At 43.0% G+C, this 121,896-nt stretch overlaps 6 protein-coding genes and 1 long non-coding RNA gene across 21 annotated transcripts; 4 read left to right on the forward strand and 3 right to left on the reverse strand.

The window, feature by feature from the left end:
* Nucleotides 1–39,194: 39,194 nt before the first annotated feature.
* LOC109642843 (B-cell receptor CD22-like) lies at nt 39,195–47,802 on the reverse strand. Of its 2 annotated transcripts, XM_069529801.1 has the most exons (7): nt 45,964–47,802; nt 45,092–45,487; nt 44,782–45,015; nt 43,657–43,917; nt 43,355–43,439; nt 43,174–43,228; nt 39,195–42,910 (listed from the first exon to the last, which is right to left on the reverse strand). In XM_069529801.1, the coding sequence occupies exons 1-7, from the start codon at nt 46,034–46,036 to the stop codon at nt 42,830–42,832; spliced, it is 1,185 nt and encodes a 394-aa protein (XP_069385902.1). In that variant the 5' UTR covers nt 46,037–47,802; the 3' UTR covers nt 39,195–42,829. The 2 variants fall into 2 exon arrangements, with proteins under 2 accessions (XP_069385902.1, XP_069385901.1); XM_069529800.1 differs by having other exon boundaries at nt 39,195–43,228.
* LOC138411106 (uncharacterized) lies at nt 43,956–45,803 on the forward strand. Of its 2 annotated transcripts, none has more exons than XR_011243763.1 (3): nt 43,956–44,290; nt 44,454–45,320; nt 45,555–45,803. It is a non-coding gene; the product is annotated as an uncharacterized lncRNA (long non-coding RNA). The 2 variants fall into 2 exon arrangements; XR_011243762.1 differs by having other exon boundaries at nt 43,956–44,280.
* Nucleotides 47,803–47,957: 155 nt separating the features above from the next.
* Nucleotides 47,958–62,886, reverse strand: LOC109642840 (stress-induced-phosphoprotein 1-like). 2 transcript variants are annotated; one of them, XM_069529798.1, is made up of 16 exons: nt 60,960–62,886; nt 55,082–55,161; nt 54,609–54,689; nt 53,801–53,860; nt 53,561–53,635; nt 53,127–53,255; nt 52,945–52,990; nt 52,621–52,711; nt 52,352–52,493; nt 51,857–51,961; nt 51,313–51,400; nt 50,909–50,942; nt 50,507–50,581; nt 49,161–49,263; nt 48,648–48,812; nt 47,958–48,532 (listed from the first exon to the last, which is right to left on the reverse strand). In XM_069529798.1, exons 1-16 carry the CDS (start codon nt 61,003–61,005, stop codon nt 48,278–48,280), a joined length of 1,575 nt encoding a protein of 524 aa, XP_069385899.1. In that variant the 5' UTR covers nt 61,006–62,886; the 3' UTR covers nt 47,958–48,277. The 2 variants fall into 2 exon arrangements, with proteins under 2 accessions (XP_069385899.1, XP_069385900.1); XM_069529799.1 differs by having other exon boundaries at nt 48,648–48,778; nt 53,127–53,254; nt 53,458–53,635; nt 60,960–61,393.
* Nucleotides 62,887–63,564: 678 nt separating this feature from the next.
* atpv0e2 (ATPase H+ transporting V0 subunit e2) lies at nt 63,565–69,295 on the forward strand. The gene is made up of 4 exons (XM_020107787.2): nt 63,565–63,700; nt 64,628–64,675; nt 66,063–66,158; nt 66,543–69,295. Exons 1-3 carry the CDS (start codon nt 63,597–63,599, stop codon nt 66,154–66,156), a joined length of 246 nt encoding a protein of 81 aa, XP_019963346.1. The 5' UTR covers nt 63,565–63,596; the 3' UTR covers nt 66,157–66,158; nt 66,543–69,295.
* A 5,556-nt stretch (nt 69,296–74,851) lies between these two features.
* Nucleotides 74,852–100,401, forward strand: LOC109646220 (CREB3 regulatory factor-like). Of its 10 annotated transcripts, XM_069530143.1 has the most exons (11): nt 74,926–75,217; nt 76,269–76,394; nt 80,782–80,860; nt 81,004–81,065; nt 81,175–81,291; nt 81,413–82,187; nt 85,840–86,013; nt 87,152–87,341; nt 89,780–89,853; nt 94,257–94,385; nt 94,545–100,401. In XM_069530143.1, exons 4-11 carry the CDS (start codon nt 81,057–81,059, stop codon nt 94,646–94,648), a joined length of 1,572 nt encoding a protein of 523 aa, XP_069386244.1. In that variant the 5' UTR covers nt 74,926–75,217; nt 76,269–76,394; nt 80,782–80,860; nt 81,004–81,056; the 3' UTR covers nt 94,649–100,401. The 10 variants fall into 10 exon arrangements, with proteins under 10 accessions (XP_069386238.1, XP_069386236.1, XP_069386239.1 ...); XM_069530137.1 differs by lacking the exon at nt 76,269–76,394 and having other exon boundaries at nt 74,852–75,217; XM_069530135.1 differs by lacking the exon at nt 76,269–76,394 and having other exon boundaries at nt 74,864–75,217; nt 81,001–81,065.
* Nucleotides 100,402–101,236: 835 nt separating this feature from the next.
* Nucleotides 101,237–110,577, reverse strand: LOC109640189 (ectonucleoside triphosphate diphosphohydrolase 7-like). 2 transcript variants are annotated; one of them, XM_020104049.2, is made up of 14 exons: nt 110,350–110,577; nt 109,402–109,507; nt 109,126–109,311; nt 108,820–109,025; nt 107,749–107,899; nt 107,498–107,601; nt 107,280–107,339; nt 106,903–107,051; nt 106,284–106,450; nt 105,716–105,917; nt 105,431–105,550; nt 105,240–105,325; nt 104,330–104,491; nt 101,237–103,752 (listed from the first exon to the last, which is right to left on the reverse strand). In XM_020104049.2, the coding sequence occupies exons 2-14, from the start codon at nt 109,407–109,409 to the stop codon at nt 103,536–103,538; spliced, it is 1,818 nt and encodes a 605-aa protein (XP_019959608.1). In that variant the 5' UTR covers nt 109,410–109,507; nt 110,350–110,577; the 3' UTR covers nt 101,237–103,535. The 2 variants fall into 2 exon arrangements, with proteins under 2 accessions (XP_019959608.1, XP_019959609.1); XM_020104050.2 differs by having other exon boundaries at nt 106,903–107,048; nt 110,350–110,570.
* An 898-nt stretch (nt 110,578–111,475) lies between these two features.
* LOC109640185 (mitoferrin-2-like) lies at nt 111,476–120,247 on the forward strand. Of its 2 annotated transcripts, none has more exons than XM_020104045.2 (4): nt 111,476–112,167; nt 117,057–117,285; nt 117,457–117,513; nt 117,771–120,247. In XM_020104045.2, the coding sequence occupies exons 1-4, from the start codon at nt 111,823–111,825 to the stop codon at nt 118,361–118,363; spliced, it is 1,224 nt and encodes a 407-aa protein (XP_019959604.1). In that variant the 5' UTR covers nt 111,476–111,822; the 3' UTR covers nt 118,364–120,247. The 2 variants fall into 2 exon arrangements, with proteins under 2 accessions (XP_019959604.1, XP_069386248.1); XM_069530147.1 differs by lacking the exon at nt 111,476–112,167 and adding an exon at nt 116,719–116,878.
* The last annotated feature ends 1,649 nt before the right edge of the window (nt 120,248–121,896 follow it).

Raw genomic sequence — 121,896 nt, forward strand, 5'->3', positions numbered from 1 at the left:
ATTCACCCTATGGTGAATAAGGGTTAGGCTTGCAATGAGGGTTAGGGTTAGGGTTGTGGTTAGGGTTAGGGTTAGGGTTAGGGTTAGGGTTGTGATTAGGGTTAGGGATGAATGCCCACTGGAGATCAAGATATTCTTCAATAACTTTCTTTCTGAAGGTCATAAAGACTTGGAAGTTGGTTCCATCTCCACTAATGTGGGTATGCCCGATCCATTGGTACCACCCCCGAGCTCCTACGACCTTTGGAAGGGTTAGGGTTAGGGTTGTGATTAGTGTTTCATTTTTGTGTTCTGTTTAGGGTTAGGGTTAGGAATGAAAAGCCATTGGAGATCAAGATATTCTTCAATAACTTTTTTTCTGAAGGTCATAGAGACTTGGAAGTTGGTTCCATCTCCACTAATGTGGCTATGCCCGATCCATTGGAACCATCCCCGAGCTTCTACGACCTTCAGAAATGGTGAAACCACCAAATCTCCCAAAAAAAGTACGAGATATTTGTAAATAACTTTTTTTCTGAAGGTCATAGAGACTTGGGCATTTCGGGATTAATGAAGGGTAGCTTGCCACGCGACCACACCGAATTTCAGCACGTTTCGAGCAAGCAGCGCAAAGTTATTCACCCTATGGTGAATAAGGGTTAGGCTTGCAATGAGGGTTAGGGTTAGGGTTGTGGTTAGGGTTAGGGTTAGGGTTAGGGTTGTGATTAGGGTTAGGGATGAATGCCCACTGGAGATCAAGATATTCTTCAATAACTTTCTTTCTGAAGGTCATAAAGACTTGGAAGTTGGTTCCATCTCCACTAATGTGGGTATGCCCGATCCATTGGTACCACCCCCGAGCTCCTACGACCTTTGGAAGGGTTAGGGTTAGGGTTGTGATTAGTGTTTCATTTTTGTGTTCTGTTTAGGGTTAGGGTTAGGAATGAAAAGCCATTGGAGATCAAGATATTCTTCAATAACTTTTTTTCTGAAGGTCATAGAGACTTGGAAGTTGGTTCCATCTCCACTAATGTGGCTATGCCCGATCCATTGGAACCATCCCCGAGCTTCTACGACCTTCAGAAATGGTGAAACCACCAAATCTCCCAAAAAAAGTACGAGATATTTGTAAATAACTTTTTTTCTGAAGGTCATAGAGACTTGGGCATTTCGGGATTAATGAAGGGTAGCTTGCCACGCGACCACACCGAATTTCAGCACGTTTCGAGCAAGCAGCGCAAAGTTATTCACCCTATGGTGAATAAGGGTTAGGCTTGCAATGAGGGTTAGGGTTAGGGTTGTGGTTAGGGTTAGGGTTAGGGTTAGGGTTGTGATTAGGGTTAGGGATGAATGCCCACTGGAGATCAAGATATTCTTCAATAACTTTCTTTCTGAAGGTCATAAAGACTTGGAAGTTGGTTCCATCTCCACTAATGTGGGTATGCCCGATCCATTGGTACCACCCCCGAGCTCCTACGACCTTTGGAAGGGTTAGGGTTAGGGTTGTGATTAGTGTTTCATTTTTGTGTTCTGTTTAGGGTTAGGGTTAGGAATGAAAAGCCATTGGAGATCAAGATATTCTTCAATAACTTTTTTTCTGAAGGTCATAGAGACTTGGAAGTTGGTTCCATCTCCACTAATGTGGCTATGCCCGATCCATTGGAACCATCCCCGAGCTTCTACGACCTTCAGAAATGGTGAAACCACCAAATCTCCCAAAAAAAGTACGAGATATTTGTAAATAACTTTTTTTCTGAAGGTCATAGAGACTTGGGCATTTCGGGATTAATGAAGGGTAGCTTGCCACGCGACCACACCGAATTTCAGCACGTTTCGAGCAAGCAGCGCAAAGTTATTCACCCTATGGTGAATAAGGGTTAGGCTTGCAATGAGGGTTAGGGTTAGGGTTAGGGTTAGGGTTGTGATTAGGGTTAGGGATGAATGCCCACTGGAGATCAAGATATTCTTCAATAACTTTCTTTCTGAAGGTCATAAAGACTTGGAAGTTGGTTCCATCTCCACTAATGTGGCTATGCCCGATCCATTGGAACCATCCCCGAGCTTCTACGACCTTCAGAAATGGTGAAACCACCAAATCTCCCAAAAAAAGTACGAGATATTTGTAAATAACTTTTTTTCTGAAGGTCATAGAGACTTGGGCATTTCGGGATTAATGAAGGGTAGCTTGCCACGCGACCACACCGAATTTCAGCACGTTTCGAGCAAGCAGCGCAAAGTTATTCACCCTATGGTGAATAAGGGTTAGGCTTGCAATGAGGGTTAGGGTTAGGGTTGTGGTTAGGGTTAGGGTTGTGATTAGGGTTAGGGATGAATGCCCACTGGAGATCAAGATATTCTTCAATAACTTTCTTTCTGAAGGTCATAAAGACTTGGAAGTTGGTTCCATCTCCACTAATGTGGGTATGCCCGATCCATTGGTACCACCCCCGAGCTCCTACGACCTTTGGAAGGGTTAGGGTTAGGGTTGTGATTAGTGTTTCATTTTTGTGTTCTGTTTAGGGTTAGGGTTAGGAATGAAAAGCCATTGGAGATCAAGATATTCTTCAATAACTTTTTTTCTGAAGGTCATAGAGACTTGGAAGTTGGTTCCATCTCCACTAATGTGGCTATGCCCGATCCATTGGAACCATCCCCGAGCTTCTACGACCTTCAGAAATGGTGAAACCACCAAATCTCCCAAAAAAAGTACGAGATATTTGTAAATAACTTTTTTTCTGAAGGTCATAGAGACTTGGGCATTTCGGGATTAATGAAGGGTAGCTTGCCACGCGACCACACCGAATTTCAGCACGTTTCGAGCAAGCAGCGCAAAGTTATTCACCCTATGGTGAATAAGGGTTAGGCTTGCAATGAGGGTTAGGGTTAGGGTTGTGGTTAGGGTTAGGGTTAGGGTTAGGGTTGTGATTAGGGTTAGGGATGAATGCCCACTGGAGATCAAGATATTCTTCAATAACTTTCTTTCTGAAGGTCATAAAGACTTGGAAGTTGGTTCCATCTCCACTAATGTGGGTATGCCCGATCCATTGGTACCACCCCCGAGCTCCTACGACCTTTGGAAGGGTTAGGGTTAGGGTTGTGATTAGTGTTTCATTTTTGTGTTCTGTTTAGGGTTAGGGTTAGGAATGAAAAGCCATTGGAGATCAAGATATTCTTCAATAACTTTTTTTCTGAAGGTCATAGAGACTTGGAAGTTGGTTCCATCTCCACTAATGTGGCTATGCCCGATCCATTGGAACCATCCCCGAGCTTCTACGACCTTCAGAAATGGTGAAACCACCAAATCTCCCAAAAAAAGTACGAGATATTTGTAAATAACTTTTTTTCTGAAGGTCATAGAGACTTGGGCATTTCGGGATTAATGAAGGGTAGCTTGCCACGCGACCACACCGAATTTCAGCACGTTTCGAGCAAGCAGCGCAAAGTTATTCACCCTATGGTGAATAAGGGTTAGGCTTGCAATGAGGGTTAGGGTTAGGGTTGTGGTTAGGGTTAGGGTTGTGATTAGGGTTAGGGATGAATGCCCACTGGAGATCAAGATATTCTTCAATAACTTTCTTTCTGAAGGTCATAAAGACTTGGAAGTTGGTTCCATCTCCACTAATGTGGGTATGCCCGATCCATTGGTACCACCCCCGAGCTCCTACGACCTTTGGAAGGGTTAGGGTTAGGGTTGTGATTAGTGTTTCATTTTTGGGTTCTGTTTAGGGTTAGGGTTAGGAATGAAAAGCCATTGGAGATCAAGATATTCTTCAATAACTTTTTTTCTGAAGGTCATAGAGACTTGGAAGTTGGTTCCATCTCCACTAATGTGGCTATGCCCGATCCATTGGAACCATCCCCAAGCTTCTACGACCTTCAGAAATGGTGAAACCACCAAATCTCCCAAAAAAAGTACGAGATATTTGTAAATAACTTTTTTTCTGAAGGTCATAGAGACTTGGGCATTTCGGGATTAATGAAGGGTAGCTTGCCACGCGACCACACCGAATTTCAGCACGTTTCGAGCAAGCAGCGCAAAGTTATTCACCCTATGGTGAATAAGGGTTAGGCTTGCAATGAGGGTTAGGGTTAGGGTTGTGGTTAGGGTTAGGGTTAGGGTTGTGATTAGGGTTAGGGATGAATGCCCACTGGAGATCAAGATATTCTTCAATAACTTTCTTTCTGAAGGTCATAAAGACTTGGAAGTTGGTTCCATCTCCACTAATGTGGGTATGCCCGATCCATTGGTACCACCCCCGAGCTCCTACGACCTTTGGAAGGGTTAGGGTTAGGGTTGTGATTAGTGTTTCATTTTTGTGTTCTGTTTAGGGTTAGGGTTAGGAATGAAAAGCCATTGGAGATCAAGATATTCTTCAATAACTTTTTTTCTGAAGGTCATAGAGACTTGGAAGTTGGTTCCATCTCCACTAATGTGGCTATGCCCGATCCATTGGAACCATCCCCGAGCTTCTACGACCTTCAGAAATGGTGAAACCACCAAATCTCCCAAAAAAAGTACGAGATATTTGTAAATAACTTTTTTTCTGAAGGTCATAGAGACTTGGGCATTTCGGGATTAATGAAGGGTAGCTTGCCACGCGACCACACCGAATTTCAGCACGTTTCGAGCAAGCAGCGCAAAGTTATTCACCCTATGGTGAATAAGGGTTAGGCTTGCAATGAGGGTTAGGGTTAGGGTTGTGGTTAGGGTTAGGGTTAGGGTTAGGGTTGTGATTAGGGTTAGGGATGAATGCCCACTGGAGATCAAGATATTCTTCAATAACTTTCTTTCTGAAGGTCATAAAGACTTGGAAGTTGGTTCCATCTCCACTAATGTGGGTATGCCCGATCCATTGGTACCACCCCCGAGCTCCTACGACCTTTGGAAGGGTTAGGGTTAGGGTTGTGATTAGTGTTTCATTTTTGTGTTCTGTTTAGGGTTAGGGTTAGGAATGAAAAGCCATTGGAGATCAAGATATTCTTCAATAACTTTTTTTCTGAAGGTCATAGAGACTTGGAAGTTGGTTCCATCTCCACTAATGTGGCTATGCCCGATCCATTGGAACCATCCCCGAGCTTCTACGACCTTCAGAAATGGTGAAACCACCAAATCTCCCAAAAAAAGTACGAGATATTTGTAAATAACTTTTTTTCTGAAGGTCATAGAGACTTGGGCATTTCGGGATTAATGAAGGGTAGCTTGCCACGCGACCACACCGAATTTCAGCACGTTTCGAGCAAGCAGCGCAAAGTTATTCACCCTATGGTGAATAAGGGTTAGGCTTGCAATGAGGGTTAGGGTTAGGGTTGTGGTTAGGGTTAGGGTTAGGGTTAGGGTTGTGATTAGGGTTAGGGATGAATGCCCACTGGAGATCAAGATATTCTTCAATAACTTTCTTTCTGAAGGTCATAAAGACTTGGAAGTTGGTTCCATCTCCACTAATGTGGGTATGCCCGATCCATTGGTACCACCCCCGAGCTCCTACGACCTTTGGAAGGGTTAGGGTTAGGGTTGTGATTAGTGTTTCATTTTTGTGTTCTGTTTAGGGTTAGGGTTAGGAATGAAAAGCCATTGGAGATCAAGATATTCTTCAATAACTTTTTTTCTGAAGGTCATAGAGACTTGGAAGTTGGTTCCATCTCCACTAATGTGGCTATGCCCGATCCATTGGAACCATCCCCGAGCTTCTACGACCTTCAGAAATGGTGAAACCACCAAATCTCCCAAAAAAAGTACGAGATATTTGTAAATAACTTTTTTTCTGAAGGTCATAGAGACTTGGGCATTTCGGGATTAATGAAGGGTAGCTTGCCACGCGACCACACCGAATTTCAGCACGTTTCGAGCAAGCAGCGCAAAGTTATTCACCCTATGGTGAATAAGGGTTAGGCTTGCAATGAGGGTTAGGGTTAGGGTTGTGGTTAGGGTTAGGGTTAGGGTTGTGATTAGGGTTAGGGATGAATGCCCACTGGAGATCAAGATATTCTTCAATAACTTTCTTTCTGAAGGTCATAAAGACTTGGAAGTTGGTTCCATCTCCACTAATGTGGCTATGCCCGATCCATTGGAACCATCCCCGAGCTTCTACGACCTTCAGAAATGGTGAAACCACCAAATCTCCCAAAAAAAGTACGAGATATTTGTAAATAACTTTTTTTCTGAAGGTCATAGAGACTTGGGCATTTCGGGATTAATGAAGGGTAGCTTGCCACGCGACCACACCGAATTTCAGCACGTTTCGAGCAAGCAGCGCAAAGTTATTCACCCTATGGTGAATAAGGGTTAGGCTTGCAATGAGGGTTAGGGTTAGGGTTGTGGTTAGGGTTAGGGTTAGGGTTAGGGTTGTGATTAGGGTTAGGGATGAATGCCCACTGGAGATCAAGATATTCTTCAATAACTTTCTTTCTGAAGGTCATAAAGACTTGGAAGTTGGTTCCATCTCCACTAATGTGGGTATGCCCGATCCATTGGTACCACCCCCGAGCTCCTACGACCTTTGGAAGGGTTAGGGTTAGGGTTGTGATTAGTGTTTCATTTTTGGGTTCTGTTTAGGGTTAGGGTTAGGAATGAAAAGCCATTGGAGATCAAGATATTCTTCAATAACTTTTTTTCTGAAGGTCATAGAGACTTGGAAGTTGGTTCCATCTCCACTAATGTGGCTATGCCCGATCCATTGGAACCATCCCCAAGCTTCTACGACCTTCAGAAATGGTGAAACCACCAAATCTCCCAAAAAAAGTACGAGATATTTGTAAATAACTTTTTTTCTGAAGGTCATAGAGACTTGGGCATTTCGGGATTAATGAAGGGTAGCTTGCCACGCGACCACACCGAATTTCAGCACGTTTCGAGCAAGCAGCGCAAAGTTATTCACCCTATGGTGAATAAGGGTTAGGCTTGCAATGAGGGTTAGGGTTAGGGTTGTGGTTAGGGTTAGGGTTAGGGTTGTGATTAGGGTTAGGGATGAATGCCCACTGGAGATCAAGATATTCTTCAATAACTTTCTTTCTGAAGGTCATAAAGACTTGGAAGTTGGTTCCATCTCCACTAATGTGGGTATGCCCGATCCATTGGTACCACCCCCGAGCTCCTACGACCTTTGGAAGGGTTAGGGTTAGGGTTGTGATTAGTGTTTCATTTTTGTGTTCTGTTTAGGGTTAGGGTTAGGAATGAAAAGCCATTGGAGATCAAGATATTCTTCAATAACTTTTTTTCTGAAGGTCATAGAGACTTGGAAGTTGGTTCCATCTCCACTAATGTGGCTATGCCCGATCCATTGGAACCATCCCCGAGCTTCTACGACCTTCAGAAATGGTGAAACCACCAAATCTCCCAAAAAAAGTACGAGATATTTGTAAATAACTTTTTTTCTGAAGGTCATAGAGACTTGGGCATTTCGGGATTAATGAAGGGTAGCTTGCCACGCGACCACACCGAATTTCAGCACGTTTCGAGCAAGCAGCGCAAAGTTATTCACCCTATGGTGAATAAGGGTTAGGCTTGCAATGAGGGTTAGGGTTAGGGTTGTGGTTAGGGTTAGGGTTAGGGTTAGGGTTGTGATTAGGGTTAGGGATGAATGCCCACTGGAGATCAAGATATTCTTCAATAACTTTCTTTCTGAAGGTCATAAAGACTTGGAAGTTGGTTCCATCTCCACTAATGTGGGTATGCCCGATCCATTGGTACCACCCCCGAGCTCCTACGACCTTTGGAAGGGTTAGGGTTAGGGTTGTGATTAGTGTTTCATTTTTGTGTTCTGTTTAGGGTTAGGGTTAGGAATGAAAAGCCATTGGAGATCAAGATATTCTTCAATAACTTTTTTTCTGAAGGTCATAGAGACTTGGAAGTTGGTTCCATCTCCACTAATGTGGCTATGCCCGATCCATTGGAACCATCCCCGAGCTTCTACGACCTTCAGAAATGGTGAAACCACCAAATCTCCCAAAAAAAGTACGAGATATTTGTAAATAACTTTTTTTCTGAAGGTCATAGAGACTTGGGCATTTCGGGATTGATGAAGGGTAGCTTGCCACGCGACCACACCGAATTTCAGCACGTTTCGAGCAAGCAGCGCAAAGTTATTCACCCTATGGTGAATAAGGGTTAGGCTTGCAATGAGGGTTAGGGTTAGGGTTGTGGTTAGGGTTAGGGTTAGGGTTAGGGTTGTGATTAGGGTTAGGGATGAATGCCCACTGGAGATCAAGATATTCTTCAATAACTTTCTTTCTGAAGGTCATAAAGACTTGGAAGTTGGTTCCATCTCCACTAATGTGGCTATGCCCGATCCATTGGAACCATCCCCGAGCTTCTACGACCTTCAGAAATGGTGAAACCACCAAATCTCCCAAAAAAAGTACGAGATATTTGTAAATAACTTTTTTTCTGAAGGTCATAGAGACTTGGGCATTTCGGGATTAATGAAGGGTAGCTTGCCACGCGACCACACCGAATTTCAGCACGTTTCGAGCAAGCAGCGCAAAGTTATTCACCCTATGGTGAATAAGGGTTAGGCTTGCAATGAGGGTTAGGGTTAGGGTTGTGGTTAGGGTTAGGGTTGTGATTAGGGTTAGGGATGAATGCCCACTGGAGATCAAGATATTCTTCAATAACTTTCTTTCTGAAGGTCATAAAGACTTGGAAGTTGGTTCCATCTCCACTAATGTGGGTATGCCCGATCCATTGGTACCACCCCCGAGCTCCTACGACCTTTGGAAGGGTTAGGGTTAGGGTTGTGATTAGTGTTTCATTTTTGTGTTCTGTTTAGGGTTAGGGTTAGGAATGAAAAGCCATTGGAGATCAAGATATTCTTCAATAACTTTTTTTCTGAAGGTCATAGAGACTTGGAAGTTGGTTCCATCTCCACTAATGTGGCTATGCCCGATCCATTGGAACCATCCCCGAGCTTCTACGACCTTCAGAAATGGTGAAACCACCAAATCTCCCAAAAAAAGTACGAGATATTTGTAAATAACTTTTTTTCTGAAGGTCATAGAGACTTGGGCATTTCGGGATTAATGAAGGGTAGCTTGCCACGCGACCACACCGAATTTCAGCACGTTTCGAGCAAGCAGCGCAAAGTTATTCACCCTATGGTGAATAAGGGTTAGGCTTGCAATGAGGGTTAGGGTTAGGGTTGTGGTTAGGGTTAGGGTTGTGGTTAGGGTTAGGGTTAGGGTTGTGATTAGGGTTAGGGATGAATGCCCACTGGAGATCAAGATATTCTTCAATAACTTTCTTTCTGAAGGTCATAAAGACTTGGAAGTTGGTTCCATCTCCACTAATGTGGGTATGCCCGATCCATTGGTACCACCCCCGAGCTCCTACGACCTTTGGAAGGGTTAGGGTTAGGGTTGTGATTAGTGTTTCATTTTTGTGTTCTGTTTAGGGTTAGGGTTAGGAATGAAAAGCCATTGGAGATCAAGATATTCTTCAATAACTTTTTTTCTGAAGGTCATAGAGACTTGGAAGTTGGTTCCATCTCCACTAATGTGGCTATGCCCGATCCATTGGAACCATCCCCGAGCTTCTACGACCTTCAGAAATGGTGAAACCACCAAATCTCCCAAAAAAAGTACGAGATATTTGTAAATAACTTTTTTTCTGAAGGTCATAGAGACTTGGGCATTTCGGGATTAATGAAGGGTAGCTTGCCACGCGACCACACCGAATTTCAGCACGTTTCGAGCAAGCAGCGCAAAGTTATTCACCCTATGGTGAATAAGGGTTAGGCTTGCAATGAGGGTTAGGGTTAGGGTTGTGGTTAGGGTTAGGGTTAGGGTTAGGGTTGTGATTAGGGTTAGGGATGAATGCCCACTGGAGATCAAGATATTCTTCAATAACTTTCTTTCTGAAGGTCATAAAGACTTGGAAGTTGGTTCCATCTCCACTAATGTGGGTATGCCCGATCCATTGGTACCACCCCCGAGCTCCTACGACCTTTGGAAGGGTTAGGGTTAGGGTTGTGATTAGTGTTTCATTTTTGTGTTCTGTTTAGGGTTAGGGTTAGGAATGAAAAGCCATTGGAGATCAAGATATTCTTCAATAACTTTTTTTCTGAAGGTCATAGAGACTTGGAAGTTGGTTCCATCTCCACTAATGTGGCTATGCCCGATCCATTGGAACCATCCCCGAGCTTCTACGACCTTCAGAAATGGTGAAACCACCAAATCTCCCAAAAAAAGTACGAGATATTTGTAAATAACTTTTTTTCTGAAGGTCATAGAGACTTGGGCATTTCGGGATTAATGAAGGGTAGCTTGCCACGCGACCACACCGAATTTCAGCACGTTTCGAGCAAGCAGCGCAAAGTTATTCACCCTATGGTGAATAAGGGTTAGGCTTGCAATGAGGGTTAGGGTTAGGGTTGTGGTTAGGGTTAGGGTTGTGATTAGGGTTAGGGATGAATGCCCACTGGAGATCAAGATATTCTTCAATAACTTTCTTTCTGAAGGTCATAAAGACTTGGAAGTTGGTTCCATCTCCACTAATGTGGGTATGCCCGATCCATTGGTACCACCCCCGAGCTCCTACGACCTTTGGAAGGGTTAGGGTTAGGGTTGTGATTAGTGTTTCATTTTTGGGTTCTGTTTAGGGTTAGGGTTAGGAATGAAAAGCCATTGGAGATCAAGATATTCTTCAATAACTTTTTTTCTGAAGGTCATAGAGACTTGGAAGTTGGTTCCATCTCCACTAATGTGGCTATGCCCGATCCATTGGAACCATCCCCAAGCTTCTACGACCTTCAGAAATGGTGAAACCACCAAATCTCCCAAAAAAAGTACGAGATATTTGTAAATAACTTTTTTTCTGAAGGTCATAGAGACTTGGGCATTTCGGGATTAATGAAGGGTAGCTTGCCACGCGACCACACCGAATTTCAGCACGTTTCGAGCAAGCAGCGCAAAGTTATTCACCCTATGGTGAATAAGGGTTAGGCTTGCAATGAGGGTTAGGGTTAGGGTTGTGGTTAGGGTTAGGGTTAGGGTTAGGGTTGTGATTAGGGTTAGGGATGAATGCCCACTGGAGATCAAGATATTCTTCAATAACTTTCTTTCTGAAGGTCATAAAGACTTGGAAGTTGGTTCCATCTCCACTAATGTGGGTATGCCCGATCCATTGGTACCACCCCCGAGCTCCTACGACCTTTGGAAGGGTTAGGGTTAGGGTTGTGATTAGTGTTTCATTTTTGTGTTCTGTTTAGGGTTAGGGTTAGGAATGAAAAGCCATTGGAGATCAAGATATTCTTCAATAACTTTTTTTCTGAAGGTCATAGAGACTTGGAAGTTGGTTCCATCTCCACTAATGTGGCTATGCCCGATCCATTGGAACCATCCCCGAGCTTCTACGACCTTCAGAAATGGTGAAACCACCAAATCTCCCAAAAAAAGTACGAGATATTTGTAAATAACTTTTTTTCTGAAGGTCATAGAGACTTGGGCATTTCGGGATTAATGAAGGGTAGCTTGCCACGCGACCACACCGAATTTCAGCACGTTTCGAGCAAGCAGCGCAAAGTTATTCACCCTATGGTGAATAAGGGTTAGGCTTGCAATGAGGGTTAGGGTTAGGGTTGTGGTTAGGGTTAGGGTTAGGGTTGTGATTAGGGTTAGGGATGAATGCCCACTGGAGATCAAGATATTCTTCAATAACTTTCTTTCTGAAGGTCATAAAGACTTGGAAGTTGGTTCCATCTCCACTAATGTGGGTATGCCCGATCCATTGGTACCACCCCCGAGCTCCTACGACCTTTGGAAGGGTTAGGGTTAGGGTTGTGATTAGTGTTTCATTTTTGTGTTCTGTTTAGGGTTAGGGTTAGGAATGAAAAGCCATTGGAGATCAAGATATTCTTCAATAACTTTTTTTCTGAAGGTCATAGAGACTTGGAAGTTGGTTCCATCTCCACTAATGTGGCTATGCCCGATCCATTGGAACCATCCCCGAGCTTCTACGACCTTCAGAAATGGTGAAACCACCAAATCTCCCAAAAAAAGTACGAGATATTTGTAAATAACTTTTTTTCTGAAGGTCATAGAGACTTGGGCATTTCGGGATTAATGAAGGGTAGCTTGCCACGCGACCACACCGAATTTCAGCACGTTTCGAGCAAGCAGCGCAAAGTTATTCACCCTATGGTGAATAAGGGTTAGGCTTGCAATGAGGGTTAGGGTTAGGGTTGTGGTTAGGGTTAGGGTTAGGGTTAGGGTTGTGATTAGGGTTAGGGATGAATGCCCACTGGAGATCAAGATATTCTTCAATAACTTTCTTTCTGAAGGTCATAAAGACTTGGAAGTTGGTTCCATCTCCACTAATGTGGGTATGCCCGATCCATTGGTACCACCCCCGAGCTCCTACGACCTTTGGAAGGGTTAGGGTTAGGGTTGTGATTAGTGTTTCATTTTTGTGTTCTGTTTAGGGTTAGGGTTAGGAATGAAAAGCCATTGGAGATCAAGATATTCTTCAATAACTTTTTTTCTGAAGGTCATAGAGACTTGGAAGTTGGTTCCATCTCCACTAATGTGGCTATGCCCGATCCATTGGAACCATCCCCGAGCTTCTACGACCTTCAGAAATGGTGAAACCACCAAATCTCCCAAAAAAAGTACGAGATATTTGTAAATAACTTTTTTTCTGAAGGTCATAGAGACTTGGGCATTTCGGGATTAATGAAGGGTAGCTTGCCACGCGACCACACCGAATTTCAGCACGTTTCGAGCAAGCAGCGCAAAGTTATTCACCCTATGGTGAATAAGGGTTAGGCTTGCAATGAGGGTTAGGGTTAGGGTTGTGGTTAGGGTTAGGGTTAGGGTTGTGATTAGGGTTAGGGATGAATGCCCACTGGAGATCAAGATATTCTTCAATAACTTTCTTTCTGAAGGTCATAAAGACTTGGAAGTTGGTTCCATCTCCACTAATGTGGCTATGCCCGATCCATTGGAACCATCCCCGAGCTTCTACGACCTTCAGAAATGGTGAAACCACCAAATCTCCCAAAAAAAGTACGAGATATTTGTAAATAACTTTTTTTCTGAAGGTCATAGAGACTTGGGCATTTCGGGATTAATGAAGGGTAGCTTGCCACGCGACCACACCGAATTTCAGCACGTTTCGAGCAAGCAGCGCAAAGTTATTCACCCTATGGTGAATAAGGGTTAGGCTTGCAATGAGGGTTAGGGTTAGGGTTGTGGTTAGGGTTAGGGTTAGGGTTAGGGTTGTGATTAGGGTTAGGGATGAATGCCCACTGGAGATCAAGATATTCTTCAATAACTTTCTTTCTGAAGGTCATAAAGACTTGGAAGTTGGTTCCATCTCCACTAATGTGGGTATGCCCGATCCATTGGTACCACCCCCGAGCTCCTACGACCTTTGGAAGGGTTAGGGTTAGGGTTGTGATTAGTGTTTCATTTTTGGGTTCTGTTTAGGGTTAGGGTTAGGAATGAAAAGCCATTGGAGATCAAGATATTCTTCAATAACTTTTTTTCTGAAGGTCATAGAGACTTGGAAGTTGGTTCCATCTCCACTAATGTGGCTATGCCCGATCCATTGGAACCATCCCCAAGCTTCTACGACCTTCAGAAATGGTGAAACCACCAAATCTCCCAAAAAAAGTACGAGATATTTGTAAATAACTTTTTTTCTGAAGGTCATAGAGACTTGGGCATTTCGGGATTAATGAAGGGTAGCTTGCCACGCGACCACACCGAATTTCAGCACGTTTCGAGCAAGCAGCGCAAAGTTATTCACCCTATGGTGAATAAGGGTTAGGCTTGCAATGAGGGTTAGGGTTAGGGTTGTGGTTAGGGTTAGGGTTAGGGTTGTGATTAGGGTTAGGGATGAATGCCCACTGGAGATCAAGATATTCTTCAATAACTTTCTTTCTGAAGGTCATAAAGACTTGGAAGTTGGTTCCATCTCCACTAATGTGGGTATGCCCGATCCATTGGTACCACCCCCGAGCTCCTACGACCTTTGGAAGGGTTAGGGTTAGGGTTGTGATTAGTGTTTCATTTTTGTGTTCTGTTTAGGGTTAGGGTTAGGAATGAAAAGCCATTGGAGATCAAGATATTCTTCAATAACTTTTTTTCTGAAGGTCATAGAGACTTGGAAGTTGGTTCCATCTCCACTAATGTGGCTATGCCCGATCCATTGGAACCATCCCCGAGCTTCTACGACCTTCAGAAATGGTGAAACCACCAAATCTCCCAAAAAAAGTACGAGATATTTGTAAATAACTTTTTTTCTGAAGGTCATAGAGACTTGGGCATTTCGGGATTAATGAAGGGTAGCTTGCCACGCGACCACACCGAATTTCAGCACGTTTCGAGCAAGCAGCGCAAAGTTATTCACCCTATGGTGAATAAGGGTTAGGCTTGCAATGAGGGTTAGGGTTAGGGTTGTGGTTAGGGTTAGGGTTAGGGTTAGGGTTGTGATTAGGGTTAGGGATGAATGCCCACTGGAGATCAAGATATTCTTCAATAACTTTCTTTCTGAAGGTCATAAAGACTTGGAAGTTGGTTCCATCTCCACTAATGTGGGTATGCCCGATCCATTGGTACCACCCCCGAGCTCCTACGACCTTTGGAAGGGTTAGGGTTAGGGTTGTGATTAGTGTTTCATTTTTGTGTTCTGTTTAGGGTTAGGGTTAGGAATGAAAAGCCATTGGAGATCAAGATATTCTTCAATAACTTTTTTTCTGAAGGTCATAGAGACTTGGAAGTTGGTTCCATCTCCACTAATGTGGCTATGCCCGATCCATTGGAACCATCCCCGAGCTTCTACGACCTTCAGAAATGGTGAAACCACCAAATCTCCCAAAAAAAGTACGAGATATTTGTAAATAACTTTTTTTCTGAAGGTCATAGAGACTTGGGCATTTCGGGATTGATGAAGGGTAGCTTGCCACGCGACCACACCGAATTTCAGCACGTTTCGAGCAAGCAGCGCAAAGTTATTCACCCTATGGTGAATAAGGGTTAGGCTTGCAATGAGGGTTAGGGTTAGGGTTGTGGTTAGGGTTAGGGTTAGGGTTAGGGTTGTGATTAGGGTTAGGGATGAATGCCCACTGGAGATCAAGATATTCTTCAATAACTTTCTTTCTGAAGGTCATAAAGACTTGGAAGTTGGTTCCATCTCCACTAATGTGGCTATGCCCGATCCATTGGAACCATCCCCGAGCTTCTACGACCTTCAGAAATGGTGAAACCACCAAATCTCCCAAAAAAAGTACGAGATATTTGTAAATAACTTTTTTTCTGAAGGTCATAGAGACTTGGGCATTTCGGGATTAATGAAGGGTAGCTTGCCACGCGACCACACCGAATTTCAGCACGTTTCGAGCAAGCAGCGCAAAGTTATTCACCCTATGGTGAATAAGGGTTAGGCTTGCAATGAGGGTTAGGGTTAGGGTTGTGGTTAGGGTTAGGGTTAGGGTTGTGGTTAGGGTTAGGGTTAGGGTTGTGATTAGGGTTAGGGATGAATGCCCACTGGAGATCAAGATATTCTTCAATAACTTTCTTTCTGAAGGTCATAAAGACTTGGAAGTTGGTTCCATCTCCACTAATGTGGGTATGCCCGATCCATTGGTACCACCCCCGAGCTCCTACGACCTTTGGAAGGGTTAGGGTTAGGGTTGTGATTAGTGTTTCATTTTTGTGTTCTGTTTAGGGTTAGGGTTAGGAATGAAAAGCCATTGGAGATCAAGATATTCTTCAATAACTTTTTTTCTGAAGGTCATAGAGACTTGGAAGTTGGTTCCATCTCCACTAATGTGGCTATGCCCGATCCATTGGAACCATCCCCGAGCTTCTACGACCTTCAGAAATGGTGAAACCACCAAATCTCCCAAAAAAAGTACGAGATATTTGTAAATAACTTTTTTTCTGAAGGTCATAGAGACTTGGGCATTTCGGGATTAATGAAGGGTAGCTTGCCACGCGACCACACCGAATTTCAGCACGTTTCGAGCAAGCAGCGCAAAGTTATTCACCCTATGGTGAATAAGGGTTAGGCTTGCAATGAGGGTTAGGGTTAGGGTTGTGGTTAGGGTTAGGGTTAGGGTTAGGGTTGTGATTAGGGTTAGGGATGAATGCCCACTGGAGATCAAGATATTCTTCAATAACTTTCTTTCTGAAGGTCATAAAGACTTGGAAGTTGGTTCCATCTCCACTAATGTGGGTATGCCCGATCCATTGGTACCACCCCCGAGCTCCTACGACCTTTGGAAGGGTTAGGGTTAGGGTTGTGATTAGTGTTTCATTTTTGTGTTCTGTTTAGGGTTAGGGTTAGGAATGAAAAGCCATTGGAGATCAAGATATTCTTCAATAACTTTTTTTCTGAAGGTCATAGAGACTTGGAAGTTGGTTCCATCTCCACTAATGTGACTATGCCCGATCCATTGGAACCATCCCCGAGCTTCTACGACCTTCAGAAATGGTGAAACCACCAAATCTCCCAAAAAAAGTACGAGATATTTGTAAATAACTTTTTTTCTGAAGGTCATAGAGACTTGGGCATTTCGGGATTAATGAAGGGTAGCTTGCCACGCGACCACACCGAATTTCAGCACGTTTCGAGCAAGCAGCGCAAAGTTATTCACCCTATGGTGAATAAGGGTTAGGCTTGCAATGAGGGTTAGGGTTAGGGTTGTGGTTAGGGTTAGGGTTAGGGTTGTGATTAGGGTTAGGGATGAATGCCCACTGGAGATCAAGATATTCTTCAATAACTTTCTTTCTGAAGGTCATAAAGACTTGGAAGTTGGTTCCATCTCCACTAATGTGGGTATGCCCGATCCATTGGTACCACCCCCGAGCTCCTACGACCTTTGGAAGGGTTAGGGTTAGGGTTGTGATTAGTGTTTCATTTTTGTGTTCTGTTTAGGGTTAGGGTTAGGAATGAAAAGCCATTGGAGATCAAGATATTCTTCAATAACTTTTTTTCTGAAGGTCATAGAGACTTGGAAGTTGGTTCCATCTCCACTAATGTGGCTATGCCCGATCCATTGGAACCATCCCCGAGCTTCTACGACCTTCAGAAATGGTGAAACCACCAAATCTCCCAAAAAAAGTATGAGATATTTGTAAATAACTTTTTTTCTGAAGGTCATAGAGACTTGGGCATTTCGGGATTAATGAAGGGTAGCTTGCCACGCGACCACACCGAATTTCAGCACGTTTCGAGCAAGCAGCGCAAAGTTATTCACCCTATGGTGAATAAGGGTTAGGCTTGCAATGAGGGTTAGGGTTAGGGTTGTGGTTAGGGTTAGGGTTAGGGTTAGGGTTGTGATTAGGGTTAGGGATGAATGCCCACTGGAGATCAAGATATTCTTCAATAACTTTCTTTCTGAAGGTCATAAAGACTTGGAAGTTGGTTCCATCTCCACTAATGTGGGTATGCCCGATCCATTGGTACCACCCCCGAGCTCCTACGACCTTTGGAAGGGTTAGGGTTAGGGTTGTGATTAGTGTTTCATTTTTGTGTTCTGTTTAGGGTTAGGGTTAGGAATGAAAAGCCATTGGAGATCAAGATATTCTTCAATAACTTTTTTTCTGAAGGTCATAGAGACTTGGAAGTTGGTTCCATCTCCACTAATGTGGCTATGCCCGATCCATTGGAACCATCCCCGAGCTTCTACGACCTTCAGAAATGGTGAAACCACCAAATCTCCCAAAAAAAGTACGAGATATTTGTAAATAACTTTTTTTCTGAAGGTCATAGAGACTTGGGCATTTCGGGATTAATGAAGGGTAGCTTGCCACGCGACCACACCGAATTTCAGCACGTTTCGAGCAAGCAGCGCAAAGTTATTCACCCTATGGTGAATAAGGGTTAGGCTTGCAATGAGGGTTAGGGTTAGGGTTGTGGTTAGGGTTAGGGTTAGGGTTGTGATTAGGGTTAGGGATGAATGCCCACTGGAGATCAAGATATTCTTCAATAACTTTCTTTCTGAAGGTCATAAAGACTTAGAAGTTGGTTCCATTTCCACTAATGTGGGTATGCCCGATCCATTGGTACCACCCCCGAGCTCCTATGACCTTTGGAAGGGTTAGGGTTAGGGTTGTGATTAGTGTTTCATTTTTGTGTTCTGTTTAGGGTTAGGGTTAGGAATGAAAAGCCATTGGAGATCAAGATATTCTTCAATAACATTTTTTCTGAAGGTCATAGAGACTTGGAAGTTGGTTCCATCTCCACTAATGTGGCTATGCCCGATCCATTGGAACCATCCCCGAGCTTCTACGACCTTCAGAAATGGTGAAACCACCAAATCTCCCAAAAAAAGTACGAGATATTTGTAAATAACTTTTTTTCTGAAGGTCATAGAGACTTGGGCATTTCGGGATTAATGAAGGGTAGCTTGCCACGCGACCACACCGAATTTCAGCACGTTTCGAGCAAGCAGCGCAAAGTTATTCACCCTATGGTGAATAAGGGTTAGGCTTGCAATGAGGGTTAGGGTTAGGGTTGTGGTTAGGGTTAGGGTTAGGGTTAGGGTTGTGATTAGGGTTAGGGATGAATGCCCACTGGAGATCAAGATATTCTTCAATAACTTTCTTTCTGAAGGTCATAAAGACTTGGAAGTTGGTTCCATCTCCACTAATGTGGGTATGCCCGATCCATTGGTACCACCCCCGAGCTCCTACGACCTTTGGAAGGGTTAGGGTTAGGGTTGTGATTAGTGTTTCATTTTTGTGTTCTGTTTAGGGTTAGGGTTAGGAATGAAAAGCCATTGGAGATCAAGATATTCTTCAATAACTTTTTTTCTGAAGGTCATAGAGACTTGGAAGTTGGTTCCATCTCCACTAATGTGGCTATGCCCGATCCATTGGAACCATCCCCGAGCTTCTACGACCTTCAGAAATGGTGAAACCACCAAATCTCCCAAAAAAAGTATGAGATATTTGTAAATAACTTTTTTTCTGAAGGTCATAGAGACTTGGGCATTTCGGGATTAATGAAGGGTAGCTTGCCACGCGACCACACCGAATTTCAGCACGTTTCGAGCAAGCAGCGCAAAGTTATTCACCCTATGGTGAATAAGGGTTAGGCTTGCAATGAGGGTTAGGGTTAGGGTTGTGGTTAGGGTTAGGGTTAGGGTTAGGGTTGTGATTAGGGTTAGGGATGAATGCCCACTGGAGATCAAGATATTCTTCAATAACTTTCTTTCTGAAGGTCATAAAGACTTGGAAGTTGGTTCCATCTCCACTAATGTGGGTATGCCCGATCCATTGGTACCACCCCCGAGCTCCTACGACCTTTGGAAGGGTTAGGGTTAGGGTTGTGATTAGTGTTTCATTTTTGTGTTCTGTTTAGGGTTAGGGTTAGGAATGAAAAGCCATTGGAGATCAAGATATTCTTCAATAACTTTTTTTCTGAAGGTCATAGAGACTTGGAAGTTGGTTCCATCTCCACTAATGTGGCTATGCCCGATCCATTGGAACCATCCCCGAGCTTCTACGACCTTCAGAAATGGTGAAACCACCAAATCTCCCAAAAAAAGTACGAGATATTTGTAAATAACTTTTTTTCTGAAGGACATAGAGACTTGGGCATTTCGGGATTAATGAAGGGTAGCTTGCCACGCGACCACACCGAATTTCAGCACGTTTCGAGCAAGCAGCGCAAAGTTATTCACCCTATGGTGAATAAGGGTTAGGCTTGCAATGAGGGTTAGGGTTAGGGTTGTGGTTAGGGTTAGGGTTAGGGTTAGGGTTGTGATTAGGGTTAGGGATGAATGCCCACTGGAGATCAAGATATTCTTCAATAACTTTCTTTCTGAAGGTCATAAAGACTTGGAAGTTGGTTCCATCTCCACTAATGTGGGTATGCCCGATCCATTGGTACCACCCCCGAGCTCCTACGACCTTTGGAAGGGTTAGGGTTAGGGTTGTGATTAGTGTTTCATTTTTGTGTTCTGTTTAGGGTTAGGGTTAGGAATGAAAAGCCATTGGAGATCAAGATATTCTTCAATAACTTTTTTTCTGAAGGTCATAGAGACTTGGAAGTTGGTTCCATCTCCACTAATGTGGCTATGCCCGATCCATTGGAACCATCCCCGAGCTTCTACGACCTTCAGAAATGGTGAAACCACCAAATCTCCCAAAAAAAGTACGAGATATTTGTAAATAACTTTTTTTCTGAAGGTCATAGAGACTTGGGCATTTCGGGATTAATGAAGGGTAGCTTGCCACGCGACCACACCGAATTTCAGCACGTTTCGAGCAAGCAGCGCAAAGTTATTCACCCTATGGTGAATAAGGGTTAGGCTTGCAATGAGGGTTAGGGTTAGGGTTGTGGTTAGGGTTAGGGTTAGGGTTAGGGTTGTGATTAGGGTTAGGGATGAATGCCCACTGGAGATCAAGATATTCTTCAATAACTTTCTTTCTGAAGGTCATAAAGACTTGGAAGTTGGTTCCATCTCCACTAATGTGGGTATGCCCGATCCATTGGTACCACCCCCGAGCTCCTACGACCTTTGGAAGGGTTAGGGTTAGGGTTGTGATTAGTGTTTCATTTTTGTGTTCTGTTTAGGGTTAGGGTTAGGAATGAAAAGCCATTGGAGATCAAGATATTCTTCAATAACTTTTTTTCTGAAGGTCATAGAGACTTGGAAGTTGGTTCCATCTCCACTAATGTGACTATGCCCGATCCATTGGAACCATCCCCGAGCTTCTACGACCTTCAGAAATGGTGAAACCACCAAATCTCCCAAAAAAAGTACGAGATATTTGTAAATAACTTTTTTTCTGAAGGTCATAGAGACTTGGGCATTTCGGGATTAATGAAGGGTAGCTTGCCACGCGACCACACCGAATTTCAGCACGTTTCGAGCAAGCAGCGCAAAGTTATTCACCCTATGGTGAATAAGGGTTAGGCTTGCAATGAGGGTTAGGGTTAGGGTTGTGGTTAGGGTTAGGGTTAGGGTTGTGATTAGGGTTAGGGATGAATGCCCACTGGAGATCAAGATATTCTTCAATAACTTTCTTTCTGAAGGTCATAAAGACTTGGAAGTTGGTTCCATCTCCACTAATGTGGGTATGCCCGATCCATTGGTACCACCCCCGAGCTCCTACGACCTTTGGAAGGGTTAGGGTTAGGGTTGTGATTAGTGTTTCATTTTTGTGTTCTGTTTAGGGTTAGGGTTAGGAATGAAAAGCCATTGGAGATCAAGATATTCTTCAATAACTTTTTTTCTGAAGGTCATAGAGACTTGGAAGTTGGTTCCATCTCCACTAATGTGGCTATGCCCGATCCATTGGAACCATCCCCGAGCTTCTACGACCTTCAGAAATGGTGAAACCACCAAATCTCCCAAAAAAAGTATGAGATATTTGTAAATAACTTTTTTTCTGAAGGTCATAGAGACTTGGGCATTTCGGGATTAATGAAGGGTAGCTTGCCACGCGACCACACCGAATTTCAGCACGTTTCGAGCAAGCAGCGCAAAGTTATTCACCCTATGGTGAATAAGGGTTAGGCTTGCAATGAGGGTTAGGGTTAGGGTTGTGGTTAGGGTTAGGGTTAGGGTTAGGGTTGTGATTAGGGTTAGGGATGAATGCCCACTGGAGATCAAGATATTCTTCAATAACTTTCTTTCTGAAGGTCATAAAGACTTGGAAGTTGGTTCCATCTCCACTAATGTGGGTATGCCCGATCCATTGGTACCACCCCCGAGCTCCTACGACCTTTGGAAGGGTTAGGGTTAGGGTTGTGATTAGTGTTTCATTTTTGTGTTCTGTTTAGGGTTAGGGTTAGGAATGAAAAGCCATTGGAGATCAAGATATTCTTCAATAACTTTTTTTCTGAAGGTCATAGAGACTTGGAAGTTGGTTCCATCTCCACTAATGTGGCTATGCCCGATCCATTGGAACCATCCCCGAGCTTCTACGACCTTCAGAAATGGTGAAACCACCAAATCTCCCAAAAAAAGTACGAGATATTTGTAAATAACTTTTTTTCTGAAGGTCATAGAGACTTGGGCATTTCGGGATTAATGAAGGGTAGCTTGCCACGCGACCACACCGAATTTCAGCACGTTTCGAGCAAGCAGCGCAAAGTTATTCACCCTATGGTGAATAAGGGTTAGGCTTGCAATGAGGGTTAGGGTTAGGGTTGTGGTTAGGGTTAGGGTTAGGGTTGTGATTAGGGTTAGGGATGAATGCCCACTGGAGATCAAGATATTCTTCAATAACTTTCTTTCTGAAGGTCATAAAGACTTAGAAGTTGGTTCCATTTCCACTAATGTGGGTATGCCCGATCCATTGGTACCACCCCCGAGCTCCTATGACCTTTGGAAGGGTTAGGGTTAGGGTTGTGATTAGTGTTTCATTTTTGTGTTCTGTTTAGGGTTAGGGTTAGGAATGAAAAGCCATTGGAGATCAAGATATTCTTCAATAACATTTTTTCTGAAGGTCATAGAGACTTGGAAGTTGGTTCCATCTCCACTAATGTGGCTATGCCCGATCCATTGGAACCATCCCCGAGCTTCTACGACCTTCAGAAATGGTGAAACCACCAAATCTCCCAAAAAAAGTACGAGATATTTGTAAATAACTTTTTTTCTGAAGGTCATAGAGACTTGGGCATTTCGGGATTAATGAAGGGTAGCTTGCCACGCGACCACACCGAATTTCAGCACGTTTCGAGCAAGCAGCGCAAAGTTATTCACCCTATGGTGAATAAGGGTTAGGCTTGCAATGAGGGTTAGGGTTAGGGTTGTGGTTAGGGTTAGGGTTAGGGTTAGGGTTGTGATTAGGGTTAGGGATGAATGCCCACTGGAGATCAAGATATTCTTCAATAACTTTCTTTCTGAAGGTCATAAAGACTTGGAAGTTGGTTCCATCTCCACTAATGTGGGTATGCCCGATCCATTGGTACCACCCCCGAGCTCCTACGACCTTTGGAAGGGTTAGGGTTAGGGTTGTGATTAGTGTTTCATTTTTGTGTTCTGTTTAGGGTTAGGGTTAGGAATGAAAAGCCATTGGAGATCAAGATATTCTTCAATAACTTTTTTTCTGAAGGTCATAGAGACTTGGAAGTTGGTTCCATCTCCACTAATGTGGCTATGCCCGATCCATTGGAACCATCCCCGAGCTTCTACGACCTTCAGAAATGGTGAAACCACCAAATCTCCCAAAAAAAGTATGAGATATTTGTAAATAACTTTTTTTCTGAAGGTCATAGAGACTTGGGCATTTCGGGATTAATGAAGGGTAGCTTGCCACGCGACCACACCGAATTTCAGCACGTTTCGAGCAAGCAGCGCAAAGTTATTCACCCTATGGTGAATAAGGGTTAGGCTTGCAATGAGGGTTAGGGTTAGGGTTGTGGTTAGGGTTAGGGTTAGGGTTAGGGTTGTGATTAGGGTTAGGGATGAATGCCCACTGGAGATCAAGATATTCTTCAATAACTTTCTTTCTGAAGGTCATAAAGACTTGGAAGTTGGTTCCATCTCCACTAATGTGGGTATGCCCGATCCATTGGTACCACCCCCGAGCTCCTACGACCTTTGGAAGGGTTAGGGTTAGGGTTGTGATTAGTGTTTCATTTTTGTGTTCTGTTTAGGGTTAGGGTTAGGAATGAAAAGCCATTGGAGATCAAGATATTCTTCAATAACTTTTTTTCTGAAGGTCATAGAGACTTGGAAGTTGGTTCCATCTCCACTAATGTGGCTATGCCCGATCCATTGGAACCATCCCCGAGCTTCTACGACCTTCAGAAATGGTGAAACCACCAAATCTCCCAAAAAAAGTACGAGATATTTGTAAATAACTTTTTTTCTGAAGGACATAGAGACTTGGGCATTTCGGGATTAATGAAGGGTAGCTTGCCACGCGACCACACCGAATTTCAGCACGTTTCGAGCAAGCAGCGCAAAGTTATTCACCCTATGGTGAATAAGGGTTAGGCTTGCAATGAGGGTTAGGGTTAGGGTTGTGGTTAGGGTTAGGGTTAGGGTTAGGGTTGTGATTAGGGTTAGGGATGAATGCCCACTGGAGATCAAGATATTCTTCAATAACTTTCTTTCTGAAGGTCATAAAGACTTGGAAGTTGGTTCCATCTCCACTAATGTGGGTATGCCCGATCCATTGGTACCACCCCCGAGCTCCTATGACCTTTGGAAGGGTTAGGGTTAGGGTTGTGATTAGTGTTTCATTTTTGTGTTCTGTTTAGGGTTAGGGTTAGGAATGAAAAGCCATTGGAGATCAAGATATTCTTCAATAACTTTTTTTCTGAAGGTCATAGAGACTTGGAAGTTGGTTCCATCTCCACTAATGTGGCTATGCCCGATCCATTGGAACCATCCCCGAGCTTCTACGACCTTCAGAAATGGTGAAACCACCAAATCTCCCAAAAAAAGTACGAGATATTTGTAAATAACTTTTTTTCTGAAGGTCATAGAGACTTGGGCATTTCGGGATTAATGAAGGGTAGCTTGCCACGCGACCACACCGAATTTCAGCACGTTTCGAGCAAGCAGCGCAAAGTTATTCACCCTATGGTGAATAAGGGTTAGGCTTGCAATGAGGGTTAGGGTTAGGGTTGTGGTTAGGGTTAGGGTTAGGGTTAGGGTTGTGATTAGGGTTAGGGATGAATGCCCACTGGAGATCAAGATATTCTTCAATAACTTTCTTTCTGAAGGTCATAAAGACTTGGAAGTTGGTTCCATCTACACTAATGTGGGTATGCCCGATCCATTGGTACCACCCCTGAGCTCCTACGACCTTTGGAAGGGTTAGGGTTAGGGTTGTGATTAGTGTTTCATTTTTGTGTTCTGTTTAGGGTTAGGGTTAGGAATGAAAAGCCATTGGAGATCAAGATATTCTTCAATAACTTTTTTTCTGAAGGTCATAGAGACTTGGAAGTTGGTTCCATCTCCACTAATGTGGCTATGCCCGATCCATTGGAACCATCCCCGAGCTTCTACGACCTTCAGAAATGGTGAAACCACCAAATCTCCCAAAAAAAGTACGAGATATTTGTAAATAACTTTTTTTCTGAAGGTCATAGAGACTTGGGCATTTCGGGATTAATGAAGGGTAGCTTGCCACGCGACCACACCGAATTTCAGCACGTTTCGAGCAAGCAGCGCAAAGTTATTCACCCTATGGTGAATAAGGGTTAGGCTTGCAATGAGGGTTAGGGTTAGGGTTGTGGTTAGGGTTAGGGTTAGGGTTAGGGTTGTGATTAGGGTTAGGGATGAATGCCCACTGGAGATCAAGATATTCTTCAATAACTTTCTTTCTGAAGGTCATAAAGACTTGGAAGTTGGTTCCATCTCCACTAATGTGGGTATGCCCGATCCATTGGTACCACCCCCGAGCTCCTACGACCTTTGGAAGGGTTAGGGTTAGGGTTGTGATTAGTGTTTCATTTTTGTGTTCTGTTTAAGGTTAGGGTTAGGAATGAAAAGCCATTGGAGATCAAGATATTCTTCAATAACTTTTTTTCTGAAGGTCATAGAGACTTGGAAGTTGGTTCCATCTCCACTAATGTGGCTATGCCCGATCCATTGGAACCATCCCCGAGCTTCTACGACCTTCAGAAATGGTGAAACCACCAAATCTCCCAAAAAAAGTACGAGATATTTGTAAATAACTTTTTTTCTGAAGGTCATAGAGACTTGGGCATTTCGGGATTAATGAAGGGTAGCTTGCCACGCGACCACACCGAATTTCAGCACGTTTCGAGCAAGCAGCGCAAAGTTATTCACCCTATGGTGAATAAGGGTTAGGCTTGCAATGAGGGTTAGGGTTAGGGTTGTGGTTAGGGTTAGGGTTAGGGTTGTGATTAGGGTTAGGGATGAATGCCCACTGGAGATCAAGATATTCTTCAATAACTTTCTTTCTGAAGGTCATAAAGACTTGGAAGTTGGTTCCATTTCCACTAATGTGGGTATGCCCGATCCATTGGTACCACCCCCGAGCTCCTATGACCTTTGGAAGGGTTAGGGTTAGGGTTGTGATTAGTGTTTCATTTTTGTGTTCTGTTTAGGGTTAGGGTTAGGAATGAAAAGCCATTGGAGATCAAGATATTCTTCAATAACATTTTTTCTGAAGGTCATAGAGACTTGGAAGTTGGTTCCATCTCCACTAATGTGGCTATGCCCGATCCATTGGAACCATCCCCGAGCTTCTACGACCTTCAGAAATGGTGAAACCACCAAATCTCCCAAAAAAAGTACGAGATATTTGTAAATAACTTTTTTTCTGAAGGTCATAGAGACTTGGGCATTTCGGGATTAATGAAGGGTAGCTTGCCACGCGACCACACCGAATTTCAGCACGTTTCGAGCAAGCAGCGCAAAGTTATTCACCCTATGGTGAATAAGGGTTAGGCTTGCAATGAGGGTTAGGGTTAGGGTTGTGGTTAGGGTTAGGGTTAGGGTTAGGGTTGTGATTAGGGTTAGGGATGAATGCCCACTGGAGATCAAGATATTCTTCAATAACTTTCTTTCTGAAGGTCATAAAGACTTGGAAGTTGGTTCCATCTCCACTAATGTGGGTATGCCCGATCCATTGGTACCACCCCCGAGCTCCTACGACCTTTGGAAGGGTTAGGGTTAGGGTTGTGATTAGTGTTTCATTTTTGTGTTCTGTTTAGGGTTAGGGTTAGGAATGAAAAGCCATTGGAGATCAAGATATTCTTCAATAACTTTTTTTCTGAAGGTCATAGAGACTTGGAAGTTGGTTCCATCTCCACTAATGTGGCTATGCCCGATCCATTGGAACCATCCCCGAGCTTCTACGACCTTCAGAAATGGTGAAACCACCAAATCTCCCAAAAAAAGTATGAGATATTTGTAAATAACTTTTTTTCTGAAGGTCATAGAGACTTGGGCATTTCGGGATTAATGAAGGGTAGCTTGCCACGCGACCACACCGAATTTCAGCACGTTTCGAGCAAGCAGCGCAAAGTTATTCACCCTATGGTGAATAAGGGTTAGGCTTGCAATGAGGGTTAGGGTTAGGGTTGTGGTTAGGGTTAGGGTTAGGGTTAGGGTTGTGATTAGGGTTAGGGATGAATGCCCACTGGAGATCAAGATATTCTTCAATAACTTTCTTTCTGAAGGTCATAAAGACTTGGAAGTTGGTTCCATCTCCACTAATGTGGGTATGCCCGATCCATTGGTACCACCCCCGAGCTCCTACGACCTTTGGAAGGGTTAGGGTTAGGGTTGTGATTAGTGTTTCATTTTTGTCTTCTGTTTAGGGTTAGGGTTAGGAATGAAAAGCCATTGGAGATCAAGATATTCTTCAATAACTTTTTTTCTGAAGGTCATAGAGACTTGGAAGTTGGTTCCATCTCCACTAATGTGGCTATGCCCGATCCATTGGAACCATCCCCGAGCTTCTACGACCTTCAGAAATGGTGAAACCACCAAATCTCCCAAAAAAAGTACGAGATATTTGTAAATAACTTTTTTTCTGAAGGACATAGAGACTTGGGCATTTCGGGATTAATGAAGGGTAGCTTGCCACGCGACCACACCGAATTTCAGCACGTTTCGAGCAAGCAGCGCAAAGTTATTCACCCTATGGTGAATAAGGGTTAGGCTTGCAATGAGGGTTAGGGTTAGGGTTGTGGTTAGGGTTAGGGTTAGGGTTAGGGTTGTGATTAGGGTTAGGGATGAATGCCCACTGGAGATCAAGATATTCTTCAATAACTTTCTTTCTGAAGGTCATAAAGACTTGGAAGTTGGTTCCATCTCCACTAATGTGGGTATGCCCGATCCATTGGTACCACCCCCGAGCTCCTACGACCTTTGGAAGGGTTAGGGTTAGGGTTGTGATTAGTGTTTCATTTTTGTGTTCTGTTTAAGGTTAGGGTTAGGAATGAAAAGCCATTGGAGATCAAGATATTCTTCAATAACTTTTTTTCTGAAGGTCATAGAGACTTGGAAGTTGGTTCCATCTCCACTAATGTGGCTATGCCCGATCCATTGGAACCATCCCCGAGCTTCTACGACCTTCAGAAATGGTGAAACCACCAAATCTCCCAAAAAAAGTACGAGATATTTGTAAATAACTTTTTGTCTGAAGGTCATAGAGACTTGGGCATTTCGGGATTAATGAAGGGTAGCTTGCCACGCGACCACACCGAATTTCAGCACGTTTCGAGCAAGCAGCGCAAAGTTATTCACCCTATGGTGAATAAGGGTTAGGCTTGCAATGAGGGTTAGGGTTAGGGTTAGGGTTAGGGTTGTGATTAGGGTTAGGGATGAATGCCCACTGGAGATCAAGATATTCTTCAATAACTTTCTTTCTGAAGGTCATAAAGACTTGGAAGTTGGTTCCATCTCCACTAATGTGGGTATGCCCGATCCATTGGTACCACCCCCGAGCTCCTACGACCTTTGGAAGGGTTAGGGTTAGGGTTGTGATTAGTGTTTCATTTTTGGGTTCTGTTTAGGGTTAGGGTTAGGAATGAAAAGCCATTGGAGATCAAGATATTCTTCAATAACTTTTTTTCTGAAGGTCATAGAGACTTGGAAGTTGGTTCCATCTCCACTAATGTGGCTATGCCCGATCCATTGGAACCATCCCCAAGCTTCTACGACCTTCAGAAATGGTGAAACCACCAAATCTCCCAAAAAAAGTACGAGATATTTGTAAATAACTTTTTTTCTGAAGGTCATAGAGACTTGGGCATTTCGGGATTAATGAAGGGTAGCTTGCCACGCGACCACACCGAATTTCAGCACGTTTCGAGCAAGCAGCGCAAAGTTATTCACCCTATGGTGAATAAGGGTTAGGCTTGCAATGAGGGTTAGGGTTAGGGTTGTGGTTAGGGTTAGGGTTAGGGTTGTGATTAGGGTTAGGGATGAATGCCCACTGGAGATCAAGATATTCTTCAATAACTTTCTTTCTGAAGGTCATAAAGACTTGGAAGTTGGTTCCATCTCCACTAATGTGGGTATGCCCGATCCATTGGTACCACCCCCGAGCTCCTATGACCTTTGGAAGGGTTAGGGTTAGGGTTGTGATTAGTGTTTCATTTTTGTGTTCTGTTTAAGGTTAGGGTTAGGAATGAAAAGCCATTGGAGATCAAGATATTCTTCAATAACTTTTTTTCTGAAGGTCATAGAGACTTGGAAGTTGGTTCCATCTCCACTAATGTGGCTATGCCCGATCCATTGGAACCATCCCCGAGCTTCTACGACCTTCAGAAATGGTGAAACCACCATATCTCCCAAAAAAAGTACGAGATATTTGTAAATAACTTTTTTTCTGAAGGTCATAGAGACTTGGGCATTTCGGGATTAATGAAGGGTAGATTGCCACGCGACCACACCGAATTTCAGCACGTTTCAAGCAAGCAGCGCAAAGTTATTCACCCTATGGTGAATAAGGGTTAGGCTTGCAATGAGGGTTAGGGTTAGGGTTGTGGTTAGGGTTAGGGTTAGGGTTGTGATTAGGGTTAGGGATGAATGCCCACTGGAGATCAAGATATTCTTCAATAACTTTCTTTCTGAAGGTCATAAAGACTTGGAAGTTGGTTCCATCTCCACTAATGTGGGTATGCCCGATCCATTGGTACCACCCCCAAGCTCCTACGACCTTTGGAAGGGTTAGGGTTAGGGTTGTGATTAGTGTTTCATTTTTGTGTTCTGTTTAGGGTTAGGGTTAGGAATGAAAAGCCATTGGAGATCAAGATATTCTTCAATAACTTTTTTTCTGAAGGTCATAGAGACTTGGAAGTTGGTTCCATCTCCACTAATGTGGCTATGCCCGATCCATTGGTACCACCCCCGAGCTCCTACGACCTTTGGAAGGGTTAGGGTTAGGGTTGTGATTAGTGTTTCATTTTTGTGTTCTGTTTAGGGTTAGGGTTAGGAATGAAAAGCCATTAGAGATCAAGATATTCTTCAATAACTTTTTTTCTGAAGGTCATAGAGACTTGGAAGTTGGTTCCATCTCCACTAATGTGGCTATGCCCGATCCATTGGAACCATCCCCGAGCTTCTACGACCTTCAGAAATGGTGAAACCACCAAATCTCCCAAAAAAAAGTACGAGATATTTGTAAATAACTTTTTTTCTGAAGGTCATAGAGACTTGGGCATTTTGGGATTAATGAAGGGTAGCTTGCCACGCGACCACACCGAATTTCAGCACGTTTCGAGCAAGCAGCGCAAAGTTATTCACCCTATGGTGAATAAGGGTTAGGCTTGCAATGAGGGTTAGGGTTAGGGTTGTGGTTAGGGTTAGGGTTAGGGTTAGGGTTGTGATTAGGGTTAGGGATGAATGCCCACTGGAGATCAAGATATTCTTCAATAACTTTCTTTCTGAAGGTCATAAAGACTTGGAAGTTGGTTCCATCTCCACTAATGTGGGTATGCCCGATCCATTGGTACCACCCCCGAGCTCCTACGACCTTTGGAAGGGTTAGGGTTAGGGTTGTGATTAGTGTTTCATTTTTGTGTTCTGTTTAGGGTTAGGGTTAGGAATGAAAAGCCATTGGAGATCAAGATATTCTTCAATAACTTTTTTTCTGAAGGTCATAGAGACTTGGAAGTTGGTTCCATCTCCACTAATGTGGCTATGCCCGATCCATTGGAACCATCCCCGAGCTTCTACGACCTTCAGAAATGGTGAAACCACCAAATCTCCCAAAAAAAAGTACGAGATATTTGTAAATAACTTTTTTTCTGAAGGTCATAGAGACTTGGGCATTTCGGGATTAATGAAGGGTAGCTTGCCACGCGACCACACCGAATTTCAGCACGTTTCGAGCAAGCAGCGCAAAGTTATTCACCCTATGGTGAATAAGGGTTAGGCTTGCAATGAGGGTTAGGGTTAGGGTTGTGGTTAGGGTTAGGGTTAGGGTTGTGATTAGGGTTAGGGATGAATGCCCACTGGAGATCAAGATATTCTTCAATAACTTTCTTTCTGAAGGTCATAAAGACTTGGAAGTTGGTTCCATCTCCACTAATGTGGGTATGCCCGATCCATTGGTACCACCCCCGAGCTCCTACGACCTTTGGAAGGGTTAGGGTTAGGGTTGTGATTAGTGTTTCATTTTTGGGTTCTGTTTAGGGTTAGGGTTAGGAATGAAAAGCCATTGGAGATCAAGATATTCTTCAATAACTTTTTTTCTGAAGGTCATAGAGACTTGGAAGTTGGTTCCATCTCCACTAATGTGGCTATGCCCGATCCATTGGAACCATCCCCGAGCTTCTACGACTTTCAGAAATGGTGAAACCACCAAATCTCCCAAAAAAAGTAAGAGATATTTGTAAATAACTTTTTTTCTGAAGGTCATAGAGACTTGGGCATTTCGGGATTAATGAAGGGTAGCTTGCCACGCGACCACACCGAATTTCAGCACGTTTCGAGCAAGCAGCGCAAAGTTATTCACCCTATGGTGAATAAGGGTTAGGCTTGCAATGAGGGTTAGGGTTAGGGTTGTGGTTAGGGTTAGGGTTAGGGTTAGGGTTGTGATTAGGGTTAGGGATGAATGCCCACTGGAGATCAAGATATTCTTCAATAACTTTCTTTCTGAAGGTCATAAAGACTTGGAAGTTGGTTCCATCTCCACTAATGTGGGTATGCCCGATCCATTGGTACCACCCCCGAGCTCCTATGACCTTTGGAAGGGTTAGGGTTAGGGTTGTGATTAGTGTTTCATTTTTGTGTTCTGTTTAAGGTTAGGGTTAGGAATGAAAAGCCATTGGAGATCAAGATATTCTTCAATAACTTTTTTTCTGAAGGTCATAGAGACTTGGAAGTTGGTTCCATCTCCACTAATGTGGCTATGCCCGATCCATTGGAACCATCCCCGAGCTTCTACGACCTTCAGAAATGGTGAAACCACCAAATCTCCCAAAAAAAGTACGAGATATTTGTAAATAACTTTTTTTCTGAAGGTCATAGAGACTTGGGCATTTCGGGATTAATGAAGGGTAGATTGCCACGCGACCACACCGAATTTCAGCACGTTTCAAGCAAGCAGCGCAAAGTTATTCACCCTATGGTGAATAAGGGTTAGGCTTGCAATGAGGGTTAGGGTTAGGGTTGTGGTTAGGGTTAGGGTTAGGGTTGTGATTAGGGTTAGGGATGAATGCCCACTGGAGATCAAGATATTCTTCAATAACTTTCTTTCTGAAGGTCATAAAGACTTGGAAGTTGGTTCCATCTCCACTAATGTGGGTATGCCCGATCCATTGGTACCACCCCCAAGCTCCTACGACCTTTGGAAGGGTTAGGGTTAGGGTTGTGATTAGTGTTTCATTTTTGTGTTCTGTTTAGGGTTAGGGTTAGGAATGAAAAGCCATTGGAGATCAAGATATTCTTCAATAACTTTTTTTCTGAAGGTCATAGAGACTTGGAAGTTGGTTCCATCTCCACTAATGTGGCTATGCCCGATCCATTGGAACCATCCCCGAGCTTCTATGACCTTCAGAAATGGTGAAACCACCAAATCTCCCAAAAAAAGTACGAGATATTTGTAAATAACTTTTTTTCTGAAGGTCATAGAGACTTGGGCATTTCGGGATTAATGAAGGGTAGCTTGCCACGCGACCACACCGAATTTCAGCATGTTTCGAGCAAGCAGCGCAAAGTTATTCACCCTATGGTGAATAAGGGTTAGGCTTGCAATGAGGGTTAGGGTTAGGGTTGTGGTTAGGGTTAGGGTTAGGGTTAGGGTTGTGATTAGGGTTAGGGATGAATGCCCACTGGAGATCAAGATATTCTTCAATAACTTTCTTTCTGAAGGTCATAAAGACTTGGAAGTTGGTTCCATCTCCACTAATGTGGGTATGCCCGATCCATTGGTACCACCCCCGAGCTCCTACGACCTTTGGAAGGGTTAGGGTTAGGGTTGTGATTAGTGTTTCATTTTTGTGTTCTGTTTAGGGTTAGGGTTAGGAATGAAAAGCCATTGGAGATCAAGATATTCTTCAATAACTTTTTTTCTGAAGGTCATAGAGACTTGGAAGTTGGTTCCATCTCCACTAATGTGGCTATGCCCGATCCATTGGTACCACCCCCGAGCTCCTACGACCTTTGGAAGGGTTAGGGTTAGGGTTGTGATTAGTGTTTCATTTTTGTGTTCTGTTTAGGGTTAGGGTTAGGAATGAAAAGCCATTAGAGATCAAGATATTCTTCAATAACTTTTTTTCTGAAGGTCATAGAGACTTGGAAGTTGGTTCCATCTCCACTAATGTGGCTATGCCCGATCCATTGGAACCATCCCCGAGCTTCTACGACCTTCAGAAATGGTGAAACCACCAAATCTCCCAAAAAAAAGTACGAGATATTTGTAAATAACTTTTTTTCTGAAGGTCATAGAGACTTGGGCATTTCGGGATTAATGAAGGGTAGCTTGCCACGCGACCACACCGAATTTCAGCACGTTTCGAGCAAGCAGCGCAAAGTTATTCACCCTATGGTGAATAAGGGTTAGGCTTGCAATGAGGGTTAGGGTTAGGGTTGTGGTTAGGGTTAGGGTTAGGGTTAGGGTTGTGATTAGGGTTAGGGATGAATGCCCACTGGAGATCAAGATATTCTTCAATAACTTTCTTTCTGAAGGTCATAAAGACTTGGAAGTTGGTTCCATCTCCACTAATGTGGGTATGCCCGATCCATTGGTACCACCCCCGAGCTCCTACGACCTTTGGAAGGGTTAGGGTTAGGGTTGTGATTAGTGTTTCATTTTTGTGTTCTGTTTAGGGTTAGGGTTAGGAATGAAAAGCCATTGGAGATCAAGATATTCTTCAATAACTTTTTTTCTGAAGGTCATAGAGACTTGGAAGTTGGTTCCATCTCCACTAATGTGGCTATGCCCGATCCATTGGAACCATCCCCGAGCTTCTACGACCTTCAGAAATGGTGAAACCACCAAATCTCCCAAAAAAAAGTACGAGATATTTGTAAATAACTTTTTTTCTGAAGGTCATAGAGACTTGGGCATTTCGGGATTAATGAAGGGTAGCTTGCTACGCGACCACACCGAATTTCAGCACGTTTCGAGCAAGCAGCGCAAAGTTATTCACCCTATGGTGAATAAGGGTTAGGCTTGCAATGAGGGTTAGGGTTAGGGTTGTGGTTAGGGTTAGGGTTAGGGTTGTGATTAGGGTTAGGGATGAATGCCCACTGGAGATCAAGATATTCTTCAATAACTTTCTTTCTGAAGGTCATAAAGACTTGGAAGTTGGTTCCATCTCCACTAATGTGGGTATGCCCGATCCATTGGTACCACCCCCGAGCTCCTACGACCTTTGGAAGGGTTAGGGTTAGGGTTGTGATTAGTGTTTCATTTTTGGGTTCTGTTTAGGGTTAGGGTTAGGAATGAAAAGCCATTGGAGATCAAGATATTCTTCAATAACTTTTTTTCTGAAGGTCATAGAGACTTGGAAGTTGGTTCCATCTCCACTAATGTGGCTATGCCCGATCCATTGGAACCATCCCCGAGCTTCTACGACTTTCAGAAATGGTGAAACCACCAAATCTCCCAAAAAAAGTAAGAGATATTTGTAAATAACTTTTTTTCTGAAGGTCATAGAGACTTGGGCATTTCGGGATTAATGAAGGGTAGCTTGCCACGCGACCACACCGAATTTCAGCACGTTTCGAGCAAGCAGCGCAAAGTTATTCACCCTATGGTGAATAAGGGTTAGGCTTGCAATGAGGGTTAGGGTTAGGGTTGTGGTTAGGGTTAGGGTTAGGGTTAGGGTTGTGATTAGGGTTAGGGATGAATGCCCACTGGAGATCAAGATATTCTTCAATAACTTTCTTTCTGAAGGTCATAAAGACTTGGAAGTTGGTTCCATCTCCACTAATGTGGGTATGCCCGATCCATTGGTACCACCCCCGAGCTCCTACGACCTTTGGAAGGGTTAGGGTTAGGGTTGTGATTAGTGTTTCATTTTTGGGTTCTGTTTAGGGTTAGGGTTAGGAATGAAAAGCCATTGGAGATCAAGATATTCTTCAATAACTTTCTTTCTGAAGGTCATAAAGACTTGGAAGTTGGTTCCATCTCCACTAATGTGGGTATGCCCGATCCATTGGTACCACCCCCGAGCTCCTACGACCTTTGGAAGGGTTAGGGTTAGGGTTGTGATTAGTGTTTCATTTTTGTGTTCTGTTTAGGGTTAGGGTTAGGAATGAAAAGCCATTGGAGATCAAGATATTCTTCAATAACTTTTTTTCTGAAGGTCATAGAGACTTGGAAGTTGGTTCCATCTCCACTAATGTGGCTATGCCCGATCCATTGGTACCACCCCCGAGCTCCTACGACCTTTGGAAGGGTTAGGGTTAGGGTTGTGATTAGTGTTTCATTTTTGTGTTCTGTTTAGGGTTAGGGTTAGGAATGAAAAGCCATTAGAGATCAAGATATTCTTCAATAACTTTTTTTCTGAAGGTCATAGAGACTTGGAAGTTGGTTCCATCTCCACTAATGTGGCTATGCCCGATCCATTGGAACCATCCCCGAGCTTCTACGACCTTCAGAAATGGTGAAACCACCAAATCTCCCAAAAAAAAGTACGAGATATTTGTAAATAACTTTTTTTCTGAAGGTCATAGAGACTTGGGCATTTCGGGATTAATGAAGGGTAGCTTGCCACGCGACCACACCGAATTTCAGCACGTTTCGAGCAAGCAGCGCAAAGTTATTCACCCTATGGTGAATAAGGGTTAGGCTTGCAATGAGGGTTAGGGTTAGGGTTGTGGTTAGGGTTAGGGTTAGGGTTAGGGTTGTGATTAGGGTTAGGGATGAATGCCCACTGGAGATCAAGATATTCTTCAATAACTTTCTTTCTGAAGGTCATAAAGACTTGGAAGTTGGTTCCATCTCCACTAATGTGGGTATGCCCGATCCATTGGTACCACCCCTGAGCTCCTACGACCTTTGGAAGGGTTAGGGTTAGGGTTGTGATTAGTGTTTCATTTTTGGGTTCTGTTTAGGGTTAGGGTTAGGAATGAAAAGCCATTGGAGATCAAGATATTCTTCAATAACTTTTTTTCTGAAGGTCATAGAGACTTGGAAGTTGGTTCCATCTCCACTAATGTGGCTATGCCCGATCCATTGGAACCATCCCCGAGCTTCTACGACTTTCAGAAATGGTGAAACCACCAAATCTCCCAAAAAAAGTAAGAGATATTTGTAAATAACTTTTTTTCTGAAGGTCATAGAGACTTGGGCATTTCGGGATTAATGAAGGGTAGCTTGCCACGCGACCACACCGAATTTCAGCACGTTTCGAGCAAGCAGCGCAAAGTTATTCACCCTATGGTGAATAAGGGTTAGGCTTGCAATGAGGGTTAGGGTTAGGGTTGTGGTTAGGGTTAGGGTTAGGGTTAGGGTTGTGATTAGGGTTAGGGATGAATGCCCACTGGAGATCAAGATATTCTTCAATAACTTTCTTTCTGAAGGTCATAAAGACTTGGAAGTTGGTTCCATCTCCACTAATGTGGGTATGCCCGATCCATTGGTACCACCCCCGAGCTCCTACGACCTTTGGAAGGGTTAGGGTTAGGGTTGTGATTAGTGTTTCATTTTTGGGTTCTGTTTAGGGTTAGGGTTAGGAATGAAAAGCCATTGGAGATCAAGATATTCTTCAATAACTTTTTTTCTGAAGGTCATAGAGACTTGGAAGTTGGTTCCATCTCCACTAATGTGGCTATGCCCGATCCATTGGAACCATCCCCGAGCTTCTACGACCTTCAGAAATGGTGAAACCACCAAATCTCCCAAAAAAAGTACGAGATATTTGTAAATAACTTTTGTTCTGAAGGTCATAGAGACTTGGGCATTTCTGGATTAATGAAGGGTAGCTTGCCACGCGACCACACCGAATTTCAGCACGTTTCGAGCAAGCAGCGCAAAGTTATTCACCCTATGGTGAATAAGGGTTAGGCTTGCAATGAGGGTTAGGGTTAGGGTTGTGGTTAGGGTTAGGGTTAGGGTTGTGATTAGGGTTAGGGATGAATGCCCACTGGAGATCAAGATATTCTTCAATAACTTTCTTTCTGAAGGTCATAAAGACTTGGAAGTTGGTTCCATCTCCACTAATGTGGGTATGCCCGATCCATTGGTACCACCCCCGAGCTCCTACGACCTTTGGAAGGGTTAGGGTTAGGGTTGTGATTAGTGTTTCATTTTTGTGTTCTGTTTAGGGTTAGGGTTAGGAATGAAAAGCCATTGGAGATCAAGATATTCTTCAATAACTTTTTTTCTGAAGGTCATAGAGACTTGGAAGTTGGTTCCATCTCCACTAATGTGGCTATGCCCGATCCATTGGAACCATCCCCGAGCTTCTACGACCTTCAGAAATGGTGAAACCACCAAATCTCCCAAAAAAAAGTACGAGATATTTGTAAATAACTTTTTTTCTGAAGGTCATAGAGACTTGGGCATTTCGGGATTAATGAAGGGTAGCTTGCCACGCGACCACACCGAATTTCAGCACGTTTCGAGCAAGCAGCGCAAAGTTATTCACCCTATGGTGAATAAGGGTTAGGCTTGCAATGAGGGTTAGGGTTAGGGTTGTGGTTAGGGTTAGGGTTAGGGTTGTGATTAGGGTTAGGGATGAATGCCCACTGGAGATCAAGATATTCTTCAATAACTTTCTTTCTGAAGGTCATAAAGACTTGGAAGTTGGTTCCATCTCCACTAATGTGGGTATGCCCGATCCATTGGTACCACCCCTGAGCTCCTACGACCTTTGGAAGGGTTAGGGTTAGGGTTGTGATTAGTGTTTCATTTTTGGGTTCTGTTTAGGGTTAGGGTTAGGAATGAAAAGCCATTGGAGATCAAGATATTCTTCAATAACTTTTTTTCTGAAGGTCATAGAGACTTGGAAGTTGGTTCCATCTCCACTAATGTGGCTATGCCCGATCCATTGGAACCATCCCCGAGCTTCTACGACTTTCAGAAATGGTGAAACCACCAAATCTCCCAAAAAAAGTAAGAGATATTTGTAAATAACTTTTTTTCTGAAGGTCATAGAGACTTGGGCATTTCGGGATTAATGAAGGGTAGCTTGCCACGCGACCACACCGAATTTCAGCACGTTTCGAGCAAGCAGCGCAAAGTTATTCACCCTATGGTGAATAAGGGTTAGGCTTGCAATGAGGGTTAGGGTTAGGGTTGTGGTTAGGGTTAGGGTTAGGGTTAGGGTTGTGATTAGGGTTAGGGATGAATGCCCACTGGAGATCAAGATATTCTTCAATAACTTTCTTTCTGAAGGTCATAAAGACTTGGAAGTTGGTTCCATCTCCACTAATGTGGGTATGCCCGATCCATTGGTACCACCCCCGAGCTCCTACGACCTTTGGAAGGGTTAGGGTTAGGGTTGTGATTAGTGTTTCATTTTTGGGTTCTGTTTAGGGTTAGGGTTAGGAATGAAAAGCCATTGGAGATCAAGATATTCTTCAATAACTTTTTTTCTGAAGGTCATAGAGACTTGGAAGTTGGTTCCATCTCCACTAATGTGGCTATGCCCGATCCATTGGAACCATCCCCGAGCTTCTACGACCTTCAGAAATGGTGAAACCACCAAATCTCCCAAAAAAAGTACGAGATATTTGTAAATAACTTTTGTTCTGAAGGTCATAGAGACTTGGGCATTTCTGGATTAATGAAGGGTAGCTTGCCACGCGACCACACCAAATTTCAGCACGTTTCGAGCAAGCAGCGCAAAGTTATTCACCCTATGGTGAATAAGGGTTAGGCTTGCAATGAGGGTTAGGGTTAGGGTTGTGGTTAGGGTTAGGGTTAGGGTTGTGATTAGGGTTAGGGATGAATGCCCACTGGAGATCAAGATATTCTTCAATAACTTTCTTTCTGAAGGTCATAAAGACTTGGAAGTTGGTTCCATCTCCACTAATGTGGGTATGCCCGATCCATTGGTACCACCCCCGAGCTCCTACGACCTTTGGAAGGGTTAGGGTTAGGGTTGTGATTAGTGTTTCATTTTTGGGTTCTGGTTAGGGTTAGGAATGAAAAGCCATTGGAGATCAAGATATTCTTCAATAACTTTTTTTCTGAAGGTCATAGAGACTTGGAAGTTGGTTCCATCTCCACTAATGTGGCTATGCCCGATCCATTGGAACCATCCCCGAGCTTCTACGACCTTCAGAAATGGTGAAACCACCAAATCTCCCAAAAAAAGTACGAGATATTTGTAAATAACTTTTTTTCTGAAGGTCATAGAGACTTGGGCATTTCGGGATTAATGAAGGGTAGCTTGCCACGCGACCACACCGAATTTCAGCACGTTTCGAGCAAGCAGCGCAAAGTTATTCACCCTATGGTGAATAAGGGTTAGGCTTGCAATGAGGGTTAGGGTTAAGGCAGTTGCCCTTGTGCCACACTGTTTAACAGAGGTTGCCTTTGTTGCCACACTGTTTGAAGGCAGTAGCCTGTGATGCCACACTGTTTAACGGAAGTTGCCTTTGTTGCCACACTGTTTAAATGCAGTTGCCCTTGTGCCACACTGTTTAAAGGCAGTTGCCCTTGTGCCACACTGTTTAAAGGCAGTAGCCTGTGAGGCCACACTGTTTAATGGAAGTTGCCTCTGTTGCCACACTGTTTAAATGCAGTTGCCCTTGTGCCACACTGTTTAAAGGCAGTTGACCTGGATGTGACACTGTTTATAGGCAGTTGCCTGTGATGCCACACTGTTGAACAGAGGTTGCCTTTGATGCCACACTGTTTAAAGGCAGTTGCCTGTGATGCCACACTGTTTGAAGGCAGTTGCCTCTGTTGCCACACTGTTTAAAGGCAGTTGCGTTTGTCTCCACGCTGTTTATAGGCATTTGCCTATGATGCCACACTGTTTATTGGAGGTTGCCTTTGTTGCCACACTGTTTAAAGGCAGTAGCCTGTGATGCCACACTGTTTAACAGAAGTTGCCTTTGTTGCCACACTGTTTAAAGGCAGTTGCCCTTGTGCCACACTGTTTAAAGGCAGTTGCCCTGGATGTCACACTGTTTATAGGCAGTTGCCTGTGATGCCACACTGTTTAACAGAGGTTGCCTTTGTTGCCACACTGTTTAAAGGCAGTAGCCTGTGATGCCACACTGTTTAACGGAAGTTGCCTTTGTTGCCACACTGTTTAAATGCAGTTGCCCTTGACCCCACACTGTTTAAAGGCAGTTGCCCTTGTGCCACACTGTTTAAAGGCAGTTGCCTGTGATGCCACACTGTTTAACGGAGGTTGCCTTCGTTGCCACACTATTTAAAGACAGTAGCCTGTGATGCCACACTGTTTAACGGAGGTTACCTTCGTTGCCACACTATTTAAAGGGAGTAGCCTGTGATGCCACACTGTTTAACGGAAGTTGCCTTTGTTGCCACACTGTTTAAAGGCAGTTGCCTTTGTCCCCACACTTTTTATAGGCAGTTGCCTGTGATGCCGCACTGTTTAAAGGCAGTTGCTTTTGATGCCACACTGTTTAAAGGCAGTTTCCTTTGTCCCCACAATGTTTAAAGGCAGTAGCCTGTGATGCCACACTGTTTAAAGGCAGGTACCTGTGATGCCACACTGTTTAAAGGCAGTTGCTTACTGTTTAAAGGCAGTTGCCCTTGTGCCACACTGTTTAAAGGCAGTTGCCCTTGATGTCACACTGTTTATAGGCAGTTGCCTGTGATGCCACACTGTTTAACGGAAGTTGCCTTTGTTGCCACACTGTTTAAAGGCAGTAGCCTGTGATGCCACACTGTTTAACAGAAGTTGCCTTTGTTGCCACACTGTTTAAAGGCAGTTGCCCTTGTGCCACACTGTTTAAAGGTAGTTGCCCTGGATGTCACACTGTTTAAAGGCAGTAGCCTGTGATGCCACACTGTTTAACGGAAGTTGCCTTTGTTGCCACACTGTTTAAAGGCAGTTGCCTGTGATGCCACACTGTTTGAAGGCAGTTGCCTCTGTTGCCACACTGTTTAAAGGCAGTTGCCTTTGTCCCCACACTGTTTAAAGGCAGTTGCCTGTGATGCCACACTGTTTAAAGCAGTAGCCTGTGATACCCACTGTTTAAAGGCAGTTGCCTATGATGCCACACTGTTTAAAGCAGTAGCCTGTGATGCCACACTGTTTGAAGGCAGTTGCCTATGATGTCACACTGTTTAAAGGCAGTTGCCTTTGTGATGCCACACTGTTTATAGGCAGTTGCCTCTGTTGCCACAATGTTTAAAGGCAGTTGCCTTTGTCCCCACACTGTTTATAGGCAGTTGCCTGTGATGCCACACTGTCTAAGGCAGTAGCCTGTGATGCCAGACTGTTTAAAGGCAGTTGCCTTTGTTGCCACACTGTTTAAAGGCAGTTGCCTGTGATGCCACACTCTTTGAAGGCAGTTGCCTCTGTTGCCACACTGTTTAAAGGCAGTTGCCTTTGTCCCCACACTGTTTATAGGAAGTTGCCTGTGATGCCACACTGTTTAACGGAAGTTGCCTTTGTTGCCACACTGTTTAAAGGCAGTTGCCCTTGTGTGACACTGTTTAAAGGCAGTTGCCATATATGTCACACTGTTTAAAGGCAGTTGCCTGTGATGCCACACTGTTTGAAGGCAGTTGCCTCTCTTGCCACACTGTTTAAAGGCAGTAGCCTGTGATGCCACACTGTTTAAAGGCAGTTGCCCTTGTGCCGCACTGTTTAAAGGCAGTTGCCATTGATGTCACACTGTGTAAAGGCAGTTGCCTGTGATGCCACACTGTTTAATGGAAATTGCCTTTGTTGCCACACTGTTTAAAGGCAGTTGTTTAAAGGCCGCTATGTGATCACGTTGGATTCAAACACACCTAACTCCTTCCTCCTCACATTCTTAACATGTGATGTGTGAAATTCCACAAAACACTAAAGTTAAATCAATGGGCCTGATGCAAACTTTGAACAGACACCAGAGACAACACAACACATCTGGTGTCAGCAGTTCACTTTGTGTTAACAGTTACATTCAAGGCGTTCATCACGGAAGTAGAACCTCACATCCATATGAGACGTGGTCCCTCCAGTCCTCAGAGGAAATGAATACAACTATCCACATTTACCCATCACACATAAAACCCTGGTTAAACCCATCAAGCAAGTCTGTCACTGAGTGGAGCTCATGCCTCCACCAAGGCCCAGCAGTCTCCCTCAATTCAATCAAGCTGCACCAAATTTCAAACACTCACAGAAACCAGTCCTCTAAATAATCCTGACTGTTTTCATCAGTCTCACCATTATAAAGAAAGAAAAGTCTCCTGGATCCGCCTTTAACAGGATTCCTGCCATAGTGTGATGAGTTTGTGGAAAATCAGTTTTTAGTTTTCTGGTGTAATTCTGCTGAAAAACCAACAAACTGATGAAAACAAGACCAAAAACATAAGAAAGAATCATAAAATCACGATACATAATGATTGATTTCCTTCTGCGTATTGTAATAACCACATTAATATCATGTAGAAGACACGAGATGAGTCACGTGGTGTTACGACACCCTCAAAGGCTCATCACAAAGACGTCCAACATGGTTCAGAGGGTAACAGTAAAAAAACAAGTCCATTCATTGCAGAAAAGACAAGAAGCTCAACAACAGGCCGGCAAAATGGAGAAAAGAAGGAAAAGCCAACACATCAACCCACAAAGAGTCGCAGGATCTAAGAATCTTCCTTCAACCTAAACCAACATCAGAACTAAAGCAAACAGAAATAAAGCCGTGAACACTGGACGACAGGACCCATCAGAAAAGAACAAGAAAAGAAACAACACAATAAAACTCTTGCTCTAAAGGTCATGCTGTACAAACTGCTGCTGCAACCGCGGATGGAAAGAGAGAGAGACTTCCTGTCCCCTCTTAAATACTTTCAGCGTCTTGTACGGATGTACTCTGAAGTCGTCCATCTTTGTTATTGTTGTCACAGTGGCTCTGATGCTTCACACCAGGTCTTCCTGCTCCTCTGTGTCTTCTGTCTCTGCTGCAGCAGTGACGTTCTCATACTCAGGACAATCGTCTGACTGATGGAGGAGAGATGATAAATATTAAGCCTCACTGGACTTTTTTCATGAAACCTGCATATAATCACAGTTCATTCCAAATGTTTAGAACGTTATAGCGCCCCCTGTCCATTTGTCTGTTTGTTTATCAGCAGGATTGAGCAAAAACATTTTGGGGCAGATTCAGACAAAGTAGCTGATCCAAGAAATGTTTCATCTCCTTCTTTAACATTGAGATGAAAACAGTGATACCCAGTGGTTCTCTTGGCCTCACTGTCTCTCACCTCCATCTCCACAGCTTCATTCACTTCTGATTTCAAGCTCAGAGTTTTCTTCATCCTGGATCCAAAACAACAACAAACAACATTTTACTAAATGAACTTCAGAACTAAAACTAGTGTTTGAAGACATTTGAAGAGACAGTGAAAGAGCAGAGGGTGAACTGATGGATTTTTATTGTTGTACCTCGTCCACAGAGTCCAGACAAGCACTGGAACCAGCACGACCACCAGAGTCAGCCTGATGATATTCATGATTATTACTGACTCCCCTAGACAACAGATAGGAGACATTAGCAGTGTGGTGAGACTGATGACTCCGTTTGCCAGGAGATGCTGTTGGTCAGTCAGTATTGTTCATGTGCAATATGATGGGCTTGATATACAGCTATGAGACATCTGCAAATCCTGAGTATTGATGGTTTAAGGTTCTGGTGCAATGAAAAGGAGGCGGGGTGTAGGCTGTAAGAGTCCGAGTGCTTAAATCACCTGCTCCAACAGTCACATGTAAGGAGGCGTCACTACGTCCTCGTCTGTTCTGAGCCTCACACCGATAATTTCCACCATGTTCAGCTGTGATATTAGTGATGGTGAAGATTTGTCCTGATGCTCTTGGTGAGTCCTCGTCCTCCTTGTACCAGGTGTAATTAGCTGCTGGGTTAGCATCACTGCTGCAGGTCAGAGTCACTGAGCTGCCCTCCATGATCTCACCAGAGGGACTCACTGACACAGAGGGAACCTTTGGAGCGTCTGGTGTCAAACATGCAAGATCATGAAATCAAGTGATCAGAACATTATTCCTCATCATATAAAGGATAGATGGCTCATAAGTGATGTCACAAAGAAGCTAGAGAATGACATCACGCCTACTTAAAGCTGCATTTCCTGTTGTATCCCTGCCTCTAATAGGACTATAGAGACGACCTCAAGCTTATATACATGAAAAATAATCTATGATCACATGGTGGGAATGTCGTCACAATGAATTTAGAAAATGACATCATATAATGTAGTGATGCAACAACAGATGTTTCCAGCCCAGTCCCTTTGTTTGTTGGTTGTTGATCTGAAGCAAGATTTCACCAAACGAGTGGATTAGCATGAAACTTGAAGGTAGGATGAGGTACGGGTCAGGGAAGAACTCACAACACTTTGGTTTGAATCCCGATAACTTTCTGTAAGAATGCGAGACAGGGCTGGGTTTCATGGATATGTCCATGTTTTCTACTCACACTGGACGTCTAAGTGAAGAGACGTGGAGTTGATCTGTCCGTACTGATTCTCAGACTTGCAGGAGTAGACCCCGCTGTCCGCAGAGCTGATGGAGGAGAGACGATAAACGCCCTCTGGTCCTTGAAGCAGAGTTCGGTTCTCCTTGTACCAGGTGTGTTCAGCTGCTGGGTTAGCGTCACTGCTGCAGGTCAGAGTCACTGAGCTGCCCTCCATGATCTCACCAGAGGGACTCACTGACACAGAGGGAACCTTTGGAGCATCTGAAGGATAGTCTATATTAACACACAGGATGAGAATACAATCAAAACACAGTCTGTATCATTTGTTCAAGTTTAAATTATCTCCACATTATTGTAGCTTTATGAAGAGGAGTAAACTCACACAATGTAGGAGAAGGGAAACGCTCATGTCCTTCTATAGCACAGTGATAGTTGTCTCCAGCATTAAAGTGTTGGAGGAGAAAGTATTTTTTCCGTCCAACAAGTTGTTTGTTATTCTTGAACCAAACGTAGGAAAGAGGATCAGGCAGCTGACAACTGCTGTGACAGGTCAGCTCTGTCCAGGTAGGATATGGATTGGCTGTTGATCTCCTCACATGTACCTGGAGCTGAGGGTCTGTGAACAAACATGTTCTTTTATTTCAACATACACACGAACATTTCAAACTGACTGACTCTAATGAAAATGTTACCTGTGACATTCAAAGTGACTCCAGCTGAACCAGTAAAACTCTCTTGGATTGTTGTGACCTTGAACTCTTTCACAGCTGAACCAGTAACACTGATTCGGTTTGTTGTGAACCTGAACTTGTACACAGCTGAGTCTGTCTCTCTCAGGTCAGAGATTCTCAGAGTGCACTTGTTGTTTTCACAGAGATACTCCACACGACCTGAATACTCCGGATCAGTCATTAGATCAACGTAAATACCATTACTATCTTTAATGAACCAGAACGTTTTCTGAACTGTAACTTCACGGTTATTAAATGTGGATGTGTAGGTACAGTTAATGTCCACTGTTGATCCTCTAGGGACACAGATCTCAGTAGAAGTGTATCTCACTCCCCAGCCATTCTCACACTGTACCACTGAAACACAGAGAATCAGATTCATAACGACACCAGAGACAATTATTTGACTTTTTCATTTTTGTAGAAAAGAAACACATTTCCATCAGCAGCATTCCATAGCATTTCAATGAATGACTCCACACACTGATGACAATTCCTGCATCGAGAGGAGAGGAACTCAGTCATGATACTACTACTACTATTACTACTACTACTACTATTACTACTACTACTACTATTACTGTTTCAGAATCTGCAATATTTTGATCTTTAGATGATAGAAACTCAGATCTGTCTGAAAAAATTGAAGAATTAAAAATAATACTGATGATAATTAATTTATATATTTTCTATCTGCACCACTTTACAGGTGGAGATCTGAAAATGAACGAATGGTTCATTTATATTTTTACTTTCTTTCTCAAACTCACTTCAGATGAATCAGAAGTCCGAGTGTAAAATAGACTGACAAAATAAATGTAGACGTACAGTACCTGGCACACTGAGGAGGAGGAGAACAAATCCACTCGCTGCTGCAGTTCCACTCATAGTAGCTGCTGCTCTCATCTGTGACTTCAAACTATTCAAACGTCCACAGATAAATAATGTGCACAAGACGAAACTCAGTCACATCACAGACACGCCTACCTACAACACAGGAGAGTCTGAGAGTAAAGACGGAATCTGTAAGAACAAGATGAAGTCAAACTGATAAATACACCAACTTCCTTCCTCTTTACACCCACATGCATGCTGAGTCAAATAGTGTTAAACTGTTGTTTGAACGAGCGTGAGAAACAACTTTAGTGTCTTCTGTTCATATCAAACCTGTATCGTCCACATCACGAGAACAATTCAAGTGTCTTAAAAAGATGCAGTCCACTGTGTTTCAGAAACATGAAATAAAAGCACATTAAGAGAGAGAGAGAGGAATCAAAGACACATTTAAGAGGAATTAGAAAATAAATGACAACTACTTCCACTGACATGGAAGATGCAGGGTTTATGACCAATGCTGCAGCCAGCCACCAGGGGGTGACAGATATGATTTGGCTTCACTTTGGGGGAGCAGTCATGTTTTCCATCTTCATAAACAGTCTGTGTGTCAAACGTGAAGTTGAGGGAAGATTAGACGTTCATTTGAGTTACAACTTCCTGTTTCATGGTGAAACATCAAAGTTTGACACGTCACCATGGAAACATGAAGTGTTCTGTGTTCCTTGATGAGCGGGTGTCACTTCTGCAACAATCTCCTGTTACATCTTCAAAATGTTCTGACCGGAGCTTTAATCGTCCAGAAACATGAGGAGCTTTAAAATTGTTGACCTAGTTTTTATGTCATGTACTTCATGTTTCTCAGCTGAATACCTCAACAGTCCTTTAAATATATTACAATACTTCATAAGATTACAGTTAACAGCTATGACATTTAAATTCAAGCTCTACTGCTTTTATTAGTGGTCAGATTTCTCATGTGAGTCATACTTGTTTTGTCTGATACACGTGTAAAACTGTTCACCCGCGTAGACTGGACTTCACAAGCTCATGAACAGGTGCACATGAGCAGTAGAGCGACACAGGAACCATCGACTCCTGGTTCTATAGCGTGTTGGGGTTAGATGGGCGGAGCCTCCCACTTTGCTCTGACTGTGCGTTAACCTGGAGTCGGAATAATCGGAAGAATTATTTCCCGACTGGAAAATTCACATTAACTCCATCTCAGCTCTGGAACTGATTCTCCTGATTAGTCTGATATCCCATTAAAGTAGTTATGTAGATATGAAGTTCATTTATTTACTTGCCTTTTTCAAGTTGGATCAACTTTGTGGTCTGAGCGTATTGTGAAAACTAAAAGTCAAACAAATGGAAATAAATCTGTCATGTTTCATATTTTCCCCCAAAGTGTTTAAAGAGACAAACTGTACCTGACAGGTGAGGGCCGTGTGCACACTACCTCTACGCTCTGTGTAGAACAGAGTGTATAATAATCTTGAAGGTAAACGATCAGTATCACATGAAGGTTCAGTGCTTCAGTTGGAGCATGTCAAACATCACACTTCTTTCATCTATCATCTGTGATTATCTGATAGTGTCAGAAGAAAGAAGACGGACAAACGGCAGAATCACTCATGTTTGGACACAGAGAAAAGACAGATGGGGTGAGTATGTCTGATACCAGAGCTGAGTTAGTAACAAGAACGTGGCCATGATAAAAAAAGAGCCTTGTTTTTTGTAGTTGGTGGAGATGTACAAAACAAAAGTGTATTTGATCTGATCCTCCACGGCGTCCTTCGGCTTTACATGCAAGTTTTGCAGCCTGTACATCCTGAATCACAACAGTCCATCTCAAAAACCTCTGAGCAAACAAAGTGAACAGACAAGATTTAAAACATGCATGTGCAGTGTGGTTGAGACTAAGTTAAGAATAACAGAGCTGGTGTGAGAGTGTCAAACATGACAAATCGCTAGAGAAGAAAAATGACAAACATCAGTGTGTATTTATTTATTGTTTTGTGCAAATACTTAAAAAAGGAAATGACTTCATTTGGCAGCAAAGCAGCAGTGGTGTTCAGGAGACGACAGTTTGTCTTTGGCCGTTTCCAAGAGGGTTCAACCAGAGACATTCATCCCAGTGAATCCTGAGGGGACATGTGCGACGCAGCAGGAACCAGGAGTTCATCAGGGGTTTTTTTGGTGACATTTCAGATAAATCTAAATATTTTCGACCTTCTTATGTTAGAACTGTTTATGAGGTTGGGTTCTGGACCCTGTGCAGAACCCGTCTCTCTTTTTCTTTTCCTCACACATTCAGCCGTCAGTATCGCCGGGCAGACCGTTCTCTCGTTCTATTTTATGTTCCTGTTCTCCTTCTTGTATGTAAATCATTCTGTAATGTGTCTCGGTGCAGGGGAAGGAAGGGGAAATGGTTAGGGTTGCCAGGGTTTCTTGCTTTGCCCTTGCTGGTCTGGTATGTGTCTGAAGCGTTGCTTGTCGCCATAAAAACAACCTGTTGTCCGCCAATAGAAGCACTCGTGTCCATTTACAGGCGCCGTCGGTCTGGACCTGCACGGTCAGAACCAGAGGAGGTTATTGGTGTATTTGAACACATTTGTATGATTTGAGTTTCATAATAAATTCACTCTTGTGACTTCTGCATCATGAGTGAGTTCCTCAGTACCCTGTGGAAGCTGAGCTCTGTGTTCCTGCAGCACTGAAGCTGGTGTTGGTCCTTTGTGTGGAGGGCAGAGTCCGCTGGATCCAACGGTCCGGGTACCTCATCACCAGCTTGGTGCTCCCTAGCTCCACCCCCTGGCCAGGAGGACACATGGACATTATATAATGTCTATAGAGGCACAAGAACAGGACGATGGCCGGGACCGTGACATTCAAACTCTTCATTTCAGAACAGCTCAGACCCTAGAAATGTTTAACTCAATGTTAAAGGCCCAATTTTTCTCACTGACTTTAACTTTAAGTCGAGTTTGAGACCTGGATTTTATCTGTTAGTGTTCCAATATTTTCATTCTCAAACATCTATGATGTCATATTGTATTTTCTTATTATTCCCTGTTCTATATATATAATTTATATTCTTTTATATATGTATTATATGTACTTTCAGCACTTTGATTGTTGTTTTTTCTACATGAATAAACTTTGCTCTCCTGAAGCGAGCCTGTCCGTCACTCACCTGCAGCTTCTCTAGGGCCCTGGCAGCCATGTTGGTGTTCTTGAAGTTGACGAAGGCACAGAAGCGTTCGTGAAGAACTCTGATGCTCTCTATCTCACCAAAACTGTAAACATGGAAACACAGAGTATCTACCCTCCAGCAGAGAAGTGTGGTATACCAAAAACATTGACCAGTTCTTATAATACTGCGAGCAGAGATAAACCTGCTACTTTTGCTACTACTACAAGTACTTTAACTATAACAACACAGCAGTACTACCTCAGAACTACCTACAAAAGAACTGCTGTTGTAACTACTAAAATTCTACTGCTGCTGCAGCAACTACTACTATCTACTGTCTTTACTGAATACACTTTTATAACTTTAGTTTTAATGTCATGCTCATGATGGTACCACCATTTCTCATTATCCTGCAAAACCATCTTCTTTCTAGATTTTATCAGTATGTTTTACCTACCTGTGATGCCTCGTCTTAAAAATGCAGATGTCTTTAAAATGCTGCTCTAATGGAACCTGCTCTGATGTGTTTACTACATCATTATATATAAGTGCCGGTGCTCACTTCAGTGCACGAGGGAGACACATTGACTGTTAACAAAGATGTCGACATCTCCACTTCCTCCCACTATCCAGAAATGAAGCTCAAACATCCCAGACACGAACGCTGCCATCTTGACATCATTTGGAGTCACAGTCTGCAGTTTAGTGATCAGGGGCTGGAACCAGAGTATCTATGACCTATACTCCCGCCAGGCACCAGGGGGCAATTTGGCTCCACTTTCTTTAGTTACAGTTGTAACAATCAGCCGGCTTTTTGTTTAGACAATGACTTACACTATATGGACAAAGGTATTGGGACACACCTCCTAATCATCGAATTCACTCGTCCTTTTGCCACTGGTTAGTTCCAGTGAAGGAAAATCTTAATACTTCATCGAGATGTTTTGGACAATTCTATGGAACAGTTTGAGGAAGGCCCTTTTCTCTCCCTGCATGACTCTGCCCCCTGCACAAAGTAAGGTCCGTAAAGACCTCAACCCCACTGGACACCTTTTGGAAGAACTAGGCCCTCTCGTCCAACATCAGTGTCTTACCTTACAAATGATCTTCTGGATGAACGGGCAAACACACTAATGGCTATAGATTTAAAATGGGAGTCGTCCCAATACCTTTGTCCATATAGTGTAACTGTAACAATAACGATAATAGTTACTGATTGCATAACCTTAATCCAAACCGAGCCTTTAAACATGTCGTCACCTTACATTATGTTATGGGAGGGTACTTTATGTCCCCACAACATAAGTAATGACTGGATCACAAACATGCACACATATTGATTTTACATTTTGAAGAGATCCCAGAGGTCTTTCTCTGTAACTTCTAATGTAATGTTCCCAACCCACAGAGAGCGACAGCTTCTGGAAAACAGAGGAGGAAAAGAAAGGAAGAAAGAAGGCGGTAGAAATGGGGAGGGGGGAAACAAGGGAAGGCAATGAACGGGAGGAGAAAGTCATGGATCACAGGAGATGAAAATAAACAGAAAGAGACATCATCATTTTTACTACCCAAAGAGACTGTGTATATTCTACATTGTACAAGATTATTTTAAATAAAATACAAACGAATACAACGTAACAACATTTAATATCTTCGCCACACTAGCAACATATTCTGTTTTTAGTTTTTTTTAATTTCTAAATAACGATGGTGTGATTATGAGTAATGTTCATAAACATAAAACCTACCCACTCTGATCCTGCAGAGATGTTTGCTTCAGTGCTGGAAGAATAAACAGAAAATAGAGGATGTCAGATATCGTCGAGATGTATTTAAAAAGGTTCCTTCCTGTGGTCTGCTGCAATTTATACATTTTTTTGAGGCTGGAACAGTATGAAGCATAGACTGTAGACTGGGCAGAAGCAACCATCTTTTAGAAAATCTATCTGACGGAAATGGAGGCAGGTTTTAAGACCTATACAGGAGCCAGCCACCAGGGGGCTCTCGAAATGCTGTGGCTTCACTTTCGGGAGCACTCATGTTGACCACTTTAACATCATATTAATAAACTTAATTTGCAACAGCTGGTTCCTGGATAAGCCCCCCCATTAGGAAACGAAGAGCAGTGATGCCTCTCTGGACAGGCTCTTACCTTTGGCCTCAGGGGAGTTGAGGATGCCCTGAACCGTGTTGAACTTCTGCAGCAGCAGTTTACTCTGCTCTTCCTCGAAACCCATATCCTGCGGAACAGAAAAGAGTCTAATTTTGAAACTGAAAAAGACAAAAATTTCATCATGCATCTATCTTTTTAAATATATATATATATATATATATATATATCAAGACATTTGGAGAAGGACAAGAATCATCTCTGACCATCTGTTTCAATGTGTGCAAGTGTGGGATCTGAGATGTTTAAACCTGAGATACTGACTCATGTGTGTGTATTTAAAAAGATATCATGTGATTGATTGATGGTTGTGGTGGGAGCGGGAGTCGGAGGTTTCTCAGTGTTTGTCTGTGAACCAGGAAACGAGGCACATTGAGTGAGGACGCAAAAGCGGTAAATGTTCACTAAATGACTTGTCATTTTGAGATGGTCCTTCATACGTGGCCCAGGACTCATTTGCATTCACACAGTTGAAAGTATTCGGCCACATTGATCCTAGATCATCTACGAAATGTGCAGCTCTCACCATGAGCTGCAGAATCCGACAGGTAACAAGTTTACTGGACGCCTCCTTAATGTGCTGATCCAACTTTAACACCTGCTCCATGGCCTTCTCCGCCTCATTGTACCGCTGCAATGTGACACACACACACACACACACACACACACACACACACACACACACACACACACACACACACACACACACACACACACACACACAGTGGTATCCAACCCCCAATATATCGAGTGCTTTCTGGTCTATTTGACTCTAAATTGACTAAATGAACATCAGCCTTGTTGAAGAAGACTAGAGACTGAGACATGAACTCCTGAGGACAAAGTTTACTGACGTTATAAAGTGAGAAGTACAGTTGTGTTCTCAGAGACTTCTATAGAAACAACCAGTGGAGTCGCCCCCTGCTGGTCATTAGAGAGAATACAGTTTTCAGGCACTTATCAGACCCAGAGTTAACGTCCACTTAAATTCACAGTCTATGCTTGAACAGCAGGTGCTGACCTTTAACCCCATCAAAGCGCAACCCTTACGGAAGAATCCCTTCGGCCAATCGGGAGCCAGCTCAATGGACCTCTGAGCGTCCTTTAGGGCCGAGGAGTACTGCTCCAGACACAAGTAACAGTAAGAGCGATTTCCGTAGAACCTGAGAGATGAAAGAAAGACACGTTGAGACTCAAACTCTGAGTTAGTCTTTCTCGAAAGTGAAACTGTGGGAGACCAGAGGAAGATGAGGAGACGTCCTGGTTACTAAAGTTTAGTTCACAGCTCACCTGTGGTCCTTAGGGTCACAGTAGATGGCTTCTGAAAACATGTGTACTGCCTGGCTGTACTGGCCTCGCCCAAACATCTGAATGCCTTGTTCTGGATAGTGTGTACGCACGCGCACCCGCACCCGCACACACACACACACACACACACACACACACACACACACACACACACACACACACACACACACTTCTTTTATTAAACTGTATCTGATAATAAAGCTGCATTGACTTGCATACGAACACTCGCGATGTGGAAACAAGGCAATAGAATGAATCACCACAGAGGGCGCTGTTGCTCATTAAAAGTTACATAGGTGGATTCACCTGTCAGAGACTCTCCCCTCCTCTTCATTTCTTCTGTGTTCTCCCCCTGCAGTCAGATCAGTTACAGTGCTACAGTGATCACAATGCTGTTTTCATTGGTTTCTACATCTTCAGTGAAAAGCTGTTTCCAGTGCTTGATAATCTACAAGATATTTGGGGGGGGTTGTCCCGTGTGTTCGTACCTGGCTGCTCCTGGCCTCGTTCTCCTTGTTCTCTCTGGTGATCTGTAGCCCTCTGCTCTTCAGGCCTTTGAGCTTGATGTGGCTGGCGGCGTTAGCCACAAATGCACTGCTGACGTCCCACTCTGGCTCCTGCAACAGCAACAAGTAACACAAGGAACTCAATACAGCAGACTCAAAATGTGAAAAACAGGCCTGTGGCCTGAACTATGAAGGAACCCAGGATATGTTTTCTTTACATGGATGAAAATCACATTTTATCACAGATTAATTCAATAACATTTTTTTCTATTTTGAATGAATGGGTGAAATAATAAGCCAGCCTGGCTACAACCCATCTCCTCTGACGTCCTGTGGGGCAACTTGCAGTTGTTTTTGTTCTCTGTAGTCATGAGGCCTGGGACTGTTTCAGGGTTGCACTTGTTTGAGGGACGAACCGCGGTCCATGACTCCTCCTCTTTGTATTCCTCCTCACTGTTGCTCTCCGTCACAGCTCCTCCTGACGCTTCTTCCTGTTACATGTTGAAAGCATAATTATAATCAAAGCAATTCCACGACAGGCCCTTTTTCAGACTGTGCCTGAAACGTTACCTCCCTGGCAACTTTTGGGACGGATGTAAAAGCTTCAATAACACAAGATAAGAAGACAGAAGTCATTTAGGCGTGTGAGGTCTCACCTGCTCCAAAGCATCTTCCATCCTCTCCTCTCTCTCCAGTTTCTTCCGCTCTTTCTGCCTCTGAAAGGAGAACATGGACACGGTGGCTGTGGGATGGAACACAGACACGGATGGACACGGGTGTGGAAGCAGTCGTGCGGTTGGGTGTGGCATGAACAGTGATGAAGAGAGGGTGGTATAAGGTGTAAAGACGGGTGCGGTGATGTGTAGAATGTGGTTCAGTTAGCAGATGAAATAAAACAGCAGCTGCACAACATGTGGACAACACAGATCTACAATTACAGTTTTGTGTCATTTAGTTGTTCTGACAACAATTTGAATGTTTTGATAGTTTTCGTAGTTCTGTATATTAAACTTTTGCCTCAACAGAAATTTCTTTTACTGAAAACTGCTTTTTTTTCCTTTTTGTGGTTTATTTTGTTGAGTTGTTTAAAAAATAGAAGAAACGCTCCTCTTCCTGCAGGAGCCTGATGGTCCTCAGGTAGATTCCCCTCACCTGGTCCGGCTGCACTTTATAAGCTGGTGGCAGCCAGAGTCCCTCTCTTCACTCTTCCACAGTGTTTGGTTTGAGCTTTCATTTAAATGTACATTTTAATTCTTCAAAATAAACCAATTTTAAGTTCAAACTCATGTGTGGTCTTTCTTACTTTGTCCAGCCTTGAGCCAGGTTGTGACAAGTCGTCCTCCAATTTTTTTTTTTGTATCTATCAACTACTTGCTGTCCTTGAATTATAATTTATTATTTTTGGCAGATTCCAAACCTGAGTTTTGTTTTCATGTCCAGTCATGCAGGTTTCTTTTTACTCACTTTCCTCTTTGCTCTCCTCCTTTCCGCTCTCCTCTTTGCCCTTTCCTTCTCATCCAGACCCTCCTCATTTTTCACTGTGACCTGTTTCAAGACACAGCAACATGCATGCAACAATAATTCAGGTCACAACAGCCACATCTTCTTGAATCTGTGCTTGAAATTATTAAACATCAGAATTTGTTGCTGGAGTTTAGGAGCGCAGCAATAATCATGAGAGAGAGAAACTAGCCCTTGAGATAAAAATCTTATGAGGAAATATTAGTTTGTATGTCTGAAGAAAAGTTGGCACCTTTTGAATGGATCTCTATCATAACGCCCAGTGGTCATTAGTGATACTGCATCTCAAGGTGAATTATGAGGCTATGAGATAAGAAAAATGTGCCTGCAGGTGAGAAAACTGCACATTTTTACACACACATGGTCTGTATAATATTCATATAACTGAGTACACAATGAGTTTATACATAATTTACCTCTGAGCTTTGGCCTTTTCTTCCGTCTGCTGGGTCAGAAGCACCATCCTGAGCCTCCAGCTCCTCCTCACCTGGCCCATCTGAACACACACACGCACACATGCACGCACACAGACGCACACAGACGCACACAGACGCACACAGACGCACACAGACGCACACACTCATGAAGGGATGAGACATGAGGCCTGAAAGAGTAAGATATTCTGGCAGTACGTTAAACGCAGCTCTTTAAAGACTGTTTGTTTCGTGTGTGTGTTTCCCATGCAAACTGGACAGGTGATCTTGTGGCAGCTTGTGGATGATGCAAACATCTCGTTCTGAGGTTCCTGCTTCTGTTTCTGAGTAGTACAAATATTCCACTTTATGGGCAGCGATTTAGCCAAACCACAAATATTCAACTAAAAGCCCACTCAGTCAAATAATGGGCATTAGACAAATAATGACAGGGATGTGGTCTGTTTAGGGGCATGAAGCATATTCAGCACTTTGAAGGCTGATCAATGTGAGTGATGTTTCTGTGTCTCACTCACCAGCATGAGCAGCTGTTTCTTAAAGAGTGACAATAAATGTCCCACAATGCACCACTGCAATAAACATGAATAATGTAGGTGGAGGCAGCTCTATAAACTCTAAAGAGTCATACATGTGATGCTAGTTCCGTCTTCATTTGATTAAACTGAAAAACATGCAAATGATAAATAAGTTCCACCTGAAGTCACATACATCTGTTAGGAGAACACACGAGATGTGAATCAAGCCGTCAATATGGATTTTAATGCCCGATATTAGGGTATTAAAAAAGGGTTTGATACCAATAAATCTGCCAATATACATATTCAAATGAACCCTCATGACAAAGAAATGTAATTGAGTTTTGATATTTTACAGTTTAACTGTACACTTTATTATAAACAACTATTAGTAAAAAGAAAAAAACAAATACAACTTGAATTAAGAAAATAAACTTTGTTTTAATAATGTAAATATAATGCACATATGTTCTGCAATTTCACAAGCCAACCAATTCAGCTACTTTCGGCTATTTAGAGTGACGAGCAGTCACAGGAATGAGAGATGAGAAGTTTTTGCAGAGAGTAAACTGTACGGTCGTGAGCCAACATTCTTTTCGACCTCAAACACACGATGTTGACAGATGAAATGGGAGGGGAGAAAACTCTGCCCAGGAATAGACCGTCCGTTCAGAAGCTTTTGGAATTTGCAGAAACTGAATCTGTTTGGCATTAGGAGACACAACACCACCTGATTCACAGCAAGACTCGAGGCAGGTGAGGAGGAGGGAGAACCGGAGAGGGCAGGAGGGAGGATGTTTGTGAGGCTACAACAAGCGTCCTCATTCATCCATATATGGCAAATTACAGGTTTTCTGAACATTAGAGGATATAAACCTTTTCAAGTAATAACCCAAATCAAAATGATAAACCTGGATACGAGCAGAATATGTCACATTTAAATTAAATGTCATATTAACCTTCAAAGAACTAGAACTCCCACCCAGTCAAATGAGGTCACTGTGACCTTTGACCTATGACCACTCACATCTAATTAATTCATTTCCTAGTCCAAGTGACAACTCAAAAACACCCTTTCACAGAAACATTCATAAAAATGTATTTTCGGTCAGATTTGACTTTGAATTTCTTCTATCAGCTTTTCAGAGCTATGTTATTAGCTATGCTATATGTTATTTTCACTGTCGGTCACCTTTGAAACTTTTGTGAGAACACGATATATTAATCATCTAATTATTTGGCGGATAAAGAATTCTGTGTATAAGTTATAAGGTGCTGCATTCTAAGTAAATTACACACGAATATTGAATTTTCTGTTTTCCCAGAGCTTCTCCTCATCTTTTATTCTGCATGTACTGTAAACAAAAAGAAGAAAACTGGAAACAATAATGAGAGGGAGGTGTGTTAACATGGGAGTGTGTTCTGAAACAGTCAGAGCCGCTCGTTCTGGCAGCCTTGAACAACAACTCATTTCACCAGAGGTGGTTTTCATTTCAAACAGAAACACATGCTTTATAACACGCAGCTCATTCTTGATTATTTTTCCCCCTCAACATTTTTGCAGCTGAAACAAAACAGCAGATATGAAGCCTTTCTAAATTGTCATTTGAAAAACAAAATATTACCTTCTATTAAATCACAGTACATCACAATACTAAAGAAAACAGCAGGTCCCTTGACATAATGCAGATTATGTATGACCTCACATGCACGTACTGTTCTTCAGCCGGTGGAAAACTGGCAAGTATTTGTGTATTTTTTGTTGTCTTTTACAGTTTCCATGGTTTTAATCTGCTGAGTAAATATTACAAACCTGAACTGAATGAAAACATGGTCATCGTGGACGTATCTGTTCATCATCTGGAAGCAGCAACATAAGAATCAATTTTGGATCCTTATTTACTATTGTGGTGAATTCTGTTGATAGCTGTGGGACGTCTATTACAATCTAAACAATATGGGGTTGTAATCGTGATCAGAAATACTGCGGTTCACAGATTGGTTTGGAGAGCTACGTGTTTAAATGTGTTCACTCTAAGGAATCATGATAAGTTAAACTTTTAAACTTTGAGTATAGGTCTTTGAATTAAGAGTATTTTTCTTATCATTCACAAAGTCAATTCTAGATGGGTACTGATGTGAATTGTCCTACAGCCAATGTAGACTTACACAGACGAGTCAGTTTGGTCCATGTTTCATGTTCATACCCCGTCACTGTCCGAACGCTGTTTGACCCAATGTCTTGAAGGTTTCAAGAGAAAACCTGAGAGAAACAACTTGTCGGGACAAAGTGAAGAAAACCACTGGACTGAAATTGTAAATCTGCATCCACACCAAAGCCTTCTCCCCTGTGTCATGCCCCACCCCTCCACAAAACGGTTTCGTAGCTTTTTCGTAATCCTTCTTGACGATCAATAAACCACCAAACAAATGGACAGGGGTGAAACATCACGGTAACTGTATGAACTCTCGAATGATTTCTGGTTTGTCCTAAAAATGTCTACGTACAAAGCACAGAAAAAAAACACAAGTTCATTTGTTATATAAATGGCGGCAACAACAACATTCAAAGTGTTTCCATCCCTCGCCCCGTCTGTCTCTCATTAGCTAAATAACTTCAAGGACAAGAAATCTCAAGGCTGACGAGTGACCGTGGTGAACTGTATCATCCACCCTTTGGCCACACACACAGACACACAGACAGACACACACACACAGACACGGCACAACCAGCACACAGAGAAAAACAAAAACCAACACGTGAAAGTAGAAGGTCTGAACTGCACACTGACAGAAAAACAAAACGATGACTGATGTTTACAAAGACGCAGATTTACACCTGTGCTTCTCATAGACTGTAAAATAATCCCCCTTCCATGTTAGCGGATGGGACATGGACCAAACTAAAAAGTCAATGTAGGCTTAAAATACATTTGTCACGATTGGTCGGCAGGACCTCGATACCGCGGCTCCATGTGCAAGAGGGCGGCGTTCGTATCTGGGATTTTTTTGGCTTCGTTTCAAGGAAGTGAACGTGTGTCATCCATCTTTATTTACACGTTTCTGATTTGAGTTTTAAAGGATGAAAGATTTGTTCCTTTGCTGCATTTTTCCAGATGTGAGTAAATATAACCTTGACTCAACATCTGTTTCTACAGCTTATTAAAGTTAAAAACATAGACCTTAGGGTTTGTTTGAGATTTAGACGTTGCATTAAAAAATAATTCTTAATTATAGTTCTATATGCTTTGTTGTATTTGTGTTTTCTTTATATCTGTATTGATTTATAATAAAGTTTATGATTATTCTGTATTTCATCCAATGTATGGGTATCAGGCACTTTTAATGATTTTATTTGGGGTTTCAGAGAAGGTGGCTGCAGTAAAACATCTTATTCGTAACCAGACTGTTATCACACAGTATCTTTGCACAGGTTTCAGTCCAGGATTCTTTCTGACTCATAATACTTCTTGTAATATTCAGTCTCATGCTGTGTGTTGTCGTCTCAGTGCAGGTTTATGTAACGCTAACTTGTGGTTTGGCCAACATTTCAATTAATCAACCTTACGTGAACGCCAGAGTTATATTTATTCAGGGCTGACCAGTGATGTGAAGCTGTGGTCAAACCAGTTTCTGTACATTCTTGCAGGGTAACTGGACAAGTCATTAGCCAGTCAAATACTTTCAGCTGGACTGCAACAGAGGGACCAGCCCTGTGAACATAAATATCACCACTGATGAATCTCACCACTGGGCAACTGAAACCACATGACTCAGTTATGAAGCTACACCATTGGTCTCTTTGCTGTGTGCTGGAGTTTCCCCATGTCTGTTGCTCTTTCAAAATTAATTAGCACTTACCGCTTCTTTTACAACATCAGGAGACATTTACAGACAGTGTTGCTACGTGCTGCTACGTGTTGCTATCTGTTGCTAAGTGTTGTAGTGTTGCTAACGTTGTCTTGTGAGTACAAGGTCAGACAATGTGTAACTAGTGTGCAATATATCCTATTTTCATATTAAAGTCTCTACCATATTTTACCATTTTTATTAATATTTGATTTATTCAATTGTCTATTTATTCAGTTTCATTTATTGTATACATGCTGCTAAGTGGATGGAATCATTATGTATATAAGTGACAAAAAAGAATGGTTCTAAATAGATTTAGATCCATTTTAGCAAATTAAATGATAATGAAGTCAGTGATGGAAATAATGGTCTTATTAAACTGTAAATAAAGGCGGGACGACATGACAGATCCCAAAATTGAAGCCAAATCTGATTGAATGCCCCCTGGTGGCAGGCTGCAGTGTTAGTCATAAACCAGCTTCCGACAAGTTAGCAGTTCCAACATGTACCCAAATAAAACATTTAAGTAGACTACATCTTATTCTGAATGGACCACAAAATGAAGCCAAAGCATCTCTATCGCCCCCTGGTGGGCGGCTGCAGTATAGGTCACCTCCTCCATGTTAGCAGATTGTTGTCGGGTTGGTGAATCTAAACATGCTCACTAACTCAACCAATGAACCGGGCTCAGATTCATTTGTTCAATCAAGAATTAAAACCCAAAGAACCACAACGAGAGCAGAACTGAAATTGTTCCAAATAAAAGGGTTGAATGATGAACTATATAGCATTAATTATTTGATGTTTTCACAAAAAAAAATAAAAACCAGACTAATTGGTCAAAATTCTAAATCTATTACCAAGAGGACGGAGCTTCAGACATAAGAGCAACACCCTGCCTGAGGAAATACAGCGGCTGAGTTAGTGGCTTCCTTTGAATCAAAGCTAGAAACTTTTGTCGTACTAAATTCCCTGACGTTAGCTAGGGCCTGGTATCGCAGCACAGTAGATGGCGCTGATGCCCCTTGTATGGCAGCCCCCTACCAATAAAGCAAATAACGAAGAAGAAGAAGCTAATTCTAGTTTTCATGCTCTTATTATTTCATTTATTCTGTTTCTTAATTTGTTTGATGTTATTTATAGTTTTCACTTGTGTTTATTTTATTAGTGAAGCTATATAATGTAGTTTTATTACATTTTTGAAGCCACAAAAGTTAATTTATCTGTACTAGCATTAGCTGTTGACAGTATTTAGTCGTTAGCAGAAGACAACGTGTGTCCCTTTAGACTGAGACACTGGACAGGACGTCCTGTGGCCCGTGGTGGACATTTCTAACATGTTTTCACTCGGTACTTAAAGTTTAAACCTGGATTATAACTCGTCAGATGGAGCTCAGATGTGAAATCACACTTCTAACTCCTGTCACCAACTTGTTGCTAAGAGTGTTCCGGTGGAGGAGCGGAGCCTGGCGGAGCTTCGGGGCTTCACTCACCGCCTCCTAAGCCCAGCAGCCGGCACAGATCTCTGGTGAACTTCATCAGCTCTCACCGCTCCACATTCTCCGGAGACACTCCCGGTGGACTCCAACCTGCAACACCGGGCGACACGACCGGTCCCCGGGCTTCTTGTGGCACTGACACGTCCCCGGTGGAGCCGCCGGTTAACGCGAGGAGTCTCCGGTGATTCCGTCACCGCCGTTAGCGACGCTTAGTACACTTCCGGTAAAGGCTTTCAACAATAAAACCATGACGGGCAGAATTTAAAGACAACTTCCGGTTGTTACCATCAAAATAAAACCACAAGAGGACTGAAGTTTAATATCGAATGAATTAGGATTTAAAGAATAAACACATTTATTATTTACACTGAACTCTTAATGCTCTGAAACCAAATTATTATCTTTCTTTGTTTTATTATATTATATTTTATTCAATTTCAATTTATCTTATTTTATGTTTTTCGAGACAAGAGTTTAAAAACAAATCCTGATTATATTAAAAACTTGAATTGATTACTTTCTCTGCTGTACCTTTACTTTCTTTATCAAATTGTATTTATTAAACTCATCACTGTTCAGAATCTGAATTTTACCTTTGTTTTGTCTTATTTTTTATATTGTTATCATTATTTCAGCCCTCTTTGAGATTATATTAAAAACAAAACTCCCATATAAATCTTTATTTTCTAATTCAACAATATCCAATTTGTTAAACTTATCACCACTCTCTTGCTGTATTTTAGTTTGTTATTTTACTATATTTTCTTGTTCTATATATTTAATGTACTTACAGAGCATAACTCAAACCATACTTCCTCAACAACACCTTTATTTTCTTGATGTACTCTTACTGTTCTGAAACTTTATAGTATAAATAATGAGTGTAATAAAGATAACTCCCAATTAAATCTCTCTTTACTCAATTACAAACTCTTGTTCTCCTGTGCCTTTGCATTTCTATGTCTACATTTTGTTGCATTGTTTAAGTCTAATATATTGGCTGTTATCTTTCTTAACACTTTAATTGATCCCTATAAAAATATCTATAATTTTACATGTATATGTAACTGAAAATACTTGAGTTTAGTTGATTCAATCAAAATTGATAAATTCTAAGTAATATGAATTAGTACAGATGCAGGTGAGCTAAATGCAAAAAAGCTCAAATGCATTTACAGGAAAAGTTTAAATTTTCACAGAGATTTTTCTTTTAAGGAAATTCTTTCAGAAATCCAAGATGCTTGTATACTCAGCAGTTTCAGAACTTTGTCTCTATTTTCACACAAGGGGCAAAGTGAACAGTCTTGCCAAGAAATGAAAAATATCCTGGGAACATCAGGCTGTCAGACATCTGGTATTTCCTGGCAAGTTGACCCACTTACAACTGGAGAGCAGTGTTCTCTCGTCTGGATGGAATGAATGCATGTGGGTACAAATACACTAAGATCACAGTGAACTGAAACTCCACCAGATTGTGTGGTAATATTACACATGTGACAGTGTAGTGAGGAGGCTTGAGATAGACAAAAAAGATTATATTCATTGACATTATTTGTGCAACGCTGTTCTGTTTTATGAATAAACGCCCTAAAAGAGAAGCCAAAGTGTCTTGGTCACCCCCTGGTGGCTAGCTGCAATACAAACTGCACCTCCTCCACGTTAGCATATGGGACATGGGCCAGACTAAAAAGCCAGAGAGCGTACACGTTAAATAAATGATGGTGATGTATGTTCTTCTCACACATATTTGGATATACAGGTGCAATCAGAAATATTCCATTTTTACCAATGGTTTGGTTTTAGATGAGTCCTAGTCACTTGGGTAACAAAGAAAATGTTGATTTAAAACATTACTCTATAACCGTCCATACAATCTTTGTGGGGTTGAATATTTCTAATTGCAGCTGTAAATAAATACTATGCTGTATGTATGTGCACACACACATATACATATGTGTATAGTGTATATAGTTTAATGTATGTGTATATATACATACACTATACACACATATATATATATATATATATATATATATATATATACAAATACACTAAGATATATATATATACGTTATGGTATCTGTAGTGCCTAGACATCATTCAGGTCAATAGATTTACTGAATGAAATATCTGGTTTAATTTGTTAATATTCTAAAATGCTGGCCCCTACTTCTGCTATTATGATTATGATTATGATTATTATAATCATTGTTGCTATAATTATCATTATTATCACCATTATCTTAATAATAGTAAAATTTTAATAGTATTATCTTTATTATCATGATAATTTCATAATAAGAATAATATATTTAGTGTTCTTGTTAGAATTATTATTCGTCCTGTGAGTAAATCAAATGTCAGATGATCAGTAGATAATAAAAACACAAACACCTGCTGTCACACAAACAACGCTCCAATCCCTCCTGCTGTAATACTGACTGGCAGCTCGCTGCACCAATCGGAGCCCGCTGCCTCACCGGTCTGGACCAATCACGTAGCTCCTCGGCTGAACAGGGCGTGTTCCTGGAGCAGAGGACGCAGTGTCTCCGCCGCCATTGAAGCTTCGTGTGTCTCGGGGACGAATCCGCGTCCATTCATCCAGATTCTTGTTTTCTGTGGACAGCAGCGATGGTGTCTCACTCTCTGGCGCTGCCGATGATCTGCTTCACCACCCTGTGGGGGCTGGTGGGGGTCGTGGCCCCGTTTCTGGTGCCCAAAGGACCCAACCGGGGGTAGGTGGTCTCCTCCGCCGTTAATTGGCTTCAATTAACGGAGATTTCATTTCTCTTTCCTCCGCAAACTGTCTCATCCAGCTGCTGCTTCATGTTTCCGTTATTTAACTCACCGGTGGATCCATGCGCGGCATCGCTGTTAATACATGAACGCGCTCCTGCTCGTGATGGAGGCCCTGCGCGTCACCCTGCGTCCTCCCCCTCCATCATCCATCCACCCCTCCCTCCATCATCCATCCCTCTATAATCTCTCCTTCATCCATCCCTCTATCATCCATCCCTCTATCATCCCTCTATAATCTGTCCATCATCCATCCCTCTATCATCCCTCTATCATCCCTCCATCATCCATCCCTCTATCATCCCTCCATCATCCATCCCTCCATCATCTATTCCCACACTGTGTCATTAAGGTTAAAGGGTGAAAACAAGAGGAAAAGATGAACAGATCATGGGTGAGGAGTGTGAATGAAAGAAGAAACATTGGTCATGTTTACACTCACTCAACAGTCAAACTCTTTTTAATCAAACAGTGTCTAATTGTTGTGTAGTGTTCATCATATTATTAATAATTTAATTTAACTGTTGGCGAACTTCTAACTAACATGTGTCATCTCATCTCTACTTTAAATCACGTGTGGAACATGGACAGGAAACTGATTATAATAATTATAAAGGAGTTATGGGGGCTGGGTCATTATGTGATGATGCTGAAGTTCTAGAAACCAGAAGGTTAAAAGGAAACAATTCACAAAGATTCATCACAACAGAGTCATGGTTTCATTTTTCAGGACTGAGGTGAAACATTAGACGTAATAAACGAGAATCGCTTCAGTATGAACATCCTGTCATGTGATGATGATCAACAGTATTACAGAAGCAATCGTTGTTCAGGCGTGTGATTGACGGCTCTGTTCTCTCTGACAGCGTCATCGTCACCAGCCTCATCCTCACAGCCGTCTGCTGCTACCTGTTGTAAGTAAAAACTCTCCTCCTCTTCCTCATCTTCTTCTTCTTCTTCTTCTTTGCTGTGACGCTGCTGTAACTTTGCATGTTTTTTTTTTTTAAGGGTAATGTTTTCGCAATGGACTAAATCTTATAAAATAAACAAAATAAAACCTTGAATAGAAACATCCAGAATAAATAAACCGACAGGAAGAACACAAACAGAAGCAAAACACATTCAAATCGTTTTGTATTGTACGTCAATGTTAAATATTCAGATCCATGACAACATTAAGCGACTTCTTTCTTGGCTCATGTTCCATCTTCCTCCGAGTTTCATGGACGTTCCTTCAGTAGTTTCTGTGTGATGCTCAGGCTCATACAAACCTGTAAAAAAAACAAAGTGTGGTCGAAGTAGTGGAGGACGACCATGTAGGTTCATACATCTGCCACCAGAGGGCGCTCCAGCTCCTTCAGATGATGACCGTCCCTCCAACAACAAAGAGATCAAAGCAAGTGGCTGATTCTCAAACTGTAAAAGTAGGAATCGGACTACAATCACCCAAGGTTTTATTTATAACACACAGGAGTGGGGTGGAAGTAAAGTTTCCTCTCTGAAACTGAATCATACGTCCATTTAAACAACAATACCTTGTGCAAAATAACAAAGAGATTTAAATGTTGAAATAATAAAATAACATGAGGAGAATACAAGTAATGAAAGTTGAGTCGATAACAATAAATACAGGAATACAAGGAATTTAGGGGTGAGAGAAAATAATATTCTGACACAAGTATATATAGTTTTCTAACTGTTATATGTAGTTTTACACAGTTTAATATGTGTTAAATGCTAAATTGAGACAAATATTTGTAGTACTTTCTACAGTGGGAAGGGGTTTTTTTTGTTATGACATTTTTAGCTAGAAATTCAATGTCATCTATAACTGGACAGATTTGAGAGTGAAGACATCTGTATTTATTGATTTGAAGCTCGGCCGACCGCACCAGAGTTTCCTTAGGTTTTGGATCATGTCAAAATAATCAAAGCTCATCTGTTGTTTCTGTATTTATGTGTTTATGTCACAGTGAAAGTATTAATAACGTGATCTATTGGTGTGACGCACAGACTGTAAATACAGATGGACGACACGTCTCCCATTATCCAGGATACAAATGCTGCCATCAGACGGAGTCAGATTCTGCGCGCTAATGATTATGGGATGGAAATCAAAATCAAGAAACTACAACCAAACTGGATTTTATTTAGATATTTTCGATTGGTCCAAGCCCTGGGGGGGGGTCTACATGCTTTGGCTTCACTTCATGTCTTCCATTTTTATTAACAGTCTCTGGTTTGAGGAGAAAGTTAAAGAGCCTGCGTATCAACTCATGAGTCTTTCTCTCTCTCGCTCAGCTGGTTGGTCGCCATCTTGGCTCAGGCCAACCCTCTGTTCGGCCCTCAGCTGAAGAATGAGACGATATGGTATCTGCGCTACTTCTGGGAGTAAAGGTCAGTTCGTCCGATTTAAAGATACAACTTGCAACTTAACACCTGAGAATTATCAACATGAGACAAACAAATAAGAACAAACAGAGAAACTCTGTTTTTCTTTCGTAAATCAGAAACATCTTCGAAGTTTCACTCAGGCCTGAATATTTATCATCAACAAAAATGAGCCTGGTGAAATGAAATGATGAAATGATGATGATGTGTTTTCAAGGGACGTTCGCTCCGAGCTACTGGAGCTTTGGTCCACGCAGAAAGTGTTTATCTGAAACCTGCTGGTTCGCATCTCTTCTCTGAGCCTCACAGTCAACAGCGATGATCGCACCTGATGTTCACGATGCACAGATGATATAGAATTCACTGCGTCTTTCTGCTCTTCCTCTCCAGGTCTGTGCCATGTGATGCCTCCCATCATTCCTCACAACCCTCCTCTAGTTCAGTGGATTTGATTTCAACATAACTCCTGAACATTTAAAACTCCACATCTCCAGTCTGCAAAACCGATGGAAGATTTCTTATGTCGCTGCATTTTTTTTTTTACTCAAATTTCAGCGTCAGTCGTCTTTGCAGCCTTGAGGAATATTAAGTATAGTGTGTAGCATGTTTAACATTTAGGCCGCATCCAAACTACTACGTTTTTGTCTGAGAACACATCATCTCTGCGACGGATGCGTCTGGTGTCCTGCGTCCGTCTGAACAAACAGAAACAACATAGCCACGTGACGTGTAACGCCACGTGTGGATGAAGCTTGTTTTATGAAAACTCAGTATTGTGGATGTTGCCTCAGAGTTTATTGGGACATGTGTGTTTTAAAACAAGGTTGCACTCGATGGATTCGTGAGCGACTATGAAGACTGTTTTATTTTTCTGTCTCTCAGTGAAACCATGACATCCTCTGTCGGTTATTAATCTTCCCTCTCTGAAATGTGCAATCCTTAAACATCCTGTGTTTTTGTTTACATTTTCAGTTTTGTGTCGCTGCCGTCAGGGAACTTCTGAGTGTTTGTATTTATTTTGCCCGGTGGACGCTGACGTGAGCTGCAATTACCTCAGTGTCGGCCCGGTCTTGTTAGATGATTGTGATTATTTGTGATGTAATGTCTTTGTGCGTGTGTGTGTATGTTTGAAATCACTGGGGTTGCTTGGCCCGCCGCCGTGAGAATCTCTTTTAAAAAACTTTTTAGAACGTGAAGAGTGATTCCCTCCTCTTTCGACCACTTAAGCACGAACCCCCCCTCCACATTCCCCTCATGCTCCACACTGCGGAGGTCCTCGTTGCCATGGTGATCTCGTCGCACAATTCAGTCCCGCTCCCCCTCGACCCTCTGGTTTTTTTTTTTCTGCCTGTTCTCGTGTGCAACAGATGTGTCGTGGGTCGCACTGCAGGGGCACGTTTTCCGAGCGAGGCTGCCAATAGATTTAACGACATTTCCACTATTTTATTTCAGATTTCACACCACACAGCCACCACCCCCCTGCCGACCTTTCAAACAGCAGCTTCACCAAACCCCCTCGTTTAAACTTGGCCTAATGAATTCTTTTGGGGGCTTCCAGCCCGTCGAGGCACAGTGACCCCCTCACGTCTTTTCAGCCGCAAAGGAGCAGCAAGAAAAGATGCTTTTAGAAGTGTTCACAAAGCAACGAGAAAAAACTGCGTTTCACAAAAAAACACCTTCTGCAATCCGCTGACTCAGATCAGCCGATAAACAGCAGCCGCGTGGTTTTCGGAGTGATGATGACACTTTAAAGTTTTGTCATACGGCCGCAAAACAGCACATTTAATGATCTCTCCTGATTTTCTGTATATTTTATTTAATGTTTGCCTTGAATAAGATGCTGGTTTGTGACACACCTGCCTCCTCAGCTGCCGCCATCACCACAACTGCACCTCCCTCGCCCCATATCCAACCCCGAGAACCCCGTCCTCTCTCCTTACTTCCTTCCTCCCTTCCTTGACACTGTCCCTCCCCTTCTTCCAAACCACTTTGCTTCAGCCAAAAAGAAAAAAGAATCAAAGCCAATATACAGCTACTTTTTAGAAAGACCAAATTGCGTTGTATCTTTTCCTCCAGCCCTCTTTGGTAGTTGTGTTGGTGGCGTGCATGTAAAAGTGAACACACAGGAGGGTTAACATCAGCGTGCTGTAGAGTCCGTCAGTAAAGAGAAGACCTGCATCAAATAGGGTGTGACCACATCTGATCGTATCTGGAAATAAAGATGGACGATACAAAAAATATTCCAGATACAAACTCTACCACTGACAACTGAGACCGACTTTTGATTGGCCAGTGTATCAACAGGACCCTGATACCATGGCTCCACTTTCTGATCACGACTGCGCAAAATATTCCAGATGCGAACGCCGTCATCTTACAGAACTGGAGCCGACGTTTCGTCCATCTTTATTTACAGTCTAGGGAAAGCTGACTTTGACGCTTGCTGGTGTTTACTTTCAGTCCCAACCAAGAAGCTCATTTACTGATCAGGACCTTTGGTGAGACGTTAACATGCAGGGCCACAAACGACAGAGCTGGTGGAGTCAAAACAAATCCAATCCCGGGTCCAGTGACTCCGGCTCTCCCTGCGTGGTTCTTCCTGAGCATCGGTCCAGACAGCGATTTACTTTCACTTCGTTTCCTCTTATCAGGGTCGCAAACAATTAACTGCCGGTCGTCACAGGAATCCACAAACAATGTTGTGTGTTGAAGTTTGTTTCCTATTTGAATCACAGTCTACGTCCAGAGGGACAGAGTCACATTATCTGCGAGTCATTGGAGAGCAAATTATTCTCACTTGTTAAGTGTTAAAGAGAGCGAACAGTCCAGACTGGACATGAACCCGTCCGAACACGTTGGGTGTGAACCTGCCATGAAAATGTGATGATTTTCTTTTCCGTTTCTGGTTCTTTTGGAAACCAGCTGCTGTTTTATTGGTTAAATTATTCCTGGCAACGTAGATGGAGAGAGATTTGTGCGTGTGTGTGTGTGTTCAGAGTCACCATGGTAACAAAATCTACTAAATGACAGATCTAATTGTTGGTGCAGATGAGTTCCTTCATGTGACCTTGTATTAGTGTGAAGTGCTTCTGTGTGAGTGGCATCATATTTGAAACACCCAATAAAAGACACTATATGTCTCATAGAGTCTGATGAGGTCATTAATGTGCACTGATGCACTGATAACACACACGTGCACACACACACACGCACACAAATATATATACACACACCTGATTGAGTGAAAATCCTGGGAACACAAAGATGTTTGATTTTTACTGATGATTCTCTGTGTATCTCAGCATTTCACGAATACGCTGAAGCCTTCACCCTTACACAAGTTTAATCTTATCTCACCGAGGACACAAAAACAAGTACACACATATACACACAAAACTGGCTATTTCTGTTTCTTGTTAATATCTGAGGGGTTCAGGGGGTTTGTTGGAGATAAATTTTATCGCTGAGTCCTGTGTGAGTTTGTGCGGAGGAGAAAATTAAAAATGATGAAGCACCAAGTGTCAACTCTTGTGTTGTCACTTCCCCTGCTGATGTCGAAACACTGCTGGGGAAAGGGTTGAAGGACCGTGGCAGTTTGATGAAGTTACCTTGGCAATCAAGGACAAGGCTGACTCCCTCACACGTAACTCCCACTATGTGCATGGGGAGGCGCGCATGCATGATTCATACATCTAACTCACCTCATCTATCAGGTGCAGACATTTTGCCGGGAGGACGTTCAACAGTTTGCACCAGAGAGCTGGAAACCCGAAGCCTGCAGTGTCGACCTGCTCATAATCAATTGATTCTTTTATTGATCGGGGAAAAAAACGCTAAAGGGAAAAGAAGCGAAAGACGTAAAGGTAAGATAACGTTTCATCATGAGGCTGAAAGTAATGATTGTGTTCAGATATAAATTGACCTGTTCCATCATAAACATGATTTACAGCACAAACAGGACTCAAGCTCAAAATAGTTAAATTTGAAATTAGTTGTATGTAATATTTTAAAGAGTTACACAAAACACCAAAATGTTGTGTTCTTCCGATCACGGCAGGAGAATGACTGAAAACGTACTCAATACTGAAGCTTTTGAGTGTGGACAAAATAATGAAGGTATTATTAAGGACATGAAATTCAAGAATTAAACAATTAAAATTACAGTGCAGTAAAATGTTTTTTTTTAATTCACGTGTATGTTACATTTTACTGCTGCACACTGAAAAAACATTCTGTCCCTCGTTCATTCTGGCTCATTCAAACTAAATATTTTTAATAAATTAGGCCTACTAAACAATTATGAGTACAATCAACAAAAACGACTTCATACTTTAGATTTAGATAAATGTATTGTGTGCAACCACTTGAAATAATAATCTTTTTCAGTGCATTTGGAACCAGAATACAACACAGTTTTGTAGCTGCACTTTGTTTTTGACAGTCTATATCCTACACATGCACACAGACCTGCAGAATGTTGGAGTTTTTGTAAACTGAGGATATTTTTTGCTGTAAACCGAAGATCTGCAGCAGAGAAGTTTCCACATATCACCTTTAACCATCAGACTTTTTAAGGAGAAAGAAAACAGGCTTGGGTGTCGGTGCAGAGGCTAAAGAATAAATGAAATTCATACAGGTCATGCACCTTGAAAAACATAAAGAGAATCGAGGCGGCACTTAAATAGCTGTTTGTGATTTTATTTTTCTTTGAGCTACCGTTTTGTGTTTTATAGCCTCACATCTAATGTTGTTGTAATACAGCTCCCAGCCATTGGTGGCAGCACTGAGCTTAGTGCTGCTGAGCAGAACTGGCGTTGGTGACCAAATAAGGAAAACTGCATTTTTATTTTACACATCTTTGTTTGGCTTCAAGAGAAATGACCCACTTGTACTTTTGCACTCAATCTACAATGTAGGTACGTCGTAGTCGTTTATGCTAAAATATAACCAGAGAAATGTAGCTAGATGATATGAGACGCAACTGTGACTGATCCACTTGGTAGCAAGTTCGGTTAATATCTCTCCGCTGCTGAACGATAGACTGTAAATAAAGACGGACGCTGTGACAACTCCAAGTGAAGCCAAAATATGTTGATCACCCCCTGGTGGCTGGCTGCAGTTCATTTCATAACCCCGCCTCCTCCTTAGCAGATGAGACATGGACCAAAATAAAATGTGGAATATTAAATATATTTGTGTCACAGATGGTTTTGGTCTTGTTCTTACAACACTGATTTGTAATCAAGTGTTCATGTAAGAACAGGGTGAAACGTCATGACTGAGTCTATGGTCCCATTCACTAACATGGAGGAGGTGAGGTTTATGACCTGTACTGCAGCCAGCCACCAGGGGGTGATCAGGATGATTTGGCTTCACTTATGGTCACTGTGACGTTTGATCAATCGCAGAATGCGTTTTACAAAATAATGAAGCAACATGTTGCATGAATACTTATTGTTGGAGTTGATAAAGAAAATATAGTCTTGTGATGTAGCCGTCAGCTCAGCACAAATACTTTTGCCGGGTTATAATTATGTTTTATATAATACGAGTGTGATGTGTCTGCTCCGCTGTCCTCTCACATTAACAGGACAAACATTCATCTATAATTCACAGCTGCAAACAGATGAGCGGCGCTGCAGCTTTGCCGTCTCCCTGTGGATGCAGATTAATGAGTAAACAGCCCATTAAGTCTGTGTGACATTTGGAAAAAGCCGCAGTGTTCTGGTGAGTGATTGAACAACAGTGATTTATTCTGTCCTCTGGTCACAACTGAGAGAGGAAGATGAGGGCGGATAACGCTGTTGAATTCACGCTCTGAGGAAATGCTGCCAAAAACTGAGCTATTGTCCTGCAAGTGTGTTACGTTCAAACCTCGGCCTACATTTCTGTTTATGCCAAATTAATACACATTATTTAGGGACACACACAGGCCTACACATATGGGCTGTAACTGACAGATACACACAAACGCCCCGCGGCTTATCCTCTGTAATATTCATAAAATGTGGCTTAATGTGCTAATGCTCCATGACAACCTACTTTCCTCTGAGAGTACATTAAGATTTAACCATCTTTATGCAAACGGTATATGAGCTGGCCTAAATAACACAGGCTGCGTCTTTTCATCACAAGGGAGCAGCTGCACACGTCTGTTGATGCATATGATCTCTCTTCTTACACAGACACTGTTTCAACGTCTGCACAGAGGCTGTTTATTGTTCAGCCACCATGTTTCATAGCTAAGAATAGAATTTATTAGCAGATTCCTCAGTTTTGGTTATTGAAGAATTGGAGAAGCCTATGTTGTAAATACACACAAAAAACTTGAAGATAAAATATAGTATGTTAAATGATCAACTTGATTTATTATGTATTTATATCAGATTGCAATATTTTAGTATAGTACATTTAGGAAACTGTTTTGGATAATATAACCAGACAGGGGAGGCGTTTTTGTTACTAGCCTCAAATTATACATGAATATTTAAAAATACTTAATCACATTGATGCTACAAACAATGTTGTCATCACAGGAATTTATATTTAGTTTATTTGAGGAAATTGCAACTCAAATATTTCCATATATAATATTGACTTGTAGCTGAGTAGTTAGTGTTTTCATAGATTCCATGTATTTTTAGTTTTTACATACAACAGACTGTGTTAGCTGTCCACATGATGTTTTCTAATATAAATAAATGTGTTATTATGATAAATGTTTAAATTCTGCAACTTCTCTTTCTTATTTACACTCGTTTGCCAGTTTATTAGGTACACCTAACCACACAGGAGTTATTAAGTTGAGGTTTTGTGGTGATTGAAATCCACGGTCTTTCATAGGTGTGAGATTCACCAGAGCCTGACTGATTTATCTATTAGCTGATAAAAATCAACTGGTATTAGACTTTCACAGAAATGTTAATATTGATGGTCAAAGCTGCGCACTGATGAAAACATTTCATCCCATTTTATCATTCCAAGCTCTATACATTAGGTTGTAGTTCTATTTTCTTATTATTTATAATTATTTATGATGAATTTTATTGTTGAACTGTAAAATAATGGTCCATATATCCACATTATATATTGGTATAACTGCCTCACAAAGAGAAGGGATTATAATGTAATATAGTGTAATTATTAAATAAATACAATTCTCATCACCAGGAGCTGCAGTGGATTTATTGAGGAAGTTTAAAGAATAGTATAATCTTTATTTCTCTTACTTTTAACTAAAGTCATAAGTATCCGTGGATCGGCTCTAGAGGAGAGGTCTCCCCGCTGTGGAGGCCTCCTGACGGGGCTGAGCACACGGAGGAGAAGCGGTTCCAGGCAGCGGGTGTGAGCGGAGCCTCAGCCCCGGGGCCCTGCAGGGGTCAGCGGGTTCACCGCTTCACTTCTCCCGGTGTCCTCAGACACGGGTCGTGTGACCCCGCCCCTCTGACGTCACTGTGTCGACACACACCATATCCGCTTCCGCCCTCAAAAGTCAAGCTGCGAGAAATGAACCGCCCACAACCGGAAATACAGACTGTGCCTTTCCGAGTAAAACTAAAAACGTCTCTTGTGGAGCTGTAAAAATCCGTATGTTGGTAAATAAAACAGTCAAAAAATGAAACACTACTATACCCATCATATTCTAATACTTTATACTTTTAAATTGCATATATGAGTGTTTGTCCTATTCATACTTTACTATGTTTCCTTACACTTAAGTATTGCATGTTACATCTGGTAACAGCAGGACTACAACACTCAGTATATACTAGTGTTCATACTGAGTGTTGTAATCCTGCTGCTACTATACTATATTACTATATTACTATATGTGTATATATATATATATATATATACACTTCAGATTAATAAATGGGTCACTAGAGCAGAGCAGTGGAAATACAGTACAATATAGTATATTTCATATATGATATCCATCTATATACCTTGAAAAAGTCTAATCAGCAGATATATTGTATAAATACAGTTTTATATGATCATCCTGTACTACTGCACGTTTCTGAATAACATTTCTATATAAACAATATTTCCGTAGTTGAAGTTGTGTATTATGTACATGTTCTCTATTCTTATTATCAACGAGGACAACGTAACCTTAATGTGAACTTTTATTTTGAAGCCCCTTCAGCCGGAATCTCTTATTTTGACAGCTGATCTACAGGATTACTGTGAGCTCCACCCACCATCCCCCCCATTCCCCCCCATCCCCTCACGCACACACACACACACACACACACACACACACACACAGAGCTGACACACTTTGTTCAGGTCACTTACTACTGCTTCATCCATCTTTAAACACGTAGCTACAGCCACTGACTGTGTAAACAACACAACAACAACCAAGTGAAGCTAAGCCTCCACAACAACAACAACAATTAAGTGGGGCTAGGTCTCCACAGCAACACAGCACAACAAAAACAACAACACAACAACAACATCAAAGTGGAGCTAGGCCTCCACAACAACACAACAACACAATAACAACACACCCTGTGTGTATGCACATGTGTGTATTTCTTCTTCTACGTTAAAAACAAAGTGGCTCTAAAGTGTCTTGTTTTGAAAAACCCAGCGGGCGACACCATGTCACACAGAGGGGGGGGGGGGATACAAACCTGTTAAACTTTATTAATAAAGAAATGAGCTTCACAAGAGACACGGCCGCTTTTATTGTGGAGGAGAGGGGGGGGGAGGAGGAGGAGGTGTGTGTGTGTCTGTGTGTGAGAGAGAGAGTGTGTGGTGGTGGGGGGGTGTAGGGCTCCACGGTCCCTACAACCGTCTTCTGTGTCCCGTGTGTCCGCCATACAGGCCCCGCAGCCCCGGTACCGACCCGCTCACTAACTTCCTGCATGTGGCCGCGCGGGGTTTAACCCGGGATTGACGCGCTGAGCCGCGGCCGCCTGTGTCCGTGTTGGTGCGGGGGCTCGATGAAGCAATAAAAAAAATAAAAAAAATCACCCGGAGAGGCCGAGGCCGACATTTTACCCCGGTCCAGAGGAGCCTTAACTCCGAGGGGACATCCGAGGACACGCGATAAGGTAACAGCCCGACGCTCCGCCGCCGCTTCTGCTGCTTCTTCTTCCGCCCGCAGGACAAATAAACACGCGTTTACGTCAAGTTTCACTCCGGAGTTATTCACAAAGATTTGAGGAAAACAAAATGTTGTCTTTTAACGGTCTTCTGTGATTAAAATGGCTACTTTCGCACGGATTTACCCGCAGCAGCATGCTCTATTAGCCGCTACTATCAAATGCATCACATCCTCTTTTAAAAACAAGCTTTGTGAGAGGAAACAGGATTAATCACGTTTTTATATATTTTTTGCATTATTTCTACAACCCAACCTCAGCCACTTACATTCCATTTTGCGCACATGTGCCATATTTTTACGCATAGTTACGCACGTTAAAAACGCAGAGAAAGGCGCGTTGGTCTTCTTTAAATCGTGAAAGGTGCAGTTTGGTGGTGGTTCCAGTTTGACCTGGAGCTGTAACACCACCACCAGCCACCAGCAGCACCTGCAGGTGGACGGACAGCAGCCAAACTTGTCCGCAGCTTCGTTTCTTCGCCTCAACTTCTTAAATATTTGTCAAAAGTCCTCGGAGGCTGCTGCGGGGACGCGGGACACACTTCGCACCTGCAGCGGTTACACACCGGAGCCCGATCCACATGCTCGCAAATCCGTGTTCACAATTATTTTGGACATCCGGTGGCAGTGCCAGCTGCGCCCCATTTTTTATTGTTGTCTGTGCGCTGGAAGGATCCCTCCTGCCTCGGTTACTCCCGCGACGCGTGGCCGCTGCGTTTGGGTAAAAACGTCTGTTCTATTCTTATTGGGATGAAATGAATCGCACGAGGTGTGGATGTGTGTACGAGGCTGTGGATGTTGGAAGTGCGGCTCCTCTGCTCGCGGTGCCATGCGGGACACACACGCACACACACTGGCTGCCACCATGGCACCTTCTCCTCCCCGCTCCGGCTCTCGGTGCCGCTGCTGGGTCCAGCTGTGCGGACACACACCACCTCATGGTTGTGTTGCACTCATTGGTTGTGTTTTTTAATTTCCTTTATTTTGTTGTGGACGCGCAGGGAGCGAGGGAAGGCGAGGCGAGGCGAGGGGCGGCGGACACGGGGCCACTTTGGCTCTCTCCATCGCTCCGGAGCTCCAAGGACACGGGGAGGAGAGAGGCGGAGGGGCGGAGGGGGCGCATCCAGGTCGCTGAGGTCCATTTTATCCTCCTCTTTACCCGGATTCAACTTCTGTCTTAGAACCAGAAAGGGAGATTTCCCAGGCGAGACGGAGCTTTGTCCGCTGCCTGGATTTTTCTGGAGGTTTAATTTGGTAAATTGGCTTCCCAGACAGACCGGCAGCCAGATCATCCCTCCTCACATGCTCCCCGGCTCCTCCTCGCTGTTCTCGGCAACACTCTCGGCCATCGCAGCCTTTATTTTAAACTCCTGCTCGGTTCTTTCACCTCCTCGTCTCCCTGTCACACGGAAAGCTTTTAGTTTAGTTTCGTCTTTCCTGAAGAGGCATCGAGCTGCTGAAGGTTCATTGTCTGGTCTGAATTTGCTTCATGGTTCAGGATGAGAGGAATCTTTACTATCAGCTTCAGTGATACTCTTAATACTTTTATTTTGAAAGCTACTATACAAAACCTACAGTTCACTGGGAAAGTATAGAGACGTTGTATTCGACAGAAACACCAAAAAAACCCACTAGAATACTGATGATAAAGTAAAGTTACTCACTTTTATTCACAGTTTAACCTTTTACAATGAGAACAAGTCTATAGAAAACACACCAGCTGAGTAAAACTGTATTACAATCAATTCTTGAATGTGTCAGACGTGAGACAGTTTGTTGAATTGATGATCTTTATTCCTGACAAATATATTCTGCATCTCTTTTCTTTTAAGTAAAATTGAGGAAAATAACCTAATTCCAGCTGTTTTCTTTGTGACGGCAAACTGAATACATTAGGATTTGAGACTTTAAATTGGACAAAACAAGCTTTTTAAAGCCTTTATTTCATTTCTCTGTCCACACAACAAACCGATCAATCAGCCATTGGAGAAAATAAACAGCAGATCTGTGGTAAAACGTTCTTTAGCTGTGGCTCTGGCAAATAGCAGCTTTGGGAGGATATGTCGTGGCATGATTAAAATTCATTTGAACACCCGGCCTTGTCTTATGTAACAGGTTGTTTGCAGGGTTAAAGAGGTCGTCTTTTTGTTTTTGCATTTTCTGTATCCACACATTCTTCAGGATAATAAATCCACTCCATCCATTAAACCCTAATATGAGGGTTCGTTTCAGTAAAAATGCATCTTGAAGACTTGAGGAGTGTTGTGTGTCCTGCAGTGACCGATTTCCGCCACAGCGTTGTGACCGCAGCGTGCATGTTGGCATACGTGTTTGCTTTGTCAGTACCGTTGCGTAAGCGGTTGTGTTGGCACTTTGCTTTGAAGAGACTTGTTTACAGAAGGCCGAACGTAAAGCCGATGGTTATTGGTGGTTATTGACCCACGGTTGTTTGAGGAGAAGCAATTTCCTTTTGCTTCCCTGTGTGTGTGTGTGTGTGTGTGTGTGTGTGTGTGTGTGTGTGTGTGTGTGTGTGTGTGTGTGTGTGTGTGTGTGTGTGTGTGTGTGTGTGTGTGTGTGTGTGTGTGTGTGAGGCCCAGCCTTATGTTGAACCAACACAAAGGTTGTTGTTCCACGAAGGCATGCCGGGCTCCTATATCAGCTGGAGTGTGAGCAAACAGACACAAGAATGTGTTTGCGTTGCTTTCACTGCGTTCATTTACCTTGTGAAGACGAGAAGAGTCTCAAAGTGTTTCTTTAAGGAAACTGTGAAATGTAACGTCATTGAACTGAGTGCGTTTGTGTTTGAACAACAACAACCGACGGAACTAAACGTTGATCAGAGTTTATCCTGCGTGTAAACATAAGAATTGTTTGTGGAATAAGAGCAGAAACTGGCACCACAGCAAGTTGGTACAAGCAAACTACCGACATAAAATGTACACAGTCTCATCCTCTGTGTAAACTCCCAGCACTGCTGCTGTTACTTGATAAAGAGCGGAAACCTTTGTGCGTTTGTTCAGCTCGCCGGGGTCTCTACCTTCGTTCCAGCAGTTTATCGAGTTGAGAACGCTGTACGTGTCGGATCAGTGTTTGTATACACAGTATGTTGGAAGCTGGCTGTCACTCTCCCCGTGCCAAATACCAGTTTTCCATGTGGCACGCCAAGGCAGTGTCATAACTGCTCTGCGAGTCCTCATTTCCTCATTCTTGTGTTCCTGAGGTCAGTCCACACAGAACGCATTATGACATTGTTCTCCGATCACTAAACCGGGCCAGCGTGAACTGGATTCCCCTTGTTTTTCTCTCCGCAGGTACTGAACAGTGAGTCTGCATTGTTTCTGCTGTGTGTGTTGCTCTGTGTGTGTGTGTGTGTGTTGCTCTGTGTATGTGTGTGTGTGTGTTGCTCTGTGTTTCATCATGTCCCCGTCTGAAAGGAGCCTGGTCTGATCAGCAGTTTGCTCTGTGGCCTCCTCCTCCTCCTCTTCTCCTTCTCACTGAGGCAGAATTTGATTATTTTTTGGGGGGGGGGGGTTCACAAATGTTAACCGATGCAGAGCTCCACCGTGAGCAGGAGTTACCTCATTGGTTGAGTTTAACCGTATTGGGCGGAGTGGAAGAAGCGGTTCTTTGGAGGACAAGTCGGCGAGGTTAAAGGATGAAGCTGCGTTTTCTTCTTTCCTCATTGTCGACAGATTAAAACTCCAATGAACTAATTCCCTCGAACTAGTTAATCCAAATCCTGATGCAGCTCATTCTTCTGCCACAGAGCTAAAAACCTTTCAAAACAAGTCAGTGAGTCACTCGTACAATATTATATTATCTGTTTGGCTCCTTCATGAACACACACACTCGCAGTTTGTTATTGCCGCTTTCAGACATTCACCTTACTGCGGACTTTCTCCTGAAATTATCCGGAGGGGCTGCATGTGAGAATGAGTTCTTCGGAGTGAGTCCAAGTGAGAATGAGAATCCAACAGGGAAATGTCCGACACGTGACGGACGTGAAACTGGAAGTCTCTCAGGATGAAGAAGAGGAGTCGTACACGTAGAAGACGAAGACGTCAACTTGGAAACACGAGGAGATTCCAGATCTTTTGGTTGACGCCACTGATCTTTCCAGAGCACAATTTATACGTCATGTCCCGCCTCCTGCTGCTCTGCAGGCTCCACCCCTGGCCCGAATGTCCCACACATGTTCCTGTTGTTGTGAACGAGTCGGACAATCAGAGAATATCCAGACAATTGGGTCCAGACTTTTTCCAGAGTTCATAAACTGCTTTTAAACACTTTCCCTGCTGCTGGAAATACTCGCTCCAATCTCCACAACCCAATATGATTTTTTTAAAATGGCATAGTTTAGTTACAAAAGATTAAAAATAGTAGTTAAATTGAATATAAGTCCATGTGAATGAAAACTGGGTCATCGGCCTTTCGATCCTCTTTGTCCTCACGTGACCTCTGACCTGACATGATGACGACACGTTAGCATCAGTTGCAGCAGGTCGATGTACAGCGCCTCAGGAAACAATGTGACGTGTGCACGCTGGTGATTTTCATTCGGGAAATCTGTATTCTTTGGGTCCCAAAGTCTGGCGCTGTTTTATTTGGAGTCTCTGTTTTATTCTGAGTCTCAAGACTTTGGGAAATCGAACATCAGATGTGTATCATTGTGTCGCCTTTTCTTAAACACAAACGTATTCTTCAATTTTCAGTGAAGTAATATTATAATACTATAAAAAAAAATCGAGTAAATAAAAATCTGGATCTATGGAGACATGTTTAAATACGGTGACAGTTCTACTGAGTGACGCTATAGTTGGAATCTGCGTAGCTCAGTTTACCCTGTGCTTAGCTTTCAGAATATCAGCTTCCTCCTCTTTTGCTCCTTCACCCTTTTTCTCAGGACTCTGCAATACATGAGAAAAACTCCCTTTTCTTCTCCTCTGAGTTTTAACTTTAGGGATTGTTGTGATTTTGCCTCTGTTTTCAACTTCTTGCTCATCTATCGTTGTTGTCTTTGCTTCCTCCTGCGCTTCTCGTGCAGTTTCCAACTAATTTAACACCAGAGCCGTCTTCTGATGAAGCCTGTGATCGTAACAACACGTAGACACGAGCGCGAGATGGCAATTAACCACATTTTGAACACACAAAAGCTGCATGAGCTGGGCTCCGCACAGCGAAATGGTTGTTGGCAGGTTTTTCTCAGAAAGTGATATGTCCTACATTTCTGGCAGCAGCAGCCTCTGCATGTTGTTTCATGTTAGATAAATGGATGTATTAATAGAAACGCTGGCCAGCTAATGTAATCAACAATAAGCTGAACAAACAAAAAAGCTTCAGCCTTATTAATGTTTCACTTGACTAACACGACAAGTAAAACAAATCAACGGAACAGAATTTCTTTAATTACTCCTGTGAAATGTTTTCCATCAATAACTCGTAGGTTTGTTGTTGAGTTTTCACTGTTGTCGTTGAATCTGTGTCTGACTTCCTCATGTGCTGTCCCTCCTCCAGGCTGGGAGGCCGAGAGCTGCCGGGCTGCGACATGTGAGAGGAGCTCGACCCCTTGACCCCTCACAGCTCTCAACCATAGGTAAGTGGCCGCCTCCTCCTCGTCCCCTGTCCTCTTTCTGTTTTCTGCTGTCCTTTTGTACTGAACCATCTTTTCGTCTCCCTTGTTCTCTCCTGTTTGGTCTCTATGTTCAGATTTGAGCTTGATTGTGTTCTTTGCAGCAGAACCCACTTGAAGTGACGTTGTGACCACGACCTGACACACTCCTGCCTCGGGCATGCCTCAGGTAGAGTAGGAGTGTCGCTGAAACCGCAGCTGATCTCGCCTGTCGCCTCTGATTCGTTTTTCTCACAGTATGTATGTGTGTGTGTGTGTGTGTGTTTCCTCCCTCTCAGCCGGGTATGAATGGGATGGAGCCTGTGTTTGGCGAGGCCTACGGGGGACACAGGGGCCTGCTGAGCCCTTACCCCCTGGCCATGTCGCCACAAGGGGGCAGGACCGAGTATGACCAGGTGAGACAGCACGAGATGGAGACGCAAATTTCTTGAGACAGAAATTTCTTCTATTTGTGAAATGGAAAATGAACCGTAATTAAATTTTATATTTAATACACGGTACGTCTGTCCTCTTCAGAGCGTGCTCCTCATGCTGGGCTCCCCGGCATCGCCACGGAAACGGCCCTTTGAGTTGCTAAGCGACCTGGTGGACGACGGTGGCTTTGGCGAGGACCTGCATCCGGAGCGCTGGGACGTGTCGTCGCTGGATGAAATGGCTCGCTACACCAAGCTGGGCCTCGGCGTGGGAGGGGAGCTGCTGGCCTGCTCCGAGGAGGCCGTCCTGATGGGCCGCTGGGGGAGGAGCCGGGAGGAGGAAGAAGAGGAAGAGGAGCGGAGGAGGAGGAGCGGCAGACACACAACGCCTCCAGTCACCCAGGAAGTCCAGGCCCCAGCTGCGGGGAGGGAGGAGGAGCGCCTATCTGTTACCACGGCAACAGGGAGGGAGTTATGTGTCGCAGGAAGAGCGGCCGGAGGAGGTCAGGATGGGGGGATGTCGAGGGAGCGTACAGTGGAGGTGTATCAAGTGGCACAGGAGGAAGAGGAGGCGGTTGCTGTGGCAGCGGCAGGTTTGGCTCTGGAGCACTGCAGCGAGGAGCACAACTACTCCCTGAGCCAGGGGGGGGAGCTGGGAACAGGACCCGCTCACAACTGTCAGACAGAGGAGGTGCAAGCGGGGGAGACGCAGCAGGAAGTGCAGGGCAGGGAAGAGAGCCAGGCTAAGACTGAGGACGAGGAAGAGGAGGTGGATGAGGAAGAGGATGAGGAGGATGACGAGGAGGAGGAGGAAGAGGAGGGGACGGAGGAGACGGCAGTGGAAGCTGAACTCTCCAGCTCCTCAGAAACTGAATGTGGTGAGTTGTGCTTCCAGTTTGTCTTTGTGTGAGTGGCGAGGAGATCTCGGCTCGTTGCAGCTCTGCCAGCGGCTCGTCTGCCCACACGGAAACCATCTGAATCTGTCCCGGGTCCAGACGAGACCTCAGCCCGCCTCCTCTGACGGGGTTGGCTGAGCACAGGCACATTAAATAGCAAAGTTGCGGGTGTAATTCCCGGACAGCATACCGCCTCGGTGGCTAGTTTTACAGTTATGAAACGGCTTTGAGGGTTGGAGCCTCTTCATGTATTTGAAAACCATCTGTGAGTGCAGCGCTGCTCGTCTTTGTTGGGGGGGTTCGTATCTTTAACAGGGTGTGAAAGTGGCTGCAGGTCGATAAACAGACGTTTTTACACAGTTCCACTCAAAAGCATTCAGCTCGTGGCTCCTGATCAGAAACATCTTTCTTTGTCTCATTATTTCTTTGTTTTAAAACACAAATCAGTTGGTTAAATCTGTAATTTTTTCGATTATTGATTGAGTTTTTCCTCTTTTAATTTATAGTTGTATTCTCAACATTTCCCTCTTCCTGTTTCTCAGATGTTTGACGTGATATTTATCTGATGGTTGTTTGGTTTTGGAGAAAAAAGTATGATTGAAGTCTTCGCTGCAAACGTTTAGAGACAAATGATTAATCAATGAATTGAAAAAGATTAGTGACGTTTAAATCAATCAGAAAAATTGTTGTTGTTAGTTGTACATGAGCAGTTGTCCCTGTACTGAGGCTTTGACCTTTGACCTCCCTTCTCACGCTGCAATATAATAAATATAATGGAAATATAATTATAAATCACACATTTTCTTTAAATAACCTGCTCATTGATAAACAAGAACATATACTGAATTTTAGGCTTCTAGGCCAAAGTTTCTCTCAGGGAACCGTGGGGATATTAAAGCGAGGAAACAGATAAACCCTTTAAATGTCAGAGGTGACTTCATCAGCATCTTTTTTCCCCCAGGCTCATTCTGTTGTTGATCGTCCTCATGTTGGTCGGACAAATCTCAAACTCCCGTCAGCTTCATATTTACCAGCAGCAAAGAGCCGTGTGATGGATGCACGGTTATACATATGAGTTGTATATACTCACAACTCATTACATGATATATGTGTATACATCTCACTGTTTGTTTTTACACACTGCATCTGTATAATATGTATATCTCTACATATATTTTATTTGTATACTGTGTGTGTGTGTGTATATATAGGTGTGTGTATGTGTATGTAGGTGTGTGTGTGTGTGTGTATATAGGTGTGTGTATGTATATATAGGTGTGTATGTATATATAGGTGTGTATGTGTATACTGTGTGTGTGTGTGTGTGTGTGTGTGTGTGTGTGTGTGTGTGTGTGTGTGTGTATATAGGTGTGTGTGTGTGTATATAGGTGTGTGTATGTGTATATAGGTGTGTGTATATCAACAGATTGAATTCAGACAATGGTGCTTTCTGCAAACTGGACAGACGACATGATGTTACATAAGCTGTGTGTGTGTGTGTGTGTGTGTGTGTGTGTGTGTGTGTGTGTGTGTGTGTGTGTGTGTGTGTGTGTGTGTGTGTGTGTGTGTGTGTGTGTGTGTGTGTGTGTGTGTGTGTGTGTGTGTGAGAGAGAGACTCTGGCTAATGGCGAGGATCGGCCCTCATGGTTATTCACTGTCAGTGTGGTTTTATTTTTGTACTTTCTTTTTTAAACTTCTCTGGCGGAGGTGAAGAGTCGACCTCTTCGCTCCTGCTGCTGGTGGAGCTTTGCATGTTGTATTATTGATGATGTCATCATCGGTGGCTGTGTGCGGCTGAGGCTAATCCTGTGCGACGTGTGTGCGGTTGTGTAGGTGTCTGTCTCTGGAGCTGGTGGTGGCTTTGTCATGAGGACACTCAGCGTGTGTTTGTGGATTAGGGTTCACAGCGTGATTTCATACCAGGCAAACACCAACATTAATACCTGTCACTCATGATTACGCTTCATCTGTCACGTTAGGTTGCAGAATATTTCCCAATTAAATGTCTAATGCATGGCTGTCAATGTTGTCCTCCTCCGGGGTGATGGATATCATTCTGTCTTCTTCATGACACAATGGTGAATTGGCGGAGAGCGTTGATTCTGTATTTGGATCATTACATCATCTGGTTTATGGCTGGTACCAAATCTCAAGTGATGTTGAACCAAGAGACAGTAAATACTGTGTCGAGTCTTCAGTCATAAACATGGAGCTTGATTAAATATTTGATTTTGAAAACAATATGTCCATCAAGAGACAAAACACATACAGCTGATGTTTAGAACCTGTTTTTCCTGCTGTGATGAAATACCTTACCCACAATGCATTTCACTCTGCAAAGTGCTATAAATTGTATAATCACAAACCTTTTAGGCGGTTCAGCTGTTCGCTTGTCGTGTTTTTACAGGACTTGTAATTCAGTGCAGTCGGGCTCAGTGCTGAAATACAAACACAAGATAAGATCAGACAAGATCAGAGCGTCGGAGCCAGAGAGAAAACATCATTTATAGACATTAAAGTCTTCTTACGACAGCGAAGTCACAGAGTTGAGCTGCAGACGAGGAGATTGTCTTTTCTTTTCTGTGACGTGAGCAGTGTGGTCGGTCGGTCTTTGGTCCAGAGAAGAATATTAATGGTTTTAAAGGGGAAGGTCGTTAACTTTAATTCAGAGGTTCAGGGATCCGGGTCAGAGGAGGTTTTTTATTCAACAACATTCTCAGGGTTTTTTCTGACTGAAATTCAGGCGGGGGTGGTCCTGAGCCATCAAACCAGAGGGGGGGCGTTGACGAAATGACCAAAACGACAATTATCGCAATAAACAAACAAACTAGTAAATTCTCTTCACAGTGTATTCATTAAAACACAACAAACTAAATTGTCACAGCTTTTCTAATCCAGATATGATTTCCTTGAAAACCAGTTCTAGAATTTTGGCGGGAGGAGGCGCGAAATCTGATTAGAGGTGGCTGCCTCTACTCAGACTTTGGTTGGTTGAAATGAATCTGGTTATAACAACAATAATGTTATAATTTGTATTTATATAGATATTTTTAAAGCAGAAGTTCTGCACATGAATAAAATGAGATTTGGAAGAAGGAGGCAAAGAGACAGTGTCCAGCAAAACAGAAAGTAAAGGAAAAACTAGAGGTGGGACAAAAGTTGATTCATGCAAGAATATATATATATATATATATATATATATATATATATATATATTTATTTTTTACAATTCTTGAATCTTTTTTCTTTCATGCTGGATTTTATTAAATTAAATGTTGATTTTCTTCCCATCACTTTCATGGAATGAGGTTACAGCTTTCATCCAGCAGATGATTCGTGTTATCAAGTTTCGCGAAAAACGAAACCGAGGCAAGAATGCAGATGATGGGGAATCCCGAAAAGTTTGGAAACACTTTTCACAAGTCACCACGAAATGGTGAACTAGACATGACTACATCTGTTTGTGAACTCTGTTATGGCTGTTGAGAATATAACTTTAAATTACATAAGAAAAACCAAACAAAAATATGAAACAAAATATTGAATCACGAAAAGCAAAGTCATGTTTCTCTTCAACTCTTCCTACAGTTCTGTTCTTTTTTGATCCAGAAATGTTTCATGTTTGTACCTCTAGAGGCGGAGGCGGAGCCGGCCAGGCAGCCCGGCGAGCGGCCATCGAAGCGCCGCTGTTTCTGGGAGTACAGACGCGCACGAGAGTCGGCCACGAAAAAGAAGCTGGGCGGAGACGTCCACTGGTCCCTGTCCTGGAGCTCCAGCACTTTACCCAGCACACTGTACCGCAGAGAAGGTGAGGACACACTGAGAGACCAGTCAGTGAACTAAACAATCACATCAGTGAAATCTTCACAGGAATCTTGGTATTTTACATTTTTGGTCAAACAAACTAAGCAGATCTACATTCGGATCATTCACGAATCGATGGGTGAACGCAGCTGTGACCACAGAGAGGTGAAGGTAGAACTGATCCACAGACTCTTTGGCAGCAGAAGTCTTTGAATCCACATCCACACTGCAGCTGAAAAATCGTCCCATTTCTCTTCCCTTCTTATGTGACACAAATCGGATCAGGACCCTCAGGCGCGTGGCCTACATACAACGTCAAGTTCTCCCTGATAAGAACCTTACAACTGTGTCTGCAGCTGTTTGCCAGCATCAGTGTTCTGTATGATTCAGTTCATTATTGTGACTCAATGCAATAAAATCAAACTGCTGTGTTTCAGTCAGCACAGGTTTATGTTCTGTAACCACTTCCTCTGACGCTCCGCTGAGATTTTCAAACCTCCAAGGTCATTTTTTTTAGAAAACAAATCTAGGTTTCGTTTCCATTCATACTCTTCTTTCTCTTCTTTCTCTGAAAGCAGTGAGAGTAAGATTTGTGGTCTGGACTCAATTTTGAGGTTAAGTTCGTTTTAACATGAACGTTTGGTTCCACGGCATAAATCTGGATATTTATCCTTTTTTATTTTCAAATGTTTTATCTTATTTACTGTATTTATTCCTAAAGCTCTTGCTTTTGCTACTTAACACATTTTACTGTCTCTTATTTGTGTTTTCTCTGTGTCTTGGAATGTTTTATTTATTTTCCCTTCTCGGCTGGGCTGTAATTGAGGTCTCTACCTCAATGTATTTTAAAATTAAGGTTGAATTAATTTTTAAAAATGTGCCGTCATTCTTAAGATTTTTCTATCAAACCTTTATAAAAAAGAAATGTTATACCAAATATACAGAACTTTAATTAAGGAAATAGAAATTGCAAAATATAAACTCAAATGCTCCTCTTGTCTTCATTGTTCATTTTGTAAGATAAAAGTTTTCATATCGGTTGACTAAACAATACGTTTATGGGTATTGGGGGGAAAACCAAAAAGAAATGGGTTGGAAGAGAGTTCAGGATAGTGAGATCTTTCTTGTGCCCCCGTTTCCAGGTAAAAAAGGCCGTCGCAAAGCTCGCAAGACGGACGCCAGCGACCTGACACCAAACCCCCAGAAGCTCCACAACATCGGGGAGCAGCTGCAGAAGCTCAACGCCGCCATCGATGGCATGGGTCCGGTCAACGACCTCCCTGCCATGGCCCGGGCGAGGTCGCGCAAGGAGAAGAACAAGCTGGCCTCCAGGTATTAGTCTCCACTCGCTGCACCTCCTTCAGAGTCGGAGCTCCGGAGACTCTATTGATTCATCAGGCGTCAGTGGGTATTTTTCAGTGTTTGTAAATGATTTGCAGCTCAAGAATGGAAGAAGAGAATTCTGCAGGGCTCTGTGGTTTGGTATCTGCCGTCTAGTCTTCAGCCTCGTCGAGCTCGGTTTTTAAATATGTGGTGCTTTTAAACTGTTGACCTTCTAATGCTGTTTCTGGGGGACGCAGAGGGGAAGAATATACTGAGAGAAACATTGAATCTGAAATTGAGGGAAATTGGTCTTATTCTCTGTGCTGTTTCGATTTCAACTCCCTCCGACGGAGAACACGGTGAACCTCACCCAACACGACCTCTGAGGACGCGGCCGTAACAAGCTTTTACACGTTTCGATTTACATTTAAGGACATTTCAAAGTTTTTTTCAGGTGACGGGTTCAGATTGGACAATATCATGGTGGAATAAATGAAGATAAGATAAGATAGACTTTATTCATCCCACACTGGGGAAATATCGAAGGAAGGATGGAGGGACGCGGAGGAGGTGAGATAGAGGAAGGCATGATGAATAGAAGGAAATCAGGGCAGGGCTGAGGAGGTAGACATGGATTTAGATGAGGAGGGAGAGAGGGGTTATATAAAGTTCATCTGTGGGGGGAGGTGGAGAACACAGAGGGAAGGAGGCAGTTTAAATAGGAGGGGGACTCTGGGAATATCCTATTATTCCAAACATATATTAAACACGGCACAAACACACAATCGGATAGAAAGTTGGTGCAGAGATAAAGAAAATTCAGGATAAGAACTGGAAGAAAAAGAGTGAAGAGAGGAGGAGGAGGATGTGTATCGTTGGTCACTGGGTCCTGAGTTTTAATCTAATATGCAGGAATTTCTTTTGTGTATATTCATTTTGTTTCATACCGTCATACTTGTGGCTGACCGAGAGCAGGTCAGAGTTAGCGGTGGGATTGTCCTGACCGCCTCCAGACCTCAACCCGTCCACAGCGTGGGGGTGAAAAAGTCCAGTTCCTAGCATCGGCTGGACGCTCCAATAACACGTTGAAAAAATCACGCCCAGATCACTGACATGGTGATTAGTTGTTTTGGAAAATATAATTTTAGAATCAGTCTCTGTGCCTTAAGGATGAAAACTGATTTCCAGTAATGTTTGTTGAGTGTGAAAGTGAATTCTTGTCTTTGGAAACCATAAAAAAAAAACTTTCAACGAATTCTCTTATTTTGTTTAACCTAGCTTAGCTGAGCTCCATCGAAAAATCCTCCAACAACCTTAAATTATAAGCTATGTAGCAGTTAGCTTGACCACTACAGCTAACCCCAGTGCACACCATTTGGCGAGCTAGTGGGCTGTCAATATTCAATCGGTAGTTTTGGAGCTATTGGAAACACATTGATATGCTCCTAATCTACTGAGAAATGCTCGATAGCGCCCCCTATACATTTTCAAGAGGGTCTCATTCTAAGCAAGGCTGACGTGTGCAGAACCAATGTCAGTTATTAGCTTTTTTTCGTGATTCAACCTTTCTATGAATTCTCATATTTTGGACACACCTCAAAGCATCTTAAAGAAAAGCCGCTGTGGCCAGTTCCCGAGCTCACAAGCACCAGAGGATTCCGATTTTCCTACCTCCAGGCGACCACTGGTTTCATCTCATTCCGTGCACCAATTAAATCAATTTGCAGATGTGGGCAATCAATCACTGCGAACGTCTTGTTTAGGGGCTATTTCTGGTACAACAGGAAGGGCTGTTGGATTCAGGGGCCTGTGGCTAGGTAGGGAAACGCTGTTACCAATTTAAAAACCGCTGGTTACATGTTGGAACATCCTTTGTGCTTTGTCGACGCCATCCCTACGGTGATTAGGAACAGCTACGTTGTTGAATGGTCGCCGGCGTCCTCCCCAAAGCAGCAGGCAGTGTGGTGCAAATAGAAAAACCTGGATGAGGCATAATTTAACATTTCAACAAGCAGAGAAACACAGAGGGGAGTATTCTGTCCAACATTACTGGCCTGCAAGTACTTTGCTTCCTTAAGTTTCATTTAGCTGACTCACAGCTGCAGGAAATGTGTGTGTAGAGAATAGTCCCCATGAGAAGCATTAATATTTAACACGCAATGATTGATTCATTCGCTGCTTCGTTTTTTTATTTAACCCCCAAATATTCTGAATCCGAACCAGCCGTATCCCTTCAGGGTCGCGGTGTTAAATGCTTCTCGGAGGAGCAGAGGGACAAGGGAGGTTTTCACTCAGTCCGCCTCACGGTTTGGAAATACATCCTCTTCTCAGCTGCTCGCAGTGTGAGCCAGCAGGCGCAGTAACGGGGTCATGTGGAGAAGGGGAATACTAGAGCAGAATTTCCTGTTCCAGAGAAATGACGGCGGTTTCTTTCCTCCTGTTTCCAGGGCCTGCCGGCTGAAGAAGAAGGCCCAGCACGAAGCCAACAAGATCAAGCTGTGGGGGCTCAACCAGGAGTATGGTCAGTACCTCAGACGTGCACAGGCCGCCTTCTTGTTTCGATGATTTACACGCTGAAGGATTCTGTTTATGGATTGAGGAAATCACAAAAAACCCTTTGGGGTTTACCAAGCTTCATTCAAATAACTCAGAAGTGTCAGGTTTTATCCTAGAATATGAAAATAGGCCATGGCGGAGCATGTTTTAGTTTGGCTATTTTCAACTAGCAGTTTATTAAACGTTACCCTCAACGTGTTCAGTATACTTCAGGTTTTCATATCGATCAGCTTCCTACGTTGATTGTGCTCCACCTCCCCCGACATAAATCTTCTGCTCACACATGAATGGAGTATGATATGAAATGTTTTCTTACATGGAGCTGTGGCGTCTGAAGATCTGTGTTTGATAACTGGGACACAATTCAGGTCATCCATTCCTGCAGCGTGTCCTGTTTACTGTGGAGGGAAGTCCTCCTCAGTCATTACAGATTTTTGAAGTGTTGTTTACACACAGAAGGAAATCAGGTCGTATTTCAGGAGCAACCATCTTGGTCGGCAGAAAACAGAAAACCTCAAGAGCTTCTCACCTCTGATGACCCATTTCATAGGGAACCCTCAGTGTTAGCAGAACAGCAGCTGCCGCAAGCCGTCCTCCATCTTAACAGAACGTGTTCAGCACTGAGTGTAGGTCATCCGTGTTTTATCAATCGTGTAAAACTGAAGAAAACCAACATCGATCAATCCCTAGAATTATATTTGCCTAAAGCTCAGTTCACGCTATATAATTACACGTCTGTAATTCAGGAAAATGAGCGTGTCAGGAACAGGGTAACACAAATTCAGTGTTGGAATTTTCTCCTGGTGAAAAGTTGTCAAGTGTGTGATCCGCTGTCGCCAGTCAGTCATGCAGCATGAACTCGCAATGACTGCAAGACTCTCGAACGCTAGATAAAGATCGTAGTAGTATTTTATTGACCCATTTGCTTTTACTCATTTGTTTCTCCAACTTGCTTCTAAAGCGAACAAGATAAAGATATCGGCACAAATCGGCAAACACAAAAGCAGATGCTGAAATATCGAGTGAAAAGTACACATGAGAAGTTAAACGTATTGGTTTGTTTGATGTGACAACAGCTGACGTTCCCTACAACTTATAACACAAACTCATTGAGCTGCAAAGCAACAGCGAGTTTAAAATAAGTAGTTGGAACATCCTCTCTCTGCTCGACCTACGAGCTGTAAGTTGCATTTTTCTCTTCAATACAATCTGACATCAGACTCATCATATCAGAGGCCAGTGTGAAATATGTGTTCAGTAATTTAACACTTCCCTCTAAGGATGTTATAAAAATTGAAATGGCCCTTGACAGGATAAAGGTTCCCCACCCCTGCTCTACCGAGTAAATCTGTATTTAATATGTGGCCTTTGCTGAATGATGCTCTCCTTCTCTGGAGGTTAACATATTTGATAAAAGCATTTGAATTCCCTCTGACATGAGCAGAAACGCTCTGTATTTCTGTCCATGGCGTGGCTCCAGTTTAACATTCCGCTGGAATCACTGACAGCGAGAGAAAAGGTTCCTGAGTGAGTGAACTGTGTTATTTTAGAGAAAAACTCTTCAGCTGTGGAAACTGACAGATTCTGACTTGTCCTGCTGAAACCTTGCTTTGTTAGTGGCTGTGTTGTTTCCGGTGATGGACGGGACATTTAATTGATGGATTGATCGCTGCTGTTACAGATTTAACATCACACAGATTTCACCAAGGCCCAACAGTCCCCTTAAATTCAATCAAGCCAACAAAACAATGTTCTGTCTGACGGTTCTGGATCTGCACCACATCCATCATGTTCATTTGGACAGAGTTGTACAACTATTGAAGATCCATGTAGAGATAAACATAAACTGTGGATTCTCTGCTACATATCTGTGGTGGTTACGGGTCTGCAGCTGTGTTTGTGACTTTGTATCACACCACGATTAATGACGGAGAAACCCATTATTCACCTGTTCTTCTGAGAAGGAGCAGGATCCTGCAGGAAGCTGATCGTCACCAGCTCCGTGCAGAACAATGTAAACACTCTGATTGAGGGTAAAACCTGAGAAGGATGACTTCACCTTGTTTCCTGATAACCGAAACATCCTCTCTGCCAAATGTGTCAGACCAGTCCCTCCTGCCTCCGCCTCCTCGTCCTCCAATTCAAACCTGACCAATCACCACCCGCCGTCCTTTTGTCCTCTTTTCCTTTCTTTTTTTTTATACATTCCAGTCATTCCTGATCCCGGCGTTTCATTTCATTACTTTACTTGCGGCTCCCGCAAATTACTGGCAGGAATCCAACACGCACACATGCAGCTTAACCTCACACATCCATTCTCTTTCGTTCTCCCTCCTCAGAGGCTCTTTAGTCTTCTTCTCCTTTTCTAACTCTCTCACTTTCTCTCTCTCTCTCTCTCTCTCCATCAGTGTAATTTGCTTCTATTCAAAACACTTAGCGCTTTTCAACAAGTCAGTGCAGGGAGACCTCCTGACTTCATGAAGGGTGTGGATGTGGGTGTGGTGTGTGTGTGTGATAGCCCTTTGGCCACCCACACACTCCCTGCTGAGACGAGCACTTGACGAAAAAACGTGAGAATAAAGCGCGCTCACATCAGGGTGTGATGTGTCATGGCGCCACAGGGGGAGGAGCCAATAGCACAGACGGCGCTGATGAATCACACCATCCGCAGCTCAAATGAATCCTGTTCCGAAGGAGAGCGACCTTATAATATAATAAAGATGCAAACGTTGGTTCTTTGTGGTGTAAACTTACTGTAAGTGTTCATCAACTTTCATCCACCTTCAGATGCATTTATGTTAAATATCAGCTCATCACTTTATCAAGTTTAGGTAATTTTTCCCTTGGAAATTGTTGAAAATGTCCATAAAGATCTGCCTATTTTGTTTGAATCCACTCCGAACCCTTAAAGAGTTCTTTCCTGGCTCGTGTCCCAACGCTCCACAAAGACTCATGGAAATCCGTCCGGTAGTTTCTGTGCAATCCTGTCGACAAACAACCAAACAGGTGGAAACAAAACCTCTGTATCTCAGCTTTTATTCATTTCCTTCCCAGTCATTCCTATCATACAGTGTATTAGATTATTCTGCACTGGTTGGTGGAGCCACCGCAGTGTGGTCATTCTAATTGAACCTTTATTTAACCAGGAAGCAGCCGCTCTCATCATGACACATTTACACCTGAAAGCTGCCCAGTGCAGCCGCGGTCTGTTTCCACTGCAGCAGCTCAGAGTTAATGGTCTTTTTCAGGCAGTAATGAGGAGGAGGGGGTGTAACTACTTTCTCTTTCCTCACTAACTTCATCCAAGCTTCTGGTCACTGCCCTAATTCCACAAAGTTTCTATTTGACTCAAGTTTACTTTCATTAAAACGTAGTAAATCAACAATTTGGACCAAAAATACATAAAATCTGACATGAAAATTTGAGTCTTTTCACTGTAAAACCACAAACGTCCTCAATGAAGCATTTTAAATGTCTAAAATTTAAATATAGGTTGAAGACACAATTGTAAAACTAATATAACATCAAGCACTAAACACAATTTCCTGTAACAGACATTCTTTCTTCATAGTTGTGCAACTCTTCAAAACTGTTAATGTTCTCAGTTGACTTTGCATTTTCATGGTGTGGGAACAAACTCTCACGTCTCTCTGCTCAGTTTCTTCCCCCTTCATTTGTATTTTCAGCCTGTTTTCAGCCCCCCCTTCTCAGTACAACTAAAAATGCATTTTTTACTCTTTGGATATAAATGATCGTATCTCAGTTTTTCTTGGCCGGTCAACATCAAACAAAAACTAGTGGAGTTGAAAGTCAGCGCTTTCGACTGAGGCTGAAACCAGCGCTGCACGAGGCTCTGTGTTTACTCTGTGACGTCTTGAAGCAGCCACGTGATTTGGCGTGATCGGTGACTCCTGATGGTAAAAACAAACACCCTCGTCCCATGAGGCACCAGGGTTTCTGGGGAAACGTGGTTTTAATTTTTGAGAAATGAAATGCGATTGTGTCATTTGGCCTGAATCTCACTTTTATCTATTTATTTGAGAAACTAAACAAACTGTGTCCCTCGATGAAAGTATTGAAAACTGTCAAATACCCAAAGTTGGCGCTGCGAGCTTTGTCAGACAGCGTGTCTACACAGGCGGCGTAGCGTGAGCGGCACGCTAGCAGAGCTTAAGTGCTCCATCTGTGTCCACACAGAATGCGTTCAGGCTCAGAAGCGATTGTAGGCAACATGTTTTTTTGGCAGCGTTCAGGAGACGTGTCAAACTAAAACCTGTGCTGCATCTCAGTCATCAAACTTATTTAAGCTATTCTGTGCCGTCAGTCTTCTGCCCCGTGGAATTCATTTACTGCTTTGTTGTCACACAGAGAACCTGCTCGGCGCTTTGCTGCGGATCAAGGAGGTGATCAGGCGACGAGTGGAGAGCAGCGAGGAAGAGGACACGGATGAACGAGGGATGACGCAGCGCCTGGAAGACATTCTCCGAGAGTCCAGCGGTGAGATGGAACGTACAAAACCAGCATTACAGTGAAGAGAACCGTGTTTTTATGATATTTATATCTGAATCTTTGCTTGTTGTTGTTTGGAGCTGTTGGTTTTTTCTCCCTCTCTCTCTCTCCATCACACTTCTTCATTTATTTCCATGACGACTGCAGGGCCTTTAGTCGCCGGGCGGACCAAAGACTTTGTGCAGAGGATTTTGGCAGCCAGTCAGACCCAGTGCAAGGAGCCCCTGCAGGGGGGAGACGAGACAGGGTAAACTCACCCAGCGACCCCCTTTCCTCACCCTCTCCTTATTCCACGCCCTCGCTCGGTCGCAGCACCACCAACCAACCGCACCTGAGCGAGCTTCTCGTCACCACCTCCACTCTCTCACTGTGTAAAAGTAAGGGGGTGAAACGGAGGTGGAGCTGGGGGAACACACGCAGAGGAAGAAGTAGCGTAAACAAAATGGGAGTAAATTGCCGCCCTGCTCTCAGTCCTGCCCTGTTGGCCCTCCAATCAGCAGCCGCCTTCACCGCTCTGTCTCTGCCGGCTGCACCACAACCACCAGACCAGAGCTGCTGCTGCTGCCGCTGCTGACGTCCCTGTGTTCTGTCTCTGTGTGTGTGTGTGTGTGTGAGTGTGTGTTGGACATGTAACATACTGTATGAGCGTGTACAGTGTTCCTCTCTCCCTCTGTGTGCTGTATTTGTACCCCACTGTGCCTATGAATAGACATTGCACTGTTTTGTAGATGGTTGTAGTTGTCGGCAGGGGACCGGTAGTGAGCCGAGGGCCAGGGGGCATCTGAGGATAGAGGAAGTGCTAAAATAAGGAAGTGGGAGGAGCCCAGGCCTGGAAAACAAAGAGGTGTGTGTGTGTGTGTGTGTGTGTGTGTGTGTGTGTGTGTGTGTGTGTGTGTGTGTGTGTGTGTGTGTGTGTGTGTGTGTGTGTGTGTGTGTGTGTGTGTGTGTGTGTGTGTTTCATTTGACTGGGCTCCCTATAGAAACACTGCATTCCATTCAGATTGCATCGGCATCTAAAATGTCAGCGAGCGTTGTGATATGCAACAAGCGTCGTCGCCCTGATGCCAGATCAGCTGTTAATGGAAACAACAGAGTGTTTGTTGTGGAAAAGTCCTCGGAGCTTTAATACCCCCCCCCCCCCCCCCCCCCCCCCACTTCACTCTTTAACACCCCATCACTTTGTAAGCAAAGTTAAAAACGAAAGAGAAAACTGCACCTTAATTCAAACTGACCAAAGATAACTGAGACTGCTGAACCGCTCAGATGCTGCCAACCATTACCACGTCATTTAAAAAGAGAAATGAGTGATGGAAACGCTAACTGAAACATTTTGATTGTCATGTTTACCTACGTGCGTCCTCAAAGGATGCCGTCCATGAACCCCCTTCACCTAAATGCACTACCACCATGTGTCTGAGAGACCGTGGTGACAGATTTGAGCTCTGCAGCCTGGTGCTCCTTCAGATCTGCAGCCGCTTCATTTACCCACAAAGGGAAGTGTCCTCAGTGCCTTCCCGCGCCCTCTCCTCAACCCCTGACCTGAATATGTAGCGCACCTTCCTGAATTGCAATGACAAATAGAGAAAAAAAAAAAACACTTGTAGATCTAGACAGCAAATAAGTTCGATTTTGTTTGTTTTTTAATCTTCTGACGATGATTTTGTTATTTGGCAAAGCCACAGCCCACAAAGTGGGCGTCAGTCTTGAGATGAAAACTGCCTTTCTTCTGTGGTCTCTGCTGAAGCTGTAGACCAACATGTCTCTAAATGTTGTCGGACATAAAATGTCAAGGACCCTTTGAATTGCACTGTGGTAAGAGCGACTGAGCCCCTTTTGAAGAGGGCTTCAGATCCTCAAAAAGAGAAAAAAAAGACTCTTGGCACCTTTTTCTAAAGACAGATATTGATTGAGAACGTCGTGGGCGCCCAGCGCTTCGTCTGGTGGTCTGGGTTTGTTTCAGTTCGGTGCTACTGTTTGACAAAAACATAAAAAGCAATGCAAACCTGAGCGGAGGCATTAGGCAGTAACTGCTGACTGGGTTTTGACCTGTGGGCACATATTGTTGTAATAGGCAGTTTTGCATAATGACGCCTTTCTGAAGTGCCTGGAGCTTGAAGCCACAGGGACCTGTGTTATTATGCCTGATCTTATACCCTATTACGAACGTAACCCATGACTACTGCTCCAAGCTTGTCCTCGCTTGACTTTACTTTAAGAAAAACAAAAAAAACTACAGGCTTCTGTGGAATCGTTTCACATTCTCAGCCAAAAAAATTCTACCAAAATCTCCTTTCAGAATTAACGTGGAAAACAGTAGCTGGAACCGGTTTCTGTGAACATCATCTCTGGGAAATATAAGTTTAGAAGCGGCTGTTAGCGATTTAATCCTTTGTTTTTCAACCTTGACAAGCTCCCGACTTGGTTGCGTTCCAAAGCTGCTGCTCTATAACATTGCTCGCCTCCTATGGAAACTCCATTTCCTGGAGTGGAGCAGTTAAAACTCTTAAACTCTTCACCTCCCTGAGGTCTCGCTCACAGTCAGTTTGAAAGCTGTGGATACGAAGGTTCAGGGCAGTTTAGTGTCGTCCCTGTTTTAGTTTCTGTATCCTTTTTTTTTTTACATTCTGGGAAATGTGGAGCTCGTGTAAATGCAGAGCTGTGGTGTAAACGGAGGATTCCTGTTGTCGAGGCTGGAAAGCTTCTGCTGCTGGTGAACAGAGCTGATGGTCTGTGGCTCAGAGAGAAACGAAGCAGGAGGCTGTGATGTCACCGAAGCTTCTTAAACGCCGCCTGAGAAACCTGGTTTGGTTTTATTTTACGGCCATAGAAAAGAGACATGATGTAGGACGAGTCCAACACTGGGGGCGGCAGAAGACGACTCTCTCCTGTTTGGTTTAAGGTGCTCTCTGCTCTTCCCGCTGCTGAGACGTGCATTCCTCCCTCCCTCCTACTTTTCTTTCAAGGCTTGGGAAGCTGGCGACGCTGCCAGCGGAGTCACAGGATCTCCTGCTGGCAGCTGCCTCCCTCACATGCAGCAGACGAGGAAGAACCATTGTACACATCGCTCAAGTTTCAAATGTTGTGCGACCCATGTGTCAACGTCGTAGGAGGTGGAGGTCTCTGGGTTTGAGAGAGATTCCTCTTTGAATGCTTAAGTGTGTCCTGATGTTTTCCTTCCTCGGTGTTATGTAACACCAAGCACCATCTGCTGTGTACATTGATCTATATGCCAAAAACTGAACTGGAGAGAAAACTGTTGAAACACAGTGAATTCCTCCCACAGATTCTAACAACAAGCAAGACACTGTGCCACAACCAGGGAGATCGTATCGAGGCTTTAAGTGATGCCGCAGCATTTTGCCCTCTTTCCTCTTTATATCGCTCTTTGTCCCTTTAACTGTGAGGCTGTAACGGGGAGGGGCCAGTATTTGGCGAGGCCACTTGTCTCTGCTCACATTCCTGACACAGTTTCCCAGAAAGCTCATGTTTATGTATACCTGGAAGCAGGAGGCAGATATTTCGAGGGGAGGAAACTGAAGTGACCCAAAGATGGACGTCTGCGGCTCGGCCTCGTTTTCATGACGGGATGAGCTTCAGCCGGGTCGACCCAGGAACAGCTGAGAGAACACAGAAGTGATGCTCTCGGCTTATTCAGCTAACGCTGACCTAATATGGACAATGACTCTGCAAAAAAAAACTAAACACAAGACGATCTTTGTCTGAGTTACTTCCTCGTTGGGTGTCACCGTCCGGGGGAGACGGGGGAGAAGCAAACAGTCCTGAAAGTCCTGATGTGGTCTTTGTCTTTTTCTTAGAGGGAGAAGGTTCGATCCCCCTCAGCTGCTGGAGGAGGAGGAGGAGGAGGAGGAAGGGGGTGTAAAGTGTTAAACAAAACTGCAGATAAACATCTACTGCGATTGATGCCAGCGTGCAAATATCCACTGGACGCACGACAGAAGCATCTCACTCGCTCACTTTAACCATTAACTTCTTTCTGTGTCTGTGAAGAGTGAATGTCTCTCAATACTTGAATTGACGTAAATGTGACATTTAAGGAGAATCAGCTAAGGCCCGACAGCTCCTCAAATTAAATCCAGCTGCAACAAATTTCACACACTCATAAATGTTGTTCCCCTAAACGTGCATTTCATCAAGATCCACAAATTATTCCCAGAGAAATCAATGAAAATGTTAAACAACTTCACAGTGTTTCTGTTTCTTTAGGACGTTCAGATAAAAAATTTAATCTGTAAGTGGCGCTAATTGACCCCGTGTGTGTGCGTCTGCCAATCAAGATATAAAACTGTCCAGTGGGCGGCACCGTGACTGTGACCGAATACTGTCGTGTAGACATCTTAACGTAAACTTTAAATCTCCATAAATGACCTGTTGGGTTTTGGCGACAAAAGTCTTAATCGTACGTTTGTTTAAGATCCGCGTTCCTACTAATTTCCAACACAAGTTTTTCACCACAGCTGACGCACTGTGCCACGTTTTGAGAGTTTACGAGTAAAGAATCATTCTTTGGGTCCGAGCGTGCGTCCTGAAAATGAAAAGACAATGATCTGCGTTAAATTAGCTAACACGTGAAAACAGATTATATGTATGTAGAATGTGACTCTAGTGCCTCCAGTGGTTATTTGAACAACTACAAATGACAGCGGCGGAGTATCTCATTTGAAACCTCCAACTTTTCTGACATTTTATACTAAACGATGATGAATACGTTGGTGAATTGATAATTATTTGCTGTATGTGAGCGTAGACGCATGTAAACCTAGTGTCAGACTGACGGAAACTCATTTCCTCCCTCCGTCACAACCTCTCCTGTGACCGCAGCAGATTTTTTGGACTGGGGCGCTGAGGCTTTGTGGGACTTGGCGGGTTTGAATGGACCCATCAGTAAACCAACACTGGTGGGATGCTGCTGACCTCCGGGTGCCCGTCCTCACTCTGCTCCAGCGCTCGCATTGTAGGAGACACTCAGGCTTCTCCGGTTTCAAAGGCGACCGGTCTCCGGGGCAGAGGAGGCCAGGGGAAATGGCACTTAGCCGGGGCCTCGGAGACGTTTATCCAAAACCTTTTAATCCCCTCCAGCACCTCCGCCGCCGCCTGTCCAGCTCTTGACAGCTGCCGAGGATGACTTCAGCCGAGTCCACCTGCGTCTTGAGTCTCCGGGTTCTTGTCGATGACCTGGAAACCCAGACGGGGTGAAGAAGTTTGAACTCCACATTTCTTGTTAGTGAAGGACCTCAGGCGTCTTATCATCACGTTCGATTCTCTGAGCTCAGCGTCTGTTTTGAATGAATCTCTGACGATCTTTCAAAAACCCAGAAGTGCTGAGATTGACTCATGCTCATTCATCAACGCAAATATATTGTGGATGAAGTTTTGTGCGTAGTCTTTCCTCATTTTCTTCTGTTTTGAAACATCACCAGAGATCGCACACGTTGGGCTCTCTTGTGTCGTGATGATGACGCTTTAACCAAAACCGAGTCAGTCGTTTCTGTCGAGCTCGATGATTCGAAGGTCGGGATGTTGAGCAGGAAAGGGATGAAATTTGAAGACCACGTTTCAGGAAATAAAACTTTGGCATCAAGAAATTAAAAAACCACGTCCCTGCTGGTTCTTTAACGCTGCTGAACGACGGGAGGCAAAGAAAAACCAAGAGTCGAGCAAACATTCCACGACGCCATGTCATATACTGTACAGCAACCTTTACTTCTGTCCTCCCTCTGTCAGTAATCACAGTACTACAGTAAATACTTTGGACCTGTTAACACATTAACACATCTTTATGTACAACTCCTTCGTCAGTAAGTTACCTTTAAGAAACTAGTCAAAAAAAAACAACAAAACAAAAAAAATACAAGAAGTGCCGTACAAATAGAAGCCTAATATTTTTTGTTTTGGTTTTGTGTGAGTGTACTGTACACCTGTATAATGTATATTTTAATATTTATATGCAGCTGTTGTATTAAAGTATATTTTTAAGATAAGAAAACGGTGCCGTGCTTCTTTTCACTGCCACATTTTCAAGTTAAAGCTGATAATTGCTCGTTATCACAATTCTCCAGGAAACAGTGTGTCAGGTGTGAAGTGAAGCTGCAGTGAGATCAATTTAAGGTGTTTTTGTCTTTTTGTGTTTTGTCTTCACTTCCTCCTGCGGCAGCCTGGGGCTGCAGGTCATACTGGCTGCACAGCCCCACCAGCAGGTCACAGTGTGTCACTGCATCCTTTATGGAAGTGGATTTTACATAACTTCATGGTGAAGGAACAAAGGCGATGACGGCTCTTTGTTCTGTCACTGATTGTTTTACTCGAAGGATCCAGATCAGACCTGATCAGGTGCATCTCTCACATCTCACATCTTGAAGCTGCCTCCCAGGCTGCGCTCAGAACACAACGTCGGATTTTCAGTTGCATCCTTGCACCTGAATTTGTGTCCCTGTTTCTCTGGGTGAGTTCAGAGGGACATTTCTTCAAAACCTGCGTAAACAAAAACAAAACTAGAAGCTTAACTCAATCATTAGATGCCACAAAAGGTCAAATGAGAAAATGTGTCTCTTTAGCTGGAAGGTTCAAAATTAATTTGCCAATACAAGAGTAAATCTGATCTGAGGTGTTTTGTAGGTTTGATGTTCAAAAAGAATTAAAAAGAGATTCGAAGGATGAGTTTGAGATGAAGCTGGAAAAAAATGAAAATATATTTTTTAAATGTTAAATTGTAATCATCTGTTTTTTAAAATAATGATTTACAACGTTGTTAAAGTATGAATGATTTCTTAGAAAACGTTGGCAGGTTTAAATGTAGTGGAGACAAAATGAATGAGTCAACATTTATTACAAAAAAAGTTTTTTCTTTATTGGGATGGAATTGATTCTATTCACATTGATGTTAAAGATACCTGGATTAAAACCATCAGAGTGGAGGGTTCCCTTCAATAATTCATTAGTTCAACATTGCACGACGCCCAGCTCTGGAAAAAACACACCGACGAGTTCATAAAGCTGCAGAAATCCCACAATCCACCTCAGGACAAAACCAGGAAGAGAGCGTGAGGTTTGTGATTGAGAGGTAAAGGAGGACGTCTCTGTCGGAGCTCAGATTTCACACGTCTGCTGCGTCAGAGTCAAACTACTGAGGTACAGATGAAGAGGGTGAAAACTCCAGCTGACGGTTTGACGACGTCACGTCAGAATCCATCAGAGTGAGAACGAGAAGAAAAGAACAAGTGGAATCACATTAGATTTTTTTACAAAGCTCTTGTATTTGCAGCTTCTTTGTTAAAGGAAACACGTTCTGTTCACATTCAGGACTCTGAACAAAGATGGGCGACATGACCCAAAAGTGAAGCCAAAGCGTCTTGATTGCCCCCTGGTGGCTGGCTGCAGTATGGGACATGAAAGTTGACTTTTTTTTGTAATTTCAGGTGTTTTTGGCATCATCCCTGGAGAGCGGGAGGAAGCGGAGACTCTTCAACCACCTTTAATTACAGTTCGCTGCACTACTGACGAGGTGTTTCTTTGTTTTCTGTGCAGGAGAGCAGCTCCCTTCACTACAGAACAGAAAAACCTTTAAACCACAAGAGGAAAGAAACACTGAACAAACACATGTCTCCTTTAACAACAAACGTACACAACAGCACAGGTTACAACGCATGATTTAACAAAGGAATCAGCATCTTAATCGTCAACACACCTCTGAAGAAAATCCATAGGAATTAATTACATATCACATCATCTTTTGGACATTAACATAAAAACCTCTCCCACTGTGGGATCAACACGTCATTTAACTTCTCAGGAAGTTTCAACAGTTAATAATCAGACACACATTTGCATCGTCATGGTTGTTGCTCCGCTGTTCGAGTCGTCAGGACATAACATGACTCACTGAAAAAAAAAAAAATATTGACAGCCATGAAATACAGTAAAAATTTTAAATGAGAAAAACAGACCCTTATTGTCACAATAAGGCTTTTCATCCTTTTGTTTAACATCGGATGAGACCAGATTCTTCCCTTTAGTGCAATTCTTGCATTTTGGAATCAGGCAGTTTAAAATCAGGCCTCTGGGGTCTTTGTCTGTTTTCAGCAGCTTCATCCAGACGCCGAGCAGATCTCTCAGCTTGTCGCAGATAAAACGCCTCTTGGCTTTGTGCTGATAAAGATCTGGACCGGGGGGGGGGGGGGGGGGGGGTGTGTCCTGGCAGGACAACAGTGGCATTCAAGTATCAAAGCACAATCTGAGGCTGAAGCTCTGTGGTCGACGTCATTGTCATCAGTCTGGGGGACTGCTCTCTGGGAAATATTTCCATCGGGGACGGACAGAGATGAAGATGACAGAGACGTTAACTCGCTGTGACATCACCTCACTGAAGATCAACACTTAAAATCAGTTGTGAGGCTGTTGATGCTTCAGCTGCTTGATGATGGTTGAGAAATATTATTTGTCGCTGCGGTTTCACCGAGTGGGAAAAAAACCTGTTCTCCACTGAGTGACGGCTTCATCGTCTTTGCTTCCTTTGTTTGCTGGAGAGGAATGATTTTTAATCAGGGAAGGAAATGATGTGGGACAGATCTGGTCATGAGATGTCACTTGGATTCCCGTTAAATCAAATATATTCTCATGCGTCATCAGGTAATTTTTCCTGAACGGATGTTGAACGATCAATAATCCAACATTCTTACATCAGATCTCTTCCAGGGGTTTTCACTGTCTGTGTTTTCTCTCTCAGCAGTAAAGAGCACAACACTAAAATCCAGGTTCGCTGGCGGCCCGCAGTGAAACTAGAAACTGGATCTGAGAGGGAACGGTTAGCGATTGATCCTGTAATGCAGAGGTGTTTCTTTTCATGTGAAATATTCTTGAAGAGAAAGAGGGAACATCTTTCCCGCCTGAGATGAGCTCTGTGCTCGAAGCTGCACGATCAAAGAATAAAGAGGAGTTTGAAGTCCAGGCTCATTAAAGGGTCTCTGCTCTGTGTTGTTTCTCCATGAAATGAAATCCTGCCTCTTCACGTACGCCCCAGGCTGCTGAGTAATCATCAGGATCCTTATTATCATCCTCACATTCTTTACTGCTGGATGTGCGGTCACGCTGGTCATCCACGTGGAACCTCCTGTTACGTCTTCCTCAGGGGAGGAGGGCGTCTCCCTCCTCGACCCAGAGCAGGTTCAGGGCCTCAGTCTGCCGCTGCTCCCGCTGGTGGATCCTTCGCAGGCGCAGGATGTAGAGCAGGATGGCGAGCACCACGACCAGGATGCAGAGCGAGAACAGGTGGTGGTTGTGGACGAAGGAGAAGCGCAGCCAGCTGGGGTGGCTCTGTCGCAGCGTTTCCTGCTGCAGGTCCCTGGAGGAGAGAGAGAGAGACGTGAAGACACGAGTCTCATGGAACAAACTTCTTATCTTCACTGATGAACAAAGCAACGATAAGAGAATTCTCTATATGTAACATAAAAAACTAACTCATATGTAGGGACACTTAAAAAACAAGTCCTGTGAGAAAGGCCATATCCTGGTTTGTAGAAATCTCTCACACGGGAGCAGTCGACCTTGAACAATGTGATAAATCTAATCTGAACTATCTTTCCACCCAAGGGCGAGGCTACGTGGTTTACTCAGCTGTGACTGCAGGAATACATGAGAGCGTAAATGAAGATGGACGACATGTCTCCACTTCCTCTCACTCTCCAGAAAAGAAGCAAAAAATATTCCAGATACAAACGCTGCCATCGAGAGCCGATGATGTCATTATTAGTCTGTGAAATAGCGATCAGGGGGGTGGAGCTGCGGCAGCGAGGTCGCATCAAAACGCTCGATGTTCAACACCTGAATTAAAATCTCAGTGACTAACCAGACAGTCATCGATGACAACATTTAAAGGTTTTAACTTTCTTGAGAAATATATAAGCAAAACTTGGAGTTACCTGAGAGGCAGGAAACGTGTTTTATACAGAATGGCTCCCAGCGTCCACTGAACCTCCTTGTCATAAACCAGCTGAGCCGTTTTCAGACTCGGGTAGTCAGCGGGGAAACGGAAACCAGAGTGCAACACCTCGTACATCCAGGCCGATTTGAAGCACTGAAACCTGGGTGAGAAAGAACAGCTTGATGGGTTAAAGAGCAACGAATGGACAGGTTTTCACTCCGCAGAGTGGATAACAGTCTGAACTGCGCCACCTACAGGAAAGAAGCAGCAGTGTTGAACTGCAGACTGAAGATCTTGGATCTCAGTGTTTTTTTTCTTTCTTGCAGTTAATCGTCACCCAGCACCTTCAGGGATTCACATGTTCACCTTGTTGAAATCCTTCATCCCTGCTCAATGGCTCTGACCATTTCTCCAGAAGAACAACAGCTGGGTTCAAAGTTGTGATGTGAGACTCGTTGTTAAATCTCTGAATCACTTCTGGTTTAAAAGTTGCAGTTTGGTTGATTTGGGGACAAAACTAGTTCAGCTCCGTTTGGGAAAGGATCATGTTTGAGTTGGAAACAGATACTTTCATAACGTTCACCCCCTGCAAAGGCACAGCGCCTCCATGTGGAGAATCTGAAGCTCTGCTACATGCATCTGTAACACACCTCCCATTGTGTATATTACACAAGAAGACTTTGACATAAAGAACCAATTCTAAGTAAGGATCTACACCACTGTCTGTAATTAGATTTCAGTTTTCTCTCCATCTATCAGCGAACAGACTTGAACTGTTCCAAACAGAAGTGATCTGTTCTCAGACGCTGATGACCACAGTGTGGTGGCTGGAGAGAGACAGAAACCCACAGGACACAGAGCAGGTTGTGTGTCATCGTTATGTGACTCTGACAAAAAGATGAACCTACTTGAGTCGGCTGACGTCGGCCTGCTGAGCGAAAAGCTGGTTGTCCAGACGCAGTTTCAACGTCGACCACTTGGTTGAGCAGTAGTCCTGGAACACAAACGTTCCATCACCGAACAAAAATTAGTTCAAGTCACATTTCTTCGTCTTCTGACTTCTCTGTATCTGTGTGTAACAGTGATGTGTTTGTGTTACCGTAGCAGCTCGGGAATATTTCTCGCTGTCGTACTGTCCTCCAATCCTCAGCACGTCCTCCATGCAGTAATAAAACTCTGAGAAGCCGTAGAACTCGCTGTTGCTGAAGTTGATGGGAGCCTGAAACAGAATTCCTTGTATTTTAAAAGCTTCCTGCTGAATATTGGAGATAAACTCTGGTTTTCAAAGTTTTAAAGTTGCATAGTGTTGCCTCAAACTGTTGCAGAAGCAATGCTAACTAGCTTGGTGATGATGGAAGAGCTCAGGGCTGTAAGGGACTTGTACCTGATATACACCCCCTGGGGACATGGTGCCATTGTGGAGGCCCAGGAAGGGCTGCACAGAATGCTGACATTGAGCCCAGTTTCCCTGACCCCTCAAGTACAAGGTGCGGTTGTCCCTGACAACTGTGTCTGACAGGCCGGCCGGCAGACACGGATCCAGGTACGGTTTGTCCTCAGTCAGGCCTGTCTGAGTGGTTAGAAACCTGGACGAACGGGAACACGAGAAACATTGTTCAGATGTTGGATAGTGAAATAAACCTGAAGTTACTGTTACTCTCTGGCTTGATTGTAGATTATTAGAGATAATCACAGAGCTTGAATTTAAAAACTACACATTTCATCAGATGGAACATTTTAACAAGAATGAATTACCATATTCGTGTGGAGATATTAGTGTAATTAACAGAAACAACAGATAGTCACGACCGACAGGCCTGAAAACACTATTTCACATCATGTACCACCCGGCTCAAGTAAATACTGAGGGAAATGTCATTTGAACAACACTAATAATAACTACTGTATGAGAAGATAAGTGAGACTACCAGTGTGTGTGAGTGTGTGTGGACCTGTTCTTGGCGAATGTCTTATTCAGCAGCTGGTCCTCGTATCGCTGCCTGGCCATGTTTCCTCCGAAGCCGAGGAACGTGGTGACATAGACTCGGTACACGTGTTGCGTGTGCTCGACATCGCAGCCCAGATTAAACTCTGCAAGAACACTCTTCCCTGCCTCCTCCTAAAAACACACGACACACACAAGACTGTGTCAACATCTGTCCTGGCGGCTCCAAGGTCGTCCCTTCTCTATATTTAAATAATCACACTCGTCATTTCTGCAAAGACCAATTTATGTTGTGTGTTTTCTTATGACGACAGAAGGTTGACAATGAAATAAGATTTTCCCATTTGTCGGAAAAGAGAAATCAACACGTGGTGGTCAGTGTGAATCAAGAGCCGACCACTTGTGATCTGATCACATGAGACGTAGAACAGGGTCTAGATTTAAAGGGTCTAGTTATTGACAAAACATCTGATACTTTGAGCTCTGATACTTTGAGCTCTGAGTAATGTGATGTTTTATAGATGAAATGATCAAATCAAGAAAATGATGATCAGCTTCATCAGAAGTTCAAATGAACATTATTTTCAGCCCTCACCAGTAACAGCTGTGTCACTGCACCTCTTTACCTCTTGTGGTGAGTTGAAGGTGATGACACTGGGGACCTCATAGGCAATCTGCAGAGAAGCTCCACCCATGTCCATGATTCCCACTGTACGCCGCCTGCTGATTGGCTGCTGGTTCTGAGACCCAGTTGTCACCTCCACTGTGGCGTCTTCTGAGAAAATTAAACATTTTGCAATGTTATGATTTGATTGTTGGTCACATGTTGGGAATTATTAACGCTAAATAGACACATATTAATCTTTTAATATACACTTATTATGAATGATAACATCTGAAGAGAGTGGCTCATAAAACCCAAACAAAACATTAAATGAACAAATGTGGCAGCAGCTGATCTTTCTCAGGTTTTTCCTGTCAATAGTTACGCCTCCACACTCACCCTGGTCAGCGTGATCAAAGCGGCCCAACACAAAGTTAATGCCAATCCAGGCATACACTCCTTTAGGGGGGGGGCAAGAACAAGAACATGTTATCACAGCCATGATGGAAATGCACAAAAAAACAGGAAGGACAATAATTAATCAACAACTAAAACCAGTATCAGTGAATAATAACAACACCAAAGTCAAAATAAGTGAAATAAAAACGTCCTCTCACCTTCCTGTTTCCCTGAGATGACCTCAGCATGCGAGCTGGAGAACAGGAAATCAAACTCCAGGGGAACATCGGTGACCAGGTCCTCCAAGATGGCCGCCTGTTGGCTACATGAACAGACGTGAAGCATTAATGCAACATTCACACAAGCTGAGGAAACGAGTCTGATAATGAAGCCATTCACACCAAATCTAAAAAAATGAAGCTTACTGTTTGTTGCATGCAAGTGTGTCTTGCAGAGCGGGTGACTTTACCTCTCTGGCAGCAGCCTCATGCCAGCAGTGCAGAGGATGTAGAGCGGCGTCTCCTTGTGTTTGTTCTTCGGGACGTGAGCGGCGGCGAAGCTGAGGAGAGGCTGCAGGTAGTTACTGGCCTGCGTCGGTGTCTTTGCCAGAGTGGAGATGCCTGTGAAGACAGCGAGTAAGTTCATGTTTCAAATTTGTTTTCAAAAAGATAAGCAACATTATCTTTCATGTCAACCGTGTGTTTAACAACTGATTCTCCAGTTCTGGTTCTGCACATTGACTTGAGCTTCACTGAACTTTGAATAAACAGCTCTTTGTGCAGCAGCAGGTCTTTATTTCTCTGCAGCTCAAACGAACCATTCCAAACAGGCAGGTTGAGAACAGGCACATAGTGATCATAATTTAATCTCACTCCTCAACTTTCGAGTAGCTCACAGTCTGTGAAAACACTGCAATAGAACCGGTTCTTCTATAAAGGCTGTTACAGCATGTGATAGTTCAAAATGCCACGTAACCTTTAACTGCAGCTCCTGGAACAAACTGAGTGAATCTAATCAGTCTGCTGTGACCAAGATAAGACAAAGTCACAGGGACTGAACAGTCACACAATGTGAACAGAAATACTATTCTCCAGAAACACCTCAAGATGAAATTAGCACAAAAGGAAAAAGAGAAAAAAAAAAAAGAGAAAAAGAGACAGAAGAATTAGTTAAATAAAACTGTGATCTGTGATTTTCTTTTCTTTTTCTCTACTTTGTATTTTCCACGAATGTTCTCGTTTATCTCTTTCACACGCTCTGTCTTTTTAACCTTTTGGCTGCGAGCCAAAGGGACAGATAACGATAAGCAATGATCCTCATGTTAGCACCACTGTGTTCGGAGTAACTCTCAATGACACCATTGTAAAGACAAATCCTATTTATTTATAGAGCACAAATATTCAATGAAAGAAATGGTGACCCAGCTGTTTGTGAGCTGCCATTTTGACGTTTTTTGCATTTTCACTTTCCGGACTCTGAAGTCTGCGTTCACTTTTATAAACGGTCTATGCACGCTCCAAACTAAGCTCCGCCTCCTCACCAGGTTTGATCTTCTTCACCACAGGTTTGTGGTCGTGGTCCTTCATCTGTCGGATGTCCAGCAGGGTGTGGGGGTTCCCGTTGTGGGGGGGCCAGTAGTACACGAACACCCGAGAGCCGCTGCTGCCACAGTCCACCACAATCCCATAATTCAGAGCGGGGTTGAGGACGTCAGTGGCCTCCATAGACTCTGCCATAGAGAGGTACCTGGAAGAGAAGAAACACACACTCAATATTTATCACTGTGCATGATGCTTGGGATAAAATCCTTTACCAAAGAGCCAGTGTAAAAATATTTAAGACTCACTTGTTGTAATGGGCACCAGGCTGTCGCTGGGGGCCCCATAGCAGCCTCTGGTTGGTCCCTAAGATGAGGAGAGTGGAGATGATGAAGAGGAGCAGCAGCAGCAGCAGCCTCTGTCTGGGAGCACAGCCCAGGGACAGCAGGGACACGCTGCAGTACCAAGAGGCCGGCAGGCAGGACAAAGTGATCCTGTGCAGGAAGAAAACAACAACAAAACCTAAATACACAAGTCACAGCACACAATACAACAAACGTCTCAGGCTCTTTGCACTTCTTTACCTTGCCATAAGTCCACGTCTGTAAAAATACAAGATGCTACAGTCGTCACCTCATGGTGTCTGCAGTCTGGTCAGGATCCTCTCTGGGGATGTGACTTATCTTCTGACTGACGTGAAGAAGAGGGAGAAAAGTGTCAATACAAGTGCTCTAAAGTCCTAAACTGGACCGGTGAGCAGCGAGGACACACATTTTCTGTTGTTTGCCAACTTGATTAACTGACTCATCATTCCAGCCCTCTCTCTTTCTTTATTCTCCTAGTTGTTGTTTGATTCAAGCAGCTTTGCTGTATTGAGTCCCTGTGGCTTCAACGAATAACCTTTTGTACCCTACAAAATACCTGCGGCTCGGTGATACGGCCCAGAATGATGAGCTGAGATAAGATGAGATAAATATAATCCTGTAAATCCCACGATGGGATTAAAATATTACAGCAACGTGAGTGAAAAACAGTAAGTAATAATAGGTAACATGCAATACTAATGTGTAAGGAAATACTGAAAATCTGGAAACGTACGAATGGACTAAAAACTAATATATACAGAGTAAAAACAAGAACAATATGTGCAGTGACTGGATTACACATGAAGCATTGTATTGCACAGCTCCTCAGTGTCCTGATGCAATGAATACACATATATATATATATATCACTCAGTCGTGAAACAACAAACTGTACCCTCTGATAGTACTTCTACACAAGATACACGATATTTATCCAGTGATATTGTGTCAAATCCCATTAAAAGCTGCACATGTTAGCATCACATGTTCCATACAGGCCTTTATAAAGAAGCTAACTGGCTAAAGTCCTCGTTATATAAGTTACAGCTGTTTTTCGATGCAAACACCAGACACAGAATTTATATCTTATATAACCGTTAGCTGCAACACAGGCTGCTAATATACCGGCTAGCTCCACATGCTAACACACCTCTGATGTTAACTTACCGACAGAAGCGTCTCTGCCACCGGGACAGTGAATCTCCCTCCGAGGGTTTTAACTGCTCATTCGACGATAAAGAGTTTAGTGAAATTATGAAAACTAAAATTCACCGCGAAGATTTTTCACAGACGACGAGAAGAAAAAGAAAAAGAAAAAGAAGAAGAAGAAGAAGAAGAAGACATGACGGAAAATAAAGCCTCCAGACTTCCGGTCGACCCGTGAACACGTCATCTGTCAGCTGGCATGCTGCGTTCACGACTATAGGAAAAAGAAGACCTAATGTGAAATGCCTGACAAAGTATATTATATATTATTTACACTACCACCAAAGCATGAAAATAGATTAGATTAGAATAGATTAGATTCAACTTTATTGTCATTGCACATGTCACAAGTACAAAGCAACGAAATGCTGTTTGCATCCAACCAGAAGTGCTTAAACAGTGAATACATATATGTTACAGTATGCTAAAGTATATGTAAATGTTAAACAGTTAATTAATATATCTTACAGTAGGTAGGTATATATAAAGTATTAGTAAAATGATTCTACCAGATATTGCTATTGACACAATATAAAGGTTATATACAGTTTATGTACAGTGTACAGTGTAAACAGGAGTGCAGGTGGTATGAATTCACATTATCCAGTCCATATTCACGTAATTCAGTCCAAATAATTGTAAAGATGGTAGAGACATTAACTGAGAGTAATCTATCTATCTATCTATCCATCTATGATGTCAGAATTCCCGCATTAGAGTTGATTTGTCGAAATTATTCTTTTCATGTTTGAAACCAGTGCCTGGGCCAGAGCCTTTGTATGAGGTTACTTTTGATATTTGTTAGAAAATCTCAGTTACAATACTGAAGTTAAGTAAAAGAGAAGGTGGAAGTTACCTCTCTGTTCCCAGGAGCCAAGGTGCTTTATAAGGGAATAACCAGAGTTAATTGTAGTTTAAATCAAAACTTCTATAATTGTATACTTTATGCAGTGACGCATATTAGTGTAGAATGTGAACTAGTACTTTAAAGTCTATATGTCAGTATGTTTACATATATATGTTCTAATATAAAACTATAATTGTATAAATCTTTATTTCTAAGCTGGTTTACTGTCACTGGTTTTAGGCTCTTCCCGGAACTGATACCTCCCACTGTTACAAAACAGCAACGCCCAGCGACTCAGAATCCCCGCCCTCTATAATTTCCCCGCCTCATTTTTTTAGAACAAATCGACCAATCGCAGGGACCCCTGGCGAGATTGACATATGTTTGGTCCAATCAGCGCCCGCTCTAGTCGTGACTCACTGAGAACCCACCCGGATGTTTCCTCTGTGCCGCGCAGGAGCAGCGACGCGCCAACACGTTCCCCGGGAGGAGACACACGCACCCGCCGGGAGCACATCGTCCACAGGCGGGTCGCTGAAGTCCAGGAATCGAACCCACTTCACGGACGTAGACTCTTGGACGTTTGAATGGAAGCGGACGGCTTCGTGTCCCGGCGAAGGTCCGTGGAAACACCGGGCGTCGACAGCCGAGTCGCTGGCGCCGCAGCCGGGGCAGAGTTCCGATGGCTGGGCGGCAGGCTCCTGGAGGCCACCGGGGGTTTTGTTGGGTCTCTTTCGTCGAGGATGCCCGGGGAACAGGACTTTGCCCCGGTGTTGCATCGAGCAACACCGACGGAGACCCCGACCTCTGCGGAGCCGGACATAGACTATGAAGGGCTGCCTCAGGGAGAAGCCACCAGCACACACATGCTGGCAGGAGCCGTGGCTGGAATCATGGAGCACTGCCTCATGTACCCCATCGACTGTGTCAAGGTACCGCTCACTCACAACATGCCAGGCCCGGTTTGTGTCACCTCACACGCGGCCACCGGTTCCACAAGCCCCGGTGCAAAGCGTAAAGGCCTCAACACAAGCCTGAGTCCGCTTAGCCACAAGCTAACAGGGGTAACCTTGCTAACAGAGGTCAGCCAGCTAACTAGCGTTAAACACGAAAGAGCGAGAAGCTGAGTGGTCAAAGTGAAAGATGAGTTATGACCGTGATGCACGTGTCCTGCACTTTCACTCCCACGTCGGTGCGTTATAATATTTTAACAACGAACCATCAGGTTTGATGTTTGCGTCTCCTCTCGTTGAGCTAGCATGCTACACGCATTAGCTTACTGCTCTCATCGGTTAACATGCATCCATTATCGGACACATCCGTAGCTGAGATGGAGTTGTCGTGATTGATTCAGATCCTCGCCACGACATTATCTTTTTGCATACAGAAGAATCTTATACGACTCAATCAGAGTCCTGCTTCGGTTTTATTCAGCCACGTATCACTTAGGGTTAAGTTGTTGTTGTTGTTCCAGAGTACAGAACTCACCAGTCATGCTTCTGACATTATTTGATTTTCTTTCCTCTTTTCATTTTGTTCAAACATTCCATTTAAGAGCACAAACATAACTTCAACTCTAAGGCTGAGTTAATTAATAATAATTAATAAGGTCACAGTCGAAAAGATCTGAAATTATATATATATAGCAACACACTCTAACAAAGTCTCTCAAAGAATAAACCTAGTTCTTAATTGCGTTATGTAAATTAACTAAAAGTGTTTTTCTTGCTTAGATTATCTTCTCAAATCATTTGTTCATTGGTGTGACTTCATGTGTGTTGATACCACATCGGTCATAAAGTTTTTTTCTATAATTGTTCTTTGGCTGAACACAAATAGAAGAGATGTCCAACAGTTTCAGTTCCCCTTAAGACAGACAAATGCCATTTTTGGGGAATATTAAACAAAGGCTGAAACAAGGATGTTGCATTAGCTGTGTCCCAACATCGAAACAGAGCATTGTTAGTTGTCTCCAATATGCACAAAACAAGAACTAAATAAACATGGGTATGAACTGGATTTTCACCTAATTTGCATTGATAGTTTCACAGTCTGTTTGATTGCAGGGACATAACTGTGGATTTAAACTTCCAGACAAGATCCATGTGCTAAGTTCGGTGTGAAGGAACGAGTGGATGATTAACTCAGATAGGGCATCAGTCAATAGATCAACGGGCAGCAGTCCATAGAAATTGATTCTGTTGGAGATGAAACAACCCCTAAACTTGAAATAAGGAGGTGTGTAGTGTGCACAGTTGTCCGAGCAGCCAGCCACCCTTGCCTGTATGGATTTAGTGTAAACCAATATACATGACATAACTGGCACCTGCATAGCTGCTCAGCCACCTCAACCAATATCAGGCGAATATTAACTGTTAGTTTTTACTTAAACCAAACTATTTATGCTCCCTGTTAATTATGATTAATCCTACATCATTTGTTTTAAACCTGTAGCTGTTCTGCTGCACAGCCTCAATTTATTTACGAATAGGAACTGTTATCCAATATGTCAGCTGTGCCAGCGGGGCCCCTCTCAAACACGGTTTTGAAATTTGACCTTAAACTCCCTGTGCTCATGATTTTCCAGCTGTTAGTTACACAATTATACGAACCAGTTCTTACAAACTGTATGTGTCCTGTTTACACTGGAAAACAGACCAAACGAGGCACATTCAAAGGAGAGGCCATGAACGTTAAATTCACTTTGCTTTGAGTGTTTTGTTTCCGGGTAAAATCAAGTAGCTACATTGGCGATAATGGAAACATCCTCGGGAAATGAACATATCTCTGGGAAATGATTTGCTTACGTCAGTTGGTTTATGTTCATTTCCTGTTTGCCTAAAGAGAAATTAACATCATGTACGCTAATTGTAAAAACAACTTTCTACCAAGATAAGCATAACTGTACTTGTGTACTTCATTTTGGATTTTTATTAACTCTCACCTCCACGTTCTTGTGATTCTCAGTAGTTTCCCAGAACAGCATTCACTCTAACAAAGCTCTAATTCACTACAAATTCTTTCACGATTAGTTCTTCCAGTTCATAGCATTTTTTTGGCAAAACGGCCTCAAAGCTTGTTTACGAGGGCGGTTTCCTTTGCATCGGTCACACTTTGCACAGCAGATAGAAAGAAGATCGTGACTTACCAGGATAAAGTATTTTCTTTGGGTTGTAACTGGCAGCAGTGTTAGTAAAAACATTATACATAGAGATTTCATTATTGTCTTTTAGGAGGTCACACTGATCATTACTGAATTATTATTTCCTTAAGTCTCTGATTTCTTAGTTTTCTGTTTTTCAGACTGTTAATCAGACAAAACATCACATTTTAAAAGCGTCACCTTTTGCTGAAAATCGAATGAACATTGTTTATTAATTTATTTTGTTTCGTTGATCGTAAGCCTCGTCCATCAATTAGATTTATAATCCTATGAAACTGTGGTTAGTTGCTGTCATATGAACTTAAAACTCATGACTTAAAATCGTTGCACACTGACTTCACTGGGAACGAGAACAGATCAGTGGAACGTTGATTCTCAGGTTTGAAGACCTTTTTGTGAAATGAGGAAGCATCGTCTGAAAGAAGTGGAAACAATGAGCTAAAGCATTATACTCAATGGTAGATCAAGATGTTGACCAACCTGCTGTGGCATGAGGAAACTAAGATTGTAAAAGGAAAACCTCAGAATAGAGGAAGTTGTGTAACATTTGTTGAGTTGAAAGATTTTCCCCCATGAAAATTCAAAAAGCATTTCCTCCTGCTACCTTCAGATCTGAAACAGACGACCAACTTTCTAGACCAGAGAGGGAACAAGACCGTGTGTCGCAATCACACTTATTTTCATGGAATGTGTTGTTCCCTCTTCTAAATCTCCTAATTTAATTAATGACGCCCAGTTAGAGAGTCTCACAAAAGCCTCCACACCGCTGACCTGAAAGTCCGGGTAATTTTCTCCGCAGGAGCTGTCGTCGATTGGACAAAAGCATTCACGTGAAACATGCAGTTGGTAGATGATAATATATACTTGTGTATTGTCCGAACTTTTTCCCCATAAGTATTAGTGTGAATTGTGAAAAAAAATCAGTTTTTGGGTCTTTACAGTGCAGAAATGAACTTTTACTCCCGGATTTGAATGAATGTTTTTTGTCGTCTTCTTGTGGTCTCCTCATTATTAAGTAAAACTTTGTGTGATATGTCACCAACATTAGATATTGGTGCTATTTACAGAAAACAAAAATCTCCGAGACTAATTTCACGCTATGTAAAAGTTTTTTTCATGTTCTGTTTTAGATGGAAAAGGAAAGAAACTCTGTGCCTAATGAGACCTCAGCAGAAATAATGTTGAAGAGAATGACGAATACCACGAGGCGCAAAGATAAAAATAAAACGTTTTATTTATATATGCCAGTCATCCCAGTAATGAAATCTGATATTTCAGTCACTAGATTCACTGCATAACAACTTACCAGTAGATTCATGGTTCTTCAGTCTGTGTGGACGGTGAATGTTAATAGTATTTCTTTCTTTATGTTCCTTCTTTCTCCTCCAAACAAATCAAACACCATTTTGAGGAAAGCTGGCTGTAACTGCCAGCTTTTTAAATATCATTGTTTAAGTGGTAGATTAGTGTTTGTCGTCCTATTGGCCACAGACAAAGAAATACACATTGTGACACCGATACACAACAATCTGACAATACACGTTTGTCCATTCTGTTCACCTCTCCGCTCAGTACTTAGCTCTACTTGACTCCATATGTCACATGAGTGCTTATTAGCCATTAGCTGAATGACGGAGGCCCAGGCTCATCGGGATTTTTACTTCCCCGACAAATGCAGCTTTTAAAATAGCATCAGGCATCTTGTTGTGATTCATGCTACAGTTACAGCACGGCCAAGGGTAGAGCTGCCAGAGGGGCCCGTCAACGGTTAAGACAAGTTTTTAAAAACAAGTTTAGACAGAACAAAAAAATCAAATAAATTAAAATATGAATAAAATAAAAGTGAATATATAACACTATTCAATGTCTACACAATTAAAGAAATATAAAATCATTGAAATATAAAATTATTTATTATCAAAACTTTGTACAGTCACAATAAGCATAAACTCCATAAGATTAAGTAAAAAAAAACAGAAAACGTAGCATAGAGATACAAACTGAGAATCAAATTATCACCGAAACATTACAACACACTGTATGCAACTAAACAGAAGAATAGAAACCACCTGATTTAAACTGATCTGATGACTTCAGCAGGCCCCGGGTATTCAGGAAGATTATTCATGGGACTCAAATCTGAAAAAAGAAAACATTCCATTTGATTTCCCAGAAATGGAACAGGAATTTCCTCAGTTGCCTCCAGGAGGCAGCCTGGACGGAGGGGGGGGCAGTTCACTTCTTGCATTATCTGAAAAGTTTCAGGATTACACAACCTGGAGGTTTCCAGTTGTGTTCATTGCTCTGTTGCTTCATTCACAAAGACTGATGACCTGTCCACATTAACATTACTGCTTATCTGCAGGTGATGTGAGTGTGTGGATAAGAACTCTTCCTTATGTGTGCCTTGTGCTTGAATGCAGCTATTTCTGTCTCAAACACTTTAAACTGGTGTGATTTCTAGTCGACAGATTGTCAGAGTGAGTATCAGGGATACGAACATGCTGCTTGAAATTCATACGCCGAGCTGTGAAAGTGTCTCCTGATGCGTTACAATATCACATTTCTGATGTCTGCTTCAGTTTGACTCATAGGTGAAACATAATTTGGGTCATTATGAGGTTATTTACGTGTCTGTGTCTGTTCCTCTCACCTCAGACTCGTATGCAGAGCCTGCATCCCGAACCGGGAGCGCGCTACAGGAACGTGATGGATGCCCTGCGGCAGATCGTGCGGACTGAGGGTGTGTGGCGTCCGATCAGAGGCGTGAACGTGCTGGCGGTCGGCGCTGGGCCCGCCCACGCTCTCTACTTCGCCTGCTATGAGAAAATCAAGTTTTCACTCAGTGACGCTATTCACCCCGGAGCTAACAGCCACTTTGCCAACGGTAAGAAGCCTCCCACCAGATCTGAGTGGAACTTATCACTCATGGTTTTCAAATTTAACCATCACTGTTTTTGTCAAAACCGATTGAATAGATTTATAGTTTGATGTGTAATGGAGAAACGTGATGTTCTCGTGGCCGAGGCTTTAACTTCCTCATGTCTCTGTTCTGCAGGAGTTGCGGGCTGCATGGCCACAGTGCTGCACGACGCCATGATGAACCCGGCAGAAGGTAAAACCTCTTCCTTGCTTGTTAAGTCAGCTGTGACTGTGAAGAGTGAACTGTGTGTAGAAAACCCATTAGAGGGTGCAGGTCTGCCATCAGGACACTTGGGGGAGCCACAAACCCAATAACTCTGATCCCATTTCATCATTATTTAAATAGAACACATTTATTGTGAACGACTTGTTAGTTCCTTTTGTGGAATTGTGTAAAATATATTCCTCCTTTTCCTAATTTCCACAATTTCCGCTCTCTTTTCTTTTCAGTTGTTAAACAGCGAATGCAGATGTTCAACTCGCCTTACCGCAGCGTGTTGGACTGCATGGGCTCGTTGCTGAGGCGCGAGGGCCCGGCCGCTTTCTACCGCAGCTACACCACCCAGCTGACCATGAACGTGCCCTTCCAGGCGCTCCACTTCATGACCTACGAATACCTCCAGGAGCTCCTCAACCCCCACAGACAATACAACCCTTCCTCCCACGTAGTGTCTGGCGCTCTGGCTGGTGCTGTGGCTGCCGCCGTCACGACTCCCCTCGATGTCTGCAAGACCCTCCTGAACACACAGGAGGCGCAGGCTATACACGTGATCCAAGCCGATGCAGCGACAGCAGCTGGAGCGGTCGGAGCTGCCGCCGCCACAGCCCCCGGCAGCCGCCACATTTCTGGTCTGGGTGAGGCCTTTCGGACAGTGTACAGGATGGGAGGCATGCCGGCATTCTTCAAGGGCGTCCAAGCCCGGGTCATCTACCAGATGCCCTCCACAGCAATCAGCTGGTCAGTGTACGAGTTCTTCAAATACATCATCACCAAACGGCAGCACGAGAGACGGCTGCGCGGAGACCGTGACGGAGACAAATAAAGAGATCTTATCATCTGAAGTTCTAAAGAGAAAAACAAGAATTTTAGATTATTTGAGAAAGAAATTCAACTTTGATTTTGTTTACTGAGATGAAGTTAGTGCAGTTTTGTCTCGCTGAAAGCAGGTGAGGTCTAACATCAGATGTGGGGTTTAAAAAAATGTCCGTCAATACTCATCCATAAGAAGAAGGATTTGAAACAGCGGACAGGAAATGGTTCCGTGAACCCGCCCCATTAAAATTAGATTCTTTGCGTGTGCTTTCACAAAGTAAATTATTTCACGGAGGGTTATAGTAAAGTTAAATTTGTCCCGTTGAACAAAGAATGATTGACTCTTTGCTCCCAGCTACAATGCAGTTTTGTTGTATACTGGGATTTTTTGTTTTGACCTGAAGTCCAGCAGATTTCAAAATCTTGGGTTTAAAGTTCTGATTCAGCTCTGATGTTTATATTCACTTCAGATTAACTAAGCTCAAGTTGCAGCCTCGCAGCCTCTGTTGTGTTTTAAGGACAGAACAAAAATGAATCCCCGTCCGAATATTTCAGAACTGCACTGTACAGAGGGGTCACCAGTCTTTTTGAGAAGAATTTACACCGTGTTACCTTCTGCCCACAGGGGGCGCACAGCTCGACCACAAGGGAAAACAAAGACGTTACTGAATCTGCCATATTGGATTAGTGTGAATTCTACACAGAACGAGGATCATAAAAAATTTTTAAAGACCATTTGTGTGTTACACTTCTCAGTTGTGTAGACCTCACCACAGCCCGACTCTGCCGCCCCCTGTTTGTGTTGTTCAAAAGAGAAACAACATAAATTCAAAGTGAAATTATAATAATCTATTTTTTTCCTCAGGTCTCATCAGACCTCAGATTTCATAACTTTATTTATAATGCACCTTCTCATGCAGAAGTTACAAGTGCTTCAAATAAATTAAGAAAATGTTAAAAAAAAATCAAACGCAACAAATAAAGAAAGATTCAACTCGAGTGTTTTCAAATCCACGCACATCTGCCCGGCTGCGAATCCTGTGGTCGCAGCCTTGAAGGTCACGTTTACATTACATTAGACTTCTTTTTCTTTATACAGACCCTGTCACGTATTCAACACTCAAATATTCAGTGCAGCAAAAGTACACAAGATATTTATAAATAGTTCCTCGGCTGATAATTTTTAACTTGTCGACAAACTGGGGATGTTTATATTATTTGCAGAACTGGTAAATAGTGTTACAAACTAAAGAACATCGTCACAAACTAACATTCATCATGCACATGTTGGCTTTTACAAGATTTTAACGTCATTTTCATTGCACAGCATCTCAGCACTTAATAACGTCATTGTCAGGCAAAGAAAACTACTAATACAAGTATGGAGAGTAAAGAATCTACTTCTACACATGCCTTCTGTCAGCCGCCGTACATCCAACGCACAACTACCACAAGAAAATCCTCATGTAGAAATAATAATGTGTTTGAAGCCATAAATCAGGATAAAATGTACCTAATATATAAAAATATAAATATGGTTAAATAGTGTTGAACCCAAAAACTAACCAGCTAAGTTTCAGATTCAACTTGTGTAAATTATTCAAATAGATGAAATGAAACAAGTTTTTTCAAGAGAGTGTGTGTGGGGGGGGGGAGTAATTGTAGGGAATGTTCCTCGTGTGAAGCAACATTGGGAAACCAAAGACTGAGAGGGGGAGAGAACCGGGGAGGATCCGGTGGTTTATCGGACGACAACGCTAATGTGAAAAGCTTGAACACTGTGTGAAAGCGACACCTGTATTTTGTGAATTGTAAATAAACTCGCTAAGGCAGCTCCTCGCAGAAGCAGGGTCTTCTCTTGGTGCTGGCTCTCCAAGCGCTGAGAGAATTTAAATCTGTCTGCCTGTCGTTCTTTTCTCTCGTCCTCGTTTCTTTCAGCAACATTCAACAGCAAACGTCCACGAGGAGCTTGATGGATCCAACTTTCCTCCAAAGAACGAGAGGTGACGGTTGTTACTCACTCAAATCACCAGGGTGCCTTCATCGTGAAATCTGTAAAAGATATGTTAACTGGCTGCAACTTTATTAGAGAAAAGGACGGATTGAATGAATTACTGATTATTAATGTGCATGGTGATATCCTGTAAATCAATCAAGCACTTAAGTCCACAGCAATTATGTGGATCACGCTCCAACATGGTAAGTATCAGTTATTGGTTATAAGTTGCACCACAGAAACAAATGAGTCACAGGTGTAGTCTGGTTATGCAGGCTTGAAGTTATAGATAGATATAATTAACAACACCCCTTCTTCTATTTAACAAGTTGTTGAGTTGTTTGCTTTAAGAGAAAAGTCTGAAATCTAACTGAACTGAAAACTTTATGATAAAACGAAAGTTAAAACATTATGAATCAGACCAGAACTTATTGCTGGTTTTCAGTATTGAACATTTGTGGAATCAGGGAGCTTCTGATAAAGTAGTTTTTTTTTCTGGATCTGACTCCAGCAGCTTTCGTGTGATGAAGCTGCAGCAGCATCAGACTCTTCTACTGAGGTTGAGTCTGCAACATGTGTTCACCAACCAGCAGGGGGTGCACATACAATGACAGTGGCCACAGGTTAAACACTTGTGAATTCTGTTGGTTGAAATGAACAGATCAGTCTCTTAAGAGACAATAGATACTAAGGGACAACAGTGACTCACAGCATTGCTGCAGTGTTTTACAGGAATTTCAGCCGGTATGGGAAACCACAGGTGACATTGTTGAGTCAGATTTTATAATGTTGTACCACTGAAAAAGTTCAAGAATCAGCTTTTCTATTATTGTGATAATCGAGTAATAATTTACATAATTGATCAGGAGCAAAACTATTTCCCTCGTACGTCTTCAGATGGGAAACTTTGTCATATCAAGCTAGACTGACACAATCCTGGGCTCTGGAACATTTGAGAAATTTAAAAGTGGGAAAGTTTTTATTTATTTAAAAACATAGTTTTGTACCTAAAGTTGTGAATCAAAGATATGATCTCAAATTCAAGTAGAACTCATCAGACACAATGACATTTGAATTCATGAGATCATCAAAACTTCAGATTATTGTAATTATTATTTTCTAATGAAATGACCTCACACAGTGTTAAATCTTTAATTGAACTGACAGGATATTAACTCACTGGAAACAGACGAGCAGAAAAAACTATTTTCGTCCCTCTTTAAGACAAACTGACGGATCTGTCCGTATTTATCTGTCCTCCCTGCGGCCTGGTTGAAAGCAGGACTGACAGAGCAGCACCTCCACCTTCCCTCAGCAGAGGATCCTGTTTCACTACAGGCCCCATGTTTGTTGTCATTCCCCGCGGTCTACAAGCTAAAATGTTGTCTTTCACGTCTCCTGTCTCACTTTGCCGTCCCCTCTTTCCTCCCTCTGTTGTTCTCTTTCAGCGCCGGGGCTCTGAAATGTAAGTCGATCCCTTTAGTCGGACAGGAAGGTCTTTGCAAGTGAGGTCAGGGCCTCGTCTGGAGGGCGCATGGCAACAGGTC

Source organism: Paralichthys olivaceus, chromosome 8 (genome assembly GCF_024713975.1).
Source record: "Paralichthys olivaceus isolate ysfri-2021 chromosome 8, ASM2471397v2, whole genome shotgun sequence".
In the NCBI taxonomy this organism is placed as follows: Eukaryota; Metazoa; Chordata; class Actinopteri; order Pleuronectiformes; family Paralichthyidae; genus Paralichthys; species Paralichthys olivaceus.

Bases quoted from the DNA above. Each gene is read 5' to 3' on its own strand.
- LOC109642843 (XM_069529800.1), bottom strand. From the start codon at position 46,036: ATGAGAGCAGCAGCTACTATGAGTGGAACTGCAGCAGCGAGTGGATTT. The intron at 45,488-45,963 runs GTACTGTACGTC...TCTGTGTTTCAG, and splicing joins CCTCCTCCTCAGTGTGCCAG to TGGTACAGTGTGAGAATGGC. The intron at 45,016-45,091 runs GTAACATTTTCA...GTTTGTTCACAG, and splicing joins AGTCACTTTGAATGTCACAG to ACCCTCAGCTCCAGGTACAT.
- LOC109642840 (XM_069529798.1), bottom strand. From the start codon at position 61,005: ATGAAGTTCACCAGAGATCTGTGCCGGCTGCTGGGCTTAGGAGGCG. The intron at 54,690-55,081 runs GTAAATTATGTA...GTCTTGAAACAG, and splicing joins GAAAAGGCCAAAGCTCAGAG to GTCACAGTGAAAAATGAGGA. The intron at 52,712-52,944 runs GTGAATCCACCT...CACACTATCCAG, and splicing joins GAGGGGAGAGTCTCTGACAG to AACAAGGCATTCAGATGTTT.
- atpv0e2 (XM_020107787.2), top strand. From the start codon at position 63,597: ATGGTGTCTCACTCTCTGGCGCTGCCGATGATCTGCTTCACCACCCTG. The intron at 63,701-64,627 runs GTAGGTGGTCTC...TCTCTCTGACAG, and splicing joins CCCAAAGGACCCAACCGGGG to CGTCATCGTCACCAGCCTCA. The intron at 64,676-66,062 runs GTAAGTAAAAAC...TCTCTCGCTCAG, and splicing joins GCCGTCTGCTGCTACCTGTT to CTGGTTGGTCGCCATCTTGG.
- LOC109646220 (XM_069530137.1), top strand. The intron at 87,342-89,779 runs GTATTAGTCTCC...TCCTGTTTCCAG, and splicing joins AAGAACAAGCTGGCCTCCAG to GGCCTGCCGGCTGAAGAAGA. The intron at 94,386-94,544 runs GTGAGATGGAAC...TGACGACTGCAG, and splicing joins CATTCTCCGAGAGTCCAGCG to GGCCTTTAGTCGCCGGGCGG.
- LOC109640189 (XM_020104049.2), bottom strand. The intron at 105,551-105,715 runs GTACAAGTCCCT...ATTCTGTTTCAG, and splicing joins CCCCAGGGGGTGTATATCAG to GCTCCCATCAACTTCAGCAA. The intron at 104,492-105,239 runs GTAGGTTCATCT...TTTCTCACCCAG, and splicing joins GCCGACGTCAGCCGACTCAA to GTTTCAGTGCTTCAAATCGG.
- LOC109640185 (XM_020104045.2), top strand. From the start codon at position 111,823: ATGGAAGCGGACGGCTTCGTGTCCCGGCGAAGGTCCGTGGAAACACCG. The intron at 112,168-117,056 runs GTACCGCTCACT...CTCTCACCTCAG, and splicing joins ACCCCATCGACTGTGTCAAG to ACTCGTATGCAGAGCCTGCA. The intron at 117,286-117,456 runs GTAAGAAGCCTC...TCTGTTCTGCAG, and splicing joins TAACAGCCACTTTGCCAACG to GAGTTGCGGGCTGCATGGCC.